At 44.5% G+C, this 114317-nt stretch overlaps 5 protein-coding genes across 5 annotated transcripts; all 5 read right to left on the reverse strand.

The window, feature by feature from the left end:
• Positions 1–30433: 30433 nt before the first annotated feature.
• On the reverse strand, positions 30434–43911 carry LOC142209447 (zinc finger protein 90-like). Its single transcript, XM_075278435.1, has 9 exons — positions 43865–43911; positions 41908–41987; positions 41340–41466; positions 40250–40357; positions 38990–39064; positions 37199–37294; positions 36849–36932; positions 34690–34770; positions 30434–31634 (listed from the first exon to the last, which is right to left on the reverse strand). The coding sequence occupies exons 2-9, from the start codon at positions 41917–41919 to the stop codon at positions 31009–31011; spliced, it is 1209 nt and encodes a 402-aa protein (XP_075134536.1). The 5' UTR covers positions 41920–41987; positions 43865–43911; the 3' UTR covers positions 30434–31008.
• Positions 43912–45706: 1795 nt separating this feature from the next.
• Positions 45707–46642, reverse strand: LOC142209448 (olfactory receptor 4B13-like). Its single transcript, XM_075278437.1, has one exon. It carries the CDS (start codon positions 46640–46642, stop codon positions 45707–45709), a length of 936 nt encoding a protein of 311 aa, XP_075134538.1.
• Positions 46643–62801: 16159 nt separating this feature from the next.
• On the reverse strand, positions 62802–63833 carry LOC142209959 (olfactory receptor 6N1-like). The gene has a single exon (XM_075278993.1). It carries the CDS (start codon positions 63831–63833, stop codon positions 62802–62804), a length of 1032 nt encoding a protein of 343 aa, XP_075135094.1.
• Positions 63834–71494: 7661 nt separating this feature from the next.
• LOC142209960 (olfactory receptor 6N1-like) lies at positions 71495–72445 on the reverse strand. Its single transcript, XM_075278994.1, has one exon. The coding sequence runs from the start codon at positions 72443–72445 to the stop codon at positions 71495–71497; it is 951 nt and encodes a 316-aa protein (XP_075135095.1).
• Positions 72446–90646: 18201 nt separating this feature from the next.
• On the reverse strand, positions 90647–91609 carry LOC142209961 (olfactory receptor 6N2-like). Its single transcript, XM_075278995.1, has one exon. The coding sequence runs from the start codon at positions 91607–91609 to the stop codon at positions 90647–90649; it is 963 nt and encodes a 320-aa protein (XP_075135096.1).
• Positions 91610–114317: the final 22708 nt, after the last annotated feature.

A 114317-nucleotide genomic window follows, 5' to 3' on the forward strand; every position in this document is an offset into this window, starting at 1 on the left:
TATATATATGGTAGTTATGTGCGCGCATATATATGTGTGCGCATATATATGTGCGTGCATATATATGGTAGTTATGTGTGCGCATATTTATGTACGCGCATATATATGTGCGTGCATATATATGGTAGTTAAGTGCGCGCATATTTACGTGCGCGCCTATTTATGGTAGTTATATATATGGTAGTTATGTGCGCGCATATTTATGTGCGCGCATATTTATGTGCGCGCATATTTATGTGCGCGCGGTAGTTATATATATGGTAGTTATATTTATGGCAGTTATGTGCGCGCATATTTATGTGCGCGCATATTTATGTGCGCGCATATTTATGTGCGCGCATATTTATGTGCGCGCATATTTATGTGCGCGCATATTTATGTGCGCGCATATTTATGTGCGCGCATATTTATGGTAGTTATACTGTCCTATGAAAAAGTTTGGGCACCCCTATTAATCTTAATCATTTTTAGTTCTAAATATTTTGGTATTTGCAGCAGCCATTTCAGTTTGATATATCTAATAACTGATGGACACAGTAATATTTCAGGATTGAAATGAGGTTTATTGTACTAACAGAAAATGTGCAATATGCATTAAACCAAAATTTGACCGGTGCAAAAGTATGGGCACCTCAACAGAAAAGTGACATTAATATTTAGTACATCCTCCTTTTGCAAAGATAACAGCCTCTAGTCGCTTCCTGTAGCTTTTAATCAGTTCCTGGATGAAGGTATTTTGGACAAACAATTCAAGTTCAGTTAAGTTAGATGGTCGCCGAGCATGGACAGCCCGCTTCAAATCATCCCACAGATGTTCAATGATATTCAGGTCTGGGGACTGGGATGGCCATTCCAGAACATTGTCATTGTTCCTCTGCATGAATGCCTGAGGATTTGGAGCGGTGTTTTGGATCATTGTCTTGCTGAAATATCCATCCCCGGCGTAACTTCAACTTCGTCACTGATTCTTGAACATTATTCTCAAGAATCTGCTGATACTGAGTGGAATCCATGCGACCCTCAACTTTAACAAGATTCCCGATGCCGGCATTGGCCACACAGCCCCAAAGCATGATGGAACCTCCACCAAATTTTACAGTGGGTAGCAGGTGTTTTTCTTGGAATGCTGTTTCTTTTTGGACGCCATGCATAACGCCTTTTTTAATAACCAAACAACTCAATTTTTGTTTCCAAAATGAAGCTGCCTTGTCCAAATGTGCTTTTTCATACCTCAGGCAACTCTATTTGTGGCGTACGTGCAGAAACGGCTTCTTTCTCATCACTCTCCCATACAGCTTCTCCTTGTGCAAAGTGCGCTGTATTGTTACCGATGCACAGTGACACCATCTGCAGCAAGATGATGCTGCAGCTCTTTGGAGGTGGTCTGTGGCTTGTCCTTGACTGTTCTCACCATTCTTCTTCTCTGCCTTTCTGATATTTTTCTTGGCCTGCCACTTCTGGGCTTAACAAGAACTGTCCCTGTGGTCTTCCATTTCCTTACTATGTTCCTCACAGTGGAAACTGACAGGTTAAATCTCTGAGACAACGTTTTGTATCCTTCCCCTGAACAACTATGTTGAACAATCTTTGTTTTCAGATCATTTGAGAGCGGGCTGTCCATGTTCGGCGACCATCAAACTTAACTGAACTTGAATTGTTTGTCCAAAATACCTTCATCCAGGATCCAGGAACTGATTAAAAGCTACAGGAAGCGACTAGAGGCAAAAGGAGGATGTACTAAATATTAATGTCACTTTTCTGTTGAGGTGCCCATACTTTTGCACCGGTCAAATTTTGGTTTAATGCATATTGCACATTTTCTGTTAGTACAATAAACCTCATTTCAATCCTGAAATATTACTGTGTCCATCAGTTATTAGATATATCAAACTGAAATGGCTGCTGCAAACACCAAAATATTTAGAACTAAAAAATGATTCAGATTATTAGGGGTGCCCAAACTTTTTCATAGGACTGTATATATATGGTAGTTATGTGAGCGCATATTTATGTGAGCGCATATTTATGTGCGCGCATATTTATGTGAGCGCATATTTACGGTAGTTATATATATATGGTAGTTATGTGCGCGCATATATGTGTGCGTGCATATATATGGTAGTTACGTGCGTGGATATTTACGTGCACGCATATTTATGGTAGTTATATATATGGTAGTTATGTGCGCGCATATTTATGTGCGCGCATATTTATGTGCGCGCATATTTATGTGCGCGCATATTTATGTGCGCGCATATTTATGTGCGCGCATATTTATGTGCGCGCATATTTATGTGCGCGCATATTTATGTGCGCGCATATTTATGTGCGCGCATATTTACGGTAGTTATATATATGGTAGTTATGTGCGCGCATATCTATGTGCGCGCATATCTATGTGCGCGCATATCTATGTGCGCGCATATCTATGTGCGCGCATATCTATGTGCGCGCATATCTATGTGCGCGCATATCTATGTGCGCGCATATCTATGTGCGCGCATATCTATGTGCGCGCATATCTATGTGCGCGCATATCTATGTGCGCGCATATCTATGTGCGCGCATATCTATGTGCGCGCATATCTATGTGCGCGCATATCTATGTGCGCGCATATCTATGTGCGCGCATATCTATGTGCGCGCATATCTATGTGCGCGCATATCTATGTGCGCGCATATCTATGTGCGCGCATATCTATGTGCGCGCATATCTATGTGCGCGCATATCTATGTGCGCGCATATCTATGTGCGCGCATATCTATGTGCGCGCATATTTATGGTAGATATATATATATATATATATATATATATATATATATATATATATGGTAGTTATGTGCGCGCATATTTATGTGAGCGCATATTTGTGTGCGCATATTTATGGTAGTTATATATATGGTAGTTATGTGCGCGCATATTTATGGTAGTTATATATATGGTAGTTATGTGCGCGCATATATATGTGCGTGCATATATATGGTAGTTGTGTGCGCGCATATTTATGCACGCGCATATTTATGGTAGTTACGTGCGCGCGTATTTACGTGCGCGCGTATTTACGTGCGCGCGTATTTACGTGCGCGCGTATTTACGTGCGCGCATATTCATGGTAGTTATATATATGGTAGTTATGTGTGCGCATATTTATGTGCATGCATATATATGGTAGTTATGTGCGCGCATATTTATGTGCGCGCATATTTATGTGCGCGCATATTTATGTGCGCGCATATTTATGTGCGCGCATATTTATGGTAGTTATATATATATATATGGTAGTTATGTGTGCGCATATTTATGTGTGCGCATATTTATGTGTGCGCATATTTATGTGCGCGCATATTTATGTGCGCGCATATTTATGTGCGCGCATATTTATGTGCGCGCATATTTATGGTAGTTATGTGCGCGCGTAGTTATGTGCGCGCGTAGTTATGTGCGCGCGTAGTTATGTGCGCGCGTAGTTATGTGCGCGCGTAGTTATGTGCGCGCGTAGTTATGTGCGCGCGTAGTTATGGCAGTTATGTGCGCGCATATATATGGTAGCTATATATATGGTAGTTATGTGTGCGTATATTTATGTGTGCGCAAATTTATGCTAGTTATATATATGGTAGTTATGTGCGCGCATATTTATGTGCGCGCATATTTATGGCAGTTATGTGCGCGCATATATATGGTAGTTATATATATGGTAGTTATGTGCGCGCATAATTATGAGCGCGCATATATATGGTAGTTATATATATGGTAGTTACGTGCGCGCATATTTACGTGCACGCATATTTACGTGCGCGCATATTTATGTACATATGGTAGTTATATATATATATATATATATATATATATATATATATATATATATATATATATATATATATATATGTCACGGGATGGTTAGAGTCTATACTATAGGCAATGTGTAATATATATTTCATGTGGAATGTATTCTCTAACCTGTTGTAAACATCAGTGTGTAGTTGGCTGATTAGGGTCTAGTGTGTTAGCACATTGTATGCAAATCCCTCTAACTAGTGAGGACCAGTGAGGACAATGGGTGGAGATAATCTCATCAGTGTCTCCAAGAAGATGTTGGATGGTGCATTGTCCATAGTAGACAGGGAGTCTGCTCTCCTTGGTATAGGTGAGGGGGGAAGGATCTGTGACTCAGCCCTTCCCACCCACAGATATAGGTGTAACAGTTTAGTATATAGTTGTAGCTGGAGTTAGTATGTGTTAGGCGGCCTGTGCACAGCTCTGCAGAGAGCCAGGATATAGTTACAGGACCAAGGAACCAACGCTATCATTGGATTGTGACTTCTGTGGACTTATTGTTATTACGGTTGATGTGACCGCCGCCGGCTACTAACTTTGTGGATTACAATAAATTGCTGTTGTCTCCCGACCTCTTGCGTCCGTGTTGATTCAAAAGACCATCCGGAGGAAGACGTATACCTTTGCTCCGTGACAATATATATATATATATATATATATATATATATATGGTAGTTATATATATGGTAGTTATGTGCGCGCATATTTATGGTAGTTATGTGCGCGCATATTTATGGTAGTTATATATATGGTAGTTATGTGCGCTCATATTTATGTGCGCTCATATTTATGTGCGCTCATATTTATGTGCGCTCATATTTATGTGCGCTCATATTTATGTGCGCTCATATTTATGTGCGCTCATATTTATGTGCGCGCATATTTATGTGCGCGCATATTTATGTGCGCGCATATTTATGTGCGCGCATATTTATGTGCGCGCATATTTATGTGCGCGCATATTTATGTGCGCGCATATTTGTGTGCGCATATTTGTGCGCGCGCATATTTGTGCGCGCGCATATTTGTGCGCGCGCATATTTGTGCGCGCGCATATTTGTGCGCGCGCATATTTGTGCGCGCGCATATTTGTGCGCGCGCATATTTGTGCGCGCGCATATTTGTGCGCGCGCATATTTGTGCGCGCGCATATTTGTGCGCGCGCATATTTGTGCGCGCGCATATATTTGTGCGCGCGCATATATTTGTGCGCGCGCATATATTTGTGCGCGCGCATATATTTGTGCGCGCGCATATTTCTGTGCGCGCGCATATTTCTGTGCGCGCGCATTCATGGTAGTTATATATATGGTAGTTACGTGCGCTCATATTTATGTGCGCGCATATTCATGGTAGTAGTTATATATATGGTATTTATGTGCGCTCATATTTATGTGCGCTCATATTTATGTGCGCGCATATTTATGGTAGTTATACTGTCCTATGAAAAAGTTTGGGCACCCCTATTAATCTTTAATCATTTTTAGTTCTAAATATTTTGGTATTTGCAGCAGCCATTTCAGTTTGATATATCTAATAACTGATGGACACAGTAATATTTCAGGATTGAAATGAGGTTTATTGTACTAACAGAAAATGTGCAATATGCATTAAACCAAAATTTGACCGGTGCAAAAGTATGGGCACCTCAACAGAAAAGTGACATTAATATTTAGTACATCCTCCTTTTGCAAAGATAACATCCTCTAGTCACTTCCTGTAGCTTTTAATCAGTTCCTGGATCCTGGATGAAGGGATTTTGGACCATTCTTCTTTACAAAACAATTCAAGTTCCGTTAAGTTTGATGGTCACCGAGCATGGATAGCCCGCTTCAGATCATCCCACAAATGTTCAATGATATTCAGGTCTGGGGACTGGGATGGCCATTCCAGAACATTGTAATTGTTCCTCTGCATGAATGCCTGAGTCAATTTGGAGCGGTGTTTTGGATCATTGTCTTGCTGAAATATCCATCCCCGGCGTAACTTCAACTTCGTCACTGATTCTTGAACATTATTCTCAAGAATCTGCTGATACTGAGTGGAATCCATGCGACCCTCAACTTTAACAAGATTCCCGGTGCCGGCATTGGCCACACAGCCCCAAAGCATGATGGAACCTCCACCAAATTTTACAGTGGGTAGCAAGTGTTTTTCTTGGAATGCTGTTTTTTTGGACGCCACGCATAACGCCTTTTTGTATGACCAAACAACTCAATCTTTGTTTCATCAGTCCACAGGACCTTCTTCCATAATGAAGCTGCCTTGTCCAAATGTGCTTTTTCATACCTCAGGCGACTCTATTTGTGGCGTGCTTGCAGAAACAGCTTCTTTCTTATCACTCTCTCATACAGCTTCTCCTTGTACAAAGTGTGCTGTATTGTTGACCGATGCACAGTGACACCATCTGCAGCAAGATGATGCTGCAGCTCTTTGGAGGTGGTCTGTGGATTGTCCTTGACTGTTCTCACCATTCTTCTTCTCTGCCTTTCTGATATTTTTCTTGGCCTGCCACTTCTGGGCTTAACAAGAACTGTCCCTGTGGTCTTCCATTTCCTTACTATGTTCCTCACAGTGGAAACTGACAGGTTAAATCTCTGAGACAACTTTTTGTATCCTTCCCCTGAACAACTATGTTGAACAATCTTTGTTTTCAGATCATTTGAGAGTTGTTTTGAGTAGCCCATGATGCCACTCTTCAGAGGAGATTCAAATAGGAGATCAACTTGCAATTGGCCACCTTAAATACCTTTTCTTATGATTGGATACATCTGGCTATGAAGTTCAAAGCTCACTGAGGTTACAAAACCAATTTTGTGCTTCAGTAAGTCAGTAAAAAGTAGTTAGGGGAATTCAAATCAATAAAATGATAAGGGTGCCCATACTTTTGCACCGGTCAAATTTTGGTTTAATGCATATTGCACATTTTCTGTTAGTACAATAAACCTCATTTCAATCCTGAAATATTACTGTGTCCATCAGTTATTAGATATATCAAACTGAAATGGCTGTTGCAAATACCAAAATATTTAGAACAAAAAATGATTAAGATTAATAGGGGTGCCCAAACTTTTTCATAGGACTGTATATATATGGTAGTTATGTGCGCGCATATTTATGTGCGTGCATATATATGGTAGTTATGTGCGCGCATATTTATGTGCGCGCATATTTATGTGCGCGCATATTTATGTGCGCGCATATTTATGTGCGCGCATATTTATGTGCGCGCATATTTATGTGCGCGCATATTTATGTGCGCGCATATTTATGTGCGCGCATATTTATGTGCGCGCATATTTATGTGCGCGCATATTTATGTGCGCGCATATTTATGTGCGCGCATATTTATGTGCGCGCATATTTATGTGCGCGCATATTTATGGTAGTTATATATATGGTAGTTATGTGCGCGCATATTTATGTGCGCGCATATTTATGTGCGCGCATATTTATGTGCGCGCATATTTATGTGCGCGCATATTTATGTGCGCGCATATTTACGGTAGTTATATATATGGTAGTTATGTGCGCGCATATTTATGTGCGCGCATATTTACGGTAGTTATATATATGGTAGTTATGTGCGCGCATATTTATGTGCATGCATATATATGGTAGTTATGTGCGTGCATATCTATGTGCGTGCATATCTATGTGCGTGCATATCTATGTGCGTGCATATCTATGTGCGTGCATATCTATGTGCGTGCATATCTATGTGCGCGCATATCTATGTGCGCGCATATCTATGTGCGCGCATATCTATGTGCGCGCATATCTATGTGCGCGCATATCTATGTGCGCGCATATCTATGTGCGCGCATATCTATGTGCGCGCATATTTATGTGCGCGCATATTTATGTGCACGCATATTTATGGTAGTTATATATATGGTAGTTATGTGAGCGCATATTTATGTGAGCGCATATTTATGTGAGCGCATATTTATGTGCGCGCATATTTATGGTAGTTATATATATGGTAGTTACATGCGTGCATATTTACGTGCACGCATATTTATGGTAGTTATGTATATGGTAGTTATGTGCGCGCATATTTATGCGCGCGCATATTTATGCGCGCGCATATTTATGGTAGTTATGTGTGTGCATATTTATGTGCATGCATATATATGGTAGTTATGTGCGCTCATATTTATGTGCGCTCATATTTATGTGCGCTCATATTTATGTGCGCTCATATCTATGTGCGCGCATATTTATGTGAGTGCATATTTATGGTAGTTATGTGCGCGCATATTTATGTGCGTGCATATATATGGTAGTTATGTGCGCGCATATTTATGTGCGCGCATATTTATGGTAGTTATGTGCGCGCATATTTATGTGAGCGCATATTTGTGTGCGCATATTTATGGTAGTTATATATATGGTAGTTATGTGCGCTCATATATATGGTAGTTATGTGCGCTCATATTTATGTGCGCTCATATTTATGTGCGCTCATATTTATGTGCGCTCATATTTATGTGCGCTCATATTTATGTGCGCGCATATTTATGTGCGCGCATATTTATGGTAGTTATGTGAGCGCATATTTATGTGCGTGCATATATATGGTAGTTATGTGCGCGCATATTTATGTGCGCGCATATTTATGGTAGTTATGTGCGCGCATATTTATGTGAGCGCATATTTGTGTGCGCATATTTATGGTAGTTATATATATGGTAGTTATGTGCACTCATATATATGGTAGTTATGTGCGCTCATATTTATGTGCGCTCATATTTATGTGCGCTCATATTTATGTGCGCTCATATTTATGTGCGCGCATATTTATGTGCGCGCATATTTATGTGCGCGCATATTTATGTGCGCGCATATTTATGTGCGCGCATATTTATGTGCGCTCATATTTATGTGCGCTCATATTTATGTGCGCTCATATTTATGTGCGCTCATATTTATGTGCGCTCATATTTATGGTAGTTATGTGCGCGCATATTTATGTGCGCGCATATATATGGTAGTTATGTGCGCGCATATTTATGTGCGCGCATATTTATGTGCGCGCATATTTATGTGCGCGCATATTTATGTGCGCGCATATTTATGTGCGCGCATATTTATGTGCGCGCATATTTATGTGCGCGCATATTTGTGCGCGCATATTTGTGCGCGCATATTTGTGCGCGCATATTTGTGCGCGCATATTTGTGCGCGCATATTTGTGCGCGCATATTTGTGCGCGCATATTTATGTGCGCGCATATTTATGTGCGCGCATATTTATGTGCGCGCATATTTATGTGCGCGCATATTTATGTGCGCGCATATTTATGTGCGCGCATATTTATGTGCGCGCATATTTATGTGCGCGCATATTTATGTGCGCGCATATTTATGTGCGCGCATATTTATGTGCGCGCATATTTATGTGCGCGCATATTTATGTGCGCGCATATTTATGTGCGCGCATATTTATGTGCGCGCATATTTATGTGCGCGCATATTTATGTGCGCGCATATTTATGTGCGCGCATATTTATGTGCGCGCATATTTATGTGCGCGCATATTTATGTGCGCGCATATTTATGTGCGCGCATATTTATGTGCGCGCATATTTATGTGCGCTCATATTTATGGTAGTTATGTGCGCTCATATTTATGGTAGTTATGTGCGCTCATATTTATGTGCGCTCATATTTATGTGAGCGCATATTTATGTGAGCGCATATTTATGTGAGCGCATATATATGGTAGTTATATATGTGCGCTCATATATATGGTAGTTATATATGTGCGCTCATAGATATGTGCGCGCATAGTTATGTGCGCGCATAGTTATGTGCGCGCATAGTTATGTGCGCGCATAGTTATGTGCGCGCATAGTTATGTGCGCGCATAGTTATGTGCGCGCATAGTTATGTGCGCGCATAGTTATGTGCGCGCATAGTTATGTGCGCGCATAGTTATGTGCGCGCATAGTTATGTGCGCGCATAGTTATGTGCGCGCATAGTTATGTGCGCGCATAGTTATGTGCGCGCATAGTTATGTGCGCGCATAGTTATGTGCGCGCATAGTTATGTGCGCGCATAGTTATGTGCGCGCATAGTTATGTGCGCGCATAGTTATGTGCGCGCATAGTTATGTGCGCGCATAGTTATGTGCGCGCATAGTTATGTGCGCGCATAGTTATGTGCGCGCATAGTTATGTGCGCGCATAGTTATGTGCGCGCATAGTTATGTGCGCGCATAGTTATGTGCGCGCATAGTTATGTGCGCGCATAGTTATGTGCGCGCATAGTTATGTGCGCGCATAGTTATGTGCGCGCATAGTTATGTGCGCGCATAGTTATGTGCGCGCATAGTTATGTGCGCGCATAGTTATGTGCGCGCATAGTTATGTGCGCGCATAGTTATGTGCGCGCATAGTTATGTGCGCGCATAGTTATGTGCGCGCATAGTTATGTGCGCGCATAGTTATGTGCGCGCATAGTTATGTGCGCGCATAGTTATGTGCGCGCATAGTTATGTGCGCGCATAGTTATGTGCGCGCATAGTTATGTGCGCGCATAGTTATGTGCGCGCATAGTTATGTGCGCGCATAGTTATGTGCGCGCATAGTTATGTGCGCGCATAGTTATGTGCGCGCATAGTTATGTGCGCGCATAGTTATGTGCGCGCATAGTTATGTGCGCGCATAGTTATGTGCGCGCATAGTTATGTGCGCGCATAGTTATGTGCGCGCATAGTTATGTGCGCGCATAGTTATGTGCGCGCATAGTTATGTGCGCGCATAGTTATGTGCGCGCATAGTTATGTGCGCGCATAGTTATGTGCGCGCATAGTTATGTGCGCGCATAGTTATGTGCGCGCATAGTTATGTGCGCGCATAGTTATGTGCGCGCATAGTTATGTGCGCGCATAGTTATGTGCGCGCATAGTTATGTGCGCGCATAGTTATGTGCGCGCATAGTTATGTGCGCGCATAGTTATGTGCGCGCATAGTTATGTGCGCGCATAGTTATGTGCGCGCATAGTTATGTGCGCGCATAGTTATGTGCGCGCATAGTTATGTGCGCGCATAGTTATGTGCGCGCATAGTTATGTGCGCGCATAGTTATGTGCGCGCATAGTTATGTGCGCGCATAGTTATGTGCGCGCATAGTTATGTGCGCGCATAGTTATGTGCGCGCATAGTTATGTGCGCGCATAGTTATGTGCGCGCATAGTTATGTGCGCGCATAGTTATGTGCGCGCATAGTTATGTGCGCGCATAGTTATGTGCGCGCATAGTTATGTGCGCGCATAGTTATGTGCGCGCATAGTTATGTGCGCGCATAGTTATGTGCGCGCATAGTTATGTGCGCGCATAGTTATGTGCGCGCATAGTTATGTGCGCGCATAGTTATGTGCGCGCATAGTTATGTGCGCGCATAGTTATGTGCGCGCATAGTTATGTGCGCGCATAGTTATGTGCGCGCATAGTTATGTGCGCGCATAGTTATGTGCGCGCATAGTTATGTGCGCGCATAGTTATGTGCGCGCATAGTTATGTGCGCGCATAGTTATGTGCGCGCATAGTTATGTGCGCGCATAGTTATGTGCGCGCATAGTTATGTGCGCGCATAGTTATGTGCGCGCATAGTTATGTGCGCGCATAGTTATGTGCGCGCATAGTTATGTGCGCGCATAGTTATGTGCGCGCATAGTTATGTGCGCGCATAGTTATGTGCGCGCATAGTTATGTGCGCGCATAGTTATGTGCGCGCATAGTTATGTGCGCGCATAGTTATGTGCGCGCATAGTTATGTGCGCGCATAGTTATGTGCGCGCATAGTTATGTGCGCGCATAGTTATGTGCGCGCATAGTTATGTGCGCGCATAGTTATGTGCGCGCATAGTTATGTGCGCGCATAGTTATGTGCGCGCATAGTTATGTGCGTTATATACACTCACCGGCCACTTTAACACTTAATTTCTAATCAGCCAATCACATGGCGGCAACTCAGTGCATTTAGGCATGTAGACATGGTCAAGACAATCTCCTGCAGTTCAAACCGAGCATCAGTATGGGGAAAAAAGGTGATTTGAGTGCCTTTGAACGTGGCATGGTTGTTGGTGCCAGAAGGGCTGGTCTGAGTATTTCAGAAACTGCTGATCTACTGGGATTTTCACGCACAACCATCTCTAGGGTTTACAGAGAATGGTCCGAAAAAGAAAAAACATCCAGTGAGCGGCAGTTCTGTGGGCGGAAATGCGTTGTTGATGCCAGAGGTCAGAGGAGAATGGCCAGACTGGTTCGAGCTGATAGAAAGGCAACAGTGACTCAAATAGCCACCCGTTACAACCAAGGTAGCCAGAAGAGCATCTCTGAACGCCGCACAGTACGTCGAACTTTGAGGCAGATGGGCTACAGCAGCAGAAGACCACACCGGGTGCCACTCCTTTCAGCTAAGAACAGGAAACTGAGGCTACAATTTGCACAAGCTCATCGAAATTGGACAATTGAAGATTGGAAAAACGTTGCCTGGTCTGATGAGTCTCGATTTCTGCTGCGACATTCGGATGGTAGGGTCAGAATTTGGCGTCAACAACATGAAAGCATGGATCCATCCTGCCTTGTATCAACGGTTCAGGCTGGTGGTGGTGGTGTCATGGTGTGGGGAATATTTTCTTGGCACTCTTTGGGCCCCTTGGTACCAATTGAGCATCGTTGCAACGCCAAAGCCTACCTGAGTATTGTTGCTGACCATGTCCATCCCTTTATGACCACAATGTACCCAACATCTGATGGCTACTTTCAGCAGGATAATGCGCCATGTCATAAAGCTGGAATCATCTCAGACTGGTTTCTTGAACATGACAATGAGTTCACTGTACTCCAATGGCCTCCACAGTCACCAGATCTCAATCCAATAGAGCATCTTTGGGATGTGGTGGAACGGGAGATTCGCATCATGGATGTGCAGCCGACAAATCTGCGGCAACTGTGTGATGCCATCATGTCAATATGGACCAAAATCTCTGAGGAATGCTTCCAGCACCTTGTTGTATCTATGCCACGAAGAATTGAGGCAATTCTGAAGGCAAAAGGGGGTCCAACCCGTTACTAGCATGGTGTACCTAATAAAGTGGCCGGTGAGCGTATATATACTATCACTGGTGAGGACCTGGCTGTATACATATATATACTATCACTGGTGAGGACCTGGCTGTATACATATATATACGATCACTGGTGAGGACCTGGCTGTATACATCTATATACTATCACTGGTGAGGACCTGGCTGTATACATATATATACTATCACTGGTGAGGACCTGGCTGTATACATATATAATCAAATCAAATCAAAAAAGCTTTATTGGCACGTCCGAATAGGTATTTGGCATTGCCGAAGCTAGTAAAGTGGGCGGTGGGGGGGGGGGGGGAGTTGGATTCGGGTGGGTGAGTGGCGGGTATGGGGGGGTGGGTGGTTTGGGTTATAACAGTCCATGGAGTCTCATCTTCCTCTTCGTTGGTGACTGCTATATGGGGAGGTGGGGTGGGGCGGTTGGTTTGGGGTATAACAGTCCGTGGAGTCTCATCTTCCTCTTCGTTGGTGACCGCTATATGGGGAGGTGGGGTGGGGCGGGTGTATTGGGATAAATATAACAGTCCATGGAGTCTCATCTTCCTCTTCGTTGGTGACCGCTATATGGGGAGGTGGGGCGGGGCGGGTGTATTGGGATAAATATAACAGTCCGTGGAGTCTCATCTTCCTCTTCGTTGGTGACTGCTATATGGGGAGGTGGGGTGGGGCGGTTGGTTTGGGGTATAACAGTCCGTGGAGTCTCATCTTCCTCTTCGTTGGTGACCGCTATATGGGGAGGTGGGGTGGGGCGGGTGTATTGGGATAAATATAACAGTCCATGGAGTCTCATCTTCCTCTTCGTTGGTGACCGCTATATGGGGAGGTGGGGCGGGGCGGGTGTATTGGGATAAATATAACAGTCCGTGGAGTCTCATCTTCCTCTTCGTTGGTGACTGCTATATGGGGAGGTGGGGTGGGGCGGTTGGTTTGGGGTATAACAGTCCGTGGAGTCTCATCTTCCTCTTCGTTGGTGACCGCTATATGGGGAGGTGGGGTGGGGCGGGTGTATTGGGATAAATATAACAGTCCATGGAGTCTCATCTTCCTCTTCGTTGGTGACCGCTATATGGGGAGGTGGGGCGGGGCGGGTGTATTGGGATAAATATAACAGTCCGTGGAGTCTCATCTTCCTCTTATTTGGTGACAGCTGGACACGTATTGGGCAGCGATCTCCACAGTAGCCTCTTCTTCTCCCAGTAGGATGTAGAGTTTCCTCTTCTCGTCTGCAGATATGAAGTCTGGGATGTGGGCAGAGAGTCTTTGGTAGTAGACGGCCCTCATAGCTGAGTATTTGGTGCAGTGTAGCAGGAAGTGGGTCTCGTCTTCTAGGGCCCCCTGGTCACAGTGCTGGCACAGTCTGTTCTCCCGTGGCTTGTACGTCTGCCTGTATCGCCCCGTCTCTATCTCTAGGTTGTGGGCGCTCAGTCTGTACCGGCTCAGGGTCTGTCTGTGCTTGGGGTGGCGTATTCTCTCCAGGTAGGTGGCCATGGTGTAATCTCTTTGTAGGGATTGGTACACGGTGAGTTTCTTGGAGTTATTTATTTTGTTTCTCCATTCTTCAATGTACCGCTCTCTGTTTGCCTCTGTGGTCGCCTTTATTTCGGCCTTGGTTATCGTCTGTTGGTGTTTTTGGTTTGGTGGTTGTCTGTTTGGTTGGTGGGTGTCTGGTTTGCTCAGGTGGCTTAGCCATGCTTGGTGGTGGTAGGAGTCGGGCTTGCTCCCCTGAATGTGTGCCTGGAAAGCTAGCGCCCTCTTCTGTATGGTGAGCCATAGGGGGAGTCTGCCTAGCTCTGCCCTGCAGGCCATGTTGGTGGTGTTGCGATGGACACGGAGCAGGTACTTGCAGAACTCCAGGTGGAAGTTCTCTGTTGGGCTGGAATCCCACTTTGACTGGTCTGGGTAGGTGGCTGGGCCCCAAACCTCACTGCCATAGAGAAGGATCGGGGAGATGACTGCGTCAAATATCTTCAGCCAGACCCTCACCGGTGGTTTGAGGTGGTACAGTTGTCTTCTGATGGCGTAGAAGGTTCTGCAGGCTTTTGCTTTCAGGGTTTCTATTGCTGCTTTGAAGCTTCCTGATTGGCTGAGCTCCAGCCCCAGGTAGGTGTAGCTGTTGGTTTTCTCCAGTGTGGAGCCGTTCAGTGTGAATTGTGGGGTGGGGGCTTTATTGTGGCCCTTCTTCTGAAATACCATGACTTTGGTCTTCTTCTGGTTGATGGGTAGGGCCCATGTGGTGCTGAATTTTTCCAGCACGGACAGGCTTTCTTGGAGGTCTTTCTCAGTGGGGGCCAGGAGTAGGAGGTCATCGGCGTATAGCAGGAACTTCACCTCCCGGTTGTTCAGGGTGAGGCCTGGGGTTGGTGAGGCCTCCAGGGCTGTAGCCAGTTCATTGATATAGATGTTGAAGAGCGTTGGGCTCAGGCTACAGTCTTGTCTGACCCCTCGGGCCTGTTGGAAGTATCCTGTCCTTTTCCCATTCACCTTCACACTGCACTGGTTTCCGGTGTAGGAGCTCTTGATGACGTTGTACGTTCTTCCTCCTATTCCACTCTCTTGGAGTTTCAGGAGTAGGCCTGGGTGCCATACTGAGTCGAACGCCTTCTTAAAGTCTACGAAGCAGGCGAATAACTTGCCTCTTCTGGTGTTGTGGACGCGCGTCTTGATGAGGCTGTGCAGGGTGTAGATATGGTCTGTGGTGCGGTGGTTTGGCATGAACCCTGCTTGGCTCTTGCTGAGGACCCCGTGTTGTGTGAGGAAGGTGAGGATTCTGTTATTGATGATGCTGTTGAACAGTTTCCCCAGCGTGCTGCTGACGCAGATCCCTCTGTAGTTGTTGGGGTCATATTGGTCCCCATTCTTGTAGATGGGGGTTATGAGGCCTTTGTTCCAGTCTTCAGGGAAGTGTCCAGCATTGAGCACGAGGGTGAATAGCTTTGCCAGTGCCGCGTGTATTGCTGGAGAGCTGTATTTGATCATCTCTGGTAGGATGCCGTCTGGGCCACTGGCCTTTTTGCCTTTCAGCATGGCAATTCTTTCCTGTATATCTTTTATGGTGATTGGTGAGTCCAGAGGGTTCTGGAAGTCTTTGATGACTTTCTCCATGTCCCTCAGTTTGGTGATTATCTGTTGCTGTTCTGGAGTTAGGTCTTCTTCTGGGATGTTTTTGTAGAGACCTCTGAAGTAGTTGAGCCAGATATTGCCATTTTGGATGTGGAGAGAGTTTTTCTTGGGCTTTGTGCCCATGTGGTGCCAGGTCTCCCAGAATGAGCTGTCCTGGAGGGAGTCCTCTAGTTGCTCTATTTTGTGGGAGAGGTACCTCTGTTTCTTCTCTCTGAGGGTGCCCTTGTATTGCTTGCATAGATTTTTGTCAGTGTCCTGATATCTGTGTATTAGGAGGAGAGGTCTGTGTGCTGATATCTGTGTATTAGGAGGAGGGGGAGGTCAGTGTCCTGATATCTGTGTATTAGGAGGGGGAGGACAGTGTACTGAGATCTGTGTATTAGGAGGAGGGGGAGGTCAGTGTCCTGATATCTGTGTATTAGGAGGGGGAGGACAGTGTACTGAGATCTGTGTATTAGGAGGAGGGGGGGGTCAGTGTCCTGATATCTCTGTATTAGGAGGAGAGGACAGTATCCTGATATCTGTGTATTAGGAGGAGGGGGCAGTGTCCTGATATCTCTGTATTAGGAGGAGAGGACAGTGTACTGAGATCTGTGTATTAGGAGGAGGGGACAGTATCCTGATATCTGTGTATTAGGATGAGGGGAGAGGACAGTGTCAGTAGATGGATCAGTACTCTACACATTGTTCGTATTCAGACTTGCCTGCAATTGCTGTTACTAATGACTGTCTAATAGTAGTCAGGGGGCGCTCTGTGTATTGTATTGTACTGAAGGGGAGGGGGATGTGAGATGCAGAATGGAGAGTGTGTGTGAGTGTGTGGTGAGGAGCAACAGTAACCTAGGGGCAGAGATGGAGGGGAGGACATGAAAATGGGAGCAGATGAAGGGAGGGCATGAAATGTCACATGACATCCGTGTGTTATTAAAGATGGCCAACACCACCAAAGACTGCAGCGGAGCCGGCGACAGGTAAGCAACTTTTTTTTTTTTTAATGTCTGTATCTCCCCTCGGTCTCCGATTATTATACTCTGGGGTCTGAAAATACCCCAGAGTATAATAATTGTTCGTGGGTGTTCATTATGGGGCATAATACTGTGTGCAGGGGCCACTATGGGGTATAATACTGTGTGCAGGGGCCACTATGGGGTATAATACTGTGTGCAGGGGCCACTATGGGGTATAATACTGTGTGCAGGGGCCACTATGGGGGATAATACTGTGTGCAGGGGCCACTAAGGGACATAATACTGTGTGTAGGGGACACCATGGGACATAATACTGTGTGCAGGGGGCACCATGGGACATAATACTGTGTGCAGGGGCCACTAAGGGACATAATACTGTGTGTAGGGGACACCATGGGACATAATACTGTGTGCAGGGGGCACCATGGGACATAATACTGTGTGCAGGGGCCACTATGGGGGATAATACTGTGTGCAGGGGCCACTATGGGGGATAATACTGTGTGCAGGGGCCACTATGGGGGATAATACTGTGTGCAGGGGCCACTATGGGGTATAATACTGTGTGCAGGGGCCACTATGGGGGATAATACTGTGTGCAGGGGCCACTATGGGGGATAATACTGTGTGCAGGGGCCACTATGGGGGATAATACTGTGTGCAGGGGCCACTATGGGGGATAATACTGTGTGCAGGGGCCACTATGGGGGATAATACTGTGTGCAGGGGCCACTATGGGGGATAATACTGTGTGCAGGGGCCACTATGGGGGATAATACCGTGTGCAGGGGCCACTATGGGGGATAATACCGTGTGCAGGGGCCACAATGGGGGATAATATTGTGTGCAGGGGCCACTATGGGGTATAATACCGTGTGCAGGGGCCACTATGGGGTATAATACCGTGTGCAGGGGCCACAATGGGGTATAATACCGTGTGCAGGGGCCACTATGGGGGATAATACCGTGTGCAGGGGCCACTATGGGGGATAATACCGTGTGCAGGGGCCACTATGGGGGATAATACCGTGTGCAGGGGCCACTATGGGGGATAATACCGTGTGCAGGGGCCACTATGGGGGATAATACTGTGTGCAGGGGCCACTATGGGGCATAATACTGTGTGCAGGGGCCACTATGGGGGATAATGCTGTGTGCAGGAGCCACTATGGGGGATAATGCTGTGTGCCGGGGCCACTGAGGGTCGGTTGGTCAAGGTCTTCGGTGTCGGTCAGGAAGGGGGGGGGGGGCATGTCAAAAGTTCACCACGGGGCCCCGCCATTCCTAGTTACGCCACTGGTCATGGGGTCTGGTGCTTCTGTGGGTAAATGCTTATTAAGTGGATTAGCTTTCCGTTCTTCCCCAAGCAAGTGGATTAGCTTTCCGTTCTTCCCCAAGCAGACCGAAGGATGGAAACCTGAACACTACTGTGAATCGTAACTGGCTTGTGAAAAGCCAAAATCCAGTGAAATAGTTCTATATACTAAGGGGTTTTTTTTCCCCCTAAAACAGGTTTAGGGCTGGTCCTGCGCCCGGTCTCTGCTTTGCGGGTTAACATCTTTTGTCCGAGAAACTGAACGGGAGACGGAAACCCGACAGTAAGTTTTCAAACCCATTCACTTGAATGGGTTTGCAAAGTGTCCGCCTGTGAGTATTTTGTGCCTGTCCACAGCGAAACCATTTTTTTTTTTTTAACCAGACACAAAGTCGGAAATGCAGGACTTTGTGTCCAGTTTAGAAAAAACGGATTCGCCGCGGTGACCATAAGACACACACGGGCGGTCACTTTGCAAACCCATTCAAGTGAAGAATCTGTACAGATGATACGGCGAAGTAGAGTCAGATGACGCCGTCTCTTTAAAAAGTAAAAAAATAAAATGTTGTTCTTCAAAATGATACCAAATTTTTTCCAACTTCCCAAAAAGGGATAATATTTGGAGCACTTGTAAAAGCTATTGCGTCTTCTGATAAGTGTCTGTATAAACATCGGGAGGCTTCACCCTCCAAAATTGGATCATTTTTGGACCTTTTTTAACAGTGCAAACAAACACTGGAGACCTTCTGTTCACCCCGAGACATATCTGCGGCTGCTGTCACATTGACCTCACGAGCTCTGTGTTAGAGAGATTACTAGGAACCCTCATGACTGTTTTTTTGTAGATTGTGAGCCCCATATTGGGATCACAGTGTACATTTATTTTCCTATCAGTATGTCTTTGTAGAATGGGAGAAAATCCACGCAAACACGGATACATACAAGAACATACAAACTCCTTGCAGATGTTGTTCCTGGTGGGATTCGAGCCCAGGACTCCAGCACTGCAAGGCTGCAGTGCTAACCAGTGAGCCACTATGTTGCCCCTGAACATCCATGGCTTTTGTAAGACTTGAGAACAACTTGGTTCAGACCAGGACCCACATTTTTGGTGTAAACAGGTGAAAGGAACCTCGAAAGACTCACTCATAAGATATAAGATGACAGTATAAGTAGTATATAACCTTACAAGATAATACATATTATATAACACTATAAGGTAACATAACAAGATGACACTGAAGGTTGTAAGATACACGATGACATTATAAGACCTTTATGACACTATAACATTAAGATATCACTTATGAGTAGAGATAGGCGATCCCTCAGTATCTTGGCTTCAGGTGGCTCGGGTCCAAAATTCATTTCAGGTCGAACAAGTTCAAACCTCAGAATATAATGGAGGCCCAGTAGAAGTGTATTAAAAAAAAAAATCGCTTTCCGATACCTCTTTTGGGCCTCCTTGAGGCCTTGCTCTCTCTTGGTCACTTTGGCGACATCATGCCGCCCGGGGTCACCACTGACCCCAGTCACAGCCATGATGCTAAGCGTGCCCATGTGACCATTGGTGGCCCAGTCACAGGCGTTTTAGTTTGCCCGAGACTAATCTCCATTTGTTTGGTTTTGTAAAAAACAAACAACTTGGTTCACACAAGTCTACTTATAACACATGAGATAACATTCTAAGCATAACATAATACTACAATATCACTTAGCATAGTTATAGGGGGTACAGAAGATGGGCCCTGGAGTCTGAGGGGGCCCGAAGGCCTCAACGACTTAAAGGGGTATTCCCATGACGCTTGTTCACTAACCTGCAGGCTGTTGTGCTCTCTTCACTTCCTGCTTTTCTCGGCACATTGGTGGGCGGGGTTTCACTTGCACGGGGTTGGTTATAAATGAATTACCACAGTGTGAAGCTGATGTAGCAGAGCTGGATTTGAGTCAGCTTGCATTACATACAGAGGTAATGGACTCCCTATCTCAGCCCTTATCAGCCAAATTCAATTAAACCGACTGATAAGAGCTCAGAAATCTTGGAGCTCTCACCTCCCCCTCCCCTATCTGAGAAGCTCTGCTACTTATCAGACACAAACAGCTCAGAGCTGCTCCCAGCCCCTCCCCCCTGAGAGAAGGCAGCTACATCACTTGACAAATGAGCAGATAATCCCAAGGGCCATAGAAACCAGTGTAAACAATGAAGTGAATAAATTAAGATAGCGGCCAAACAAAGTAGTTTTGATAAAGCAATGCATTTAGGAAAAGTCTTATATCCACATAAACTAGCAGTATAGATAGGATCCTTGTGATGGGACAACCCCCTGGGGAGATATGGAAAGGTGAGTTGCTTATTATTTTTTCACACCTCCATGCGGCCTCCAATTAATATATTCTGGGGTCTGAAGAGACCAAAAGTCCAATCTGCTGAAACCTAAGATGGGTCAAGACTCAGGTAACTCTAACTGGTATGGTCAACTGCACTGCCAAAAAATTGGCCAGGTAGGACTTCAGTTGGTGTCAGAGAGCGGGATATTGTGGTGTTTGCAAGATTGAGAAACTTTGGTAAAACTAAGAAAATGTGAGAAGTATCGACTCATTGGGAGTCCGGTTCTGGAATTGGACAAATTGGATTCGAACTGAATATTCCAAATTGTTCAGTTTTTAAAAGAAACCGAACAATTTGGGATTTGTCTCAGACAAACTAAAATGGCTGCCGGGACATGATTTGCAGTAAATTATTATATTTTGGGGTGTCTCCTCTGGGTGTTCTGGTATATATCTGTGACATGTGACATCATGAGCCCGGGGGCACCACAGAAGCCTGACGTAGCTGAATAATAATAACCCCAGACGTCTACTCAAGGCGGTCCAAAAGAAGTGGGGGAAGGTGAGCAGAAATGTTTTTTCATTTTTACACCTCCGTTGGGCTTACCCCTATTATAGTCTGGGGTCTTAAGAGACCCCACAGTATAATAATTTCACCTCCAGTTCTATCTGAACAAGTTTGGACCAAACCAGAGGATCGTCTCGCCTGAACACAGATGAAGCGAATCTTCAGAAGTTCCTCCATTCCTAGTCTTGGGTAGAAGGAAAGTTCTTTTGCTCGATCTCCATGAGGTTCCTGCTCTCTTTGATCTATCACAGTGTGTTTCCTCTCGATTCCAAGCAGCAGTGCGGGTATGTTGTGGAGAACGTTTACAGGAGGTCCAGAGTACACAGCTGTAGAACAGACTCCTATTGCAAACATCTTTGAGAGATCAATTGAAACTTCAAGAATGTTTACAAGAAACGTTTGAAGCATATGCATCTAACCTATTCCAGTTCCAAGACTTGTTTCAGTCTGAATAAACTGGTTTCAAATCTTCAGTATAATGACCATAACAAATGTTTGTTTTGGGGCTGCTATATACCACTTATTATACCACCTTTATACCACCAATTGTGAGCTTGGTGGTGACTCCGGCCAGTATTTACTGCTGCTTCCTGGGCTTCATGCAATAACAGAATCTATCTAAGAGGTTAATCACAGTCTTAACATGACTAATATTAACTACTTAAGTGCAGGGACTCCTTAAGTAGGAGAAGGAGTCTCTGTAGTATGGCACAGATATCCCTTGAGATCTGCCACATTGTAGTGCATCTCAGGGCTCCATGTGTCTTAAAGGGGTTCTTAGAGTTTGTTGGCCAATGAACTCTAGTAACTCTATAACATGATGTGAACCAGTCAATGGATGGTTTTCTCCATGAGAGGAGACAATGCTGGACAAGGGTGCATGCTAATGGTGTCTTTTCTATGTTTTACTAATGTGTTTTTTTTTGTTTTTTCTTGTTTTTTCACTTCCACCACTTGGACTGTCTGACTCGCTGGACTACGTTGATAACCGGTGGTGGGTTTTAAAGTTTTAATACAATCGTCAAAGAGGGGGAACTTTAGTCCTATAGAAAAAAAGTTAACATCTGTGGGGTTTTCTTTTAGTTTAGTAGTATTGTCTCAGTAATGGCTGCTGTCTGATTGATAATATCTATTAGTAAGGCAGGACTTAGTGTTAGCTACTAAATGGGCTAATTCTACACCCACCCCCTCATTATTACCCCAGTATCCACCACAACTAGGGGGATCAGGAAGAGTTGGGATGGTCCAGTGTCCAGCCAGGGATGGTTGGTTACTGGAGTGGCTGCAGGTTGGCGTTATTAGACTGGGAAAGTACAAAAACATGAGTTTGCTACCCTGGTATCTGGCTAGGTATGAAAAATGGGGTGGACCTCACATTGGGGGTTTTTTAATTAGTGAAAATTAGCAATTAATTTTTGGGTCTAACATTGCGTCTGTATTCATTTTGTGGTTTGATCTGGAGTCTTTATTAAAGGGGTCGCCCAGATGTGATCACTCTCTTGACATGGACGTGTGCCCATTGTGACCGATCACCGTCCTTAACAGTGACCTCAGGGGCACTGTCAGTTCACTATGGCAAGTATTTGGCGGCATGTCATTGTCAGGACATTAGCTATAGGTTACAAAGTAGAGGAAATGAGAAATGGATGTGAAAAGGAGATGAACAGATAAGAAAAAAATAAAGACAATTCACTTTAAGAAATAAGAAAGTTTCATGCAAAGTTTCTTAAGATGTGAAAATTTAAGAAACATAAATGTTCCCATCAGGCTTCTGTAAACCTCTGCTAACCTCTGCCTGGAATCCATCACATCTAAAGTCAGGGTAGCGGCTACAAGTCTAAGAATCTTCTTCTCATTATAAACAACACTTTATCTGATGTGTAAGATAATCCGTCTCCCTAAACTGTACCTCTAGGTAGAAACAAAACCTGAGTAGAGGTGAGCCAACACTGTTCGGATCAGCCGATCTGAACAGCACGCACCCATAGAAATGAATGGAAGCACCTGTGACGCCGGCCGGACGCCGGCAAAGTCAGCGTGCCAGGTGCTTCCATTCATTTCTATGGGTGCGTGCTGTTCGGAACGGCTGATCCAAACAGTGTTCGCTCATCTCTAAACCTGAGGATCCTCGAGTGCTGACATCTTCATGTGCCGATCATCTATGGAGACTTTCATTTCACAAACCAAAGGCTGAAGATGTCTCCTGAAGGATGTGGCTCCCGAATACATCAATATATGGCTTTATTACCAATTCCTAGTAAAAATAATGTATTACTAATCAGAGGCACAGCTAAGAGTTACAAACCTTGGAGGGCAAATATGTTCAAGTGAGCCCCCAACTCAGATATACCAATATTATCAGTATACGGTGACCGTATACTGGTATATAGCAGCTCTACACAGGGCTCTGCAGACCATTCAGGTGAATACAGCACAGGAAACATTTAGTGACTTACAGGTGACGTCTCTGGGCTGGACCGCCATGACCACTTCTTCCAGTTGTGATTTGTCTCTGTAACATTTGCAACACAGACACTTTTGGCTCCTTTTTCAATTAAAAAAAAAAAATCTGTGGAGTGCCAACACCCAGAACCTCCGCTGATCAGCTGTTTAAAGGAAACCACAGGACTTGTGCAAGGTCCATGACCCCTTCTCTATTTACATTGTACTGTTCAATTCATAGTGGTCATGTAATGTAACTACAGCCTCGTTCTATATATGTCTATGGGATGAGACTGTAGTTACATCACATAGTCACAAACAGCTGATCAGTGGGGGTCCAATTGTCATAACCCCGGTGATCTTTTTTTTTTCAATCTAAAGTTTTATTGCAAATGCAGTGTCAGGACTTCCATCAGTGCTCTACTGTAGTCTGTGACTGTCTTACATTAGTATTAGTATCTCAGACCCACAGCAGGTATATTTGTACCTAGAGTGCTCCTTTACGCTAGCAGATAACCTTGAGCTCGTGAGATTCTGGGCCAATAGGTTGGAGCACTGGAAGGTGTTAGCCCAGTTTGCCACACGTGTTTGTTCTCATGTAATGGGTGAGGGGGTGTTCACTGCTGGCGGTGGTGTTGTAACCTATAAATAAATCCAGAGGGTTTCCACAATTTTCTGGCCTAGATGGGGGTAATTGTGGCGCACTTTTCTTGGATGGCCGCCTTGTTGTGGCAGAGGTGCAGCATGTCTTTTGTTCTGTTCCTAGTTGTCACCTTATGTGAGAGTGGGTGCGGCAGGGTGCAGAGTAAGGTGGGCCCGGGACCACTCACCCACAAATGGATTATAAGTGACTGCAGTCTCATTTATAACCAGGCTGCGGCCCCTGGAATTCACGACATAAACACCGGAGCAGGAATGTTATCTGGAACAAGTCAGGTCTCCAGAGCTGGAATCTCTCAGCGCAGTCACCAGGCTCATTCCTTCCCGTAATATCCAATCACACAAATATGAGAAGGTGAAATACTGGGGCAGAAGCTGAGCGGACGTCTGCAAGCTCCATGGACGAGCTCCCCCAAATATACTCACAAGTGTCACACATGTATCACAGTATCACACAGGATAGGATTAGATACACAGCTCAGCAGTCAGTATCACACATGATAGGATTAGATACACAGCTCAGCAGACAGTATCACACAGGATAGGATTAGATACACAGCTCAGCAGACAGTATCACACATGATAGGATTAGATACAGCTCAGCAGACAGTATCACACAGGATAGGATTAGATACACAGCTCAGCAGACAGTATCACACATGAGAGGATTAGATACACAGCTCAGCAGACAGTATCACACATGACGGGATTAGATACACAGCTCAGCAGACAGTATTACACAGGATAGGATTAGATACACCGCTCAGCAGACAGTATCATACATGGTAGGATTAGATACACAGCTCAGCAGACAGTATAACACATGATAGGATTAGATACACAGCTCAGCAGACAGTATCACACATGATAAGATTAGATACACAGCTCAGCAGACAGTATTACACATGATAAGATTAGATACACAGCTCAGCAGACAGTATCATACATGGTAGGATTAGATACACAGCTCAGCAGACAGTATAACACATGATAGGATTAGATACACAGCTCAGCAGACAGTATCACACATGATAGGATTAGATACACAGCTCAGCAGACAGTATCACACATGATAGGATTAGATACGCAGCTCAGCAGACAGTATCGCACAGGGTAGGATTAGATACGCAGCTCAGCAGACAGTATCGCACAGGATAGGATTAGATACGCAGCTCAGCAGACAGTATCGCACAGGATAGGATTAGATACGCAGCTCAGCAGACAGTATCGCACAGGATAGGATTAGATACGCAGCTCAGCAGACAGTATCGCACATGATAGGATTAGATACGCAGCTCAGCAGACAGTATCGCACATGGTAGGATTAGATACACAGCTCAGCAGACAGTATCACACAGGATAGGATTAGATACACAGCTCAGCAGACAGTATCACACATGGTAGGATTAGATACACAGCTCAGCAGACAGTATCACACAGGATAGGATTAGATACACATCTCAGCAGACAGTATCACACATGATGGGATTAGATACACAGCTCAGCAGACAGTATCACACATGGCAGGATTAGATACACAGCTCAGCAGACAGTATCACACATGGTAGGATTAGATACACAGCTCAGCAGTCAGTATCACACATGATAGGATTAGATACAGGGATTTTGGAGTCCTCGCTTTCTATGGTACACCGGAGATGTAGTCAGTTTTAGGGGAATGGGGACAATAACTTTGCTCTGAACTGCAGCTACATGGAAACCGTGCAGGGAGAAGATCTCCATAAACACTTGTACGCTGCTGCACTACATCACACTCCATCTGCTCAGAATGGAAATATTTAGACGCAGGTTGTGTCCTTGTCGTTGCTCGGATGTGATTCTTTTCCTGGATGTTTCTTCAGTGTCATATATATATATATATATATATATATATATATATATATATATATATATATATATAGTATATAGTATTGTGCTAGTGCATTCTAGTTACCTATAGTCTCTGCTTCAGTGACCTGCTGCTCTATAGTTATTATAGGACGGGACAGTATGTAATAGAGAGGCAGAGACTATAATGGCAGGACCCAGACATAGTGTCCACGCCAGGAAATACAACTCAGACATGTGAATATGGCCTTAAAGGGGTTGTCCAGGATAAACAACATAAAAACCCCCACCCACCTGTCGCCAGTGCTCCGGTGTCTCCCACCATGGTCCGGTCCAGGAGCGCCCCAATGCTTCTCCCAGTGGAAGTCCTCGCCTCCTGTGACTGCAGAAACAGCAACACACATGGCACCTGTAACGTCCCGTGTCAGTTCCTTAGGCCGCTGATGTTTTATAACAATGGAAGTCAATGAGTGTGTGTGTATATATATATATATATATATATATATATATATATATATATATATATATATATATACTGTATATATATATATATATATATATATATATATATATATATATATATAATATGTTTTTTGCAACAGACTTTGGGCATATTTAGGAGAGACCAGGCCCAATAGAATATTTTAGTCTGGAGCTCACCCCCCCAGTATAACAACCCTTCACTGCCACCTACACCATAACGCCTCCTTTCCTTACTCCCCCCACACAGTACATCACCGCCTTTACTGACCTCCCGCAGTATATTTCCTCCTTTATTGGCCCACATACAGTAAGGGCCCCTGCTACAAGTCCCAATATACAGGTCCCAGTATGGGCCCTCCATTACTGGCCCCCACACAATATATTGTTCCCCCCAGAGGCAGTTTAAGCCGGTACTTGCTGGATTACTCTTACCCGATTTTCAATGACCCATCCCCACCCCTGTCCATGGCTGTCTCCACTCAGACCTCAAGGGGGGCCCCATGTTACATCACAATGCTGGTGGTCTAAGCGGAGGCGGCCGTGGACAGCAGGGAGGGGTAAGTGAAAATTGGAGTAAAACAAATAAAATAAAAAGCAACGGGCCCGAGCCCCTGATGTCATTCCGGCTGATATGGCGGTAGTTCTGCTCCTGCTCCTATTTGTGTTGGTTTTTGCAGCCTAGCAAGTCCATGGGTTGGTTTTTAACATCCGGTTTTCTGGTAATGTATCGGGCCTAAAAAAAAAAAAATACCAATGAAATTTGTTCAGCTGGATCTGCACTACATCATGGCAGAAAGGGCTGAGACTCAGCTGCAGGATGTTGTTGATGTCACTTCTGTGTTTCCTGCAGTGATGTACATGTACCGACACTGCATCAATAGACCAGATATAGCTGACACCACAGCAAGACCCTGCCATAGGGGAGAACAGCGCCACTTACTGGTAACGGTATGAAGAAAGATGGGATAATATAGTGCTCTCTAGTGCTAACTGTAGGAACTACAGTAATAGAACAGGTGAGATACAGTGAGATATAGTATAGTGCTTTCTATAAAAAAACAAAAAACTTTTTTTGTTTTTTATATTTCATACCCACTGGCTAACACGGTACAAAAACAAACAGTGCTTTCTAGTGACTGTAAGATAATGATACTATAGTGCTCTCTAGTGGTGACTGTAGGAACTGCTGTAATAGAACAGGTGAGATACATTGAGTATAATGCTCTCTAGTGACTGTACGATAATGATAATATAGTGCTCTCTGGTGGTGACTGTAAGGACTGCAGTAATAGTATAGTGCTCTCTGGTGGTGACTGTAAGATCTGCATTGATAACATAGTGCTCTCTAGTGGTGACTGTAGGAACTGCAGTAATACAACAGGTGAGATACAGTGAGATATACAGTAGTATAGTGCTTTCTAGTGACTGTAAGATAATGATAGTATAGTGCTCTCTAGTGGTGATTGTAAGTTCTGCATTGATAATATAGCACTCTCTGGTGGTGACTGTAAGAACTGCAGTAATAGTATAGGGGCTGCTCAGGAGCTGGCTCATGGAAGGGGACAAGGGGAGCCGGCTCCTGGCAGGGAACCGACGGCTCACTTAACCCAGCTCCTTTTGTGGCTAACCCCACCACCTACAGGGCTACGACACCTAACCTTGCCTCTGACAGCCAGCCCCTACACCGATCAATTGTTTGGGGCCACTTTTGCCCCCATACTATACACAGCACAGAGCAATTGTCTTCATGCCCTGTGTAGTGGCCAGGCGCCATCACTGCAACTCAGCTCCTTGACTTTATATATATATATATATATATATATATATATATATATATATACAGGAACTAACTGCTCCCGGTCCTGTGTTATGTATAGTATTGGCGCCAGAGGGGTCCCATACAGCTGATCCATACATGCCCCCCACTGACCAGATATTTATGGTCTATCCTAAGGATAAGCCATAAATTCCTGGACTAACCCTTTGGTGCTTTAGGGCTCCAAATCTGGTGAGGTTTCCTTAACTATAATATATCCTGTGCCATTGATCAGACAGAGATATTACACTAGGAACTAGTTCACACAGTTGGTGGCATTTACAAGACAGCGCTCGGGTTTATTAATAGTGCTAGGTTGGAATAAATGCGCAATGTTACATCTATAGTATTACTGTAATACCCCAGACAGATAGACTTTTACCTGAAATTAGTATTGGGGTGCATTCACACGGAGTAACGTGCCGCGTGACCTGGCACGTATTCGCCGTGTGAGATTTTGCGGGCCGTATACGCTCCCATTGATTTCAATGGGAGCGTGGATCGTAAACGCTGCGTTATTTTGCGGCTGTGGTTTTGCTGGCTGTCACCAGAATTAAACAGTGTTTCCCTCTTGTGAATGCAGATGAGCTCTTTGGAGCAATGTGGGTGTTGCCACTTACCTCTCTCAAGGTATGATAAATCCCTTGTTGCTCCAAAGATGAAGCGATTCACAAGGGGAAACACTGTGAGATTCAGGAGACCCTAACCTATCTATCTGCAGGGCTGTGCTAATATGCTGGATTCTGTGGGTTCGGGTAATGGGTTTTTACTGTGACCCCTTTGATCAGGGCGCTGTGTTGTTTAGCACCAGGTCATTAGTGATATATAAGTCACCAGTCATTCATGTGGGCTTATTAAATTGAGGCATACTTTATTTTTGGTTTATTATATATGGCTTTATACAGTATATAAGAAATATGTTCACTCTCTAGAAGATATACACACAGGATAAGTTGCGGCCATGACTGATGAATGGTAGGGGGATGGTAAATGAACATTATACAGTAGGTAGAGCTTATCCAGGGCAGCGTCATCCATTTGTACAGCACAGGGACATAGCTAGGCGGGGGCTGCAAGAACAGAGGTGACAGCTCTGCCTCGGCGGTGGTCTCAGACCTGTGACTCTCCAGCTGCTGAAATTCTATGTTATACTAAGAATTGGAGTTTCATTTCAGCTATAGAGATGCAAGTTGGAGACCACGAATGGCAGGGAATCTTATATATCCCCTAGGAGAAACTGCTTTCCTTTACGTGAAAGGGAAAGTGGAATTCAGCTCTGTACAAAAACAAGAATAATACTTACATCTTATAAAACCTTAAGCTTAATGACTGGTCCTATTATGTATGTTCCAGTTATATATGAAAAAATAATAATAATAAAAAAAGTCATTACAACCAAAATGGGAGAGGTCATAACAATGAGACCATCCAAATATATGTGAAAGGGAACTTGTCATCTTGTGGCCTTACAATACCGGGTCTAGGGTCCCAAAACTTGGCCCCCTACGTTGTGACTTTGTAGTGTTAAGTTTCAACCAGGCAGAAATAAGTCCTGGCCTCATTTCTGCCTCCATCAAGTACCTGTGCAGTAGAAGTCAGGAGTCCACATCTTGCTTTGTTGTGAGGTTTATTCTCCTTGGCTTTAACTGTTTACTGCGCATGCGCCAGAGGCTGATGGAGATGGGTCCAGGACTCATTTCTGTATCCTTCTGGTACCTACACAGTAGAACCCAGGAGTCTACATTCTGCTTTATTACGCATGCACAGTGAAGTGAGGTGTATTCTCCTTGGCTTTAACTGTGCATGCGCCAGAGGCTGATGGAGATGGGTCCAGGACTCATTTCTGTATCCATCTAGTACCTACACAGTAGAACCCAGGAGTCTACATCTTACATTATTGTGCATCCACAGTGAAGTGAGGTGTATTCTCCTTGGCTTTAACTGCGCATGCGCCAGAGAATGATGGAGATGGGTCCAGGACTCATTTCTGTATCCATCTAGTACCTACACAGTAGAACCCAGGAGTCTACATCTTGCTATATTGCGCATGCACAGTGAAGTGAGGTGTATTCTCCTTGACTTTAACTGCTTACTGCGCATGCGCCAGAGGCTGACGGAGATTAATCCAGGACTCATTTCCAGCAATGGATGGGACTGAGGTCACCAGGTTTAGGGCCTAAACACCAGCTCCATAAAGCCATGCATCTGGTTTAGGGGTCTCCCAAACCTGGTGACAAGTCTCCTTTAAACCTAATCTGTTGTAACACTATGTAAGACCAAACCCAATATACTCATACAAATAAAAAATATGTAGTATGCACATACAAACATTAAAATACTGCGCATTGTCCTGCTTATCAGTATATACAGTATAGAAAACACATAAAAATGTCCAATTCAAGTGCATAGGGCAGTAAAGGAGAGTACAAGGAGCAGGACTGTATGGCTGGTCCCAAAGGTCCATATACAGGATCTGTCATACAATGAATGTACCATATATAAAAGACAACGCATTACACCAGCCACCCGGCCTTTATCATAAAGCTCTTCTGCTTGTCGTGGACTGTCTGATGTTTTTCGAGAGTGTCTTTACGATAAAACCTTTTCCCGCAGAGGCTACACTGAAAGGGTCTCTCGCCCGTATGGGCTCGCTTGTGACGCAGTAGGTCATAGTTGTGACTAAAGGTTTTGTGACAGTCATCACAAGTGAACGGTCTGACACCCGAGTGAGTCTTCTTATGTTTGTAGAGACTGGACCGATTTCGGAAACTTTTTGGACAAGTGTCACATGTGAATGGCCTCTCCCCGGTGTGCGCCATGCTTTCGTCGTAAAGACTGGATTGGTCCGTGAAGTCGTTCTGGATCTCGTCGCATGAATATGGCTTTTCGTTTCCGTGAGTCTTCTTGTGCAATGCAAGGAATGTGAGTCCCGGGAAGCACTGGCCGCAGTCCAGACATTTATATCGCTCTCGCCAGTGGATTTTCCGGTGTCTGCTGACACTTGATTTGCAGAGAAAGCCTTTCCCGCACTCAGTGCATGGATATACTCTACGCTTAGAAAACTTACCCAGAAAGGATTTATTTATATGGGATTCCAGAAAGTCATTTTGCTGTTTGTACACGTCCTGAACGTGAAAATCTGCAGAAGGTAAAAAGAAAAAAAAAAGAGCAGACTACGTAATAAGCGGGTAAGTAGACGTACAGTGTAGGACGGCTCGTATACCTACCAGAGGATCCTCCATTGGGCCTAGGCTCTGACACAATAATAATCCAGCAGAAGACATCCAAATACAGTCCTATGAAAAAGTTTGGGCACCCCTATTAATCTGAATCATTTTTTAGTTCTAAATATTTTGGTGTTTGCAGCAGCCATTTCAGTTTGATATATCTAATAACTGATGGACACAGTAATATTTCAGGATTGAAATGAGGTTTATTGTACTAACAGAAAATGTGCAATATGCATTAAACCAAAATTTGACCGATGCAAAAGTATGGGCACCTCAACAGAAAAGTGACATTAATATTTAGTACATCCTCCTTTTGCAAAGATAACAGCCTCTAGTCGCTTCCTGTAGCTTTTAATCAGTTCCTGGATCCTGGATGAAGGTATTTTGGACAAACAATTCAAGTTCAGTTAAGTTAGATGGTCGCCGAGCATGGACAGCCCGCTTCAAATCATCCCACAGATGTTCAATGATATTCAGGTCTGGGGACTGGGATGGCCATTCCAGAACATTGTAATTGTTCCTCTGCATGAATGCCTGAGGATTTGGAGCGGTGTTTTGGATCATTGTCTTGCTGAAATATCCATCCCCGGCGTAACTTCAACTTCGTCACTGATTCTTGAACATTATTCTCAAGAATCTGCTGATACTGAGTGGAATCCATGCGACTCTCAACTTTAACAAGATTCCCGATGCCGGCATTGGCCACACAGCCCCAAAGCATGATGGAACCTCCACCAAATTTTACAGTGGGTAGCAAGTGTTTTTCTTGGAATGCTGTTTCTTTTTGGACGCCATGCATAACGCCTTTTTTTTATAACCAAACAACTCAATTTTTGTTTCCAAAATGAAGCTGCCTTGTCCAAATGTGCTTTTTCATACCTCAGGCAACTCTATTTGTGGCGTACGTGCAGAAACGGCTTCTTTCTCATCACTCTCCCATACAGCTTCTATTTGTGCAAAGTGCGCTGTATAGTTGACCGATGCACAGTGACACCATCTGCAGCAAGATGATGCTGCAGCTCTTTGGAGGTGGTCTGTGGATTGTCCTTGACTGTTCTCACCATTCTTCTTCTCTGCCTTTCTGATATTTTTCTTGGCCTGCCACTTCTGGGCTTAACAAGAACTGTCCCTGTGGTCTTCCATTTCAATACTATGTTCCTCATAGTGGAAACTGACAGGTTAAATCTCTGAGACAACGTTTTGTATCCTTCCCCTGAACAACTATGTTGAACAATCTTTGTTTTCAGATTATTTGAGAGCGGGCTGCCCATGTTCGGCGACCATCAAACATAACTGAACTTGAATTGTTTTGTAGAAAGAAATGGTCCAAAATCCCTTCATCCAGGATCCAGGAACTGATTAAAAGCTACAGGAAGCGACTAGAGGCTGTTCTCTTTGCAAAAGGAGGATCTACTAAATATTAATGTCACTTTTCTGTTGAGGTGCCCATATTTTTGCACCGGTCAAATTTTGGTTTAATGCATATTGCGCATTTTCTGTTAGTACAATAAACCTCATTTCAATCCTGAAATATTACTGTGTCCATCAGTTATTAGATATATCAAACTGAAATGGCTGCTGCAAACACCAAAATATTTAGAACTAAAAATGATTAAGATTAATAGGGGTGCCCAAACTTTTTCATAGGACTGTATGAAGAGGACTATGGTCTATTTCCTAGGGGTTGCTAGAGGGGGGGCCAAAGGAGTCTAAGTCTGGCGCTGTAGCCATGTGTCCAATAATAATGTCACATTACTTTATTAATTTGTTTACTTGGGTCATTATAAATAAAGTTAATCAAAGAGGGGACTCATGAAATCCATGAATTTGATCCCAGATCTCAGGCACTGCAGCTGGTAATCTGGTATAAGCTATAGTCTATCTTATTAATGGCATGTATGTGGCTACCACCTGTCATATCCGAAAATGAGAAAAGAAAACCCCCCAAAATCACTATTTTTCCAATACTGCGTGGAACCCCCCATGTATCAGACATTTATGGTATATTGAAAGCCTCTTTAAGTCATTGGTTACTGTTCATCTAGGTGCTGCTCCTTCAGGGGCGGTAGCGGCTGCCACAAGGCCCGGGACATTAGGGGCCCGGGACAGCCGCTACCGCTGCATTTTTTATTTTTAATAGGCTGTTACTAGGATCAGTAAGTGACGCCGTGGGCCCCACAAACACTATTGTTATACTCAGGGGTCTTTTCAGTATAAAGATCGGAGGCCCAGGAGAGGTAAGGGAACATAAAAAAACAGTGTTACTGACCTCTCTGGGCAGAGACGTCCCTGACGTCACATGACCGGGGCCTGCGTCCTTATGTGTTGCGACGCAGGCCCCCTGGGTCACATGACGTCCCAGACGTCATTGAAGATGGTCCCCATCAGCGGGGAGTGCAGCGGAGCCTGGGAGAGGTGAGTAAAAGTGTTTTTTTTTTTTAATGTTTGTATCCCCCCTGGGTCTCCAATTATTATACTCTGGGGTCTGAAAAAGAGTATAATAATTGTGCATGGGTGTCTACAATGGGGCATAATACTGGGTGAAGGGGCCACAATACTGTGCGCAGGGGCCACTATGGGGCATAGTACTGTGTGCAGGGGACACAATGAGGCATAATACTGTGCGCAGGGGCCACTATGGGGCATAGTACTGTGTGCAGGGGACACTATGGGGGATAATACTGTGTGCAGGGGACACTATGGGATATAATACTGTGTGTAGGGGACACTATGGGATATAATACTGTGTGTAGGGGACACTATGAGGCATAAGTGCACAGGGGGGAGGGGTCGGTCAGTCAGGGTCTTCAGCGCCAGTCGGGGGCGGGGCCCATGTCAAAAGTTCGCCACAGGGCCTCACTATTCCTAGATACGCCACTGTACTCCTTCTCCAGTAAATGTAAGGAAAACATAAGGTGGATGTGAGGAGTCTACTGTATGTATTAAATCAGGTAATGTACTTACCTGTACTGTAGTTATCAATGAACTCGTCCTCTTCATAGGGACCATGATCATTGTTATCCTCTGCCTTCACCCTGATAGAGGCTGAAAGCAAAGTATGTTCATTGAAAAACATAGTGACACTGAATGCTAGTGAAATAATACATATGCAGTATATATATATACAGTCCTATGAAAAAGTTTGGGCACCCCTATTAATCTTAATCATTTTTAGTTCTAAATATTTTGGTGTTTGCAGCAGCCATTTCAGTTTGATATATCTAATAACTGATGGACACAGTAATATTTCAGGATTGAAATGAGGTTTATTGTACTAACAGAAAATGCGCAATATGCATTAAACCAAAATTTGACCGGTGCAAAAATATGGGCACCTCAACAGAAAAGTGACATTAATATTTAGTAGATCCTCCTTTTGCAAAGAGAACAGCCTCTAGTCGCTTCCTGTAGCTTTTAATCAGTTCCTGGATCCTGGATGAAGGGATTTTGGACCATTTCTTTCTACAAAACAATTCAAGTTCAGTTAAGTTTGATGGTCGCCGAACATGGACAGCCCGCTCTCAAATGATCTGAAAACAAAGATTGTTCAACATAGTTGTTCAGGGGAAGGATACAAAACGTTGTCTCAGAGATTTAACCTGTCAGTTTCCACTGTGAGGAACATAGTAAGGAAATGGAAGACCACAGGGACAGTTCTTGTTAAGCCCAGAAGTGGCAGGCCAAGAAAAATATCAGAAAGGCAGAGAAGAAGAATGGTGAGAACAGTCAAGGACAATCCACAGACCACCTCCAAAGAGCTGCAGCATCATCTTGCTGCAGATGGTGTCACTGTGCATCAGTCAGCAATACAGCGCACTTTGCACAAGGAGAAGCTGTATGGGAGAGTGATGAGAAAGAAGCCGTTTCTGCACGTACACCACAAATAGAGTTGCCTGAGGTATGAAAAAGCACATTTGGACAAGGCAGCTTCATTTTGGAAACAAAAATTGAGTTGTTTGGTTATAAAAAAAGGCGTTATGCATGGCGTCCAAAAAGAAACAGCATTCCAAGAAAAACACATGCTACCCACTGTAAAATTTGGTGGAGGTTCCATCATGCTTTGGGGCTGTGTGGCCAATGCCGGCACCGGGAATCTTGTTAAAGTTGAGAGTCGCATGGATTCCACTCAGTATCAGCAGATTCTTGAGAATAATGTTCAAGAATCAGTGACGAAGTTGAAGTTACGCCGGGGATGGATATTTCAGCAAGACAATGATCCAAAACACCGCTCCAAATCCTCAGGCATTCATGCAGAGGAACAATTACAATGTTCTGGAATGGCCATCCCAGTCCCCAGACCTGAATATCATTGAACATCTGTGGGATGATTTGAAGCGGGCTGTCCATGCTCGGCGACCATCTAACTTAACTGAACTTGAATTGTTTGTCCAAAATACCTTTATCCAGGATCCAGGAACTGATTAAAAGCTACAGGAAGCGACTAGAGGCTGTTATCTTTGCAAAAGGAGGATCTACTAAATATTAATGTCACTTTTCTGTTGAGGTGCCCATACTTTTGCATCGGTCAAATTTTGGTTTAATGCATATTGCACATTTTCTGTTAGTACAATAAACCTCATTTCAATCCTGAAATATTACTGTGTCCATCAGTTATTAGATATATCAAACTGAAATGGCTGTTGCAAATACCAAAATATTTAGAACTAAAAATGATTAAGATTAATAGGGGTGCCCAAACTTTTTCATAGGACTGTATACATATATATATATATATATATTGTAGTAGTAGTGTATATATCAGTGATATGGAGAGACATTATGTACAGAACTACATAGTAGTATTTGGGTTTCAGTTGCAATGGGTCATAGTTGGGGCACTTTTTACTGCAAAATCTGTCGCAGACTCAAAGATCCCTTTAAAGAAACCATTTCAGATATAATCCAGTCTTACTAAAAATAATTCAAAGAAGTGGAAAATTCACAAATTCACATAAATGGAAACTACAACATTTGTCCTTAAAACTGTAGAAAAGAAGTCACCCAGCTTTCTCAAAATCTACCCCATTACTCCTGTAACACTGCACATCTAAGCCTATTGACTGGTCAGGACTATAGCAAAGTTGGGTGACACCCATCTGTCAGAAACAGACGTGTAAACTTACATGGTCTGCAGCAGTCACCTGAGCCTCTCTGATGTAAGTATTCCTGATGCAAATGGTCCCTCTGCTTGTGGTTAGCTCCATAATCTGTAATATTGGAACATTATTCAGAGCCCACAATAGTCAATCATACGTAATCAGTGGGGGGCAGTAGGGAGCTGGGAGCAGTGAGGGTGCCAGATTTTAGAACTCAACAATCTGACATTGATGGCCTATCCTAAAGACAGGTCAACAATATGAAAACATTAAAATTCGATGACCAGCATTATAAACCAACATCATATATATCAACCAGCTGGCGCCATTTTCAAGGAAATGGCAGTGCAGAGGCTATTATGCCGGCGGTTACTTACTCAATGTGTTTTGCTGTGGTTCAGAACACGTCTCACCATGCGGATCCCGATTCCTCTTTGCATTTAGTGCAGCTGTAGGGGCACAGGGATTTGCTGCTGTGAAGAAAAAAGAAAAAGTATTTAAAAGGAGATCCAAGACCAAGAATGTCTATGTATCTCTATAGCCATAGGCAAAAGTGCCGCAATCTCAGAGAAGTAGGATGTGGCCATTGATATGGAGGGTTGTCGGGATCTACACATTCCTGAGATAACACTGAACTTGACAGAAATCAAAACAGTAAGTGTTGTCATGGGGTCACTGGAGTAGTTGCTCTAATATCAATGTCAGACTGGCTTATTGGAGGGTTCGCCTGAAGTGGATCTAGGGAGAATTTTATATTATGTGGCGATAATTATACTGGGGGAACACTTTGGGGAGCCTATTATACTGTATGGGGCTGCTGGGGAGCATATTATATTGTGTGGGGCCACTGTGGGGTATTATACTGGGGGAGCACTGTAGATAATCTATTATACTGTATGGGGCTGCTGGGGAGCATATTATATTGTGTGGGGCCACTGTGGGGTATTATACTGGGGGAACACTTTGGGGAGCCTTTTATACTGTATGGGGCTGCTGGGGAGCATATTATATTGTGTGGGGCCACTGTGGATAATTATACTGGGGGAACACTTTGGGTAGCCTATTATACTATATGGGGCTGCTGGGGAGCATAGTATATTGTGTGGGGCCACTGTGGGGTATTATACTGTGTGGGGGCAGGCTCTGAGGTACATATTATACACTGTGGGGTATTATGCTGTGTGTGGGCTCTGGGGAGTATATTATACTGTGTGGGGTCAGTGTGGAGCATTACAATGTGGTGGAGGTGAGCTCTGGGGAGTATATTATAGTGTGGAACATTATATACCATATGGGGCCACTGTGGGGAGCTCAGAGGAGCATTTTATACTGTGGAGGGCATTTTGGAGCAATATATTATGGTGGGGGGGCTCAAAATTTCTACTGGCAGTCCTGTGTGCTATGTCTGCATCACAGCTACATGGTGGTGTCATTCACCTGCCATGGAGCTATTGGGGCCTGCATAGTACTATAGGAAAGGACGATACTGAGAACATACTCAAAACAGAACAAAAGGCAGTAATGCTCAAAATAATTAAGGATAAAATTTATATATTTAATTAGAAAACATTAAAAGGTCATAGTAGAAAGATTGTTACCAACAGACAGAGAAATGGGATCCCGGACACACAGAGCATCCGAACATAGCAGGGTAAATGTTAACGTGAATTGGATATAGTCACCTGTACAATAATGTATTTCATAAAAATCCCTAATTATTTTGAGCATTCCTCCCTTTTGTTCTGTTTTGTCTATCTAGTTTGGCATAGGAATACATAAGCTGTTGGACTGATACAGAGGGAATTCACTATATGTTTTGTACTTAGCTCCTATTCCCTTGATGTCATGCTTATGGTATGAGAACATACTCAGTAACGCCGGATAGTCAGCAGATATGTAAGATGTCAGAGAAGGAGCCATGGTGTAGGCTATTAACAGGAATCTATTGGTTGGGCCCCAGAATGAGCTCCTGTGGTGAGCCCTAGGACCTTCAGTCCGACAACGATTATAATAACTTACATACATGATATCATTACATTCACATACAGAAAGTTTCTTTCCAACAGCTCCTTCTTGGTGCGGTATTATATTATACAATGTGCACATTTACAGCTACTTTCGGTGCACAATAAACTGTGTTGACTTAAAGGCTTAAAATTGGAACTCACAACTCCGAGGCTCCACATATGGGCCTTGGCCTCCGTTATCTTCCGCCCCAATCCTTATTAGAATATCAGGATGATCTAAAGAATAAAACAAAATTAAAAACCCGCTAAATATTATATTATTCATAATACAGCAAAAGCACAAATGTATTCCCATGAAACCACTGAATAAAGATACGTCCCTATTTTGTAAAACATAGATACCATAATTGGAGCAAAATTTAGAAACCATCAAAAACAACAAGTTTTGTTTCAAGTATTCAGCCATTGTTTGTATCCAGAAGACCTGTGTGTCTCCATGATTACAGACTACAACCATACGCTCTGTAGTCTGATCCCGCAGTCATGTATGACTCCGCTACCCTTACCCCTGCTTCTTGCTAGCCACAGGATCAGTCCAGAGGAGGGTTGGTTTGTAGCCCACAAACAAGAAGACATGTATGTCTGCCTAGAAACTATAGACTATAGCTATAATACAGAGAGGCATTGGGGCAAACAAAAGTGGTTGCCAATGTGATGAGAACAGATTTCACACTGAATTACAACGGAAGAAGTCAAATTGGCCCCTGCAACTGGTTCCGAAAATAATCAAAAATTCCAAATATAAAGTACCGTATATACTAGAGTATGAGCCGAATTTTTCAGCACAGTTTTTGTGCTGAAAAAGCCCCCCTCGGCTTATACTCGAGTATGTATTTTTTTTTTTTTTTTAGGATGGGGGGGGTCTATGACCAGGCGCAATATCAATGTATAGAATCTCCCATAAAGTAGTGGGGAAAAAAAGAAGCTTTAAAATGTTTTTTAAAAAAGTTGTAAATCCCTCCTTTCCCTAGAATACATATAAAAGTAGAAAATGACTGTGACACACAAATTCATCAGGTATCCCTGTGTCTGACAGTGCCCGGTCTACTGAATATAGGGGATCTGCAGTGCTCCTGTTCCGTCGGGAAGGGGATAATAGGATTGCAGATCCCCTATATTCAGCCAGGCTGAACTCCAAGTGGGGGGAAAAAAAAAACAGTCCTCAGGCTCAGGGAAGGGGCAGACAGACAACCAAAACACCCCCTCCCCTTCCCCAGCACTTACTGCACCCAAAACCTCCGACCATTTTAATTTATGAAATTTTCCAGTAGCTGCTGCATTCCCCCCCCCCCCCTCGGCTTATACTCGAGTCAATAAGTTTTCCCATTTTTTTGTGGTAAAATTAGGGGCCTCGGCTTATATTCGGGTCGGCTTATACTCGAGTATATATGGTAATCTTACCACCAATTGGGATCTCTTTCCTTTCTCCAGAAGTGCAGTCAATGCGTACACACGACTCATCTTGCTTCTTAATATTAAACATAACGTCTGGATTAGCAATGGCATACCCTGTAGAGATAATACAGACACATATGTCATAGCCATTCCCAATAGCCAGGTAGACAAAGGCTGTCGACCACTATATTACATGTATGCATCTTCACCCTATATGGCGGTGATATTAAAGGGTCAACCCATCAGAGACAATCATAATACAGAAAATGTAATCCCAGAACGATTCCCTGATAGTCCCTGGTGCTGCTCCTGGCCACTGCAAAGGAAGCCTAACATTACATAGAGGCCATATAATGGTTGACCATGTAACGTTCAGTTCACATCTGCACTGGAGTCTCTTCAGGGAGTGTCCAAAATCGTCGGACAAAACCGTCTGACTTTTCTTCCAGCGGTATCATTTTAAAAGAAAGGACACCCAAGGGATCCTATTACAGTGAGTAGGATCCATCAAGCTATTTGTATAGATGTATGTCCGTTGGTCTGGTCCTCTGACAGCACAGATGTGACCACAGCATTATACATGTTCAGCTTGAGTCTGTCAGAGAGCAGATGTCCTATTTTGTCTCATAGTGGGGTGTCCTAAGTGGCAATCATGGACTCCCACTCAATGATGTTCATACACCCTAACAGAGCAACAATTCTGTGTTCCCCTATGTCTCATGCACGGGTATGTTAAAGGTATGACACCATGACGATGGAACTGTATAAGACGCTATTAGACCAAGACGTAATTTGTAAAGAATGGGGGTCATGTGTCAAAAGTCAGACCCCACTGGTGAAAACTTGAGGATAATCCGTCTGATTTAAGAAGTTGGATTATTCTTTTTAGATGACACTAAAGAGCATGTCCTGCTGACCAAGTTGTGAATTTTAGTCAATATTACTGTCTCCAAGCCTGTTGATGCCGGGATAGCAGGGGCTCGGAGTCAGGACATCCTACAAACCATCCTAATACGATGCTGATGCCCCCAGTTTCTAGAGGTCCGGGGCATTTACCCCCTTTCTTGTGCTTTGTCATCCAGTCCTGCAGTCTCACCTAGTGTTGCTAAAGCTTCATGGATCTCCTTCATGACATTTTTGTACAGATCTTTCTGCCAGTGGTCCAGCCGCAACCACTGCTGCTCCGTAAATGAGGCCGCAACATCATGGAATATTATAGGGACCTGTGGAAAAAACAAAAGCTATTAACTTGATAGCATTGAGATCCCAAAAAGTCATAATGTTGCATTTGTTGGCGGAGTTGACCAATTTGACTGAAACTATATGGGATATAAACCCAATGGATCTCCCACCCTTAGAACTGTTCCTTCCTATTCTGTTCCCCATAGATAATCTATAGTGATGGTGTCGGACGCTGCTCAGACGCTGTTGATGGAGCACCGGCCTGAACAGGGATTAGTCTCAGTGTCATTAGTTGAGGCTAATCCATAGATTTTCCCATTACATGTTCATCATTTCCATGGATGTGGATGAGGGAAAAAATCTTCTCCAATTTTTTTTTTTTCAGAGCATGTGAATAACCCTACTTTTCTGTTTGTCTAGTGCTGTGACTGTCGCTGTTCCTCTGTGATTTGGATAATGTGATTGCACATCTGCTGTCTTACCTGATGGGACATTGTATGGCCTCCAAGATCACTGGGTGTAATGTTCTAGCATATAGCTGTAGTAAGCCAGCCCGCCGTCACTAGAATGAGAGAGCAAAGACAAGCAGTCAGTACCCCGTACCCCATCATACTTATATATTTCCGTATTTCACTATGCAGAAGACATTTGGTAACACCAGTGCAGTTTTCTAAAGGAACATTTCAAGGAACCTTTTTTGGTCCTGTTACTTGGTGGCACGCCACCTCAGTGTAGACTGAATGTGGGGGTTCAATTGTACTGAGTGCTCGTCATTAGAGATGAGCGAGTAGTGTTCGGGAAACTTGGAAGATACAGACGGGCTCAGGTGCCTCAAAGAGCCCAAAGGTCCCTGTCCAACATATTAGGGTAACAATACTATGACTGACACATGGTAGGTGAAGACCCTGTTACAGAAATAGAACTGAGTCCATGAGCTACAAGTGACTCACATGACTGTATGACTTGGACCGTGTGTTCACCGGATTTAGTGAAAAATATATCTTTGTACCGTATTAGTCAGTGGATGTGAAATATAAAGATTCAGAGTCTTCAGCAGTTGATACCTTTTCAATGGCTAACAAAAATGATGACAGATTGCAAGCTTTCCAGACGACTAGGTCTCTTCATCAGGCATGGTGTGACACAATTTCTAAAGGCATCACATTGTACCAAAATAAGCAAAGTGGAAAAGCTGCAGAAAAAAAACGCAAAAACGCAATGAAAAGTGTTGCAGAAAGAAAACGCAACGCACTACTGCTGCATTATGAAGTTGTGATTCTTTAAAGGGATTGTCCAGGACCTGAAAGTGACTGGTGCTTTGATGACCTTTCCACAGATCAGTTGGGGTCGGGAAAGCCATACACTAGATATATGGCTGGAAGCAGCAGGGCTACTCCTATTCAAGTGAACGGTGGGTTTGCGGTTGCTGGTGCCACCTCTACAATGTATGGATCGGAAGTTGTATACAGTGGACGGAGCTTTGTATACTGTAGCTGTAGTGCCTGGACCTGCAGCCCAGATCTCATTCGCTTGCTTAGGAGCAGGGCCATACCTAGTATACTGCTTCCGGTGACCGATATGATACTGATGACTGATCCTGTGCATCGCTCATCAGTATCAATTACCTTCAGATCCTGGACAACCCCTTTAAATAATAAAAAAAATTTTATTTTAGAAATATATAGGTATATATTCCTCCAGAGAATGTATGAAAATGGACGACTGAGTGTTATGATGGTCCCTGTCAATCAGGTTCATAAAGACCTGCCAGTTGTCAGCGCATGTAGGGCATACGGTATTGACAAGTGAATGGTGATGGAAAGTTTTCAATTGATTGATATGTTTCCAGGAGGAATAACAGAGGAACTGACATGGTCAGACAGAAGCAGGAGAGGTTCTCTAATTCATTAACCAGCCAGTGATTGATTCCTATGGAAGTAAATATTGTACAATCTATACATCTGATTATATCATATTAATAATTGTATAATATTATTAAAAATAATTGATAACTTTATTCTGACTACGACTCGCCAACCCTGCGACCAATCCGCCCATAGAGACAATACAGATAATTCTGCCCATTCATTGGGAATCGTAGTGTTTCAATGTCGCGCCGCCAGTATCGCTATCGCCCTGTCTGCCATCCCCGCAATGATCAAATCGGTCATTCATCGAACATTGGCGAATATTCCTGCGAGTGGGCGGGACTTCACAGGACAGTCCAGTCCTCAGCCAAGGCTTATGATGGTTAATGCAGAATAATGCACAGATGTATATTGTTATCTGTCACCCTGTCATGGCTGACACCTCTACAAGGAGTACACAATACGACGTGCTGTTGTCTGCCTTCCCGCCATTCCTCCCCTATAGATACAATGCACGGCGGGTTAGATAATCAGTAGCGATATAATGTTATTTAGTCCGCTACTTCCTTACTGTGAGAGCCTGCGGACCGAAGAAGTCCTGGTCTTCGACAAAATGGCGCCGACGGTCTTGCCTGTGAGACAGGAAGGTAAACGTTCGCTTTGCTCTTGTGTTTGGAACAAAAGCCTTACGTGCAGGGACGAGGGAACTAGGAGGTGGGAAAGAAGAGCGAGGGGCAGCACACCCGGCCGCCATCTTTCCGTAGACAGCCTGTAACCTAGTCATCGGCAGGAATACTGCAGGAGAATGGTGTGTGCGCCCCCTAGAGGTCAGTATGGATATGGTCTCCAGGTCGCTATGGTAGATGGAGAATAGTCATTTCTGACCATTGAATAGTGAATAATAACACAAAATTACATTTGCAAATATTTTATTTGATAATATATTGTTAATATTGGAATAGAGACAGAATTCTGATTCTCTGACTATAAACTTTATTATAACTTTTACAATATAGGTGATGAACGCTAGAAAGTGGGACAAACACCGAGGATAGGGGAGATCCTGGATCCTGGAGATCACCCCTATTTTGGGGGAACCTCCCAAATCTTGGCAACCAAGACAAGCTGTATTGCGGCTGCGAGAAGGACGGGGGAGCAATACGGCTTGTCTTGGTTGCCAAGTTTCGGGAGGTTCCCAAATATAGGGGCAAATCTCTTGGGCTGCCATGTAGCAGCCATTTTATGTGCCAGTCATGTCCGTAAAGGGGGCATGGCCAGGACATTTAGCGCCCACACGCCAATCTCCCAGACTTGGAAGACTAAATATTGGCAAGTATGCCAAAAAATATGGCGTGGTAGCAGCACATACATACATACATAGCCTTTGCTCCATACAACCTCCTCCATGCTGTTTGGCTGGGGAGGCAGGGGGTGGAATCTACCATTCTAGCAATCATTAGGGGTCCTAGTGGGGACCAAATGGTCAGATCCCCCCTGATCTAATATACGTCACCTACCCTGTGCAATATACAGTGATAAAGCTTCATTTATATCAAACCAGAACTACCCTCATAGAGGGCACATACATAGAAAATGTGGAAAATCCGTATTGTATATGACCCGTGTAGACATATCCTAGTAATTAGAGATGAGTGAACGCTGTTCGGATCAGCCGTTCCAAACAGCACGCTCCCATAGAAATGAATGGAAGCACCTGGCACGTACACTTTGCCGGCAGCCGGTCGCCGTGCCAGGTGCTTCCATTCATTTCTATGGGAGCGTGCTGTTTGGAACGGCTGATCCGAACAGTGTTCACTCATCTCTACTAGTAATGTCTTACTTACGCTGGGTTCACACCAGTGCCCAATCTCCGTTTCCATTTTCTGCCGACAGAAAATGGAAACCTTGCAGACCGTGTCCGGCCGTGAGCGCCGGTGACGCTAGGTTCACACTAGCATTTGGCAGTCTGTCCTGCAGGTTTCTGTCTCCTGCTCAGTTTTGTGCAGGAAACAGAAACCTGCATGAACAGAGACCTGAGTTTTGTGCGCTCCGCGGCGAAACCGTTTTTTTGTTTTTTTTTTAACCGGACAAAAAGTCCTGCATGTCCGACTCTGTGTCCGGTTAAAAAAAAACTGGTTTCGCCACAGAGAGCACAAAATGCTCACAAGCACTCACGGCCGGACACTTTCCAAACCCATTCAAATGATTGGGTTTGAAATATGCCTGCAGATTTCCATCTCCTGTCCAGTTTCGGGCAGGAAACAGAAACCTGCAAAACGGAGACCCGGGGCGCAGATGTGAACGAGCCCTGAGACCGTCAAAAATGGAAAGACAAAGCTGCAGTGGACACACATATGATGTTACACTTGTTTATCATGATTTCTCAAATGACAAAAAATCTTTTTAGACATGTTCAATGTTTTCGGAACAGTTTTTTCCACAAGAATGAGCTGATGGCGGCTTTTACCTCCTTGTTTCTCAGAGTATATATTATCGGATTTAGTAAGGGGGTCAGCTCGGTATAAAATATCGACACTACTTTATCAGCTGCATAGGAAACTGAAGGCCTCAGGTAGATGAAGACGGAAGGTCCGAAGAAGAGGGTGACCACAATGAGATGGGAGGTACAGGTGGAAAAGGCTTTGCCCATCCCTTCATTAGATCTGGTCTTCACTATGGTGTTGATAATCCCCATGTACGAGATAAGCAAGACAATGAAGGACAGGGCAGCTATCAAGCCGCTGTTTGCAACGAAGACCACCTCAATGATGAAGATATCCGAGCAGGATAATACAGACAAGGGATGGATGTCGCAGAAGAAATGGTCGATTCTGTTTGAGCCACAGAACTTCAGTTGACAAGTTAATATTATCTGGATGATGGAGTGGAAAAAGCTTATGGCCCAACTCACAGCTTCCAACCAGTAACAAATGGTCCTGCTCATAATACTAGAATACCGTAGCGGGTTACATATGGCGACATAACGGTCGTAGGCCATGGCAGTCAGGAGGATGCACTCGGTTCCCGCAAAGAAGTGTAAGAAGAAGAGCTGTGTGATACAAGCATTGAGAGAGATCGTGTTTCTCTTTGTTAGAAAGTTGATCAGCGTCTTAGGGACAGTCACGGAGGCGTAGCACATGTCTACCAGAGACAGCCTGCTGAGGAAATAGTACATGGCTGAATGGAGACGGCTCTCAAAATGTACCGTTACCATGATGAGAAGATTGCTGACCAGTATAAGAACGTAGACGATGAACAGGAGGAAGAACAGGGCAATACCCAGTTTAGGGAAAGTGTCCAATCCAAGGAGGGTGAACTCTTCTATGTTCAGCAGGTCGGTAGAATTCATCGTCTTATTTTCTGTCCTAAAAATGAAAAAAAAAAAAATTGGATTTTTTATTGTATGTATCTTCACGTAAACATTAGAGTAAAATGTTCGAGGTTCGATATTCGTTTCGAGTAGCCCCTCAATATTCGACTACTCGAATCGAATATTGAACCCTATTATAGTCTATGGGGGGAAAATGCTCGTTTCAGGGATAGGCAACGTTCGATCAAATTATACTTACCAAGTCCACGAGTGAGGGTCGGGCTGAATCCTCCGAGCAGTCTTCTCCTTGCAGCGTCCCTGTGGCATCTTCCGGCTCTTCATTCACTCTGCCAGGCATCGGGCCTGGGCAGAGCTGACTGCGCATGCCCGCACTACAAGCGGACATGCGCAGTCGGCTCTGCCCAGGCCCGATGCCTGGCAGAGTGAATGAAGAGCCGGAAGACGCCGCGGGGAAGCTGCACGGAGAAGACTTCTAAAGGTAGGAGAGGAACCAGCGTTGATTGGCCGACTGTATAGCATTCTGCCAATCAATGCTGGTTCTGCATCAAACTTTTACATTCGAACAGTGAGTGGTACTCGATCGAGTACGAGTATTTCGAATACCGTAGTATTCGATCGAATACCTACTCGCTCATCTCTAGTAAACATCAATCATAAATGTAAAAAAAAATCATATTAAAAAAAATCTACCTGTTCTCTTTATCCTTATTTGTGCACACAGCGGCTCCTATGGAACTATTATTAAATAAGTACCTACGAATGCATTAAAGGCCGGGGCCCCACGTGGCGTAAATGCCACGGTTTTGCAATAAAGCAATGCGTTTTACAGTCACTGCAAAGTAGATGGGATCATAGCAAATCCCATCCACAAATTGGGGAAAAATATGCGCACCTCTGTGGACTTTCTGGGAAAAATGCCGCGTTTTATCCTGCATCGGTTTTTGCTGCGGGCCTTACCGTAAAGGAGTTTTCTCTTGGTGACCTATCCTTCGTATAGGTCATCATTATGTGATCAGTGGAGATCTGACACCCATGGCTCAGTATTAGGGTGCAGTGCTTGGTATTGCAGCTTATCCCCATTCATTTTAATGGGATTGTGCTGCTGCACTGTGATGTGATCAGTAAATGTGATGTCTTGTGTGCAGAGACTCCGTACACCATAAGGGTATATTCACATGGCATAAAGCTACATCAGTCAGTCACCCTCCAGTTCCTGTGAATACTCAGATATAAAGTACATTAGATTTCAAAGGGTGAGGGTTAAGGATAAATGAGGAGATCAGACTCTAAGAAACAGCGTGAAGGGGAGTTAGATCAAAAAATGTGATAGACCTATCTAAAAAGATGCTTAAAACTGTGGATGTGACAAATCTCATTGTCCAGGGTAGCACATTCCAGAAAACTGGTCAAGCACAAGAAAAGTCTTAGGGATGGGAATGTCGTGTTTTTATTATGGAGGATTATATTGCTGGCAAAACATCTAGCAGGGGTTTGGCGGTGCCACATTGTGGAGCGCTCTCTTGGTGAGGGGTAATATTCTGTTTCAAAGCCTTTTATTGGTTTAAACAAAGAAAATACAAGGTTCTGATAACATTCCATTGTCACATAAATCAAAAGGGTGACGTCACAAAGTATCATGGACAGCAAAGCTTACCTTTATGAAAACTTAGCAGAACGAGTCTGGTGAGTCCGGGCCATAATGGGCATAGTCAATCTAAGAGAAATTTATCATGCCTAGCGTTAGAATTCGAGAAAGTTGTCCATTACTGAGAAATCTGTCATTACGAAATTTACCGAGAGTGATAATTCCAAATTCTGTTCTACAATAACCAAGCAACAAGGGAAGAGACAGGTGGAGGCATCGGTGTAGCAGATGGAGAGGAAGATGAGTCTGGCCGCTACATTCAGGTTAGATTGGAGAGGAGAGGGATTAGTAAGTGGAAGACAGATAAGAATGAATCAGTAAGCCGGAGCATAAAAAAAACATGGTCACACTTTACCATGACCATCATAAAGGGAACGTGTCAGGACTATCTGGGACACTAAAACACCCACTGGTCCTTATGATCTGGTCCTGTTGTAAATCTTTCCATTCCTTTATCTCTGGTTCTCCCGGCGCCTGCACAGCAGGTCAGTACATCTCGGCCTCACTGCGCATGCGCCACCAAGGTGCACTTTCCCCAGCATCAGTGTACTACTATACAGGTGCCAGGAGTACAGGCAGCAGATTCTGAAGATGTTTAAGGTGCGGGTGTTACAAGTGTGTGGATATTGTGTTCACCACTATAGACACCCAGTGTACGGGACTTTTTCATGTGCATGAGCCTTAACAGTAGGTGACAAAAGCAATGATAAGAAGTGTTGTAGCTCTGTCAGGGAGCTCACTACTAAATTGTAGTGAAGCAGATGTACATGTAAAATATTTTTCTATGATATTTTAATTTATTGTTAATATTTGTATAAAAAACAAAAAACTTGATAGTCTTCAGTAGTTGATACCTTTTTAATGGCTAACTCATAATGATGACAGATTACAACGTTTCGGAATTCTCGGCTCCTTTCTCAAGTAAATTTAAAAACCATTTCTGAAGGATGCATATTTATGTACAAAAGGACATATAGGGATAGAATTCTAGGAGGAAGGGGGGTAGAGGGTTATTAGTTATTGGTGGAAACAATGTAAGCAATTCCAGGTTCTTATCAGTTCTCAGGGTCTCAGGTCAGTGATTTCTGTAAGATGCCATAAACCCATGTGACAGATTTAACCCCTTCTCCGGGGTTTGAAGCAGGGTCATAAGTTTATACTCATAAATCCGTCGCTCTTTCCTTGATTTAAAATTCCCTCTTAAAACCAAAATTTTCATGTGATCGGTGATATTATGATCCTCATTGCAGAAATGTTTTGATACGGGAAGGTCCATTCTTCGTTCTCTGAATTCATACGCATTCTAAGCTGTTGTCCGGTCTCTCCAACATACAGATTTTCAGTGGGACATTTGGGAACTGATAAGAACCTGGAATTGCTTACATTGTTTCTACCAATTACTAATAACCCTCTTCCCCCCTTCCTCCTAGAATTCTATCCCTATGTGTCCTTTTGTACATAAATCTGCTCCTTCAGAAATGGTTTTTAAATTTACTTGAAAAAGGAGCCTAGAGTTCCGAAACGTTGTAACCTGTCATCATTATTAGTTAGCCATTAAAAAGGTATCAACTACTGAAGACTATCAAGTTTTTTGTTTTTTATATTTCCTACTCACTGGCTAACACGATACAAGAACAAACATTTTCCTTAATATTTGTAGGAATTCACTTACCTATTCAGTGTTCTTTACCTGTTCTCCCTGTAATGGTATTAAGCCCATACAACACACTGCGCGTAGAAGTTGCCAGAATCTGCCATTTTCCTAAATTGGTAGTCTTTTTTATAATAGATGGTTCAGCTGCGGAAACATTCCCTTGGGGCCAATTTTACGATTTTGATCTCAGAATAACGTGCCACATAATAACATAGATTTCCCGAATGGATTCCTATCCCTGTCATCTATCCAAAAACTAAAAGTATAAGTTACAAAACATTAACTACTTTCATACTTTTCGATTTTTTTTTTTCCTACTACAGTGTACACTACATAGTTAGTTTTATATTTTTATTGTCTGAACTGGGGTTGTGTGATTTTGCCTAAAATTTAAGTCCTTGTTTTTCAAGCTTATGGTCAATTCTATAATTTCAGTCTCAATTTTTATTCTTAAAGAAACTAAAAATTTTCAGTAACTTGGGCTCAGGGGGATTGAGTCAGATGTGTTTGATGCTTCCTCGTCCTTTTACCCTTCATTCACATCTGCATTCGGTATTCTGTTTGGGGAGTCTGCGTGGGGACCCCCCGAATGGAATACCGAATGCAATTGCAAGCGCTGTGCAGTGAAAGCACACAGACCCCATAGACTATAATGGGTGCTTTGTTCTTTTCTTTTTTTCCCACACTCGGATGCCGGCTCTCGGTTTCCCGTCATCGAAGCCCATTGGCCAGGGCGGGGGGACTTTGTCTGGTGGATGCCAAGTAAGCGTGGTCTGTCTTACGGTGATGCAGAGGTCAACCTGTGCACTTGGGTGCCGGGCCTCCCGAAGAGCCGAAGCCCAGGGTCGGGTGGGGAGCCCAGATGGGTCGGATTCAGCGAAGAACCCCAGGCGCCTCGTTTCTGATGCCTCTTGTGAAGGTTCAAAGACAAACTCTTGCTCGTGCTTCCTCGTCCGTGCGTGCTGCCGGCACATGCCGGCGAGAACCACTTTAAGGACGCTGCTGGCACTCACAGATCTTTACACGACTCCGGGGCTGAAGGGAAAGAAAGACCCCGCGCTGTAGCCAGCACGGACCCCCAAGGTCCAGCCGAGTGAGGGTCCCTTCCCGCCGGGTCGGTGGTTGTCAGATCGATCGATGTGAGACTATAATGGGGTCTGTGTGCTTGCCTCGCACTGCCCGTACGAATCATGCGGACAGAAAAGTAAATTGTGAACTACTTTCCTGTCCACATGATCCCTGCAGAGATCTGGCGGCAAGCACACAGACCCCATTATAGTCTATGGGGTCCATGTGCTTTCACTGGCTCACCACTTGCAGTTGTGTTCGGTATTCCATTCGGGGGGGGGGTCCTCATGCAGACTCCCCCGGACGGAATACAAAGGCTGATGTGAACAAGGCCTTACTGAACTGTTGCCCACAGTGAAGAAACTGTCATAGCTGCAGCAGAAGACAGCTTTTTCGGAATATATATAAAAAAAAAATAAAAAAAAAACAACCATAAAAATTCAAATCAACCATTTCTCTAGAACACATATAAAAGTACATAAATAAAGTTAAATACATACACATTAGGTATCGCTGTGTCTGAAAACATCCAATCTACAAACTTTAACAAATATTTTTCCTATTAGTTAATCGTTGTAGCCGGAAAAAAATAAAAATGCAGTTTTTTTGGTGTTTTGTCTCTCATAAAAATTGTAATAAACCAATAGACATCCCCCAATGTTATAAATATAAAGTACATCTGGCCCCGTAAGAAAAAAGACGTCATATGCATCCCTGTACACGGAAATATTAAAAGTTATGGATGTCAGACTATGGCGACTTCAAGAAAGTTCTTTCTTTTTTTGCTAAATTTTTGAATTTTTTTTAAGGGGTTAAAATGTAAAAAAAAATCTAGATCAATTTGATATCTCCAGAATTGAACCAACCCATAGAATACAGGTGATATGTCATTGTGGCTGCACAATGAACGCTGTAAAAATGAAGCCCGTAAGAAAGTTGCACAAACACAGTTTTTCTCCAATTCCACCCCATTCTGAATTTTTTTTCAGTTTCCCTGTACATTGTACAGAATATTAAATGGTAACTTTACAAAGTACAATTTGTCCTACAAATTAAGCCCTTACATGGCTATGTGAACAGAACAATAAAAAAAGTTATGGCTTATGGAAGGCGGGGAGTCAAAAATGAACATCAAAGAATAGCTGCAGCGGAAAGGGGATAATATTGCTTATCTTTCTTTATTTGCTTTTATAGAGAAGGGGGGATTCAAAACTCAAGTTTTTTATTTTTAGAAACTTTTAAACTTCGTTACCACTTTTTTGTAATAAATGTCTGTGGACCAAACCACCAAATCACGATTAATTGAACATTTTACCTTGATTACAATTATTGAACTATTATTTTAGGACACTCTCCTTTTTCCATGCCAGGCCTCCTATTTATACGCCACTACGCAGTAAGTGGGGTAAGCGGCCACCAGAAAATGGCTGCTTACACCAGGCGATCATGTGCAGTTGGCTCTGCACGAGGCCCAATAGCAGAGCTGACTTGCAAATGTGTAGAAGTTTGAAGCCGGCGCCGGAAGAAGACGCGTGAAGAGGCCGTTAAAGAGGAGATTGAGGCGTCACTGGAGAGTTCTCTCACAGCATTTGGGACGCCCCCAGTGCTGTTTGAGTGCTGAGGACCGCCCCCAGTGCTGCGAGAGAACTCATTTGTATACCAAAGAAAACCGGGATTTCTACCAAACGATGGCGCGAGAAGACATCTAAAGGTAGGAGAAGAATAGCCTTTCTTAAGGCTATTCCTATATGTTAGTCACAAAAAATTGCATCTTAATGACAGGATCCTTTTAATAGTCAGTCTACACAATCTCTCCATTTTTCTTTGCACCATCTTATATAAATCTCCCTCACTGTCTAAATTCTGAGTAAGGATGAGATTGATGGATATGGACTATCACTTGTATAAATATGAGTTCAACAAGAACTGTATGTAGTTACATAAGGCCTCACAACCAAATGTGTTTCCAATGTGGGGCCAAGCGTGCAGTGGAATGCAATCGGATGACACTCGGTGTGTATCCGTTTGTGCATTCACTTCTATGGGGGCTTCTGATCCATTCATTTCTGGATGATTATACAGCAGATCATATTCTACTCTGTGTAATCAGAACAGAATGGATCAGAATCCTCCATAGATATCAATGCCATAACGGAATATACTCCAAGTGTCATCTCATTGCCTACCGCTGTTTACTCGGCCTCAAATCGGAAACAGACTCAGTTGTGTGCATGGGGCCTAGCTGTGCACTGAGGGCTGTGGAGTTGGTGCCAAACCACTAACTCCGACTGTTTTTACAAAGCCGACTCTGGTTCCAACAATTTCATAAATGGCTGAAAGCCATGGTTAGACAGGTGCAGTAAAGATCCTCTAATTCATTAAAAGCTAGTCATTGAGTCCTAAGAAAGTGAATATGTAACAGACTATTCATCTAATTAATTATAGAATATTAATCATAGAATATCATTAAAAACATCCCTATCCTCTGCCTCTCTTTTCTCTCTATCTGAAACTAAATCTCTTTAAGGCTGAACTACTACTGTTTCCACCATCTAATAGATCTGTCCCTGATATATCCATTGCAGTCTCAGGCCTTACTATAACTCCTAGGCAGCAGGCCCGCTGCCTCGGGGTCATGTTTGACGCAGACCTTTCCTTCACCCCTCATATTGAATCACTCACACACTCATGTCACCTCCATCTCAAAAACATCTCCAGAATACGCCCTTTCTTTACTAGAGATACACTAAAAATACTTATTGTCTCTCTGATTCACTCTCGCCTTGACTCCTTACTAATTGGTCTTCCCCTTACTAATCTCTCCCCTCTACAATCTATTCTGAATGCAGCAGCCAGGCTCATCTATCAGTCTAGACGCTACAGCGATGCCTCTGGTCTGTGCCAGTCACTACACTGGCTGCCTATTCATTATAGAATAAAATATAAACCTATCCCCCTCATCCACAAGGCTCCCAATAATGCTGCACCTCCCTACTTTTCCTCCCTCATCTCTGTCTATCGCCCAATCTGTACTCTCCGCTTACTCAATGACCTAACACTTACATCCTCTATTATCAGAACCTCCCACGCTCGTATACAAGACTTCTCCCGAGTTGCACCACTTCTCTGGAATGCTCTATCCACAAAAATCAGATTAACTCCCAATTTCTACAGCTTCAAGAACAAACTAAAGACGCATCTTTTCAGACAGGCCTATCACAATTCCTAATGTAAACCCTTCCGTGCCGTAATTAGAATCCCTAAAATGAACCCTCCTCTGTTCCCGCTCCCACATTACCCCATATATGATGCCGTTTCAGACTAACTTTATAAGTCCAAGCTCCATCCACATGTTACAGGACACCACTAGTGATTAGAGATGAGCGAACACTAAAATGTTCGAGGTTCGAATCGAACAGCCGCTCACTGGGGGTTTCGAACCCCATTATAGTCTATGGGGAACATATACTCGTTAAGGGGGAAACCCAAATCCGTGTCTGGAGGGTCACCAAGTCCACTATGACACCCCAGGAAATTATGCCAACACCTCTGGAATGACACTGGGACAGCAGGGGAAGCATGTCTGGGGGCATCTAACACACCAAAGACCCTCTATTACCCCAACATCACAGCCTAACAACTACACACTTTACACACTCAATACCACCTCTCTGACAGTAGGAAAACACCTTGAAACATGTGTATTTGGCACTTGGAGTGAGGAGAGCTTGTCATCAGCAGTGAATTTGGCCCTTGTAGTAAGTTGAGGTTGGCACCAACATTTGTTTTGAAAATCAGGGTGGATTGAGCCTCTAACCAGCAGAGTTTGGGCAAATTCATGGTGGAGGGAGCCTCTAAACACCCCAGTTTGGGAAAATTCATGGTGGAGGGAGCCTCTAAAAACCCCAGTTTGGACCAATTCATGGTGGAGGGAGCCTCTAAAAACCCCAGTTTGGACCAATTCATGGTGGAGGGAGCCTCTAAACAGCCCAGTTTGGGCAAATTCATGGTGGAGGGAGCCTCTAAACACCCCAGTTTGGGCAAATTCATGGTGGAGGGAGCCTCTAAAAACCCCAGTTTGGACCAATTCATGGTGGAGGGAGCCTCTAAAAACCCCAGTTTGGACCAATTCATGGTGGAGGGAGCCTCTAAACAGCCCAGTTTGGGCAAATTCATGGTGGAGGGAGCCTCTAAAAACCCCAGTTTGGACCAATTCATGGTGGAGGGAGCCTCTAAAAACCCCAGTTTGGACCAATTCATGGTGGAGGGAGCCTCTAAACAGCCCAGTTTGGGCAAATTCATGGTGGAGGGAGCCTCTAAAAACCCCAGTTTGGACCAATTCATGGTGGAGGGAGCCTCTAAACAGCCCAGTTTGGACCAATTCATGGTGGAGGGAGCCTCTAAACAGCCCAGTTTGGGCAAATTCATGGTGGAGGGAGCCTCTAAAAACCCCAGTTTGGACCAATTCATGGTGGAGGAAGCCTCTAAACAGCCCAGTTTGGACCAATTCATGGCGGAGGGAGCCTCTAAACAGCCCAGTTTGGGCAAATTCATGGTGGAGGGAGCCTCTAAAAACCCCAGTTTGGACCAATTCATGGTGGAGGGAGCCTCTAAACAGCCCAGTTTGGGCAAATTCATGGTGGAGGGAGCCTCTAACCAGCCCAGTTTGGGCAAATTCATGGTGGAGGGAGCCTCTAAACAGCCCAGTTTGGACCAATTCATGGTGGAGGGAGCCTCTAAACAGCCCAGTTTGGGCAAATTCATGGTGGAGGGAGCCTCTAAAAACCCCAGTGTGGACCAATTCATGGTGGAGGGAGCCTCTAAACAGCAGAGTTGTGAGAAATCAGGGTGGAGGGAGCCTCTAACCAGCAGAGTTGTGGGAAATCAGGGTGGAGGGAGCCTCTAACCAGCAGAGTTGTGGGAAATCAGGGTGGAGGGAGCCTCTAACCAGCAGAGTTGGGGGAAATCAGGGTGGAGGGAGCCTCTAACCAGCAGAGTTGTGGGAAATCAGGGTGGAGGGAGCCTCTAACCAGCAGAGTTGTGGGAAATCAGGGTGGAGGGAGCCTAGTATTAGCAGAATTGTGCAACGCTTATGGTGGATGAGTATGAGGATGTGGAGGAATTGGAGAGGTTGAGCACAGACATGGAGTTTCATGTTGGGGTGCTTTACACAGGTGGGCACAAAAATGAAGGCTCTATCCAGTGGTGGTTCATTTTTATCAAAGTGAGCCGGTCGGCACTCTCAGCTGACAGACGGGTGCGCTTGTCAGTGATGATGCCACCGGCTGTACTGAACACCCTCTCAGATAGGACGCTGGCGGCAGGACAGGACAGCACCTCCAAGGCATATAGGGCAAGTTCAAGCCACAGGTCCAACTTCGACACCCAATACGTGTAGGGCGCAGAGGGGTCGGAGAGGACAGGGCTGTGGTCGGAAAGGTATTCCCGCAACATGCGCCTATACTTCTCACGCCTGGTGACACTAGGACCCTCCGTGGCGGCACTTTGGCGAGGGGGTGCCATCAAGGTGTCCCAGACCTTAGACAGTGTGCCCCTCGTTTGTGTGGACCGGTGAGAACTTGGTCGCCTACTGGAGGAACTGCCCTCCCTGCCGCCAACGTCACATGCTGGAAACATCTCCATCATATTCTGCACCAATTGCTTGTGGCAAGCATTAATGCGATTGGCCCTCCCCTCTACCGGAATAAAAGAGGAGATGTTGTTTTTATACCGGGGGTCAAGGATAGCAAAGATCCAGTACTGGTTGTCCTCCATGATTTTGACAATACGCTTGTCGGTTGTAAAGCACCCCAACATGAACTCAGCCATGTCTGCCACAGTGTTAGTTGGCATGACTCCTCTGGCCCCACCGGAAAGTTCAATCTCCATTTCCTCCTCATCGTCCATGTCTACCCATCCACGCTGCAACAATGGGACGATTCGAAGTTGCCCGGAAGCCTCCTGTATCACCATCACATCATCGGACAACTCTTCTTCCTCCTCCTCCTCCTCCATTAAACGTGATGAAGCGGACAGATGTGTGGACCTACTCTCCAGCTGTGACGGATCGGATGCTATCCCTGACTCCTCTGTGTGATCTGAGTTATCCCTGATGTCAATCAGGGATTCTCTCAGAACACACAAGAGCGGGATTGTAAGGCTCACCATCGCATCCTCAGAGCTCACCCTCTTTGTGGACTCCTCAAACACCCGTAGGATGTCACAAAGGTCTCTCATCCATGGCCACTCATGGATGAGAAACTGAGGCAGCTGACTTAGTGGCACCCTAGGGTTTTGTAGCTGGTATTCCATCAAAGGTCTCTGCTGCTCAACCACTCTATTCAACATCTGAAACATTGAGTTCCAGCGTGTGGGGACGTCGCACAAAAGCCGGTGTTGTGGCACATGCAGGCGTTGCTGGAGAGATTTTAAGCTAGCAGCGGCTACTGTCGACTTGCGAAGTGGGCGCACATGCGCCGCACTTTCACCAGTAGCTCTGGAACATTGGGGTAGCTCGTTAGGAAACGTTGCACCACTAGGTTGAAGACGTGGGCCAGGCATGGAACATGTTGGAGTCCGGCAAGCTCCAGAGCTGCTACCAGGTTCCGGCCGTTATCACAAACGACCATGCCTGGGCCCAGGTGCAGCGGCTCAAACCATATTGCCGTCTCATTGAGGAGGGCATCCCTCACCTCAGGGGGAAGTGTGCTGTCTGTCCCCCAAGCTGATCAGCTTCAGCACGGCCTGCTGACGTCTACCAACGCCAGTGCTGCAACGTTTCCAACTCGTAGCTGGGGTCAATCTAACAGCGGAGGAGGAGGAGGAGGGGGGTGTTCTTCTCGTGTCCCTGCCAGGAATGTTAGGCGGGGAGACGAGGTACACCGGGCCAGTTTGGGAAGCAGTCCCAGCCTCAACTACATTCACCCAGTGTGCCGTCAGTGAAATGTAGCGTCCCTGTCTGCATGCACTTGTCCACGCGTCGGTGGTCAAGTGGACCTTTGTGCAAAGCGCGGAACTAAGGGTCCGCCTGATGTTGAGTGACACGTGCTGGTGCAAGGCGGGGACGGCACACCGGAAGAAGTAGTGACGGCTAGGGACGGCATAGCGAGGTGCCGCAGTTGCCATCAGGTCCAGGAAGGCGGGAGTTTCAACAAGCCGGAACGCCAACATCTCCTGGGCCAGCAGTTTAGCGATGTTGGCGTTCAAGGCTTGCGCGTGTGGGTGGTTAGCGGTGTATTTCTGCCGCCGCTCCAATGTCTGAGAGATGGTGGGTTGTTGTAAAGAAACGCCTGATGGTGCCTTTGATGGTGCAGGAGAAGGAGATAAGACAGGACCAGGGGAGGATGAGGTAGAAGTCAACAAAGTGGCGGAGGCAGATGAAGTGGTGTCCTGGCTCGTCCTCTGGAGTGCATCGCCAGCACAGTCGGCAGTGGCAGTGGCAGAGGCAGAGGCGTGAACGGCAGGCGGCCTTTGTCCTGCAGTTGCTGCCTGCCACTGATTCCAGTGCTTGGATTCCAAATGACGGCGCATTGAAGTGGTGGACAGGTTGCTCTTCTCAGAGCCCCTAATCAATTTCGAGAGGCAAATTGTGCAAACAACACTATATCTGTCCTCGGCGCATTCCTTGAAAAAACTCCACACCTTCGAGAAATGTGCCCTCGAGGTGGGAGTTTTTCGGGGCTGGGTACGAACTGGAACATCTTGGGAGAGTCCGGGTGTGGCCTGGCTTCGCCTAAGCTGCTGACCTCTGCCTCTGCCTCTAGCTACCCTTTTTGGTGCTGCACCTGCCTCAACATCCACACTACTTTCCCTGCTTGACATCCCCCCTGTCCAGGTCGGGTCAGTGTCCTCATCATCCACCACTTCCTCTTCCAACTCCTGTCTCATCTCCTCCTCCCGCACAATGTGCAGGTCAACTGGATGCCCTGACGGCAACTGCGTCACATCGTCGTCGATGAGGGTGGGTTGCTTGTCATCCACCACCAAATCGAACGGAGATGGAGGAGACTCTAGTGTTTGAGCATCTGGACACAGATGCTCCTCTGTTAGGTTCGTGGAATCGCGACGTGGAGGGGCAGGTTGAGGGACAATGAAAGGAGCGGAGAACAGCTCTGGGGAGCAGGGACAGTTGGGGTTATTGTTCTGTGAAGCTTGGGAATTTTGGGAGGAAGGAGGACAAGACTGTTGGGTAATAGGAGGAGAGGAGGCAGAGTCTGACTGGCTGCTGGACAATGTGCTGTAAGCGTTATCCGACAGCCATTGCAAGACCTGTTCCTGGTTCTCGGGCCTACTAAGGTTTGTACCCTGCAGTTTAGTTAATGTGGCAAGCAACCCTGGCACTGTGGAGTGACGCAATGCTTGCTGCCCCACAGGAGTAGGCACGGGACGCCCTGTGGCTTCACTGCTACCTTGCTCCCCAGAACCATTCCCCCGACCTCGCCCACGGCCTCGTCCACGTCCCTTTCCGGGAGCCTTGCGCATTTTGAATTCCCAGTCAGAATCTGGCACTATATAGCAGTAGCAAGAAATGAGGGTATTTGTAAACCCAATGTATTCCTGGAATTCCCAGTCAGACAATGGCACTATATGGCAGTAGCAAGAAATGAGGGTATTTGTAACCCCAATATATTCTTTGAATTCCCAGTCAGACAATGGCACTATATGGCAGTAGCAAGAAATGAGGGTATTTGTAACCCCAATATATTCTTTGAATTCCCAGTCAGACAAAGGCACTATATAGCAGTAGCAAGAAATGAGGGTATTTGTAAACCCAATATATTATTGGAATTCCCAGTCAGACAAAGGCACTATATAGCAGTAGCAAGAAATGAGGGTATTTGTAAACCCAATATATTATTGGAATTCCCAGTCAGACAATGGCACTATATAGCAGTAGCAAGAAATGAGGGTATTTGTAAACCCAATATATTCTTTGAATTCCCAGTCAGAAACTGGCACTATATGGCAGTAGCAAGAAATGAGGGTATTTGTAAACCCAATATATTATTGGAATTCCCAGTCAGACAAAGGCACTATATAGCAGTAGCAAGAAATGAGGGTATTTGTAAACCCAATATATTATTGGAATTCCCAGTCAGACAAAGGCACTATATAGCAGTAGCAAGAAATGAGGGTATTTGTAACCCCAATATATTCTTTGAATTCCCAGTCAGACAAAGGCACTATATAGCAGTAGCAAGAAATGAGGGTATTTGTAACCCCAATATATTCTTTGAATTCCCAGTCAGACAAAGGCACTATATAGCAGTAGCAAGAAATGAGGGTATTTGTAACCCCAATATATTCTTTGAATTCCCAGTCAGACAAAGGCACTATATAGCAGTAGCAAGAAATGAGGGTATTTGTAAACCCAATATATTCTTTGAATTCCCAGTCAGAAACTGGCACTATATGGCAGTAGCAAGAAATGAGGGTATTTGTAACCCCAATATATTCTTTGAATTCCCAGTCAGACAAAGGCACTATATAGCAGTAGCAAGAAATGAGGGTATTTGTAAACCCAATATATTCTTTGAATTCCCAGTCAGAAACTGGCACTATATGGCAGTAGCAAGAAATGAGGGTATTTGTAAACCCAATATATTATTGGAATTCCCAGTCAGACAAAGGCACTATATAGCAGTAGCAAGAAATGAGGGTATTTGTAAACCCAATATATTCTTGGAATTCCCAGTCAGAAACTGGCACTATATGGCAGTAGCAAGAAATGAGGGTATTTGTAACCCCAATATATTCTTTGAATTCCCAGTCAGACAAAGGCACTATATAGCAGTAGTAAGAAATGAGGGTATTTGTAAACCCAATATATTATTGGAATTCCCAGTCAGACAAAGGCACTATATAGCAGTAGCAAGAAATGAGGGTATTTGTAACCCCAATATATTCTTTGAATTCCCAGTCAGACAAAGGCACTATATAGCAGTAGCAAGAAATGAGGGTATTTGTAAACCCAATATATTATTGGAATTCCCAGTCAGACAAAGGCACTATATAGCAGTAGCAAGAAATGAGGGTATTTGTAACCCCAATATATTCTTTGAATTACCAGTCAGACAATGGCACTATATGGCAGTAGCAAGAAATGAGGGTATTTGTAAACCCAATATATTCTTGGAATTCCCAGTCAGACAATGGCACTATATGGCAGTAGCAAAAATAGTGGGTGTATATAGCCCCAATCCTATTGCTAGGGGACTTGCAGGGTATTTCTGGGGTGAAGGTGGGGGGGGGGCACACCGTTGGAACGGGGATTTGGAGTGTATATATAGGGTATACGGGAATACACTGTCAGTGTATTCCATTCAGGATCCTGGGAAAGCTGGGTTGCGGCGATTGAGCCCGTCAGTGCCACGTTACACTGACAAGCTTCTCCCTGGAATTTAGCTCTTACAAGAGCTGTTGTGGTTGTCTTCTCCTTCCTATCCTAGCCTGTCCCTGCCTACCCAGAATCTAAGCCCTAGCTAACTGGACGGAAACCTCCGTCCCCGGTGAATTGCAAGCTCAGAATGACGCGAACCTGGGCGGCGCTGTTCTTTTAAATTAGAGGTCACATGTTTTCGGCAGCCAATGGGTTTTGCCTACTTTTTTCAACGTCACCGGTGTCGTAGTTCCTGTCCCACCTACCCTGCGCTGTTATTGGAGCAAAAAAGGCGCCAGGGAAGGTGGGAGGGGAATCGAGTAATGGCGCACTTTACCACGCGGTGTTCGATTCGATTCGAACATGCCGAACAGCCTAATATCCGATCGAACATGAGTTCGATAGAACACTGTTCGCTCATCTCTACTAGTGATGGCTCATACAGTTTTATGTTTGTGTAATGACAGTCACCCCTATTACAATCTTGTCTGACCACTGTATAAGTAATGCCGCCCCTGCTACCTCTTGTGTCACCCCCTCTACCTCATAGATTGTAAGCTCTTGTGAGCAGGGCCCTCAGTCCTATTGTGTGAAGTGACTACTTCTTTGTAATGTATCTTTTTGTCTGTATTTGAACCCTACAAATTGTACAGCGCTGCGGAATATGTTGGCGCTATATAAATAAAATTGATTATTTGTTTTTTATTATTATTATTATTATTATTATTATAAATAGTTAGTCATGTAGAGAGCAGGAAATTAATTACAAGATCCTTTCTAGGTGCTACAGAGTCCCCTCAGTCCTCCATAGTACTTTTCCAATGGCACCCCCCAGTGTTGCTCTTCAGAACAGGGCACAAGGCTACACGTCTGGTGGCTCTGTCCCCGTCTCCATCCATTATGGCAGGATGTTCGCAGGTTTATTATGGACATCACTGGGGTGGCATTGGAGGACGACCTCTATTTTTCTTTGCAAAATACAGGAACACATTCGTAAACTGGTTGGTTTTATGCTGATCGCCGCCAGGTCCGTCATTCCCTATTGCTGGAATGTAAATCAAATCATTTTTTTTTTTTTTCATGAGTCATTTTATTTGAAACCGGAGTCAGAATCAGCGACTTTTTTCCCAGCTCTGATTCCACAGCCCCAAATACATTTTGTGTACCCTAAATTACAGTAGCAGTTGCAGACTGATCTACACTTCAGTAGATTCTCCTATACCCGTCACAACTAGAGATGAGCGAACACTGTTCGGATCAGCCGATCCGAACAGCACGCACCCATAGAAATGAATGGAAGCACCTGTGACGCCAGCCGGCCGCCGGCAAAGTCAGCGTCACAGGTGCTTCCATTCATTTCTATGGGTGTGTGCTGTTCGGATCGGCTGATCCGAACAGTGTTCACTCATCTCTAGTCACAACCAATTCTAAATTATTTTTGTTTTTTTATAACAATTCTACTGCTGACAAGTTTCGATAGGAATTTTTTGACTTCCTGATTCCTTAGTCCATAGATGATGGGGTTAGCTAGTGGTGTAAAGACGGCGTAGGTGAGACCCACAGCCCTGTCGTACTCTACAGAGTAACTTCTTGTAACACGTATATACATAAAGCCAATGCTACCAAAAAACAGTGTGACAACAATCAGGTGCGCTCCGCAGGTAGAGAAGGCTTTCTGACGTCCATCTTTGGACTTTATCCGTAAAATAATGTGGATTATCCTGATGTAAGAGAAAAGAACAAAAGCAGAAGTCAAGAAGATACCAGAGATGCTTATTGTAAACTCCACCATTATATAGAACCTTGTATCCGTGCACGCTAAAGAGATTAATGGGGGGAAGTCGCAGAATACATTCTCAATACAGTTTGGACCACAAAATGGAAGGAGAGAAATTAAGATGACATCAATGACAGGGCTTAGGATCCCTCCAACGCAAGAGAAGGCAACCAAACGAACATATAGATGAGTTGTCATAATAGATGAGTACATTAATGGCTTACAAATGGCCAAATATCGGTCATACGCCATCATTGTGAAGATCAAGCATTCAGCTGCTCCAAGAGCATGTAGGAAGTAGGCCTGTACAAGGCATCCATTCAAAGAGATCTTCTTCTCATCATCCAGGAGATCGGCCAACATCTTTGGAATTGTGATGGCCGTATAGCCAAGTTCTAAACAAGATAAGGCTGCAATAAAGAAGTACATGGGGGAGTGCAGGGTGCGCTCCCTGCAGATTACGAGCAGTATTACAGCATTGCCACAAATGATGAACAGGTAGATGATGAGAAGGACTATGAAAAGAAGGACATGCAAGTGTTGAAGATTTGGAAATCCGAGTAAGACAATTTCAGAAATTCGAGTATCATTGGAAATTCTTTCTATTTCTTTGTCATCTTCAAATGTTAAATGTAAAAAAAAATAATCGGCAGGTGACACAGAAGTCAGATACGAGAAACCGACCATTTTAATTTCGTAACTTGTGAAAAGTTAGATTGTCCTGATAGATTCATAATTATTTGTAAACGTGGAAAGATCTGGGCCGAAATTTTTGCTATAGCACAATTTTAAAAAGAAAAATATTAAAATTTATTTTTAAAAAAATAGAATATTTGCTTTTAGTTGACCTTTTTTATGACAAAAGGAAAAGGTTAAAAAAAAACCCAAAAAAACTCACCTTACCTGGTTATGGCACGGCTGATGGATTGTGTGAGCTGCTGTTCATGTTGCTTAAATAGATCCTGATGTTCTGGGAATTTATTCTCTAGATGAAATTTTAATTGGCATTTCAAATAATATTTCCCAATTATAAATATTAATTATTGGATATTTTTAACCCTGGTTGGATGTTGTAACAAAGACCGTATGCTACAAAGCATCGATGGAGAGATCTTAGCATTTTATTATTGATATATTGATAGTTTACAAAAAAATTTCTAAACAAAAAAGTCATTTTTAAAAAAATTATTTTACCGAAGGCAAAGTGTCATCGGAAAATGAACCGATATTTAAAGGGGTTGTCCCATCACAAGGATCCTATCTATACTGCTTGTTAATGTGAATGTAAGACTTTTCCTAAATACATTGCTTCAGCAAAACTGCTTTGTTTGTCCACTATATTACTTTATTCTTCTTTTTTTTACACATCCCTTGACTTATCTGGTCATAAGTCAAGTGATGTATCTGCTGCTCTCAGGGGGGAAGGAGGAGGGGCTAAGTGCACGGGAGCGAGCCTGGAGGGGGGTAGTTTACACTTTGTGGGGAGGGAAGGGGCCACCAATACAGACCCAGCATCCGCTGTAATAGAGAGGCGGACGCCGGGGAGTGTAGACGGCGGCACAGGTGAAGCCAGCAGCGGCAGGAGTGATGCTGCTATTCCGGAGGGGAGGGAGGGAGCGGAATAGCAGTATCGCTCCTGCCGCTGCTGGCCTCTCTATTACAGTGGATGCCGGGTTTGTATTACATTGTGAAGGCTGTACGTCCGATGCCTAGTGCATCAGCAGCGCACACGTAGGGCCAGCAGCATAGAAGCGTCAACTTCTCGCCGCTGGCTTTGCATATGTAACCCCGCCCACCAATGACGCAACAAAGTCGGAAGACAGAAGAATTTACTGCAGTGAAGACTAGCGAGTATGCGACGTGGGACAACCCCTTTAACACTAGGTTCCCACTAAAATCAATGGACCCCAATGACTATAGTGGAGTCTGTCGAGTCTCCGTCCATTTGAAACTGAAAAAAGTGGAGAAAAAAGTCCTCCATGCTACGGGCAACATGGTGGCTCAGTGGTTAGCACTGCAGCCTTGGAGCACTGGAGTCCTGGGTTTGAATCCTGCCAGGAACAACAACTGCAAGGAGTTTGTATGTTCTCCCTGTGTTTGTGTGGATTCCCTCCCATTCTACAAAGACATACTGATAGGAAGAAAAAAAATGTACGTTGTGATCCCTATATGGGGCTCACAATCTACATAAAAAAGACATGTAACTGATAGCTATCTTCTTGTGTCTATTATGATCGGTGTCCGTTTTTTGGTTTTCTTTTTTAAACGGACACTTCCCATCTCAATTTTCAGGGAAGAATGCGCCAGAGTCTCCAACAGAGACTGACGCAGATGGTATTGTAGCCAAAGCCCGGTTTTATATTACACATGAAAAGAATTTTTGAAGTTATTTTTTAAATTTTCCCTGTCCTTATCCATATTTATGTTGAAATCCTTCAAGTTTCATAGTGGTCACTAAACCAAGTCACTGATAATAGACTTGACACTTGACAATTCTGTAGGGGATTTCTTTGCAGCAGTCACCTCATTTTTTTTTTTTTTTGAATTCAAAGTTTTTATTGCAAGTTTTTATAACACACAAAAACAGTGAACATCAGGGCCAACCGGCGCCCAAAGATGTACAAAGACAATGTAACAAAGCAAAATGACAAATAACAACTAAAAAAGAAAAAACACCGAACAACACGGAATCATCAGGGAGAATCCCTGGACAAACCAAGTAAGGCAGATTAAAGGATGAAGAGGGAGAAAAGAAAAAGAGTATCAAACCATGGCAGGAGAGTAGAAAAGAAAGAGGGGAGAGAAAAGAGAGGGGAAAAAGAGAAGAAGAGAGAGAAAAGAAAGAGAGAAAGAGAAAAAGAAAAAAAAAAGGAAGGGGGGGAGGGGAAGGGGGAGGGGGAATAGGAAGGGGGGAGAGGAGCGAGCAGAAGACAAACCCGAAAACCCAAGTACCAGCGAGATCTGCAGATAGAGTGAAGGCCTTCAGTTCTATGAAAGAGGACCAGAACCCAGGAGCGTCCGATACTCTCCGGTAGCCTGAAACTGGAACCAGTAAAACCAGGTCTTGATGTAAGCATCAGTCGTGTCCTGCAGGAAAGAGGTAAGTTCTTCCATCCGCATAATCTCATTGACCTTGGAAATCCAGAGGGAGAGAGGAGGGGCTTCTACACGCTTCCAGAAGAGCGGGATACACGCTCGGGCAGCGAGGACCAAGAAGCGAAGCAGAGAACGTTTATATACTTTCACCGAGGACTCGCAATGATTGAGGAGAAACAGGGCCGGACCCAAGTGGTGGGGGGTATTGGTGAGTTGCAAGGTGACACGTTTGACTCCATCCCAAAAGGAGGACAGAGCAGGACAGGACCAGAAGATATGAAGCATGTCACCGTCTTCTTGACCACATCTCCAACACAAAGGAGACACCTGAGGGAAAATAGCGTGCAACCTCGTGGGGACTCCGTACCACCGTGACAAAAGTTTATAACTAGCCTCCTGGTAGCGGGAGCTGATCGAGGTGGCGTGGGAAAGGCGAAAAATTCGTCTTCTCTGATCCCGAGAAAGAGACAAGTCACCTTCCCATTTCAACATAAATGGGGGCACAAAGTCATCCGGTTAAGAGTTAAGAGTCAGCAGTCACCTCATTTACATTACAGACAAGACAGACAGGATTACAATAGAAGATAGCTCCTCTACAGATAACACCAGTGACTCACCATTGCGTCCATTACTGACATTGATGTCGCAGCTTCTCTATTCTTCTCCCTACACAAAGCATTAAAACTAAAAAATTTTCCCATAGACTTCATTGAGTTGACTCCAGCCGATTGCTGCCTATGATTAGGAGACTGCTGTGAAGGATATCTCTAAATGTTATTAACAGAGAAGAAGCTCGGGCAAGAAAGTCATATACAGGAAATAGAATTAAAAATATACCGTGAGGAATTAACCCCTTCCCAATATCCACCGTACTAGTATGGCGGACGCCAGGTGTGTAAAGATGGTGACTGCTCGGGAGCTGAAGACACCATAGCCGCCAGGTGTCTGCTGTTTCATATAACAGACACCCAGCGCTAATGCCCGCGGTCGGTTCCCGCACTGATCGCAGGCATTAAACCCCCGGGAGCCTCGGTCAAAGGTGACCAAGGCGCCATTTTACCGGAGGCGCTACCATTTTCCTGTGAGTCCTATGTAGCCTGCAGTAGGACTGACGGTTTTAAGCAATGCATTGCATTAGCAGTGTAATGCATTGTAATAGTGATCAGACCCCCTGGGGTTCAAGACCCCTAGTGTGTCTAAAAAATGCATAAAAAAGTTTTAAAAAAATATAAAAAAAATAAAAGTTCAAACCACCCCCCTTTCCCTAGTACACATATAAAAGTACTTAAATACTGTGAAACACATACATATTAAGTATCCCTGTGTCCGAAAACACCCGCTCTACAAGTCTATAAAAATATTTTACCCATATGGTAAACGCCATAGTGGGGAAAAAAAATCAAACTGCCGTTTTTTCACAGTTTTGCCTCTGATAAAAATTTTAATAAAAAATGATCAAAGCAATAGCAATTCCCCAAAATGGTAGAACTAAAAAGTACACCCGGCCACGTAAAAAAAAGACGCCCTATACATCCCGTACATGAAGTATAAAAAGGTAACGGGTGTCAGAAGATGGCGACTTTTAGAAAAAGAATATTTTGGCACATATTTGAATTTTTGTTAAGGGGTTAAAATATAAATAAAACCGTATAAATTTGGCATCCCTAGAATTGTACCAAAACATAGAAAAGAGATGACATGTCATTTTGGCTGCACAGTGAACGCTGTAAAAACGAAGCCCATAAGAAAGTCGCATAAATGCACTTTTTCTTCAAATCCACCCCATTATGAATTTTTTCCAGCTTCCCAGTATATTGTACAGAATAATTCATGGTGGCATCATCAAGAAAAATTTGTCCTGAAAACATTAAGACCTCATAAGGCTCTGAGAACAGAAAAATAAAAAAAGTTATGGGGTTTGGAAGGAGGGGAAGTCAAAAACGAAAATCGAAAGATGTCTGCGGTGGGAAGGGGTTAAAGACGGATTTATAAAAGTCACTATCTGGTCTTGATAAATGAATGTAAAAAATGGTGATGAATTCCCTTTAAGCTTGTCCATAATGCTGTCAGAGCCGCCATAACAACTTTCTCAACATTTCACCACAAAATTAGCACAACATGGAGCTTCAATCTACCTTATGGTAAGTCAATAGGGTATGAAGATTGTTGTCTGATGGATTCGGCAGGATGGATCTTTTCAATTGTAACCATGATGCAAATGTAAAAAGCATCTTGCACTAGATTCACACAAGCGTTCAGGTCTCCATCATTTGGGTCCACATGGGGACCCGAAAAAAGGAGACCCTGTCTGCTTAAAAGCGGATACCTGCAGAAACCTGCTGACCCCATAGACTATAATGGGTTCTGTTGGGTTTCCGCCAGGTTTTAAACTGAAACTGGTGGAGAGAAAAATCCTATTTGCAAGACTTTTCTCTCCAATGATTTTAAGCGGAATCTCCTACTAAGACACCAATGCAGATGTGAATCCGGCCTTGGCTGCACTGGAATCACATTTCAGTTTGACAGCTACAAGTTAGTAATAGAGCGAGGCTGCAAAGCTAGACGCAGCTCATGGATAAGACAACTTTATTCTTCAGGTTGGTACAATTTCATTAATACCTCATTTAAGCAGAGGCCCCACATTGAGGAAAAGCTAAGAATGGCTATGAAAGGAACGGTAAATATATTTCTTCTTCTTATACTTCTCCCTTCTGCTTAATCCATTCCTGGTTTTCACTCAAAAAACTGCAGCAAAATCTGCAACAACATAAAAAAATCAGCTTCTCCAAAATGAGCGGCCTCAACCTTATATGGTTTTTGTTATGTTTTACTGCATTGCACTGTCCAGTGGCGTAACTAGGAGCGGCGGGGCCCCGTGGCGAACTTTTGACATGCCCCCCTGTCGACTAACACCAACGCCGAAGACCTCAACCGACCCCCTCCTACGCATTCCTGTGAGCTCTATTATGCCCCATAGTGCCCCCTGAACACACTATTATGTCGCTCAGTGGCCTCTCACACAGTATTATCCCCCATAGTGGCCACTCCACACATGATCCCCCATAGTGGCCCCTGCACACAGATTTGTACCCCATAGTGGTCTCTCCACACAGTATTATCCCCTATAGTGTCCCCTGCACACAGTATTATGTCGCTTAGTGGCCCCTGCACACCCTATTATGTCGCTTAGAGGCCCATCCACACAGTATTATCCCCCATAGTGGCCCCTGCACACAGTATATTCCACCATAGTGGCCCCTGCACACAGTATTATGTCACTCAGTGGCCCCTGCACACAGTATTGTACCCCATAGTGGCCCCTACACACAGTATTATGCCCTACTGTGAACACCCTTAAACAATTATTATACTTTGGGGTCTTTTCAGACCCCAGAGTATAATAATCGGAGACCCAGGGGGAGAAAAACATAAAAAAACTCTGTTACTCACCTATCTCCCGGCTCTTACGTTGTCGGCGTCCGCTGTAGTCCATCTTCAATTATGTCGGATGTCACATGACCCGGGACGTAGGCCGGGGTCATGAGACGTCAGACGACTAGGCCTGAAGCCTACCTGGATCGTGGAGAGGTAAGTAACAGTGTTTTTTATGTTTCTTACGTCTCCCGGGCTTCCGATCATTATACTCGGGGGTCTGAAAAGACCCCCCCGAGTATAATTATAGTGTTTGTGGGGCCCGCGGTGTCACTTACCAATCCCACTCCTGCCAAGATCGGTAAGTAAATAGGGTCTGTTACCCAGCCGGTACTCCAGTTGGTACTCGAGCCCGTAACGGCCTATTAAGAAAAAAACGCAGCGGTAGCGGCTGTCGCCGGGCCCCTAATGTCCTGGGCCCTGTGGCAGCTGCCTCTGCTGCTACGGCGGCAGTTACGCCACTGGCACTGCATATTCTGACCGTCATAACATTCTCCATTGTGATATTTCATCTGTGGAAATGTTTTTTTTCTAACATAGCCAGCGCATCAGAGGTTAGGGTAAGGATGCGGCAAGACCATAGAAAAACGCATAAAAGTTTTGTGCTCTCCCGTGGGTCAGTGAGAAGATTCGGAGGCAAGGAATACAAACTAGAGTAAAAAGTATGGAACATGCAGATTATTTCACTGCTCCTTCAGGGTGCAGTTAGGCATAGGTTGTACCCCTCTTCATGCGGTCAACTGCTTAGCCAGAAGTATATAAATATGAGTTCACCCAGGGCTGTATGTAATTACATACATGTCACGCCCATGTGTGCTTCCAAAGTGGGGCCGAGTGTGCAGCGGAATGCAATTGCATGACACTCGGAGTGTATTCCGTTATGCATTGACTTCTATGGGGGCTTCTGATCCGTTCATTTCCAGATGATTATAGATCAGGTCCTATTCTACCCTGTGTAATTGGAACGGAATGGATCAGAAGCCCCATAGACATGAATGCATAACGGAATACATTCCGAGTGTCATCTGATTGCATTTTGCTGTAAACTCGGCCTCAAATCGGAAGCAGACTCGCTTGAGTGCATGGGGCGTAACTGTATACCGAGGGCTGTGGAGTTGGTGCCAAACCACTAACTCCGACTGTTTTTCCAAAGCCCAACTCTAACTCCAACTGCTTCATAAATGGCTGAGAGCCATGGTCAGAGAGATGCAGTAAAGATCCTCTAATTTATTAACTGATTCCTATAAAAGTAAATATTTAACAAACTATACATGTAATTAATTATACATTATTAATAATCATAGAATATCATTAAAAATAGTCATGTAGAGTGCAGGAAACTAATTACAAGATCCTTTCTAGGTGCTACAGACTCCCCTCCCGTCCTCCATAGCATTTTTCCAATGGTACCCACCCAGGGCACGATGCTACACGTCTCATGGATCTGTCCCATTACGGCATGATGTTCGCAGGATTATCACGGGCATCAATGGGGTGGCATTGGATGATGACTCGGCCCCTTTTCTCCTCTCTATTTTTCCTTGCAAAATATAGAAACACATTCGTAAACTGGTTGGCTTTATGCTGATCGTGGCCAGGTCCATCATTCCCCATCGATGGAATGTAAAACCAAATAAAACATTTTTTCACGATAAAAAAAATATTAGTCATTTTATTTGAAACCGGAGTCAGAATCGGCGACTTTTTTCCCAACTCCGATTCCACAGCCCCAAATACTTTTTGTGTACCCTTAAATTATGGTAGCAGTGAAGGCAGTGGCTTCAGTAGATTCTCCCATACCCGTCACATCCAATTCTAAATTATTTTTGTTTTTTTATAACAATTCTACTGCTGACAAGTTTAGATAGGAATTTTTTGATTTCCTGATTCCTTAGTCCATAGATGATGGGGTTAGCTAGTGGTGTAAAGACGGCGTAGGTGAGACCCACAGCCCTGTCATACTCTACAGAGTAACTTTTTGTAACACGTATATACATGAAGCCAATGCTACCAAAAAACAGTGTGACAACAATCAGGTGCGCTCCGCAGGTGGAGAAGGCTTTCTGACGTCCATCTTTGGACTTTATCCGTAAAATAATGTGGATTATCCTGATGTAAGAGAAAAGAACAAAAGCAGAAGTCAAGAGGATAATAAAGGAGCTTACTATAAACTCCACCATTATATAGAAGCTCGTATCCGTGCACGCTAAAGAGATTAATGGGGGGAAGTCGCAGAATACATTCTCAATACAGTTTGGACCACAAAATGGAAGGAGAGAAATTAAGATGGTTTCGATGACAGGGCTTAGGATCCCTCCAACGCAACAGTAGGCAACCAAACGAACATATAGATGAGCTGTCATAATAGATGAGTACATTAATGGCTTACAGATGGCCAAATATCGGTCATACGCCATCATTGTGAGGATATAGCATTCAGCTGCTCCAAGAGCATGTAGGAAGTAGGCCTGTACAAGGCATCCATTCAAAGAGATCTTCTTCTCATCATCCAGGAGATCGGCCAACATCTTTGGAATTGTGATGGCCGTATAGCCAAGTTCTAAACAAGATAAGGCTGCAATAAAGAAGTACATGGGGGAGTGCAGGGTGCGCTCCCTGCAGATTACTAGCAGTATTACAGCATTGCCACAAATGAGGAACAGGTAGATGATGAGAAGGACTATGAAAAGAAGGACATGCAAGTGTTGAAGATTTGGAAATCCAATTAAGATAATTTCAGAAATTCGAGTATCGTTGGAAATTCTTTCCATTTCTTTGTCATCTTCAATATTAATGTTAAAGATAAAATTCTAGATACATAAATCTGACAAATGCAAAAAATAGTGACATAGAAGTCAGATAGGAGAAACCGACCAATGGTCTAACTCTTTATTCCTCTATTGTATCTACAACAGACATCATTAATAAAATTATCTGTCAAATATACAAAATACTGCAAAATTACAAAAATATCCAAAAGTATACTTGCCCATTTGGAGATGTTCTAAACTATCCTTCACAATTTGGCCCTTGTCCTTACTGATATTCCCAACACTACTATAATGGGTTTACGATACTGTTCACATGTAGTGGCCAAAAACTGCACCATTACGTCTTACAGAGAATCGGGTTTGACATATAAAAGTCAAGAATGAGCTTAAAAAACACCTTATAGATTCCTAATTATTGTGGACCAGAATTTTTTATAGCACAAAAAACATTAACAAGTAATATTAAAATGAATTTGAAAAAATTTAAAACATTTGACTTTTTGTAGGACAAAATGTTCAACGGTCAAAAACAAAAAAATTCTACCTGGTTACTGCACGGCTGATGGATTGTGTGAGCTGCTGTTTATGTTGCTTAAATAGATCCTGATGTTCTGGGAATTTATTCTCTAGATGAAACTTTAATTGGCATTTCAAATAATATTTTCCAATTATGAATCTTAATTATTGGATATTTTTAACCTGGTTGGATGTTGTAACAAAGACCGTATGCGTAGTATAGATGGAGAGATCTTAGTATTTTATTATTGATATATTTTCATTGTTAATAATCAATGTTAAAGGGATTCTATCATTATAATCCCTTTTTTAACTAATACCAACTAGGAATAGCCTTAAGATAGGCTATTCTTCCGCTACCTTTAGAATTCTTCTCCGTGCCGCCGTTCCGTAGATATCTTGTTTTTTCTAGGTATGCTAATGAATTTCCAGACAGCACAGGGGGCGTTCCCCCATGCTCAAACAGCACTGAGGGCATCCCCGGTGCTGCGTGAAAACTCTCCAGAGCCACCTCCATCTTCTATAGGCACGCCTCTCTGCTGTGTCCTCTGCGTTGTCTTCTTCCGGTGATCCTGACTTTGGCATCTAAATACCGCGCAGGCACAGTCGGCTCTGCCATCAGGCTTTGGGTAGAGCCGACTGCACATGCCTGATCAGCCATTTTCTTATGGCCACTTAGATCAGCAGTATGGCTCTGATCAGCCATTTTCTTAGACGAACAGTATACTCATGTATGTCAACCAGGGGTCGATTCAGGAGAACTCCCTATAGCCTACCTGTAACTTCACTTTCATGAAGGATTATAGTAAGTCAAAAACAAACCACACCTAAAAGATTTCACCTTATCTTAAGATGTGTATTAATAAATGGAATCAAAGATGCAGTGCATATAATACTGCAATAAACAATGTACAAAAGCCTGCAGCACTTACGGTGTACACAGTATTAATGGCCTGACAATATTACCTGCTAGACTACAAGGCCCTAGGAGGAATGTCTTTCAGCTAGGCATACAGTAAGCAGTCAGTACGTGGTCTTGTTACAGGTTAAGCACTTGTATATATGTCTAGACCCTATAAGGCCAATGTTAACCTATAGGAGACTATGTATGCAATAAACAATTTGCTAAATTAAAAGTTTAGAGGCTTTAACTTACACCTAGGCGTCCATTCACACTATGACATTTGCTAACTCTGAGAATGGCAGTACAAGATAAACAAATTAGGCCTTGTCACGAGCCCCATCTCTGGCCACAAGGGATTTTTAGAAGAAAATACTGAGTTCAGGAGAGAGAAGGGAAAAAATGCCCTCGTAGGAGCAGGTCTTAGTCTTAAGAGGATTTACGAGTTGCAAAGTCCTCCTATGTGAAATGTTGTGATATAACCTGTGATAGTAAAGCTTTGTTCTGGACGTTCTCCACACAGATGGGATAATGCAGATCCAGCAGTAACTTCTCCTTTTGGTGCTCAGCTCATTGTTAGATTAGCTCTGGTCAGAGCTCAGTGGTGTAACTACCGGGGTAGCGGCTGCCACAGGGCCCGGGACATTAGGGGCCCAGCGACAGCTGTTACCGGGTAACAGGCCATATTTACTTACTGATCCTGGCAGGGGCCGGGATCGGTAAGTGACTCCACGGGCCCCACAAACACTATTATTATACTCGGGGGTCTGGTTCATGGGTACCAACAGTGGGCATAATACTGTGTACAGGGGCCCCTATGGGGCATAATACTGTGTGCAGGGGCCACTATGGGGCATAATACTGTGTGCAGGGGCCACTATGGGAGATAATACTGTGTGCAGGGGCCACTATAGGGCATAATACTGTGTATTGGGGCCACTATGGAGAATAACACTGTGTGCAGGGGCCACTATGAGGCAGAATAGAGCGCGCAGGAATGCGGGGGGGGGGGGGCAGTTGGATTGGGGGGCCATGTCAAAAGTTCACCACGGGGCCCCGCCATTCCTAGTTACGCCACTGTCAGAGCTGGGCAGTCTTTTCATCCCTGAGGGGGGGATTTCTGTGAATTAATAGCAAGTATCTCAAAATCAAAATGGAGGAGGGTCTATCTCTGGGAATACCTCAGGTAACATGGTGGCTGCTCTCTCACTGTGCCTCAGGTGACACTGTTGTAGCCGGCCTTGCTCTTGTTTCTCTCTATCTCTCTCTGGTTCAAGTGAAATGGAGGAGTCTTTTCTCTTTCCCCTCAGATAAGATGAAACCGTCTCTGCAAATCTGCTGCCAGATCAGATAGAGGATTCTTCCTACCCATCTCCTCCTCACCGCTCGGCCATTGTAGTCTCCTCTTCCTCCTCCCTCTGTCAGGCTCCGCCATCTTCCTCTCCTAGATTACTCAAAGTGAACATTTACAAATAACGTTTTTTCCTTTATAGGCCGACAGGATTTCTCTCACATTTGGATTGCTGTGATAGCTTCTGTATCCAAGGATCGAGCCTTATAATAGACTGACAGACAATTTTCTTTGGAGCAGTCATTAGAATTTAGACAGGATTACAATGGAAGATAACACCACAGACTCATCATTGCATCCATTACTCCCCTCCCTGCACCCAGTATGAAAACTAAAAAACCTCTCCCATAGACCTCATTGAATGGGCTCCAGCCTATTGCCGCCTATGACTAGGAGACTGTGGTAAAGCATATCTCTGAATGCTAATAACAGAGAAGAAGCTCAGGCAAGAAAGTCATGTACAGGAAATAGAATAAAAAAAACAGGAATTAAAAATCAGATTTATAAAAATCACTATCTGGCCTTCATAAAAAATGGTGATACATTCCCTTTAAGCTCGACCATTATTTCACCGCAAAATTAGCACAACAATATTCATGGAAGAGCTTCAATCTACCTTACGGTAACTCAATAGGGTATGAAGATTGTTGTCTGATGGATTCGGCAGGATGGATCTTTTCAATGCTAACCATTAGAGATGAGCGAACACTAAAATGTTCGAGGTTCGAAATTCGATTCGAACAGCCGCTCACTGTTCGAGTGTTCGAATGGGTTTCGAACCCCATTATAGTCTATGGGGAACATAAACTCGTTAAGGGGGAAACCCAAATTCGTGTCTGGAGGGTCACCAAGTCCACTATGACACCCCAGGAAATGATACCAACACCCTGGAATGACACTGGGACAGCAGGGGAAGCATGTCTGGGGGCATAAAAGTCACTTTATTTCATGGAAATCCCTGTCAGTTTGCGATTTTCGCAAGCTAACTTTTCCCCATAGAAATGCATTGGCCAGTGCTGATTGGCCAGAGTACGGAACTCGACCAATCAGCGCTGGCTCTGCTGGAGGAGGCGGAGTCTAAGATCGCTCCACACCAGTCTCCATTCAGGTCCGACCTTAGACTCCGCCTCCTCCGGCAGAGCCAGCGCTGATTGGCCGAAGGCTGGCCAATGCATTCCTATGCGAATGCAGAGACTTAGCAGTGCTGAGTCAGTTTTGCTCAACTACACATCTGATGCACACTCGGCACTGCTACATCAGATGTAGCAATCTGATGTAGCAGAGCCGAGGGTGCACTAGAACCCCTGTGCAAACTCAGTTCACGCTAATAGAATGCATTGGCCAGCGCTGACACGCCAACACGGCTTGTTTGCTTTTTTTTGTTTATTTGATACGATTAGACTTTACTCACCTTCATTCCAGTTCACTGACCATCAATTAGTGTCTTCTGCATTGTCTCTTCATGGGCTTTTGAGCCCGGTGGAGTTTAATTAAACTGATTAACGGATGTTCTGTCACAATGCAGATGGGAGGATATCCGGAATTTGATTTTAAACAGTATATATACACATATGTGTTTGCTTGTGCCTATCTTGAAACCATGACTAAGAGGTAAAACCTCGAAACGCGTTGGTTTTTTGGTTTGTTCTACCATCCCATCTGCATTCTTCAATGTCCTGTATATACGCTGATTTTAAAGGGAGCATGTCTCCGAAATAAAAGTTTATTTTTTATACAAAGAAGCATCAGAGTGCTGGATATCCATTTAGTGCTATAATGGAGTCTGCACAGTTTCCACCAGGTTTTATACTGAATCTGGGGGAGAGAAAACTGGGCCTTGCAGGACTTTTCTCTCCAACGATTTTAAGTAGAATTTCCTACGGAGACTCCATCACAGATGTGACTCCGGCCTTGGCTGCACTGGAATCACATTTCAATTTGACAGTTACAAGTTAATAGAGCGAGGCTGCAAAGCCAGACGCAGCTCATGGACAAGACAACTTTGTTCTGCAGGTCTGTACAATTTCTTTAATACCTAATTTTAGCCGAGGCCTCACATTGTGGAAAAGCCGCTTTTTTTTTCTGAAGATTTTGTTGCTTTTTTTTTAAAAAAGGAATGGGATATTTATAGGAAGTTCTTATGCTTCTCCCTTCAGTCCATTTGTGGCTTTTGCTCAAAAAAGTTCAGCAAAATCTGCAACCTAGTATATACCTAGTACAGGGGATAAGCAGGGACTGTGTGCACTGGCTCATAGCAGGAATACATGGGATTCTCTGATGGTTCACCTTTTGATACATTTGGAGCAAATCACTCCAACTCTCTCCTTTACATGGACTGACTTAGTATATACCAGTTACTATGGGTCACTGTCTGGTAAAGCAGGCTTTGCTTAGTGGCCCCTTTCCGGGTTTGTTATAGGGCCCGTAGTCTATTCCCTATTTTTATGTAAGACCCTCTGTCTCTCTTGTGTTCAGTTGCTCTTGCTGACTGAAGGATGCATGCACAGTGTTCTCCCCCATCAGAGGTACCAACTCCTATAACACTGAACCCCGTGGTTTTTGCAATGTAACCTATATGACATTGTAATATCCCAGTGACCAGAGTGATGTAAAGCTACACTTTATTATAGGCAGTATCAGCAGCCACATCTACTGCTATTATGTAAGGAACAATCCGGAAAAAAGACAAACATCACAACGTACTTTTTTTTTTTTTTTTTTTTTTTTTTATTGGCAACATTGTAATTAAATTATTACTGGCCCCTTAAATTAAATAATGGTCACAGTGACTGAGAGGTCAGGAGGTCAGGCATGATGGATGGCAAAGAACTTTCTGTTCAGTTTGACCAGTCCTACCTTTATCCTGAGATGAAAGCCACTGGACCCGAAGATCCAGAGGAAGGCAAAACAAACCCCCCGGAGAGTTCTACCTCAGGGGAGCCAAAAATTCCTTCCTGACCCCAGAAATGACGATCGGATATCTCCCTGGATCATATTTGGCCTGCTGCCTACTCCAGCGTCGTCCTGCGAATCCAGCGTCGTCCTGCGAATCCAGCGTCGTCCTGCGAATCCAGCGTCGTCCAGGGAATCCAAGGAAATTTTTTTGTATGCTGTAGACATTCTACACTCATTGTGACATCATGGAATGTCTGTGATGTCATGTGCCCTGTGATGTCATGTGGTGTCTACAATACAGCAGAGATCAGAACCATAAGCCATCATGTACATGATCACTATTACAGATTTATAACAGTGACTGCACCAACATAAAACTGTTTCATAGCCCAACATGTAAGCCATGATATAGCGTGATATATGACACAAATAAAGGAAATACAGCAATAATCTGTGACATGTGACCTGGTGAGGACGCAGTTTCCCCAGTGATAACAGATAATGGATGGGTGTATGAGCTGCCAGACCCGTAACCATCAGTTTACCACCAGGGAATCCTCATGTATAGAAGGGATTGTCCATATGAGGGATCACCTATAAGGCCGGGTTCACACATGCCCATAGCTGCACATTGTCCATAGAAGCAGATTTTTTAAATCTTTCTTGTAATGAATTGTTTTGGCAATCAGAGTAAGAAATACATTGCACAGGGCTTCATAGGCCCCACGTAGCTAAAGTGGATGGGATTCTAGAAAATCTCATCCACACAACACAAAAAAATACACGCAGTGGAAATACAGCGAATTCCAAAACAGTTGTGTTTTTGGAAATCGCAGCATGTCAATAATACGTACAGATAGGCTGGAGGTTTCCCTATGGGTGTAATAAAAGTAGAAAGCCTGCAGAGGTTCTGCGAAAAGCACTGCAGGAAAAACCACAATTCATTTCTGTCTCGGTTTTTCCCGCAGCGCGACGTGGGGCCTTAGCCTAACTGAGATTTATGGGAAGTTACATAAGGTGTGAACAAAGCCTCAGCATTGAATGCCCCTCCTTCTTTGCCCCCTATTTAAAGTCCCCCTCCATCTTTGCCCCCAGTTTCTTGTCCCCCTTCCATCTCTGCCCCCAGTTTCATGGTTGTGGTGGGGAGGTCCCGCGGTAGGGGCTGGACTTCCCAGGCCATTTGGTGGCTCTGAATGGGTTTATACTGTAGTGGACTAGAAGGGATGATGAGCACCAAGGAGCTTTAAGAGATTAGTGCCCCTGACCTGGTGGGTAAAGTCTGAGAGTAATATTCCTGGTGCTAGGGGAAGATATATATGTATTTAGTTCAACTGGTTTTGGGCTTTGAGGATCTCCTTCATCGTGTCATCATCGTTTATTATTACAGTTGGGTTGGGGGTAGACACTTGGCTTGCTGAAATCATGCCGAATACACTTACTTTCTTGGAGGGCTTCAAACTTCTTCATGCGGACAGGCTTGCAATATTTGTGAACGAGAGATGGTGTAATCCAGGACATATTGTAGTTAAGAAACAATTGTGTGACAGGGATATTGAACTACTAGCTGTGAGCATGAGACCTTATTACCTGCCAAGGGAACTATCACATGTTATCATACTGGCTGCATATGTCCCCCCCTCTGCAAAAGCTGAAGCTGCCTGTGAGGTGCTACATGCTGTGGTGAGCCATTTGCAATCATCTTACCCCCATGCACTCCTCCTGGTGTCTGGAGACTTCAACCATGTCTCTCCAGCATCCACTCTACCGGGTTTCACACAGTATGTAACCTGCCACACAAGGGGCAACAAAACTTGCTCTTTGCCAATGTAAGGGATGCATATAATCATCTGCCCTACCGCCCCTAGGCAGATCGGATCACAACCTGGTACATCTGCAACCCAATTACACTCCACTGGTGCGCAGAGAACCAGCTGTTACCCATACAGTGAAAATTTGGTCAGAGGAAACTGTGGAAAACATCTTGTGTGGTACCAGTCCCAAAGAAATCCAACCCGATGGGCTATGACTACTGACCTGTAGCACTGATATCCCATCTGGTGAAGGTCCTAGAGAGATTGGTCCTGACACACCTACGTCCCCTAGTGAGCCCCGCACTGGATGCCCTCCAGTTTGCCTACTGGCCAGGCATTGGGGTGGATGATACCATCATCCACCTTCTTCACAGAGCTCTCTCTCACCTGGAGAAACCCGGGAACACTGTGAAAATAATGTTCTTTGATTTCTCCAGTGCTTTCAACACCATTCAGCCATGACTACTGAGGGACAAGCTGGACCATGTTGGAGTGGACCATCACCTATCCAACTGGATCCTAGACTACCTGACAAACCTACCTCAATATTCGAGAGCCCGGTACTGTGTGTCTGACACCGTGATCTGTAGTACGGGGGCACCACAAGGTACAGTTCTTGCCCTATTTCACACTGCTGACTTTAGGCACAACTCATCCAGCTGTTACTTACAGAAGTACTCAGACGACTCTGCAATACTAGACCTCATCACTGATGGCGACAATAGGGAATACAGAGACTTAAATCAGGATTTTGTTGAATGGTGCCAGCAGAACCACCTCAGGATTAACGCTGGGAAGACCAAGGAGATGATGATGGACTTTAGTGAACGGAGAAGTGCTCTGATCCTGGTGGAGATCCAAAGGACTTGCATTGAGATAGTCAAGACCTATAAGCACCTGGGTGTGCTCCTTGAAAATAAACTAGACTTGCCTGATCACCTGGGTGCGCTGCACAGAAAGGGTCACAGCAGACTCTACCTGCTCAGGAGGCTGAGGAACACTTCTTAGGGCCTTTATCAACTCTGTGGTTGCTTCAGCTATTTTTTTCAGTGTAGCCTGCTGGGGGAACAGTATAAGAAAAAGGGGCAGAAATAGACTTGACAGGCTCATCAGAAGGGCCAGCTCTGTCTTGAGGAGCTCCTGGACCCAGTACAGATGGTGGCTGACAGAAGAACACTGTCCATGGTGAGCTCCATGCTGGAGAATAAATCCCACCCATGTATGAGACCTTGACAGCACTTGGCAGCACTGTCAGTGACCCAAGTGCTTCAACCCAAGTGCTTCAACCCAAGTGTGAGAAGGAGCGCAATCAGAGGTCCTTCCTCCCAACCGCAGTCAGGCTGCATAATCTCCATCAGACCAGCCGAAGATCGCTCCGCATAGAGAACTAAATGATCCTGAAGTCTTCCTTCTTTCTCCTCTCCCTTAGCTGCTACAGACTCCTAGTATATCTTCTTTTCCTAGCACATGTCTACTTTTGTAATATATTACTATTTTATTATCCTGTTTCTGTATTACTATGCTGCTGTAAAATACTGATTGGCATCGCATAGCGCACTATGTCGGCGTGCATGCGCAGGCTATCCACAATTGAATGCACAAGAGATGGGCGCTGCTCGGCAGCGACGCACCCGATTGGCCGCGTCACATGACTAGTAGGCGGGTCTTCCCCTTTAAATAGTCTGGACGTCTCTGCTCTACCTCAGGGCTGCACAAATGCTGGGGGAGCGGGGACGCTATAGGTTTATTGCTCCTCATGATGTTCGAAACAAAAAACTAATAAGTTAGAACTGAAACAGAATATAGAATGAAGAGAGAATACTAACCTCTGATGAATAGCCAGTTAGTTCTGGGCTAGGAAACGCGTCAGGTGTCTCTTGATGGGTTAATAATAGAGATGAGCGAACACTAAAATGTTCGAGGTTCGAAATTCGATTCGAACAGCCGCTCACTGTTCGAGTGTTCGAATGGGTTTCGAACCCCATTATAGTCTATGGGGAACATAAACTCGTTAAGGGGGAAACCCAAATTCGTGTCTGGAGGGTCACCAAGTCCACTATGACACCCCAGGAAATGATACCAACACCCTGGAATGACACTGGGACAGCAGGGGAAGCATGTCTGGGGGCATAAAAGTCACTTTATTTCATGGAAATCCCTGTCAGTTTGCGATTTTCGCAAGCTAACTTTTCCCCATAGAAATGCATTGGCCAGTGCTGATTGGCCAGAGTACGGAACTCGACCAATCAGCGCTGGCTCTGCTGGAGGAGGCGGAGTCTAAGATCGCTCCACACCAGTCTCCATTCAGGTCCGACCTTAGACTCCGCCTCCTCCGGCAGAGCCAGCGCTGATTGGCCGAAGGCTGGCCAATGCATTCCTATGCGAATGCAGAGACTTAGCAGTGCTGAGTCAGTTTTGCTCAGCTACACATCTGATGCACACTCGGCACTGCTACATCAGATGTAGCAATCTGATGTAGCAGAGCCGAGGGTGCACTAGAACCCCTGTGCAAACTCAGTTCACGCTAATAGAATGCATTGGCCAGCGCTGATTGGCCAATGCATTCTATTAGCCCGATGAAGTAGAGCTGAATGTGTGTGTTAAGCACACACATTCAGCACTGCTTCATCACGCCAATACAATGCATTAGCCAGTGCTGATTGGCCAGAGTACGGAATTCGGCCAATCAGCGCTGGCTCTGCTGGAGGAGGCGGAGTCTAAGGTCGGACCTGAATGGAGACTGGTGTGGAGCGATCTTAGACTCCGCCTCCTCCAGCAGAGCCAGCGCTGATTGGCCGAATTCCGTACTCTGGCCAATCAGCGCTGGCCAATGCATTCTATTAGCCCGATGAAGTAGAGCTGAATGTGTGTGCTTAGCACACACATTCAGCTCTACTTCATCGGGCTAATAGAATGCATTGGCCAATCAGCGCTGGCCAATGCATTCTATTAGCTTGATGAAGCAGAGTGTGCACAAGGGTTCAAGCGCACCCTCGGCTCTGATGTAGCAGAGCCGAGGGTGCACAAGGGTTCAAGTGCACCCTCGGCTCTCCTACATCAGAGCCGAGGGTGCGCTTGAACCCTTGTGCAGCCTCAGCTCTACTACATCAGAGCCGAGGGTGCGCTTGAACCCTTGTGCACACTCTGCTTCATCAAGCTAATAGAATGCATTGGCCAGCACTGATTGGCCAGAGTACGGAATTCGGCCAATCAGCGCTGGCCAATGCATCCCTATGGGAAAAAGTTTATCTCACAAAAATCACAATTACACACCCGATAGAGCCCCAAAAAGTTATTTTTAATAACATTCCCCCCTAAATAAAGGTTATCCCTAGCTATCCCTGCCTGTACAGCTATCCCTGTCTCATAGTCACAAAGTTCACATTCTCATATGACCCGGATTTGAAATCCACTATTCGTCTAAAATGGAGGTCACCTGATTTCGGCAGCCAATGACTTTTTCCAATTTTTTTCAATGCCCCCAGTGTCGTAGTTCCTGTCCCACCTCCCCTGCGCTGTTATTGGTGCAAAAAAGGCGCCAGGGAAGGTGGGAGGGGAATCGAATTTTGGCGCACTTTACCACGCGGTGTTCGATTCGATTCGAACATGGCGAACACCCTGATATCCGATCGAACATGTGTTCGATAGAACACTGTTCGCTCATCTCTAGTTAATAATTGTAAGGTGCAGGCTAACAGTTGTATCAAGGGAAAATGAAGTGATACACCAGTGGCATGAGCTAGCTAGTGTTTAAAATCCCTGCTGGAAACCAATTACAGCGGAGTGATTAATGTGTCTAATAGGCAAACACATAGATTAGAAGGAGCATTGTGAGCTTGAGATTTCTTACCAGGAGATTACAATAAAAGCTGTGTGTCAAACATGGAAACGTAGTGAGCACATTTGTTGCATGTGGACTCTTGGAGACAGGAATATAGTCTAATAAACCTGCTATAGCCGTAGGTTGTGGATTGAGCAGCTACAGAAGGGACAGATCTGCTTTTTATGTTTCACTGTTCACTAATTGTTTTTGTTTATTGGGATTTTCTTTGGAATAAGAGATTTTAGCGAATACCGATAAAGCTTTAGTGTTTTTATATATCCCTTATCTTTGTGATACCCTCACGACAGTTTTTTTTTCTATTTTGGGAATGTCTATTGCTTTGATCACCTTTTATTCCAATTTTTATCAAAACAGGGAAAAAAATGGCAGTTTGGCACTTTTGATATTTTTCCCGATACAGCGTTTACCCTACGGGAAAAAATATTTTTATAGGTTTGTAGGCCGGGCGTATTCAGACACAAGAATACCTAATGTGTATATGTTTCACAGTATTTAAGTACTTTTATATGTGTTCTAGGGAAAGGGGGGGCAGATTTGAATGTTTAATATTTTATATATTTTTTTAACCTTTAGCATTTATTAGACCCCCTATTGGTCTTGAACACCGGGGGTTTCATCACTAATGCAATGCATTACAATGCTAATGCATTGTAACATATCAGCATTTGTATGACAGGCTGCAAAAAGCAGCCTGCTATACAAATGAATGGCAGACAAGCCTGGGACCCTTCAATAGGTTCGCGGCTGTTATGCCAACGGGGCTATAAAAATTTTGCTGTCAAAACCCAGCAAAATGGTGGCACCCAGCAGCTTTGTTATGCAACCGGTGCCTTCTCTGAAAGATGGTTTGTAACCACCAAGCTAGTTGCCTCTTGTCACACTTATTGCCTCTCCTAAGAGTTCTGTAGCCACTATGTCATGTCAGGAGTAAACTCTCATTTCAGTTACTTGTTGTGTTTAAACAATAGGGTAAGTTCATACTGAGTTTTTTGCGGGCAGATTTTTTTCAGGTAGAACCATCATCTGTTTTAGCAAAAAAATGCCTTCCATCTCTCCCATTCACTTCAGTGGGAGTCAGGCCAATATATTTCCCTACTGGAGCACAAGTAAAGCCATGTCATGAGTTTTAGATCTTTTATTGACAAATGCATCAGGTTTATGCGAAGAATGAATATTTGCAGTTTGGATCTTTTTGTTTCAAGACTTCCACAATTCGCCCTGACATGTTGTATATCAGCTTCTAGGCCAAGTCCTGACTGGTGACAACCTATTCTTACCAAATCAGTGCTTGGAGTTTGCCCACAATTTCTGTGTTTTTGGTTGTCCACCTGCTTTTTGAGGAATGGCCACAGATTGAGCTCATAGACCTAACGTGTTAAAGTTTTGTTCACCCCACCACTTAGTTATCCCTTTTGCCTTGTGACATGGTGGTCTCGGGATGCTTACTCTTGGCATGACACAGGACTCTTCGTAGCTATGGCAGCTCTTCTTTTCTTCTCTGGATATCCAGAAGCTAGCTCTGTCCAAGAAAACATCAAGGACAGCTTGACATTCTGCAAGAAATATGGAGATTGAACTGCAGAGAGCTGGGGTAAAGTTATTTCCTCTGATGAAGCCCCCTTCAGAAAAGAGTAAGTGCACTGACTTTTACTTCTTTGGAGCAATGGCAACACCCTCATTTTTCCAGTGAGGTCATTTGCATATTAACAAACAATGTGATGGAAGCAGGGAAAACATTTTATGATTGAGGTGACCCTAACCTATGTATCTGCAGGGATGGGGTGATATGCTGGTTCTGGTGACAGTAACCTATCTATCTGCAGGACTGGGGTGATATGCTGGTTCTGATGACAATAACCTATCTATCTGCAGGACTGGGGTGATATGCTGGTTCTGGTGACAGTAACCTATCTATCTGCAGGACTGGGGTGATATGCTGGTTCTGGTGACAGTAACCTATCTATCTGCAGGACTGGGGTGATATGCTGGTTCTGATGACAATAACCTATCTATCTGCAGGGCTGGGGTGATATGTTGGATTTTGACAATCCTAACCTATTTATTTGTGAGGCTGGGTATATATGCTCTGTTCTGGTGACCCTAACCTATCTATCTGTGGGGCTTTTTTAATACTCTGGGGTCTGGATACACTAACCTATCTATCTGCAGGGCTGGGTGATATGCTGGTTCTGGTGACCCTAACCTATCTATCTGCAGGGTTGGGATGATACACTGAGTTCAGGTGTTTTCTATAGATTCCGATCATATTAATCTTACTATTTTCTTTTTGCATAAAACAACAGTAGATATCATTATATGTAAAGGAAGCATTCTGTAGCATCTTCCTCACTTTTCAGCAGGTATTAGTTCCCATCTATGCAAATTTTAAACAACTCCTCCAGCACCAAATCTGCCTAGGCCGCTCCCCTCTGCCAATCCCTTCACTGGTTATCCATTGCCCGGCGAATTAAGTTAAAGCTACTAACGCTGACATACAAAGCCATCCACAACCTGTCCCCTCCATATATCTCTGACCTAATCTCCCGCTACCTGACCACACGTAACCTCCGATCCTCCAACGACCTCCTGCTCCGCTCCGCTCTGCTCTCATCCGCTCCTCACACAACTGTCCACAAGATTTCTCCCGTGCATCCCCCATACTCTGGAACTCATTACCAAGACACATAAGACTGACCCCCACAATCAGGGTCGGACTGGGGTGCCTAGGGCCCACCAGTGGGATTATTTCCAGGGGCCCACCCTACTGCCATATTAAATATCGCCCGTCCAGTTTTTGCCATTATGCACGTTTAAAGTGCATTTTCACACACAATACAGGAAGCCCAGAACCCGTCCCAGGCTTGATTGGCAGATAAGCTTTCAAACACAACGCAAACACCCCTTAGGGTGCATTCACACGGTGGAAAATGGCTGAATTTGGTGTGGAATCCGTGACAGATTCAGCGCTGAAAAAAAAGCCTCCCATTGACTTCAATGGGTTCCTTTTTCTGCAAAGCAACCCATTGAAGTCAATGGGAGGCTTTTTTTAGCGCTGAATCTAATGCAGATTCCACACCAAATTCACCGGTATTTTCCTCTGTGTGAATGCACTCTAACAATAACAACACAATGACAAGAGACCGGGAGCAGGTAATCATAAGCAGACAGGCCTCCTGCACTGTACAACGCGGCAAGAGAATGGTGCAGGAGTTCGAACGGGTGAGGACGTAACATGAGTATAATTTTTCTTTATAAGGGGTCATTCACATGGAGTAACGCCTCATGTGTATCAGAGGCGTACACGCCGGCGTTACGGCAGGGCATTCACTTCAATGGGAGCGCTCGTAGCACCGCCGTTACAGCGGCGTTATGAGTGCTCCCATTGAAGTGAATGGGAAGTGCTCAGCAGCCCTGCTGTAACGCCGGCGTGTACGCCTCTGATACACGCGAGGCGTTACTCCATGTGAATGGCCCCTTATGCTGTGTTTTTTTTCTCTTTCAGGTTACGATAATCCATTGGATTATGTTGGATTCCATCGATGATCATCATTTTTGTTTTATTTTTTTTTAAATTCTTTAATAAAACGTTCAACGATTTGTCTATTTCAATAAAAACACATTTCTTTCACGTCTTGAGTTTTTATAAATACTTTCTTACCCCTTAGTAATGGTGACTGATAGACGGCATCCATTACTAAGGTGTGGCTTAGCATTAGTGGTGAATATTCTAGCATTAACCCTCCAATTATTACCCCGCTACCTAATGCTGAGGAGAATTGGTTATCATCCAATACCCGGCTGTTTAATAGAGACTGCTGAGGATTGGGGCAGTCACAGGCTGGAATTATTAGGGTCAGTGCACACTGAATTTTTTGGTGCTTATTGTGACGCTAAATCCGCCTCAAAATCAGCCTCCAAAAAAAGCCTCCCAATAGAACTCAAAATAAGCACCAAAAAACTCAGTGTGCACTGACCCTTAGGCTGGAAAAGGCCGAAAACAACAGGCTGGTATTATGGCTGAGAAGGGCCAAAAACCATGCCATTTCCACCCTTGTAATGTCAGGATACTGCTTGTTGTATCTGACTGGCTCATAAATATTGGGGGGACCCTATGTTGCTTTATAATTAGAAAAAAAATGACATAGGGTCCCCCCAATTTTTAATAACCAGCCAGATATAACAAGCAGCAGCCTGACATTACAAGGGTGGCAAGAGCCATGGTTTTTGGCCCTTCCCAGCCTTATAATACCAGCCTGCGACCACCCCAATCCCCAGCAGTCTCTTTAGACAGCTGGGTATTGGACGATACCCAGCTCTTCCCGGCACCCCTGATGGTGTTGGGTACCGGGGTAATAATTGGAGGGTTAGTGCTAGACTATTCACCAGCTAACACTAAGCCACACCTTAGTAATGGATGCTGTCTATCAGACAGTCACCATTACTAAGGGGGTAAGAAATATTTTTAAAAAAAATAAATCAAGAGACATGAGAGAAATTTTTTTTACTGAAATAAAAACTCCCTCAGACAACCCTCGTTGACCATTTTATTAAAAAAAAAAAAAAAAAAGATGATCATCGATGGAGTCCAACGAATCCGATGTAATCCAATCGATCCATCACAACCTGAAAGATAAAAAAACCTGTATGACGGAGAGATTGCCGCTGTTGTGAATGTAACATAAGGCTATGGCTACACTACTACTTCCGTCATGCAACCAAAGATCACAGTGTCACTTTGGGACTCTTTCACATTAGTGAATGGAGTCGCATTGGGTCCCTCAGGTTGCAATGTGACTCCATTCACTAACATAAGGGAAAGAATCACAGGGCGACACATCTTTGGTTGTATGACAGAAGTTATAGTGCAGCCATAGCCTAATGCTAGGTTCACAACAGCGGCAAGCTCTCCGTCATACAGGTCCGCCATGGGACCAGAATGATGGAGAGGTGGGCTGCCAAAATGGCAGTTACACCCAGACAGTGGCAGACCTCATTAACATAATGAGGTCTGCCAGGTGTCAGCCATTTTCAAAGTGAAAGGCAGATACCCAAGTCCTCAGTGATTTCTGAAACTTGGGTATTGTTATGCTGGAGCCCTAGAAAAGGACACCAGCATAACAATAGTGTGGGACATTATCTATAGGGTGGGTGGACTACAACTCCCAGCAGCTCCAGATGCCCTGGAACTGTTGAGAGTTGTAGTCCACCCACCCTATAGATAATGTCCCACTCTATTGTTATGCTGGTGTCCTTTTCTAGGGCTCCAGCATAACAATACAGTGAGACATTACCTATGGGGTGGGTGCACTACAACTCCCAGCAGCTCCAGGACATCTGGAGCTGCTGGGAGTTGTAGTAATTGAAAGATTTGGGGGGCAAAATAGGGGACAATAAAAGCAGTTTTTTTTTATTTGTAAAATTCCCACTTACCTTGTCACTGTCGGCAGGTCTGGCCTCCGCTTCTTCAATCCAGCCGCCGCGCTCTGCTCTGACGCATCAGGAAAAGAGCTGCGGCTGGATTGGCCAATTCGTTTCCAGGATACATGGGGGCGGGCCCAACTGCAGACGTTCTCCCGCCCCCCGCAGCGCTACGCCGGCAGCCGTAGCTCTGCGTAGGTAGGTGACAGGACACCTAAGCCTCCACTTGAGCAGGGGCCCGAATTGCAATGTCAGGGCCCCGATCGGTCTCCTAACCATCCCGATCGGCCCTTGATCATTCAGATCGGGCCCCTGCCTATACTTTATTAAAAATAAAAAGATCAAAAATATAGTCGGGGCCTGGGGCCCACCGGGGGATCCCCCGGTGCTCCGGCAGGCCAGTCCGACCCTGCCCACAATCACAGGCTTCACAAAGGCCCTGAAGACTCCCCTATTAAGGAAGGCCTACAACCTCCAATAACACTATCACCGCACCGCCATCTGTATCACCTTCTCTATCCCTCTTCCTTCATAGACAGTAAGCCCTCGCGGGCAGGGCCCTCTACCCCACTGTGCCAGTCGGTCATTGTTAGTACTATATTTGTTTGTATATTTTATGTACCGTATGTAAACCCCAAATTTACAGCACCATGGCATTAATACAATAATGTACAGCACCGTGGAATTAATATAATAATGTACAGCACCATGGAATCAATATAACAATGTACAGCACCATGGGATTAATATAATAATGTACAGCACCATGGAATCAATATAATAATGTACAACACCATGGAATTAATATAATAATGTACAGCACCATGGGATTAATATAATAATGTACAGCACCATGGAATCAATATAATAATGTCCATCACCATGGAATTAATATAATAATGTACAGCACCATGGGATTAATATAACAATGTACAGCACCATGGGATTAATATAATAATGTACAGCACCATGGAATTAATATAATAATGTACATTATTGTGGAATTAATGGTGCTATATAAATAAATAGTAATAAAAAATAAAAAAAAATATATGGAAGGTGAGGAGGGGGATGAAGTATTTTAGCGTTCCTGTGAGGATGCCGCAGGCAAGTGGAGTTATATGATTGGACAGAGCACACAGAAGGTCCCCATTATAGTTCTTGCTCTCCTCGGGGGTTCTGCTCATACATTGATCGATTACGAGGTAGCTCGACAAGGGATATTTGCTTGTACTTAGTAATATGGTAATGGATAGATAAAGGTGGTGCCTCAGTTTGGGCTATACGCACAGTTCACACACCTTTGCCATAGTTCACCACCTCTAGGCCATGAGAGGCCATTGACCCTATTCTGCAACCCCCTTATATTAAATCACATATATGTTCAATGTAGTCCAAAGCTTGCTTGTAATCCTTATGTCCAACACTATACATCACCATGGACTTGCCATTACCAGGCCATAGTCTAATATTCCTGCTTTGCCATATAGTTAGAAATACAAATTCTACGAATTCTACTCTTAAACGCCGACCTGATCTCCTTGTTCCGCAGGCTATAGATGAAAGGATTTAATATAGGGGTAAGCACGGAATAAATAACAGCAAAAACACGATCGTAATACAAAGAGTAACTCTTGGTAAGTCGGACATACATGAAGACAATACAGGTAAAAAACATGAAGACCACGGTCAGGTGGGACACACAGGTGGAGAAGGCCTTAATGCGACCACTAGAGCTCCGGATCTTCAGAATGGCTAGAATAATCTTAATATAGGAAATAATTATAAGGGTGAAAGTCAATAGAATAATAAAGCTATTGATGACAAAGTCCGCTAAAACATTGATGGATGTGTCAGTACAAGCCAAAGAGAGCAATGGTGGGAAGTCACAGAAGATGTGCTGGATCTCATTACTACCGCAGAAGGGCAATTGGGATATGAGGATGACTTCAGTAATGGGGCAGAGAAATCCCAGGGTAAAGCAGGCAACCACTAACCTTACAGTCATTCTGGTGGTCATGATGGAAGGGTAGTGAAGTGGGCGGCAAATTGCCAAATAGCGATCATAGGCCATGGTGGTGAGAAGATAACACTCACTGGCTCCAAGGGAATGGAAGAAATATGTCTGCAGGAGGCAACCATTAAAAGATATGCTCTTCTTGGTCGCCACGAGGTTAACTAACATCTTTGGAATGGTAACTGCCGTATACCAAATTTCCAGGAAAGATAAAATACTGATGAAGAAGTACATAGGAGTATGGAGACGGGAATCCAACCTTACAACAACAAATATGATGACATTACCGGCAATGGTAAGAAGGTATACCAGAAGAAGACAAGTGAAGAGCAAAGGCCCATATCTGTGGAGCGTGGGGAATCCTACAAGAATGAATTCAGTGACACCGGTGCTCGTGTTCCATGATTCCATATTGTCACCTGGAATGGAAAGAAGTGTGAAAAATGCCACGTCCTGGAGTACTGTGAAAGGGCTATTAGGTATTACACTGGTGGCCACCAGAAAGGAAAATGTCCAGGCTGTAGGATGTAGTGCAATCTTACAGGGCGAGGGAAACCTAGCAGACAATGTGCACTACTTGTGCCATAACAGTACATACATATATATATATATATATATATATATATATATCGTAGAACAATATGGCAAGGCAGTGGAAGCAACAGGATCACTAAAACATTGGACAGTGGCTTAATATTATATATTAATTAATCATATACTGTACATTACATATACTTACACACACAATAATATATACCGTATAATGTACATAATATTAGTATATATCTATATATATATATTTTATATATAAATATTAGTGATAATTATAAATATAATGGCTACTAATAAATATAAATAAATCAACAAATACAAGATAAACTAAACCTTTTCTAGTGGTGCATTTTTGAAAAAATATGAAAATCCCTACATTTATTTTTTTTTTCTTCATGGATTTTTTTTTTTTCATATACAGTCCTATGAAAAAGTTTGGGCACCCCTATTAATCTTAATCATTTTTAGTTCTAAATATTTTGGTATTTGCAACAGCCATTTCAGTTTGATATATCTAATAACTGATGGACACAGTAATATTTCAGGATTGAAATGAGTTTTTTTGTACTAACAGAAAATGTGCAATATGCATTAAACCAAAATTTGACCGGTGCAAAAGTATGGGCACCTCAACAGAAAAGTGACATTAATATTTAGTAGATCCTCCTTTTGCAAAGATAACAGCCTCTAGTCGCTTCCTGTAGCTTTTAATCAGTTCCTGGATCCTGGATAAAGGTATTTTGGACAAACAATTCAAGTTCAGTTAAGTTTGATGGTCGCCGAGCATGGACAGCCCGCTTCAAATCATCCCACAGATGTTCAATGATATTCAGGTCTGGGGACTGGGATGGCCATTCCAGAACATTGTAATTGTTCCTCTGCATGAATGCCTGAGTCGATTTGGAGCAGTGTTTTGGATCATTGTCTTGCTGAAATATCCATCCCCGGCGTAACTTCAACTTCGTCACTGATTCTTGAACATTATTCTCAAGAATCAGCTGATACTGAGTGGAATCCATGCGACCCTCAACTTTAACAAGATTCCCGGTGCCGGCATTGGCCACACAGCCCCAAAGCATGATGGAACCTCCACCAAATTTTACAGTGGGTAGCATGTGTTTTTCTTGGAATGCTGTTTCTTTTTGGACGCCCATGCATAACGCCTTTTTTTATAACCAAACAACTCAATCTTTGTTTCCAAAATGAAGTTGGCTTCTCCAAATGTGCTTTTTCATACCTCAGGCAACTCTATTTGTGGCGTACGTGCAGAAACGGCTTCTTTCTCATCACTCTCCCATACAGCTTCTCCTTGTGCAAAGTGCGCTGTATAGTTGACCGATGCACAGTGACACCATCTGCAGCAAGATGATGCTGCAGCTCTTTGGAGGTGGTCTGTGGATTGTCCTTGACTGTTCTCACCATTCTTCTTCTCTGCCTTTCTGATATTTTTCTTGGCCTGCCACTTCTGGGCTTAACAAGAACTGTCCCTGTGGTCTTCCATTTCCTTACTATGTTCCTCACAGTGGAAACTGACAGGTTAAATCTCTGAGACAACGTTTTGTATCCTTCCCCTGAACAACTATGTTGAACAATCTTTGTTTTCAGATCATTTGAGAGCGGGCTGTCCATGCTCGGCGACCATCAAACTTAACTGAACTTGAATTGTTTTGTAGAAAGAAATGGTCCAAAATACCTTCATCCAGGATCCAGGAACTGATTAAAAGCTACAGGAAGCGACTAGAGGCAAAAGGAGGATGTACTAAATATTAACCACATGAGGACCGCCGTACGTAAATTTACGGCCTCATGTGCTGGTACCTAAAGACCGGACTATTGCCGAAATACGTCCGGCCTTTAGGTACCTTTCTGGCGGGGGGAGGGGTGCGGGGGGGACAGGGGTTAGGTGTTACTAACACCTAACCCCTTCCTCCATAACGTCCAGTCGGAACTGAGTCCGACTGGACGTGTTAACCCTTTCGATCGCGCCGTCAAACATCACGGCGCGATCGAAAGGGATCCGCCGATATTTGAAAGTGATCGGCACCCCCCGCGGCGAGATCGGGGGGTGCCGATGTCAGTAGAAGGTAGTCTGGGGTCTGGCCAGTGACCCCAGACTACCGGAGCCCCCACATACCTGGTGATCCTGCCAGGCGGTGGAGGAAGTGAGCGATGTGTCTCACTTCCTCTGCAGCTTACAGGACACGAGCAGGCTCATGTCCTGCTCGTGTCCTGTCTGCTACTGTGCTGAATCAGCTGATGCTTTCATCAAAGCATCAACTGATTCAAGTGTCCTAAAGGGACACATGAAAAAGTAAAAAAAAAAGTTTTTTTTAAAAAAAAAAGTGTATGAAAAAAGTAATAAAGTTCTAAAGTCCAAAAATCCCTTTTTTCTATACAAAATGAATTATATAAAAAAAAGCACTAAAAATTAAAAAAAAGCAATGCATATTTGGTATCGCCGCGTCCGTAACAACCTGTACAATAAAACTGAAATAATATTTAATGTACACAGTGAACGTCGGGAAAAAAAACGGAAAAAACTCGCCGGAAGTAATGATTTTTCGCCATCTCACCATACAAAATATGCTATAAAAAGTGATCAAAAAGTCATATGCATCCGACAACAGTACCAATAAAAAGCACAGGTTGTCCCGCAAAAAATAAGCCCTCAACCAACACTGTCAACCGAAAAATAAAAATGTTACGCCTCTTAGAAGATGCGATGCAAAAAACATTGATTTATGTCCCCAAATGTGTTTTTCCTCTGCAGAACTAGTAACACATAAAAAAATAATATAAATGAGGTATCGCCGTAACCGTACCGACCCGCAGAATAAAGGGAACATGTTACTTATACTGTACGCTGCATGGCGCAAAATTAAAAAAGTAAAACTCAATGCCAGGATTGATTTTTTTTTTTTTAAATCCAGCAAAAAAGGGTTAATAAAATGTATTCATAAAGATGTAGACACCCAAAAATGGTGTCATTACGAAATGCATCTCATCCCGCAAAGAATAAGCCCTTATATGGCTGCGTCACCAGAAAAATAAAGAAAATATAGCATCTCACAATGTGAAGACAAAAACTCTCAAAAATCGCCAAATTATTAGAATACAACTGGCGGCGTCAGGAAGGGAATATATAAGCTGTGCAAGCGAATATCAGGGGACACCCCAGATTTACAGCTTATGAGGGAACAGACACCAGAAGTGACCCCCAGAGTGACCCCCAGAGTGACTCCCCCAATCATAGGAGCTACTGGGACATAGTAGGGAATTTGGTGTTTGCAATGTCCTCCGCAGAGCTTATATATTCCCTCTTCGCCATCCGCTGTGCAGTCACGTCCGGGATACTAATACTCACTACACCCCCTGATAAATTCTTTGAGGGGTGCAGTTTTCAAAATGGGGTCACTCCTGGTACCCCATGGAATCCACTTTTCTGGTACCTTACAGGCTCTACAAACATGACATGGCGTCCAGATACCAAACATCTGAATCTGTACTCCAAAAGCCGCATTGCACTCCTTCCCTTCTGCACCCTGCTGTACGTCCAAACTGCAGTTTATGACACATGTATGACACATGTATGACACTGGTGTACCCCGGATAATGCACGTAATGTCATATGTGGGTATAAACTGATATTAGGGCACAGCCGGACACAGAAGGGAAGAAGGGTCATTTGGTTTTTGGAGCACAGACGGTTTGGTTTTTGGATGCCATGACACTTTTGTAGAGCTGAAACGCTAGTAAAGTGGAATCCCCTGATATGAGACGTTATTTTGGAAACTACACCCCTGAAGGATTTCTCCAGGGGTACAGAGAGCATTTTTAACCCCCAAGTGTTGCTATAACTTTATATATATAACTATAACTGTAGTGGATTGTGAGAGGTGAAAATGACCATTTTTCCAGGAATACGTCCTTTCAGTGCGTAATATGTTGTGTCCACCTTGTATCAGAGATGAACGCTCTAAAAGCTGTTGTGCCTGGGATACCCGTTTAACAGTTTTTGGAGTGTCTCTGCTGACATAAGTCGGGCACAACATGTTGCACGCTGAAATGGCAAATCTGTAAAATTTTCATTTTTAACTTCTCTATCAGTTGCGATTTCATTTCTGGAAACTAAATAAATGCAACACTCAAGGGTTAAAAATTCTCGCTACACCACTTGATAAATCCCATCAGTGGGGTAGTGTCCAAAATAGGGTGACATGTCTGCGGATTCCACTTTATTGGCAATTCAGGGGCTTTGCAAAAGTGGCATGACGTCCAAAAACCAAACTGTGCTCCAAAAACCAAAATAGCGCTCCTTCCCTTCTGTCCCCGGCTGTGCCCAAACAGCCGATTCTACCCACATATTGGTATTAAGTCCATTATCCGGGGTACACCAGTGTCATACATGTGGGCATACACTGCTATTTGGGTACCCAGCAGGGCGCAGATGTGAAGGAGCAATATGTGCTTTTGGAGTGCAGATTTAGATTCTTCGTTTTTGGACACCATGTCACATTTGCAGAGACCCTAAAATTGCCCCTACAAAATGGGGTCACTTCTTGGTGAATTCCAGTTTACTGGCACCTCCAGGGCTCTGCAAAAACAACATGGCACCCAGAAAGTCCCTCTAAATCTGTACCCCAAAAGCTAAAACGCACAGTGGTCCTTCCCTTCTGAGCCCTGCTGTGTGCCCAAGCAGCAGTTTACACCCACATATATAATTTTTTGACCCCCGGGATGGCCCCTTAATAGTTTTAGGAGTGCAGGTCTCTGACAACACAAAGTGGGTGCAACGTATTGGGCACCGAAATGGCATATTTTTAAAAATTTCAATTTTCATTTTGTACATTAAATTTTTGGGAAGCATTTTAGGCTCAAAATGATAATACCTCTTGATACATTCCTTGACAGGTGTAGTTTCTAAAATGGGGTCACTTTTGAGGGGTTTCCATTGTATTGATACTTTAGGGGCTCTGCAAATGCGACATGGCCCCTGAAAACTATTCCAGCAACATCTGCCCTCCAAAATCCAAATAGCGCTCTTTCCATTCTGAGCCCCACCATGTACCCATACAGCAGATTATGGCCACATATGGGGTATTGCCGTGTTCAGAAGAAATTGTGTAACAAACTGTGGGGGGCTTTTAATTCTTAAACTATTTGCAAAATTAAAACTATGGCGCTAAATGGACGATTTATTGGGAAAAAAAGTAATTTTTCATTTTCACGTCCCAATGTTAATAAAATCTGTGAAACACCTGTGAGGCCAAAATACTCACTCTACCCCTAGACAAATTCTATGAGGGGTGTAGTTTCCAAAATGGGGTCACTTATAGGGGGTTTCCACTGTATTGGTACTTTAGGGGCTCTGCAAATGCAACATGGGACCTGAAAAATATTCCAGCAAAATCTGCCCTCCAAAAGCCAAATAGCCCTCTTTCCATTCTGAGCCCCGCCATGTTCCCATACAGCAGATTATGACCACATATGGGGCATTTCTGTGTTCAGGAGAATTTGTGTAACGAACTTTAGGGAGCTTTTTCTCCTTTATCCTCTTGTGAAAATTAAAAATTTGGGGCTAAATTGACAGTTTGTTGGAAAAAAAGTAATTTTTCATTTTCATGGCCCAATGTTAATAAAATCTGTGAAACAGCTGTAGGGTCAAAATGCTCACTCTACCCTTTAATATGTTCTGTGGGGGGTGTAGTTTCCCAAATGGGGTCACTTTTAGGGGGTTTCCACTGTATTGGTTCTCTAGGGGCTCTGCTAATGCGACATGGCACCTAAAAATAATTCCAGCAAAATCTGCCATCCAAAAGCAAAATAGCGCTCCTTCCATTCTGAGCCCCGCCATGTTCCCATACAGCAGATTATAGCCACATATGGGGTATTGCCGTGTTCAGGAGAAATTGTTTAACAAACTGTGGGGGGCTTTTACTCCTTTAACCCCTTGTGAAAATGAAAACTTTGGAGATAAAGTGACATTTTAGTAATTTTTCATTTACACATCCCAATGTTAGTAAAATCTGTGAAACAACTGTAGGGTCTAAATGCTGACTATACCCCTTGATGAATTCTGTGAGGGGTGTGGATTCTAAAATGGGGTCACTTTTGGGGGGGTTTCCATTGTTTTGGTACTCTAGGGTCTCTGCAAATAAGGCATGGCGCTGAAAATTATTCCAGCAAAATCTGCTGTTCAAACACCCAGTGTCGCTCCTTCCCTTCCATGCACTGCTGTGTGCCCAAAAATCAGTTTACACCCACATGTGGGGTATTTCTGTGCACGGGAGAAATTGCACAATAAACTGTCAGATGCATTTTCTCCTTTAACCCTTTGTGAATGTGTTAATTTTGGGTCTAAATGAATGTATTAGTGAAAAAAAATGAAATGTCTAAATTTCACTGCCATATTATTTTTATTCTTATGAAATGCTTAAAGGGTTAACAAACATCCCAAATGCTGTTTTGAATAATTTGAGGGGTGCAGTTTTGAAAATGGGGTAATTTATGGGGGTTTCTATTATACAGGCCTTTATAATTACTTTCAGAACTGAAGTGGTCCCTAAAAAATTGGTTTGGAGAATTTTCTTGTAAATCTGGAAAATTGCTGTTACACTTGTAAGCCTTGTGACGTCCAAAATAAATTAAAAGACAATCAAAATATGATGCCAATATAAAGCAGAGATATGGGAGATAATATTTATTCATGTATTTGGATGGTATGACTATCTGCCTGAAAAGCAGATAATTTCACATTTTGAAAATTGCAATTTTTTTCAAATTTCCATCAAATTTCCTAGTTTTTTTATAAATAAATGCAAAAATATTGATTAGTGTTTACCACTAACATGAAGTATAATGTGTTACAAGAAAACAATCTCAAATTCATTTGTGTAAGTTAAAGCGTCTCAAAGTTATTGCCATTTAAAGTGACACATGTCAGTTTTGAAAAAAGAGGCCTGGTCTTTAACATACTTTTGGGCCTGGTCCTTAACCGGTTAATGTCACTTTTCTGTTGAGGTGCCCATACTTTTGCACCGGTCAAATTTTGGTTTAATGCATATTGCACATTTTCTGTTAGTACAATAAACTTCATTTCAATCCTGAAATATTACTGTGTCCATCAGTTATTAGATATATCAAACTGAAATGGCTGTTGCAAACACCAAAATATTTAGAACCAAAAATGATTAAGATTAATAGGGGTGCCCAAACTTTTTCATAGGACTGTATGTCAATTTTTTAGGTTTGGCTTTTTAAAAAATAAAATAAAATAAAAAAATTAGATATAACACAACATGATCTGTGTTGTGCATTTTCCTATTGTTTTCATTAAGGGAGAAAAAATTGAAGAGTTGAAGGTTGACTAGAGGAATTTTAAATATACGTTTTGGTTTTTTTTGAGGAGTCTTCAGTAGTTGATACCATTTTTAATGGCCAACTAAAAATGTTGACATATTGCGAGCTATCAGGAGTACTAAGGAGTATCAGGCTGGTACCTGAAGAGACCTTTTTAGTATTCCCAAAGCTCACAATATGTCATAATTTTTAGCTAGCCATTAAAAAAGGTATAAAGGTATCAACTACTGAAGACTCCTCCCAAAAATTTTTTTATATTTCATATCCACTGGCTAAAACGGCACAAAGATATTTTTCCTTATAGAGAAATTATACAAAATTTAAATTTTGCCAACCTAGAGAAGGACATTGATATCAGATTGATAGAGATCTGACTTTATTATTGATGCCCTATGGATAGGTCCTCCGTTTTTTAATTCCCCTTTGATATCATAATGGAATTTGTATATTTTAGGACAAAACTTCTTTTTTTTTATTCACAGTTTGGCCGTTTTAACATCAACATCCTAACGAAGCCATAATAAATCTATTCTCATATGACTGTCATCCTGTTATATTGAGATCCTTCCTCTGGAAGTTTTGTGAACAAAAAAAAAAAACTTGCCGTAGACTGTGAAAAATATCAGAATCCCTGAACAAATTGTTTGTTTTCAAATTTTACAATATAAAGTTCAAAAATTCCAGTGCAAATATTGTGCAAAAATGGATAGAAAAAAGTCTATATCTGAGCATTTTCTGAATTCTATCAATAGAAAATAGTTTTTGTCATTCACTTACCATTAATTTTGATTGATTATAAATGTTTTTAAAGAAAACAAGCAGCTGCCGATTGTGATGCATGTGAACGTCTACCCCATAATATGCCACACCCGGCCATTATATACCATATAACCATCTACTGGGAATTAGCCTAATCCTATACCCCGGAGGGGAAGGTAAATCCCTGCCTTATTAAGATGTTTATCGGAACAAAACACAATCCAAAGGCAATGGCTTCCAATTTCTACAATAGCTATAATTAATTTTAGTTTTTTAGGTTAAAAAAAACCCATATTCCTCTTATACTACGTCTTCTGGTCAGATGGAGAACATCAGTAATGGCTTCCACCATTCCTGGTATCATCATCATCTAACTTTGTCAACTCCTACTTTACGTGTCAAGGTTGGCAAAATTTGGCCTAAATAATAAACTAGAATCATTAAAGGGGTTATCCAACCAGTCATGGCAGCAGCTCTGTATGTAAACCCCCAAATGTAAAGCACCATGGAATTAATGGTGCTATATAAATAAATTAATAATAATAATAATAATAATAAAATCCCTGGAGAGCTGATATCGCCTTAAAATTTCCGCTCTGCTCCCTTCCCTTTGAGCCTGGAAGGTATTCGGCCGAGGGCTGGATGACCTCATGGAAGGTCTAGCTGAGGGCAAAGGGAAATCCCTGCCGCAAGCCTCCAAAGGAAGGAGACCTCCCCCTCCTAGGGGTCGAGGGTCAACATCTGGCCTTAGACGCCAGCAACAACAGCGGTCTAGATAGCGTTCTAGAGGCGCGGGTTGTAGTAATCCAGGGATGACCCCAAAAAGAAGCCTGAATTTTGATGGGGCGCCGCTCTCTGCAGCCATAATTCATGTTGGAGGACGTCTTTTCCATTTTTCAGCAGCATGGAGAACCCACATAAAAGATCTTTGGGTTCTACAGGTGGTAGAATGCGGTTACTCCATAGAGTTTGATCATCTACCTCCTGACCGATTTGTCATCACCCGGCTTCTTCCTTTTGCTCAGCAAGCCATTCTGGAAGCTTCGGTTGCGGAGTATATTGAAAAAGGGGCTCTAAAAAGGGTTCCTCTCTCAGACTTCGGTCTGGGTGTTTACTCTCCAGTCTTCCTAGTTCCAAAACCTTCAGGATACTGGAGAATGATTATCGATCTAAGGTACCTCAACTGATACATAAAAAGAAAATCTTTCCGGATAGAGTCTGTAGACTCTAACATCTTTTCTACAGCAGGGAGACGTAAGGATTAGAGATGAGCGAACACTAAAATGTTCGAGGTTCGAAATTCGAATCGAACAGCCGCTCACTGTTCGTGTGTTCGAACGGGTTTCGAACCCCATTATAGTCTATGGGGAACATATACTCGTTAAGGGGGAAACCCAAATCCGTGTCTGGAGGGTCACCAAGTCCACTATGACACCCCAGGAAATGATACCAACACCCTGGAATGACACTGGGACAGCAGGGGAAGCATGTCTGGGGGCATCTAACACACCAAAGACCCTCTATTACCCCAACATCACAGCCTAACAACTACACACTTTACACACTCAATACCACCTCTCTGACAGTAGGAAAACACCTTGAAACATGTGTATTTGGCACTTGCAGTGAGGAGAGCTTGTCACCAGCAGTGAATTTGGCCCTTGTAGTAAGTTGAGGTTGGCACCAACATTTGTTTTGAAAATCAGGGTGGATTGAGCCTCTAACCAGCAGAGTTTGGGCAAATTCATGGTGGAGGGAGCCTCTAAAAACCCCAGTTTGGACCAATTCATGGTGGAGGGAGCCTCTAAAAACCCCAGTTTGGACCAATTCATGGTGGAGGGAGACTCTAAAAACCCCAATTTGGACCAATTCATGGTGGAGGGAGCCTCTAACCAGCCCAGTTTGGACCAATTCATGGTGGAGGGAGCCTCTAACCAGCCCAGTTTGGGCAAATTCATGGTGGAGGGAGCCTCTAAAAACCCCAATTTGGACCAATTCATGGTGGAGGGAGCCTCTAAACAGCCCAGTTTGGGCAAATTCATGGTGGAGGGAGCCTCTAAAAACCCCAGTTTGGACCAATTCATGGTGGAGGGAGCCTCTAAAAACCCCAGTTTGGACCAATTCATGGTGGAGGGAGCCTCTAAAAAACCCAGTTTGGACCAATTCATGGTGGAGGGAGCCTCTAAACAGCCCAGTTTGGGCAAATTCATGGTGGAGTGAGCCTCTAAAAACCCCAGTTTGGACCAATTCATGGTGGAGGGAGCCTCTAAAAACCCCAGTTTGGACCAATTCATGGTGGAGGGAGCCTCTAAAAACCCCAGTTTGGACCAATTCATGGTGGAGGGAGCCTCTAACCAGCCCAGTTTGGACCAATTCATGGTGGAGGGAGCCTCTAAACAGCCCAGTTTGGGCAAATTCATGGTGGAGGGAGCCTCTAACCAGCCCAGTTTGGACCAATTCATGGTGGAGGGAGCCTCTAAAAACCCCAGTTTGGACCAATTCATGGTGGAGGGAGCCTCTAAAAACCCCAGTTTGGACCAATTCATGGTGGAGGGAGCCTCTAAACAGCCCAGTTTGGGCAAATTCATGGTGGAGGGAGCCTCTAACCAGCCCAGTTTGGACCAATTCATGGTGGAGGGAGCCTCTAAAAACCCCAGTTTGGACCAATTCATGGTGGAGGGAGCCTCTAAAAACCCCAGTTTGGACCAATTCATGGTGGAGGGAGCCTCTAAAAACCCCAGTTTGGACCAATTCATGGTGGAGGGAGCCTCTAAAAACCCCAGTTTGGACCAATTCATGGTGGAGGGAGCCTCTGAACAGCCCAGTTTGGGCAAATTCATGGTGGAGGGAGCCTCTAAAAACCCCAGTTTGGACCAATTCATGGTGGAGGGAGCCTCTAAAAACCCCAGTTTGGACCAATTCATGGTGGAGGGAGCCTCTAAAAAACCCAGTTTGGACCAATTCATGGTGGAGGGAGCCTCTAAACAGCCCAGTTTGGGCAAATTCATGGTGGAGGGAGCCTCTAAAAACCCCAGTTTGGACCAATTCATGGTGGAGGGAGCCTCTAAAAACCCCAGTTTGGACCAATTCATGGTGGAGGGAGCCTCTAACCAGCCCAGTTTGGACCAATTCATGGTGGAGGGAGCCTCTAACCAGCCCAGTTTGGGCAAATTCATGGTGGAGGGAGCCTCTAACCAGCCCATTTTGGGATAAATATAACAGTCCATGGAGTCTCATCTTCCTCTTGTTTGGTGACAGCTGGACACGTATTGGGCAGCGATCTCCACAGTGGCCTCTTCTTCTCCCAGTAGGATGTAGAGTTTCCTCTTCTCGTCTGCAGATATGAAGTCTGGGATGTGGGCAGAGAGTCTTTGGTAGTAGACGGCCTTCATAGCTGAGTATTTGGTGCAGTGTAGCAGGAAGTGGGTCTCGTCTTCTAGGGCCCCCTGGTCACAGTGCTGGCACAGTCTCTTCTCCCGTGGCTTGTACGTCTGTCTGTATCGCCCCGTCTCTATCTCTAGGTTGTGGGCGCTCAGTCTGTATCGGCTCAGGGTCTGTCTGTGCTTGGGATGGCGTATTCTCTCCAGGTAGGTGGCCATGGTGTAGTCCCTTTGTAGGGATTGGTACACGGTGAGTTTCTTGGAGTTATTTATTTCGTTTCTCCATTCTTCAATGTACCGCTCTCTGTTTGCCTCTGCTAGTATTAGCAGAATTGTGCAACGCTTATGGTGGATGAGTATGAGGATGCGGAGGAATTGGAGAGGTTGAGTACAGACATGGAGTTTCATGTTGGGGTGCTTTACACAGGTGGGCACAAAAATGAAGGCTCTATCCAGTGGTGGTTCATTTTTATCAAAGTGAGCCGGTCGGCACTCTCAGCTGACAGACGGGTGCGCTTGTCAGTGATGATGCCACCGGCTGCACTGAACACCCTCTCAGATAGGACGCTGGCGGCAGGACAGGACAGCACCTCCAAGGCATATAGGGCAAGTTCAAGCCACAGGTCCAACTTCGACACCCAATACGTGTAGGGCGCAGAGGGGTCGGAGAGGACAGGGCTGTGGTCGGAAAGGTATTCCCGCAACATGCGCCTATACTTCTCACGCCTGGTGACACTAGGACCCTCTGTGGCGGCACTTTGGCGAGGGGGTGCCATCAAGGTGTCCCAGACCTTAGACAGTGTGCCCCTCGTTTGTGTGGACCGGTGAGAACTTGGTCGCCTACTGGAGGAACTGTCCTCCCTGCCGCCAACGTCACATGCTGGAAACATCTCCATCATATTCTGCACCAATTGCCTGTGGCAAGCATTGATGCGATTGGCCCTCCCCTCTACCGGAATAAAAGACGAGATGTTGTTTTTATACCGGGGGTCAAGGATAGCAAAGATCCAGTACTGGTTGTCCTCCATGATTTTGACAATACGCTTGTCGGTTGTAAAGCACCCCAACATGAACTCAGCCATGTCTGCCACAGTGTTAGTTGGCATGACTCCTCTGGCCCCACCGGAAAGTTCAATCTCCATTTCCTCCTCATCCTCCATGTCTACCCATCCGCGCTGCAACAATGGGACGATTCGAAGTTGCCCGGAAGCCTCCTGTATCACCATCACATCATCGGACAACTCTTCTTCCTCCTCCTCCTCCTCCATTAAACGCGATGAAGCGGACAGATGTGTGGACCTACTCTCCAGCTGTGACGGATCGGATGCTATCCCTGACTCCTCTGTGTGATCTGAGTTATCCCTGATGTCAATCAGGGATTCTCTCAGAACACACAAGAGCGGGATTGTAAGGCTCACCATCGCATCCTCAGAGCTCACCCTCCTTGTGGACTCCTCAAACACCCGTAGGATGTCACAAAGGTCTCTCATCCATGGCCACTCATGGATGAGAAACTGAGGCAGCTGACTTTGTGGCACCCTAGGGTTTTGTAGCTGGTATTCCATCAAAGGTCTCTGCTGCTCAACCACTCTATTCAACATCTGAAACGTTGAGTTCCAGCGTGTGGGGACGTCGCACAAAAGCCGGTGTTGTGGCACATGCAGGCGTTGCTGGAGAGATTTTAAGCTAGCAGCGGCTACTGTCGACTTGCGAAAGTGGGCGCACATGCGCCGCACTTTCACCAGTAGCTCTGGAACATTGGGGTAGCTCTTTAGGAAACGTTGCACCACTAGGTTGAAGACGTGGGCCAGGCATGGAACATGTTGGAGTCCGGCAAGCTCCAGAGCTGCTACCAGGTTCCGGCCGTTATCACAAACGACCATGCCTGGGCCCAGGTGCAGCGGCTCAAACCATATTGCCGTCTCATCGAGGAGGGCATCCCTCACCTCGGAGGCAGTGTGCTGTCTGTCCCCCAAGCTGATCAGCTTCAGCACAGCCTGCTGACGTCTACCAACGCCAGTGCTGCAACGTTTCCAACTCGTAGCTGGGGTCAATCTAACAGCGGAGGAGGAGGCGGTGGCGGAGGAGGAGGCGGTGGCGGAGGAGGAGGCGGTAGAGGAGGAGGAGGAGGGGGGTGTTCTTCTCGTGTCCCTGCCAGGAATGTTAGGCGGGGAGACGAGGTACACCGGGCCAGTTTGGGAAGCAGTCCCAGCCTCAACTACATTCACCCAGTGTGCCGTCAGTGAAATGTAGCGTCCCTGTCCGCATGCACTTGTCCACGCGTCGGTGGTCAAGTGGACCTTTGTGCAAAGCGCGGAACTAAGGGCCCGCCTGATGTTGAGTGACACGTGCTGGTGCAAGGCGGGGACGGCACACCAGGAGAAGTAGTGACGGCTAGGGACGGCATAGCGAGGTGCCGCAGTTGCCATCAGGTCCAGGAAGGCGGGAGTTTCAACAAGCCGGAACGCCAACATCTCCTGGGCCAGCAGTTTAGCGATGTTGGCGTTCAAGGCTTGCGCATGTGGGTGGTTAGCAGTGTATTTCTGCCGCCGCTCCAATGTCTGAGAGATGGTGGGTTGTTGTAAAGAAGCGCCTGATGGTGCCTTTGATGGTGCAGGAGAAGGAGATAAGACAGGAACAGGGGAGGATGAGGGAGAAGTCAACAAAGTGGCGGAGGCAGATGAAGTGGTGTCCTGGCTCGTCCTCTGGAGTGCATCGCCAGCACAGTCAGCAGTGGCAGTGGCAGAGGCAGAGGCAGTGGCAGAGGCGTGAACGGCAGGCGGCCTTTGTCCTGCCGTTGCTGCCTGCCACTGATTCCAGTGCTTGGATTCCAAATGACGGCGCATTGAAGTGGTGGACAGGTTGCTCTTCTCAGAGCCCCTAATCAATTTCGAGAGGCAAATTGTGCAGACAACACTATATCTGTCCTCGGCGCATTCCTTGAAAAAACTCCACACCTTCGAGAAACGTGCCCTTGAGGTGGGAGTTTTTCGGGGCTGGGTACGAACTGGAACATCTTGGGAGATTCCGGGTGTGGCCTGGCTTCGCCTAAGCTGCTGACCTCTGCCTCTGCCTCTAGCTACCCTTTTTGGTGCTGCACTTGCCTCAACATCCACACTACTTTCCCCGCTTGACATCCCCCCTGTCCAGGTCGGGTCAGTGTCCTCATCATCCACCACTTCCTCTTCCAACTCCTGTCTCATCTCCTCCTCCCGCACAATGCGCCGGTCAACTGGATGCCCTGACGGCAACTGCGTCACATCATCGTCGATGAGGGTGGGTTGCTGGTCATCCACCACCAAATCGAACGGAGATGGAGGAGACTCTAGTGTTTGAGCATCTGGACACAGATGCTCCTCTGTTAGGTTCGTGGAATCGTGACGTGGAGAGGCAGGTTGAGGGACAATGAAAGGAGCAGAGAACAGCTCTGGGGAGCAGGGACAGTTGGGGTTATTGTTCTGTGAAGCTTGGGAATTTTGGGAGGAAGGAGGACAAGACTGTTGGGTAATAGGAGGAGAGGAGGCAGAGTCTGACTGGCTGCTGGACAATGTGCTGTAAGCGTTCTCTGACAGCCATTGCAAGACCTGTTCCTGGTTCTCGGGCCTACTAAGGTTTGTACCCTGCAGTTTAGTTAATGTGGCAAGCAACCCTGGCACTGTGGAGTGGCGCAATGCTTGCTGCCCCACAGGAGTAGGCACGGGACGCCCTGTGGCTTCACTGCTACCTTGCTCCCCAGAACCATTCCCCCGACCTCGCCCACGGCCTCGTCCACGTCCCTTTCCGGGAGCCTTGCGCATTTTGAATTCCCAGTTAGAAATTGGCACTATATACCAGTAGCAAAAATTGTGGGTGCACGTAACCCCAATATATTCTTTGAATTCCCAGTCAGACAATGGCACTATATACCAGTAGCAAGAAATGAGGGTATTTATAACCCCAATATATTCTTTGAATTGACCAGTCAGAAACTGGCACTATATGGCAGTAGCAAGAAATGAGGGTATTTATAACCCCAATATATTCTTTGAATTCCCAGTCAGACAATGGCACTGTATACCAGTAGTAAAAATTGTGGGTGCACGTAACCCCAATATATTCTTTGAATTCCCAGTCAGAAACTGGCACTATATGGCAGTAGCAAGAAATGAGGGTATTTATAACCCCAATATATTCTTTGAATTCCCAGTCAGAAACTGGCACTGTATACCAGTAGTAAAAATTGTGGGTGCACGTAACCCCAATATATTCTTTGAATTCCCAGTCAGACAATGGCACTATATACCAGTAGCAAGAAATGAGGGTATTTATAACCCCAATATATTCTTTGAATTCCCAGTCAGACAATGGCACTGTATACCAGTAGTAAAAATTGTGGGTGCACGTAACCCCAATATATTCTTTGAATTCCCAGTCAGACAATGGCACTATATACCAGTAGCAAGAAATGATTGTATTTATAACCCCAATATATTCTTTGAATTCCCAGTCAGAAACTGGCACTATATGGCAGTAGCAAGAAATGAGGGTATTTATAACCCCAATATATTCTTTGAATTCCCAGTCAGACAATGGCACTGTATACCAGTAGTAAAAATTGTGGGTGCACGTAACCCCAATATATTCTTTGAATTCCCAGTCAGAAACTGGCACTATATGGCAGTAGCAAGAAATGAGGGTATTTATAACCCCAATATATTCTTTGAATTCCCAGTCAGACAATGGCACTGTATACCAGTAGTAAAAATTGTGGGTGCACGTAACCCCAATATATTCTTTGAATTACCAGTCAGAAACTGGCACTATATGGCAGTAGCAAGAAATGAGGGTATTTGTATTCCCAATATATTCTTTGAATTCCCAGTCAGACAATGGCACTGTATACCAGTAGTAAAAATAGTGGGTGTATATAGCCCCAATTCTATTGCTAGGGGACTTGCAGGGTATTTCTGGGGTGAAGGTGGGGGGGCACACCGTTGGAACGGGTATCGGGGGTATATATCGGGTATACTGGAATACACTGACAGTGTATTCCATTCAGGATCCTGGGAAAGCTGGGTTGCGGCGATTGAGCCCGTCAGTGCCACGTTACACTGACAAGCTTCTCCCTGGAATTTAGCTCTTACAAGAGCTGTTGTGGTTGTCTTCTCCTTCCTATCCTAGCCTGTCCCTGCCTACCCAGAATCTAAGCCCTAGCTAGCTGGACGGAAACCTCCGTCCTCGGTGAATTGCAAGCTCAGAATGACGCGAACCTGGGCGGCGCTGTTCTTTTAAATTAGAGGTCACATGTTTTCGGCAGCCAATGGGTTTTGCCTACTTTTCTCAACGTCACCGGTGTCGTAGTTCCTGTCCCACCTACCCTGCGCTGTTATTGGAGCAAAAAAGGCGCCAGGGAAGGTGGGAGGGGAATCGAGTAATGGCGCACTTTACCACGCGGTGTTCGATTCGATTCGAACATGCCGAACAGCCTAATATCCGATCGAACATGAGTTCGATAGAACACTGTTCGCTCATCTCTAGTAAGGATCACTCTAGATCTTAAAGACACGTATCGTTTTTCGTCCTCACAGGAGGTATCCCAGAATCGCCATTTATATAGCCGACCACAGAGAGCATTATCAATTCACCGCACTGCTGTTCGGCATTTCCTCAGCCACATTCGTATTCATCAAGGTGGTCGCTCCGGTCGCCACCGCCCTCAGACTACAAGGTCTATTCATCGTTCCCTACTTGAACGACTGGCTCATAAAAGTTCAGTCTGCTGCAATACTCCAACATCTTCAGATAGCTATCAACTTCCTACAGAAGTTAGGTTGGATAGTCAATTGGGAGGAATCAGAGATCGTGCCAGCCACCCGGAAGAAGTTCCTGGTAGAGATGAGCGAACACTGTTCGGAACAACCGTTCCGAACAGCACGCTCCCATAGAAATGAATGGAAGCGGCCGGCATGCAGGGGGTTAAGCGGCCGGCCGCCGGCAAAGTCTGCGTGCCAGGTGCTTCCATTCATTTCTATGGGAGCGTGCTGTTCGGATCAGCTGATCCAAACAGTGTTCGCTCATCTCTAGTTCCTGGGTTTCATTGTGGATTCAGAGTCGATGATCTTCCTTTCCAGCCCAAGGAGGTTGAGAATAGAGGCTGCTGCCTTCTTCCTATTTTGGACCCGGCGAGTTACCATCCGCAACGCCGTGAGAGTCCTCGGCCTGTTGTCATCCTCAGCCAGGGCAGTTCCTTGGGCGTTATGGCATTTGCGTCCCCTTCAGACAGAAGTGTTGAGAACCTGGAATGGCTCTCCAATGGGATTGCACAAGAAGATCTGCCTTTCTCCCAGTACCCGTCTTTCCCTCAGATGGTGCATACACCTAAAAGATGGAAGGTCCTCGGTCCCAACAGTGTGGACCCTGTTGACAACAGATGCATCCCATCTGGGATGGGGAGCCCATCTGGATGACAAGACTGTGCAAGGTTGTTGGAGGAGACCGAACGTCCAATATCAAAGAGCTCAGAGCAGTCTATCTGGTGCTTCTTCACTTTGCTCAGGATCTCAGAGGCAAAGCAATGAAGGTTCGTACAGACAACATGACTACTGTAATCTATCTGAACAAACAAGACTGCACCAGATCTCCAGCCCTGCTCAGAGAGGCAAATCTAATATTCTCCTGGGCAGAAAAGATTCTGACCCAGTTAGCCGCTGTTCACATCAAGGGCTCCCTGAACATAGTAGCGGATCAGTTGAGTCGGGGTATCACCGTACCAGGAGAATGGTCTCTCAGTCCAGACATATTTCAACAGATCGTCCAAAGATGGGGTCTCTCAGAGGTCGATCTTATGGCAACCCGACTCAACGCCAAGGTGGAAACCTTCTGCTATCTGTACCAGGAGGACAATCCCTTGGCAGTGGATGCCCTGTCCATCCCATGGAGGTTCAGGCTGATATACATCTTCCCTCCAATTCCCATCATACCCAAGGTATTGATGAAGATAAGACAGGACCAAGTCTCAGGAATCGCCATAATCCCGTTCTGACCGAAAAGGACTTGGTTTGCCTAGCTCATGAGGATGAATGAAGGCGTTTACTGGAGATCTCCCCCCCCCCCCCCCCCCCCAGACCTGGTAACCCAAGGAGAGCTGACCTGCCAGGATCTGAGGAGATTCAACCTGACAGCCTGGAGGTTGACCAGTCCCTATTAAGGAATAGCAGACTTTTAAGAGCTATCCTGAAAACGCTTACATATGCCCGGGCAGAATCAACCAATAAAAATTACCGTAGAATCGGTAATGTATTTAATTCCTGGTGCCAGGAACGTGAGGTGGACTCCTCGGATTCCCCAGTGGAGGCGATCCTGGACTTCCTTCAGGACGGGCTAGACAAGGGGCTTTCTGTTGCTACCCTGAAGGTACACGTAGCCGCTTTGTCTGCCTATCTGGGGAGGCGTTTATCTCAATACTCTCTAATGAGCACCTTTTTAAATGGTGCTGGGAGGTTGAAACCAGCAGTCACTGCTCCAGTCCACAAATGGAACCTCAGTATGGTCCTGTCAGCACTATGTGAAGAGCCTTTTGAGCCTCTAGAAGAGACAGAACTGAAGTTCCTCACCTTTAAAACAGCTTTCCTCCTGACCATAACATCGGCCAAGAGGGTAGGTGAGTTACAGGCATTCTCCTCTGAAGAACCTTACACCATTTTCTTCGAGGATAGAGTCCAGCTCAGGAACCTCCCTGGATTTAGGCCTAAGGTACCTTCCATTTCCAACTTGGAACAGTAGGTTACATTACCGGTATTCCACCAGTCTCCTTCCTCGGCGGAAGAAATCAGATTCCATACCTTGGATCTGTCCAGATGTCTGAGGATGTATCTAGAGCGCACTCGCTCCTTCAGAAGAGCAGAAAATCTCCTCGTCAATTTCGTAGGAAGGCAGAAGGGCCATAAGGCCTCTAAACCCACCATATCCAGGTGGGTGAAGGAGGCTATTAAAACTTCTTTTTCATCCCAAGGTCTGCCTCCACCTGCCTTCCTGAAGGCGCATTCTATGAGGTCAGTGGCGACCCCATGGGCTGATAAGCGGGCTTTGCCCCTAGAGCAGATCTCCTCTGCAGCCTCATGGTTCTCAGACTCCACTTTCATTAAACACTACAGATTATGTAGCTGTTCTGCAGAAGCCTCCGCCTTCGGGCGTGCGGTACTAAGCTCGGTTGAGCGACAAAACCCGCCCTAGGGGATTACTTGATATCTCCCCGTATTGTGCTGCTGGTGGGACGAGAGGGAATGGATCATTATGTAGATAATCTGTTTTCCCTTAGTCCCAACAGCGGCACAAGGCTTCCCTCCCTATGTTTGCAATAAGGATTGTAAAAAAACCCCTTTAACAAAAATGTACATGTATATACATATGTATAAAGTTGTCTGTATATTATATTCTTGTACTAACACACGGGGGTGGGGTGTCTCTGGGCCCTCTTATAGGGGCCAGCCATGTGTAAATAATTTAGCTAATTAAAAATTCTGCCTGTTTTACCAGCACACAGGGCAGAAAATACCTCGTATTGTGCCGCTGTTGGGACTAAGGGAAAACAGATTATCTACATAATCATCCATTACTGTGGCCTCTGGGGCTCTGCCAAAGCAACACCATCCAAAAAACAGTTCCTCTAAATCTATAGTCTTAGCATCAAAGAGTCCGGTGCTCCTTCCCTTCTGTGGCCAAACAGCAGCTTATCCCAACTTTCTGCAGCTTACCCCGACTATGTATATTTGACATGTTGCGATTTCCAAAACCAGAAACTTGCAGGCGCTTAGTCTCCACATGCACACAGCTTTACTCCAAGTTTCCATAACAACCCTGTTTTAGTCAATAATTGTACTCACTATGAAATAATATGGAGCATTGGCTGTACACATTAGATTAATGTTAGCTTCTCTTGCCACCTTCTAATGTGTTTAGGGGTCTCTTAAAGGCAGCCTGTTACTAGCATCCAGTATATCCATCCAGCCCTGCAGATAGATAGGTTACAGTCACCAGAATCATATGGAGTTTTTCTCATGTGAGTTTCTACCTCCATTGCTGATATATTACAGCTTTTGTGTAAAATATACAATATTTGTTGAAATCTATAATCACGTGTTGAGAGGGCTTAAAGGGATTCTACCACTAAAACACATTTTTTTCTAGTTACCACGTCGGAATAGCCTTTAAAAAGGCTATTCGTCTCTTACCTGTGGAAGTGATCTCCGCCGCGCCGTTCATTCAAAATACCGGTTTGTACCGGTATGCTAATTAGTTCTCTCGCAGCGATGGGGGCGTCCCCATCGCAGGAGCAGCGATGGGGGCGTCCCCATTGCAGCTCGAAAACCGACCGCAGCGCCGCCTCTATGGTCTTCTGTATCCTCCCCTTGCTTCTTCAGCGTCTCTGTCGGACTCCTGCGTAGTACGCTCTGTTCGGCGAAGATTGCCGAACGTACTGCGCATGCGCGAAATTGCTGTCCCAGCCATAGTGCGGGCACCGCAATTTCGCGCATGCGCAGTACGTTCGGCAATCTTCGCTGAACAGAGCGTACTGCGCAGGTGTCCGACAGACGCTGAAGAAGCAAGGGGAGGATACAGAAGACCAGAGAGGCAGGCGCTGCGGTCGGTTTTCGAGCTGCAATGGGGACGCCCCCATCGCTGCTCCTGCGATGGGGACGCCCCCATCGCTGCGAGAGAACTAATTAGCATACCGGTACAAACCGGTATTTTGAACGAACGGCGCGGTGGAGATCACTTCCACAGGTAAGAGACGAATAGCCTTTTTAAAGGCTATTCCGACGTGGTAACTAGAAAAAAATGTGTTTTAGTGGTAGAATCCCTTTAAGAGAGAGGACAAGGCTTCTTATTATTAAAAAAAACCCCGGAGATTTATTAAAGACTTCAAGGAAAACTTCCAGAATAACAGAAATATCAGTCAATGTCTCATGAGCTTACATCATCAGAGAAGCTCATAGATAGGTTCCTTCATCTGGATATCTTGTAGAGTCCCTGCTTGGTTCACGCTTGATCATCTGGTTGATGGACTCTGGGATGGTCATGACATCTGGTCCAACCGCAACCATGTAGCATGTAGCATGAGAAGTCAGCAGGCTAAACCTAACCCTATATATGCCATGAATATTGTTCACATAATATTTTAAATTTTGTCAATATGCAAATGAGCTCCTTGGAGCAATGAGGGTATTGCCTCTTACCTCTTTGGAGCAATGGCAACGCTTTTTAGCTCCATTGAGATCAAGTGGAAAAAAATGTATGTTTCAGTTGACCCTAAGTCTGGTGATAGACTCCCTTTCAACCGTTCCCCAGCAGTAGATGTTGTGGAGAGAAGAATTGGGCAGTTGTATTTTCTCAGGGGGCTTACTTCCCTTTCCCCATTTAGAACAACATGTATGCCCAGCCGAGTTGAGGGTGTATGTGTATGAGGAATTCGGAAATAATATTGGCTAGCTGAATACACAGCTATCTAATGTATACAGCCAGCAGATATTCTCTGTGTTGTGTCTTTCCTGTTGCAGACAACTCCCCATCGGACATGTTGTTGATCACATTAGCAGAATTGCTTTATTTCATTGAGAATCCTCCAGGTATTTCTGTGTTTGGATCACAATATATTAATGAGATAAAGTCTCCCCGGACAAGACGGTGTTTGTTACATAAACCGCGCTAATGATGAAGTCAGATCTCCCCGATGTATCCGGAACAATCGATAGTTTATTGAGCTGGGAGTAAATCCATGGAGAATGTTCCCTGTAAAGCGGAAGCAAGTAATGAGTCTGGATATGGAGACGACGCACCAGGGACTAGGACCCTCGCCATTTACTGTACCAAACATCAGACACAATGAAGAGCATTCAGTCCTGGATTAATCAAATGGAAGAAACATAATCAGTATAAAAATAAATTACATATACTTATATCAGTGGCGTAACTAGGAACGGCGGGGCTCCGTGGCGAATTTTTGACATGGCCAACCCTCCCACACACACACATTCCTGCGCTCTCTATTATTCCCCTTAGTAGTCCTTGCACACATTATTATGCCCCATAGT

This window comes from Leptodactylus fuscus, chromosome 6 (genome assembly GCF_031893055.1).
Source record: "Leptodactylus fuscus isolate aLepFus1 chromosome 6, aLepFus1.hap2, whole genome shotgun sequence".
Taxonomy (NCBI): domain Eukaryota; kingdom Metazoa; phylum Chordata; class Amphibia; order Anura; family Leptodactylidae; genus Leptodactylus; species Leptodactylus fuscus.

Excerpts from the sequence above, each read along its gene's own strand:
- LOC142209447 (XM_075278435.1), bottom strand. Across the intron at positions 37,295-38,989 it reads ATATGTGGAGCCTCGGAGTT|CAGCAAATCCCTGTGCCCCT; the intron begins GTGAGTTCCAAT and ends TTTTCTTCACAG. Across the intron at positions 34,771-36,848 it reads AGGTGACTGCTGCAGACCAT|CCTCTATCAGGGTGAAGGCA; the intron begins GTAAGTTTACAC and ends CTTTGCTTTCAG.
- LOC142209448 (XM_075278437.1), bottom strand. The coding sequence starts at position 46,642 with ATGAATTCTACCGACCTGCTGAACATAGAAGAGTTCACCCTCCTTGGA.
- LOC142209959 (XM_075278993.1), bottom strand. The coding sequence starts at position 63,833 with ATGGTCGGTTTCTCGTATCTGACTTCTGTGTCACCTGCCGATTATTTT.
- LOC142209960 (XM_075278994.1), bottom strand. The coding sequence starts at position 72,445 with ATGGAAAGAATTTCCAACGATACTCGAATTTCTGAAATTATCTTAATT.
- LOC142209961 (XM_075278995.1), bottom strand. The coding sequence starts at position 91,609 with ATGGAATCATGGAACACGAGCACCGGTGTCACTGAATTCATTCTTGTA.